Source organism: Anguilla anguilla, chromosome 14 (genome assembly GCF_013347855.1).
Source record: "Anguilla anguilla isolate fAngAng1 chromosome 14, fAngAng1.pri, whole genome shotgun sequence".
NCBI lineage: Eukaryota > Metazoa > Chordata > Actinopteri > Anguilliformes > Anguillidae > Anguilla > Anguilla anguilla.
The window spans coordinates 19,654,480-19,798,658 of record NC_049214.1 but is presented as its reverse complement, the minus strand read 5'-3'; the positions used below and the strand labels follow the sequence as shown (position 1 = coordinate 19,798,658).

General features: G+C 43.8%; 1 protein-coding gene across 3 annotated transcripts; it reads left to right on the top strand.

Annotated features, from left to right (window-relative positions):
* Positions 1-37,529: 37,529 nt before the first annotated feature.
* On the top strand, positions 37,530-140,660 carry ctif (CBP80/20-dependent translation initiation factor). 3 transcript variants are annotated; one of them, XM_035390732.1, is made up of 14 exons: positions 37,530-37,862; positions 53,715-53,928; positions 55,702-55,773; positions 65,498-65,620; positions 66,299-66,372; positions 68,188-68,292; positions 68,798-68,873; positions 95,479-95,555; positions 106,362-106,430; positions 113,560-114,136; positions 115,921-116,220; positions 126,750-126,905; positions 137,855-137,908; positions 140,236-140,660. In XM_035390732.1, exons 2-14 carry the CDS (start codon positions 53,755-53,757, stop codon positions 140,449-140,451), a joined length of 2,073 nt encoding a protein of 690 aa, XP_035246623.1. In that variant the 5' UTR covers positions 37,530-37,862; positions 53,715-53,754; the 3' UTR covers positions 140,452-140,660. The 3 variants fall into 3 exon arrangements, with proteins under 3 accessions (XP_035246623.1, XP_035246624.1, XP_035246625.1); XM_035390733.1 differs by lacking the exon at positions 106,362-106,430 and having other exon boundaries at positions 37,531-37,862; positions 140,236-140,659; XM_035390734.1 differs by lacking the exons at positions 37,530-37,862; positions 53,715-53,928; positions 55,702-55,773 and adding an exon at positions 63,210-63,421.
* Positions 140,661-144,179: the final 3,519 nt, after the last annotated feature.

The window sequence follows — 144,179 nt, the reverse complement described above, 5'->3', positions numbered from 1 at the left end:
ATGGAGCCAGAAGCCATTTTAATAATGCCACCATTATTTTGATGCAGCTCCTTTGTACTGCTCCTCTGGTGAACTTTGTTTGGCTGAAATTATAATACATGTATTTATAAATGACAGTCTGCTTCATTTCAAAGCTCTGTGCTTTATTTATAAAGTATTCCATCATTGATTCGCAGCTATATCATGGTTTTACCACTTATAAATTATTAAAATTTTAATATATTAAAATATGTTTCCTATTACTTGCTCTTCAAAATCCAGGAAAAGTAAACTACCTATAATTTAAAAGTGAGAAGTATGTAGCTTGTATGCAGGATCATTTTCAGTCCATGATCATCTGTTCCTGACATCTCATTAGTCATTACTAGGCATCGGTTCTTACCAATAGGTTAGTGTTCTTGCAGTTGAACTCTTTCCTCAAATTGAATGATGTCAAAAGTCTTGTTTTCACTTTAGCCACCCTAATCGCATGTGTTTAAGGTCACAATATTTTGTATAACATGTTAAGTCAATGGCAAACTTAAAAAAAAAAGTTAAACACAAGTTATGAAATTGACTTCAAGAAAATATCTTAGGCCTGTTTCTACCAAATGAATGCGTTTAAATCAAGTCTTTTCTGTTTCTGTTTTCTGAAATCCTGTCTCTTCCAGGATGACAATGCCCCCATCCACAGGGCATGAGCGGTCACTGAATGGTTTGATGAGTATGAAAATGATGTGAATCATACACTATACACTATACACATACACTACACTAAGCCTTCACAGTCACCAGATCTCAACCCAACTGGTTTTGGATCGACTTGTTAGAGAACGCTGTCCACCACCATCATTAAAACACCAAATGAGGGAATATCTTTTGGAAGAATGGTGTTCCATCCCTCCAGTAGAGTTCCAGAGACTTTTAGAATCTATAGCAAGGTGCATTGAAGCTATTCTGGCAGCCCGTGGTGGCACAACACCTTACTACTGACACTCTATGTTGGTTGTTCCTATAATTTGTCACCCATCTGTACATGATGTGATTCCACCTTTCAGACCTTTTTGTCCTCATACAGCAAATGCTCAAGCAAGCAGGTTACAAAGCTTAGAATATTGTGCAGCTGCTTTTGAACAGCATTTTTTTGTGTGTGTGTGCACAGTTCAAGGCATTTAATTCTAATATTCTATGCATACGCCTACACACAGAGAAGAAATAACATTTACATGACTGTAGCTTTTAAAATGAATCCAGCAACCTGTGACCTGTGTACATAAATTTCACAGAATTTAAAAAAAAAGTTTTCTCAGGTCTGTCATGCAGGAACTTAAAAGCAGCCAGACAAAAAGGTATAAACTTGACAGTTCCACAGTTATGGTAAATGAGTTTGAAGAGACATTTTATAAGGCTCTCTCACATCAAGGCTTGACTTCAAACAGCCCAGCAAATAATCTTTTGTTTTTCTAGCTGACTAGACAAATGTCATTGCTCACACCTACATGTCGCCTGATACTTTCATATGATTCCATGTCTGCGATTTCTAGTTTCATTTTCAGTCTCCATGCCATGCATCCTTGGGCCTGAGCATGGCCTTGCCAGAAGAGAGGTGACTAAATATTTAAAAACAACAGCTTCAGCACCACAGAAGATCCCAGGAGTTAGTCAGCAAGATGCATCCAAAGCCATGGTATTCTGCATCAGGCTCAACCACAACTACAAGCAAGCTCAGTGAACTCTGCAGTTCACTTGTATGTTACATGTTCCAGAGTTTTGACACTTACGTACTGAGTTGTGCAAGGTGTCCAGGCCTGTTCCCTCAGTATGTTCTTCAGGGTTCAGTTTCTCTTTCATACTTGTTTGACAGTCAAATCTGAAATGTCTTCCTCCTTTAGACAGCCTGTACTTTTAGACAGTTTATTTAGCTACTTTTGATAGCAAAGATCAATGGATAGCAGCAACTGCTGCATATAATGTAAAGTTATTTGCATTTGCATGATGAGGAATGTTAATTGAATTAATCAACTTGAAAGGTGTGGCTAAGTTTTTAGTTTTTTTAAATTCTATATGCTAATAAAATACAACTCAAGACAAATAGATAGGCCATTGATCTGAGAAGATGCGTGGAGGAGACAAAAGTCCACCACTGACCTCTAAGAGTACCCGTAAAGCAGTGGTAACCAACCCTGTTCCTGGAGATCTACCATCTACCATGTTTTCATGTCAACCCTAATTTGGCACTCCTGACTCTACTAATTGGCAGCTCAACGAGATCTCTTGCTGTTGAATGAGGCGCGCTTTGTTAGGGCTGGAGTGAAAACCTACAGGACAGTAGATCTCCAGGAACAGGGTTGGTTACCACTGCCTTAAAGGATGCATAGCTACAGAACATCTGCTTCTGCAGACGTGAAGGTGCCCATGGATGTGTTTTGACACCCAAATCTATCTTGTTTGGACATACAAAGCTATCTTGTGTACCAGTTTTATTCACTTGCTGGAACTTGATGATGACTGCCCTTGAGATTTTCAAATTGTTTGATTCAATTATTGAATAATTATTCTCATCACCCTGTGGCTTCCGCAGATGAACAGAACACATAGCAGTTAAAGCCTTATGGTTGATGAGTCTACATGGTAAATTTCAAAATTAAGTATGGCATTTTTTAAAAAGTTAACTAGCTTGCTAACATTAGCTAGCTAGATTCTAGTTTGATATTTGAAATTGATGCTGGCTAGCTATAACTCCATAACCAATGGTAACATGATTTAGTTTTTTGTTTTTTTTTTTAGCTCAAAAAGGTGTTCTGAATTAAGACTGGTAATCATAAAGATTACAAATACAAAAAAAGAATACTATTTAACACTATTTTGCTGTTTTTAAAATGTTTTTCCTGTTGGTTTCATAGCTTCCAGGCTTGCCAGATTCACAGCCATTGCATTGTGCAGATCCACTGATCTTTTATGCTTGCTATTGAGGTGGTTCGATACTCCATGTCAACTAACATTGAGCGATCCATGCAATATAAAGAATAGCAGATCTGTGCCACTGATGCCCACATCTTAAACGGTGAAATGAATCAGGATGTGGTCAAAATACACTGGCTCAGAATTCTATAACTAACAAGCTCAAGGTGAAGATGCTTTATACATCCTGATCGGAGTGATTGTGCTGACCCTTATACACTGTGCTCGGTTGAAAGTGCAGCCTTGATAGAAAAGCACACCCTTTGCCTCCAGGGCATTTGTGATATGTGGGTGTGTCACATTAAAAGACAAAAATACCATTATTTGCAAGATTGTTAATAAGCACTGAATTTCTGCTAGATCTGCCCTTTCTGTAATGGCTGATTGCACTATCAGGGACATTGTAATCAGGAGTTGTTTCTGCCAAATCCACCATGAGCATTTCTCAGCTAAAGGTTCATGCTGCTCTCCTCACGAGTGCATGCAGCACAAGGTGAATGTTTGTGTGGATTTGCTGGTGTGGGAGGGACGGGGGATGTCTTGTCAGTCAAGTTCAGGAAGACCGTGCCAAGGCTACGCCTCCTGAGCTGCAGGGCTGGTTCACACTGGTTGTCCCCCTCCCCCCACCCCCCACCCCCAGCCCCCACATCCCACTGCATGAGAAGACAGAAAGCGGAATGTGATCTAACTGCTCTCTTCTAGAAAAATTACCTCACCTCACCCTCCCCCACCCTCCCCCCCCCCATCTCTCTCTTTCTTTCCCTCATCCCCCTCCTCCCCTCCAACAATATTGCTGCCAGGCCGGAATGTTTTTCTTAGCCTCTCCTACACACTTTCACACAGCTCTCTCTCAACATACATCCTACCCACCCAGGTTACTGGAGGAGGGGGTGGGCAGCAGGTTTATAACACTCACACTGTTAACCATTTCAGAGCAGTTCAGACAAAGTTTATGGGAGAAGATTCTTTTTAAAGTTTTTAAAACTACCAGACTAGCCAAAGTGAAGTCCCTTGTTCTATGTAGAGAGAAGCATAAACACCACAAAAATATTGCACATATGATACATTGACAGGTATTCCTCATTCCGTGGTGTATATTTTAAACATGTCTACTTGTATTCATGATACAATCACCATTGTCTATGTCAGAAGCAAGATGAAGTAATTAAAAATGGATTTGACACCAGGTGCACCTGACACATTTCTTCATATGTCTAAAGTCTAGCTGTGAACATATTTGCAAGCTGTGAGCTCTATTCTTTGACTTTGGTTCATGTTTGAATAGATTAGGCCTAATGTACAGATCACGATCAAGTCTGTTTGATGGAAGATACCTTACAAGGGTAGCTTACGCTTTTAGGTGTTATATTTATACAGCTGGATATTTACTGAGGCATTTCAGATTTTTTAAAGATCAGTCCATCAGAATCCACATTTAAAAAAAAAAAAATGTAAATGTCACTTGTGAAATGTCACTTAAAAACATGAGCAGACAAAAGAATTTTCAACTGGTAAGGTTAAAGCGGCCAATATAGCTCAGAGCACATGTGCTTGACCTAAAAGGTAAATGTAGCAATGCAGCCGGCTGGTAAAGTGTAACTATCATTGTTATTATGTCACTAAAGCTAGCTAGTAGAAACATTGGAAGCATAGCTGGCTAGTCAGGTAGCCAAGTAGCCTTCCAGCAATGGGGTAATTGTGGTATATATTACAAGCTACCTGTAGCTAGCTACACAGTCAAGCTGGTTTAATTTTCGGATAAGTATTCCAGCTAGCAAATAGATGGTAATTGTTTAATGAAATGCTGTACGGCCAGCCAGTAGAAATAGCAGATATGGCTTTCTGACTGGCTCTTCCTGTCTGTTTGGTTAAATTGCTTACAGGGTTTTATGGCTTCCTGTATAGTCAGACTAGCTATCTGAGCCACTAAACAATATGATACAGGATTTAATTAAGAAATTATAAGAAATAATGTTTTAAAATAGCCTCTGTAAATATTAGAACTGAACCTTAAAATGCAGTCCATTTATTATCTCTCTTCCAGGCAATTCATTCCTGTCATGCAATTATAATCTGCACTGTACTCAATTTTAGAAATGCATTTTGCCTTGTCTCAAAAATTATACACACATAAAAGCAATGATATTAATATTTATTAGTCAGCAAGTAAACTTTGAGCTTTGAGAGAAAAGGAATGTGACATTGCCTGTTCATACTGCAGTTAGCTGCTACTACATGAACAGATGTTGATTAATAATTGGCAAAATGGAGCATGTGTCGTGATTTAATTGGCCAGAAAATTAAGGAGAAATAATACAAGATTAAGAAGCAGATAAGGAAGAAGATGAGAAACACAAAATAATCCAAAGCATATGCACAACTTTTAATCAGCAAACTTGGGCTGTCAAAACAGCCTTTTTGTCAATCCATGAGATAGGGAGGGAAATTTCCAGACGCAAGCAATATGTGATAGCTGACCTGTATACAACAAATGTTTGTTCTGCCGACAATGTTTTGATTGCCGACCTGTTGCAAGGTTCACTGTACAGGCAATGTAATGTCACCCCTTGTGTTGTATTGTCATCATGCATTATTCATAACAGCAACGCTCTTGAATAATAAGTTGCCAAATCAGTTGCCTATATATTTATATCAGTCTGCAATATTTCCCATAGTAACATAGTGTAATAAAATCATTTCCACTATTATACTACTTGTTGATGGACGGTGCATACTGTAGCATGAGTGAATGAAAATATCCTGATATTCATTTCAGAACATTATGATATACAGACCTGCTTCAACCAAGTCTACTTACGGCCATGTTAAGTATAGTATCATATTGCCGAGTTAACTGAAAAAGACCCTTCCCAGCTCAAGGAGGTATACCTGGAGGCAATGGTTACATAGGGAAAATGCAACAAAAATTGTGTTTATGGTCATAAAACTTTTGAGAGCAACAATAATTTATTCCATCCTTGGATCTCACTCATCACTTGTGAAGTTCCATTGAATCTTCACCTGTTCCAATGACTTGCACTATCTGGCCTTGTGTAAATATGCAATTAGAGTAGTTTCTAACACACACACACACACACACAGAAGTGAATAAAATACGTTAAGAGACATGGTCTGGGTCTATACAAAGAACTGTCTCAGTGGTTAAAGCTGACAGTTACAAAATATCTACATAATACACTGAAACATAACCATCTTTTTAGTCTATCTAATCAGTGACGGCTTCAACACTTTCATGGTGTAAAAATCTGTCTTGGGGGTTTTCACACAGGAAGTAAGACAGAGCTATTATTCGACAATAGATTATTTAAAAGGTTATGAAAGGTGTCATCAGCTTTTTTGTGACATTTACTCCTTGCTGTGGTTTTGTACAAGAATAACGGCAAGAGTGAGGTTTTCTCTCTCATCTCGTCATCTCTCTGATCACTCAGTGTCAGTTTTCAAAAACAGAGGGGCTAATGCAGGGGTTCCCAAACTGTGGGTCGTGACCCCATGAGGGAAAAAAGGGAAAAAAGGTAGGGAACCTCTGAGCTAATGTGTTACTGGGTATGACCCCCTTTTGCCTCCAAAACAGTCTGAATTCTTCACGGCATTGATTCAACAAGGTGCTGGAAACATTCCTTAGGGATTTTAGTTCATGCTGCCTCCATAGCATCATGCAACCTCCCGTTCCACCTCAGGAAAATATTCCCCACACCATTACATCACTACCAGCTGCCTGCACCGTTAACACAACGCAGGACGGATCCCTGGATTCATACTTTTTAAAACAAATTCTGACCCTTCCATCTGCATACTGCAGCTGAAATTTGTCAGACCAGGTAATAGTTTTCCAATCATTAATCATCCAGTTTTGGTGATCATGTGTCCACTGTAGCCTCATCTTCCTCTTCTTCACTGACAATAATATAACCCTGCATAGTCATTTGCTGCTGGAGCCCATCCGCTTCAAGGTTTGAAGAGTAGTGAATTTTCTATTTAGCATTTATTTGTTAATGAATAATGAATACTCAACATGTTTTTCATATAGGCCTAATTGCTTTGCAACGTTGCTGTAAGCTCCACATGACCACAACCAAATAGATGTCCCCCGTAACCTAAGTTAACTGACCCATAGTTTGTGCACCGCTGGCCTAAAAAAGAACTTGCTAGCCAAGCAAGAGTGTCAAAGACAATTATTACAAGTAGTTTGGCAGAGTGCAATAGGAATTACGTGGGTTGCCTCTCACTCCATTGAAAAGTAATGACTTCTGGTGCGAGTGCTACTGAAAAGCCCTGCTTGGTGTAAATTCGGGGCAACTGATAATGATTTCAGAACCCTTTGAATATCTCCCTCGACCAAAATTTGGGTACTGACTCACAGTTGAGGGAGGATACCTTTGGATCTTGGGCAGTTCCTTTTGACCTCTGCACTTCACTCTTGCCAACGCTCTGATACAAGTGAATCTTGGTCTCATCTGTCCATAACATCTTTTTCACATACTCTGCAGGGTCTTTTAGGTACTTCTTAGCAAACTGTAAACTGTATACTCTTTTTGCAGCTAACTAGCAGTTTGCATCTTGCAGTGTAGCTTCTGTAGTTCTGTTCATTAAGTCTTCTGCAGACAGTTGTCACTGGCACATTCATGCCTACCTCCTGAAGAGTGTTTCTGATCTGTCAGATGGGTTTTTTTTTTTTATTATGGTGAGAATTCTTCAGTCATAAACGGTACAGTTTTTTCTTAGCCTACCAGGCCCTTTGTGATTACTGAGCTCACCAGTGCTCCCTTCCTTCTTAATGATGTTCCAAACGGGATGATTTTGATAAGCTTACAGTTTTGCATTTGAATACAAGCTCTTAAAGTACATTTTATTTTAAATGTTTCCATGTATTAGTAGCCATGATACAGTATAAGAGATCTAAGCCATTACATGCCAGGGCATATACAAGAATGTATGGCACTTCAGGATGGTTAATGGCCCGAGGCTTTCAGCCCACTTATTTGGCACTTTGATTTGACACATACACTTTAACACTTTGACTGAGCACATTCTCTTCTGTTGGTCTGATGAAAAAACAAAGGGCCAGTTAAAGGATTTAGGAAATATTGGGTAGCATTGCTTTGGGGAAAAAAAGATTGTTTAATTTGTGTGAGCTGAGATACAGGCAATATTATTTGTTGTTACCTGGCCTCATTTTGATATCAGTACTTTTAATGGCAGGCCTCGATTTTACAAGTTTTAATGAATGACTTATAGATAATGGTTTGTATGCGTGAGTAAATTGCTGTTTTTGTATGTTGAAAACATTATTTGTTTTTTTGTCGGGGGTTGGGCAAACTGGGACACTGTTCCAGCTCCTCCAATATATTTTGTCTCAGGCATGTGAATTTTGTGGCCTTTAAATATAAATAAATAAATAAATAAATAAATAAATAAATAAATAAATATATATATATATATATATACTTACATACATACATACAGTATATATATGATATATGTGTGTGTGTTTTGATGGTGTGGTTGGGGAAATGATGAATTTGGCTTTCATAATTATGCTACAGGCTCCCCTTCACTCACGTGCACACCTACTTTGTTTATTGTGCTCTTGACTGTATTTATTGTTAGCAGGGTAGTTGGAGACAGGGCACTTTCATCATCACTCATAATTAGTATCATTAGGCGCATGGTAAAAAAAGACAGGATTTTATTTTTAAATTTGTCTTTCATACATGCACCCCCCCTCCCCAACCATGTATTTTGCCAACAAAAGCATTACACAACATATACAGTATAACTTAAATTTTTAGGAAAATATATAGTTTTTTTATTTGCCCTCTTTGCAGTTTCACTTTTCAGTTCAGGTCTGTTCTGGTGAAATGAGGACTGGTGAGCAGATCACTTTAATGCAGGCTCCTCCTGGGGCTCCCTCAATGAGTGCCTCACTGCTGACCCTGGACTGACAGCTACTTCTACTTTTCTATTTACATATGTTGCAAAGTGTACACACAAAAACACATTTTTATATCTTGTCCACCTTTCCATAAACTATAAATTACACAAAAATAATTTCTTAACATAGTCAAGCAGCAGTTTCAATATCTTTTCTGGGAATCAGGGCTTTCGAGAAAGATATCAGACCGGATGCAGACCAGAGATACAGAAATCACAGATGGCTGCAGTTCTGTTTCTTCTCTTTTCTTTTCTTTTTTAACCAATTTATATTGTGGTGGTTGGCTCATGGTATGAAAGTATTGAACACTTTTATCATCATCATATCAGTATTCAGTTACATTTTTAAAATTTCAAATTTGAGATCTATTATTTTTTGTATCAATAATTATTATAACAGTAAACAGTTTTTTTGTTTTATTGGCATGTGTGGGTGTTGGGAAAGTTACTGGTAAAGCTTGTTTGCAAGTATATTCATTGTAAAGTCGCATTTCCACCCAAAGTATCCAGAACTTTTAGTCCCAGGAATTACTTTTCAAGGAACAAAAAGGTTCCTTCAGCCCATTGTTGTCTGCGTTTCCACCGCGGTCTAAAGTCCCGTGATGATTAGACAAATTAGTCCGCTGACGTATGAAAAAGCGACTTAATCACCTGAAATTGAAATATTTTTCCGCGGCCGTTTGGGCATATTATGTACCCCAATGTAAATTACGCGGAACTACCGCTTACCTCACATAACTGTGTCAAGCGTTTTGAGTCAATTAGCCTATAACGGGCTAACAAAGAAAATCCGGATGAAAATATTCAGCAACCGAATTAAATCGTTTGAATGTTTTGGTACGTAATATGCTGTCCCAGCACGAATGCTTAATATTTTATAAAACAGATTTAATGCTAAAGCAAGAAAAGAACAGAAGAGCACACAAAATAATCCTCAATCTTAATTTCTCATCTGTAGATGTTGGCAGGCTATAACCATAAGTAGGCTACTGCGCCGCATAACATAATGTTTGAAATTCAAGTTATTATTTTGCGGCTGCAGATTTTAAAAAATGGCGGTTGAAATAAAATGCTGCGAGTACTCGACCAATCAGCACTTGCGCCCCACCCCAAAAGTTCCTGTACGTCTTGAAAGTACTACCCCCGAGCAGGGACGTTTTGGGGGGTAAAATAAAGTCCCCGGAACTTAATTTAGACCCTGGTTTCTGCAGTGGAAATGCAGCTTAAGTAACTACTGTCAACTACTGGAAGCTAGCAAGCAATTAAGCAGTACCAGAGACTGTTGTATTAGCCTCTCTAGAAGTGCCAACTGAAGCAGGAACATTATTTTCACCACAGACATCGCTATAGGCTCTTCTGACTATTCAAATCTACCGACTAGATACAAGTGATGCAGTAAGCAATTTTTTGGTTGCCATATTAAACAAGGTCAAAACTGAAGCAATGGACAGGTAATATTTTAGGTGGCTTCCTAATGCTACATTATTATGAAGAGGAGATAGCTATTCAGTGCTGACCGACACACTGCCTTCAATGACACACTATCAATTGCTGAGCATCACTGAATGATAGCTGACTTGTGCGAGTGTGTAAAATATTCAAAATAATATCAAATAACATTTTTAAAACATATGTTGTTGTTGCGACAGAAATGAATTGTCTGACCACCGGCAAACATACAGTGGCCTCCATGACTTTTATCTCAATACAGAATCAAAGACTACTCAGAAACCATGCATCCCTGCCACATGATAAATCTGACATGTCATCAGTAGTGGTCATATTCACTGAAAGGAAAACACATTTTTCTGGGTAAAAAACCTCTTGTATCACAAACAACAACAGAAACTGCAATTTTGGAGATGTAGTTTGCCTTTTTTCTGCAAGGTTGTGAGTTAATACATTTCATTGAGTGCTGCTGCCACTCATTTGAATGTTTACAACTGAATTATTTGTGATGAGTATTGCAAAGGGTAATTCATTCCTAATTTGATGATGCTCTTTTTCAGTGTTCAGTGCCAGGAATGCGTGTGTGTCATCAGTACAGTAAATTCAGATATAGTATGCATTAGAGGATTCCAAGATGTCACTGTACAGATGTTTGACAAGGAATAAATTAAAAAACATGTGCTTAATGCTGGCTTGGCATTTATATCACCAATTCATCCAATTATGTTTATGTATTAGTCACCCCTAGATTCCATATACTGTAACTGGTTTTACCGGAAAGTGTTACTCATTCTAAGTGGAAAAGCATTGATTAACATAATTAATATTAATGTAAAGTGAATCTGTCAGTACTTTTCAATAAAATTCCCTTGCTGCTTTGATTAAATTTAGGGCTTAGGTCCCCACTAATACATTGTCATGGTGCACTTAACAAATTAAACAAGCATGTTCAAGAAGGTTAAAATAATAGATTTACTTTTGTTTGTTCAGAGACTGTTTGGTCTACTTTTCCTTATGTGGGTTTTGTTCATTTATGGGTAATCCGTGTCTTGAGATGGCTAAACACAGAGCTGATGACAAACAGAAGAAAAATATGAGTTATAGCTGTTTATGAGGTTATATACTTTTGACGCTATTACTGGTGTGTGGAACAACAGGCTCTAGTTGAATATGTATTTTATGAGTTCATCCCCATATTGAGTGCTATGGTTCAATATGGTACATTCCTTAGGTTTTTAAAGTATATTTCAGCTCTAAAATGCTTATTTATGTCTAGTCAGTACTCAAGAGTGGTAGAAAGTTGAAGATATTCTCAAAATATATTCCATAAAACAGTCATATAAAGTATTATATTTATAATGTACATATATAGATGGCTTAATAGAGCCAAGAGCTCAAACATGCAGTAATTGGGAAATGGCCTCTCAACGTTCTCCGGCAGCAGTGACAGCCGCGTCCAGTTGCCAGCGTGTATGGAGAACTCCAGCGCTGGCTTAATTACAGGAGCACGGCAACAAATTTAGCCGAGATGTTAACCAAAACGGAGGAGGCTGAAGGGAGGGTTCGCTTGGAAAGTCACGGCTGGATGGGAGCTTCACAAGAGCGGACCACAGAGAAGAGGGGGGAGGCTATTTCAGGATCCGCCGCCCTCATTATTTATCATAGCTCCGGTCTCCACACAGCGTGGCAGCCTGCAATTCTCTCTACAAACGGGCAGACTCCCTGGCCCTCCCTCTCAGATGGGACCTGCAGTCAGAGGCAAACACCTTGCGAGGATCTTGCTCTGCCAGTCTGGGTCGCCGTACATTTGGGGAGCCCCGCAAACTTTCTTCCAAATATGCCATGCTGGAGCTGACCTCCTTCACCTCGTTTCACCTCCTTAGGGCTGCAGAGTATCATCTTTCACCCTCAGGAAAGGTATCTACAGAGCCAGAGCAACTGGGCAGTTTCTCTTTTAGCAAAAGAAGAAAGTCAGCAAAAGGGTCTAGCAAACCCCCCTGGCACATTTAAAAATGATAAACAGCAGGGGAAAAATAATTATGTCTTGTCATTTATTCTGTACGGACAGTACGGAAATCACAGTCTGCTTTTTTCATCTTGAACTCAGAAACCAATTCCAATCTGAAGAGGTGAATTTACTGCTCAGCAGCGTAATTAGCAGCTTTAATTGATCAATTGCATATTTTCTCAATGAATGCATTTTGTAGAAAAGTTCCAATTGTGATTCTTATGTGAAAATCATCAATACTCTAAAGTACAGTCATAGCTGTACCTACTGTTACTATTTCTGAAAACAAGAAAAATGTAAAAAAAAAAAAAAATGTCCTACATTTCCTTCAAATATCCTACAAATTTATTACATTGTGTTGAAAATGTGAGTTTTGCATGAAGGAGAATATTAAATTTCATAACCAAATTTTGGTAGAAAAATTAAATCCTCAAAACCAGAAAAAAAAAAAGAATTGTTGAACATTCTGATGGTACTTTGTCCATATACACTACATGGCCAAAAGTATGTGGGCACCTGACATCCAACATTTCATTCAAAATGATGAACATTAATATGGATTTGGTCCACCCTTTGCTGCTATTACAACCTTCTCTTGCTCTCCTGGGAAGGCTTTATATAGATGTTGAGGTATTGCTGCAGGGATTTGCTTCCATTCAGCCAGAAGAGCATCAGTGAGGTCGGGCACTGATTGGGCGATTAGGCCTGGCTCACAGTTGGCTTTCCAATTGCTCCCTAAGGTGTTGGATGGAGTTGAGGTCAGGGCTCTGTGCAGGCCACTTGAGTTCTTGCACACCGTTCTTGCCAAAACCATTTCTATATCAACCTCGCCGTGTGCCCGAGGGCATTGTCATGTTGAAACAGGAAAGGGCCTTCCCCAACAGTTTGGGGAAGCCCTGAATATTCTAGAATGTGTTTGTATGCTGTAGCATTAATATTTGCTTTCATTGGAACTACGGGGCCTAGCCTAAACCATGAAAAATAGCCCCAGACCAAGGGGTGTCCAGATACTTTTGGTCATATAGTGTACTTATAGTGTGAGTGTGTGTGTGAGAGAGAGGCCAATGGTTTTCTTAAAGATCTAAAATTTAAATCCTTATTGAAAACAATTCTTCATTTTGCAGTTGCATTGGGTTGTTTAGCAAAAGGAACGCCTGTACAGATGTTACTGTGTTAACAAACTGCTTAGCTGGAGACTGCAGCACTAGAGCTGCAAGTCGCTGTACTACAGTAACAGTAGTTACGTGCTGAGATTTTCATATTGCAAATCTGTTCTGGATTCCCCCCCTTCCCACAGCTGCCCTTGTTTTCTTTGACATTTCCTGACATCTGTATGAACCTTGGCAGTTTCCTGTGAGTGACATGGACCCATAGACCCGTAGGCATTTCAGGATAGAGCTATCCTGTGTGCAAAGTGAAAAGAGCCGTAATGGGGCTTATTTGCCGCATAAAAAGAGGAGATTGAGGAAAACCACATGAAAGAAAAACTTTAGTGCCGTATTTGAAGTCACAGGAAATGACACGCCATTGTCTGTATTACTTCTCGAGCGAAGTCTACTTCAAAGAAACACTGCCATTGTTTATAATCATCTTTTTTATTTTTAACATTCAGTGCATGACATATGAGGTCTTCAATTTATGAGCTTAATTCACTGAACAACTGTTGAGCCCCCAGCTGCAAAAGCCATATAAAAAAACAGAAGGCCACACGTGTCCTCATTGAGGTGCCTGAAGAGAATATGTCCGGAGAACAGGCTGTTGCGAGTTTCTACGCAAAAAGGAGAAACTGCTGTGGTTAGCATTTTTTACTGAGAATATGGTTGTGTTTTTTATAGTTATTTTCATGTCAATAACAATTTATCCATCTTTTAAAAAAATGCTGTTACATTGCAATCTGTACTTTAACCTGCATCAGATTTATGTATACAAGTATGATCGCAAAAATGGCACTACAATACAACAGAATAAGGAATCTGCCGTTTCAAACCAGATTTCTAGTTTTCTTTTTTTGGAAATAAATAATTAATCACAGTAAATAATTCAGACGTTAATAATATTCTTGGTATGTCATATGCATTTTAATAAACAAATTCCCTTTACAGTTAGCCTCGGTTTTCACTTTTTGTATTTTAAATCTGTCAAAGAGGCCCACTCTTCAGGCACAGCGATAAAATATTGCAGTTTTTCCTGTTTTTTTTTTGCGAACTGTCCGCGAGTTTACGGACAGTTGGCAGGAGCACCCAGAGCTCACCCACGAGCTGCACCACTTCCACCCACTCTGTCCTTCGCACAGCTGCTCTCACTGAGACAACCTCGCACTTCACTCTCTCTCGCTCCCCCATTTCTTTCTCTCCCTTTCTCTCATTTCTTCCTCCCGCCATCTTTCTCTCTCTCTCTCTCTCATTTGCTTTCAGTCTCTTTCTAGCACAGGCAAGTGCGCGCACATGCAATATTTTATTCTTTTTTTGCGTGCTTTACTCTCATTTCTCCAAAATTCAGTGAGACATTTTTGTCTAATAATTTAAGCCTTGCTATCTACCAGATTAAATACCATTTCAAGTCTGCTACTGATGGAGCTTAATTGAACATTTTGAAATTGTATAAGTAATTGGAGTTTCATTTCTAACAATACATTTATATGATCACTTTCTATAAACAAACACACTTAGGTTGTTATTTTACCGATGTTATACAAAACTAAGAGATACTTATATAGCAATGAATCACACGAATTACAGACACAATGCATGACACATATAAATCTCATAGTGCATACACCACAGTTCTAAAGTGGTGTAGTGTGATATCTCAGATGTACTCTCTGTAAATGCCCAGCATCAGAGCTTTGCACCTGAAGGCAACACATTATGGTTAATATAAGAACAAAGGATTTTATATACACTCACTTCATTAGGTACACCTGTTCAACTGCAAACTGCACCTGTCAACACAAATATCTAATCAGCCAATCACCTGGCAGCAACTCAATGCATTTAGGCATGTAGACATGTCAAGACGATCTGCTGAAGTTCAAACCAAGAATTATAATGGGGAAGAAAGGTGATTTAAGTAACTTTGAACATGGCATGGTTGTTGGTGCCAGACAGGCTGGTTTGAGTATTTCAGAAACTGCTCATCTACTGGGATTTTCACGCACAACCATCTCTAGGTTTTACAGAGAATGGTCTGAAAAAGAGAAAATATCCAGTGAGCGGCAGTTCTCTGGGCAAAAATGCCTTGTTGATGGCAGAGGTCAGAGGAGAATGGCCAGACTGGTTCGAGCTGATAGAAAGGCAACAGTAACTCAAATAACCACTCATTACAACCGAGGTATGCAGAAGAGCATCTCTGAACGCACACCATGTCAAATCTTGAAGCAGATGGGCTACAGCAGCAGAAGACCAACTCCACTCCTGTCACCTAATGAAGTGGCTGGTGTGTGTATAAGAATGTTCAGAATGTATGCAGAAGATTGTCTTTTTGATGAATTATATTCTTTTTGGTAGGATGCAGTTTGTACTGTGCAGAGCATGCCCTCATGTTGTGTCCTGGGGATCCAATTGTGAGGCCAAGAAACACACAGGAAAACAACTTTTTAAAATTTTTATTTTTTGCAGGTCCCCTAATCTAGTGTGACTTGCAGTATATTTTACATGCAGCATTCTGCATGGATGCATCTGGAAATTTATTGAGGGCATTATTCACAAAGGGACTCGGCCCAAGACAGCCATGCCTAGAGGAAAAGTGAACCAGTTACCTTCTGATTACAGGTCATCTGCCTTAATGATTCTCACAACAATCATAGTTCTGAGAAGCATTCAGAATCTGGTGAATTGCACTTAAGTGGTTAGGCTTTACTGTATGTATAGCTATAATGGCCCAAATGTGAATAGATTTGCTGTTTCAGACCATTCCCGTGTTTGGAATGTGTTTAGGAGTTGCTTATATGACTTTTTCAGTGAAGCAGATCACGCTGAAAGTAACATTGTACCTACCATATTGAGTCTCTCTCTGTTTTCAGAATTAAATTCAGACCAACCTATAGTATCTCTAATTTAGGGTAGGCCGCTTATTAGTCTTAATCACAGACACAGTGCACAGAAAACACATCACTAGAAAAATTACACTTGAGACACGATTACCATTTTACAAGAAATGTGACTTATGATAAGAGTTCATGATTATGATAATCCCCCCACCCCATGTCCGCCCACTGGCTTGTGCTCATCTCTGGGTTACCTTTATGGGAAATGAAGAGTGGGAGGGCTTTTGACCTTATGTCGCTCAGGGCTCTGTGTGTTTATGATGTTCTCGACTAGTTCTATTTCAATTGATCTTTTTCACACTCTTTTGTTCAGATTTTTCTGGGAGCATGCCTAGACACAACTGAACTCTGGTGTCATAAGGGCCAGTGCAGCCGGTATGGAGGACAGTGAACACCAGCAAAGTCAGAGACCTTTGCATTATCACATAACATTTGTTTTCTCTCTTTGTGAATGTTATTCTGCCTCAAACTGAATATACATTTTACCTGCATCCTCACATGCATTCTAACTAATAATAATAATGATAATAATAATAATAATAATAATAATAATACAGAAATGTATTTATTTGCAACTTCAAAGCACTTTACAGTAAAGAGGTGACTCATTTCAGCCACCACCAATGTGCATCCCCAATGTGATGCAGAGCAGCCACAGGGCACCATCATACATAACAGTTAAGTTGGGGATGGAGGCATTTAATAGCCTAGATTGTCTGACAGCCCTTTGTTTAGATTAGAGATGGTGCCAGGGCGCCCCCTGCCCCTGCTCCTTCCGGTAAGGGATACGGAATGTTTTAATGACCGCAGTGAGTCAGAACCTCCCTTTCACTAAATAATGTGTGATCTTCTTGAAAGTCTGTTTATTTGGTAGTTCAGCTCAATGTGTTTAATTTGTTTCCAGTATAAAGCCAAGCAGCGACATCTACACTGGACACTGGCAGGCTGTTCTGCATGGTACCTATTTTTCTGTTCCCAAACAGATAAGATGATGAGCTATATGGTCGAATATCAATTGTATCTGAGTAATTGGACTTTTAAACAGTGAAACATCAGCCCCCTGATGGCAACCAAAGACATTAATTCTTTTCAGGGAATGAACAGAATATCAGTGCAGGTGGAGTTATCTGTGTTAACTCTAATATAAATGGTATATTGACATATTGAGTAGTCCACAACACACCTATAATTACTTATTTATATTTTAACAGAATTGCTTAAAGTGCTTTAAAATGGAATGGATATCATGCACCACAACATAGATCCATGTGAGCCATACTACATGTATATATAGAAAATTTGCCTATTATTATATAACAGGCACAGTCATACATGTGAGGGTTGACTGTATGTGTCACAAGTACCATGTTCGCAGGTATTATTTGCAGCCCACATTTCACTCTATATATTTAAATTGGATATAGTGTAGTCATGAAAAGAAAAGAGGTCAGAACAAATTATAGAAAGCAAGTAACTGATAATAATGAGATCTGTTTGACCTTTTTGTAGTGTAAATAAACACATAAATAAATGTTAAGCATGCACATAACTCTGATTGGCTTGTAGGCTTGACTTCAGGATTTATCTGTGAACCTGTACCAATCCAACTGAAACATTTTTATGGAATTAAATTCCATGAATAGTTAATTCTCCCTTGGTTGACATCTACAAGGATTCACTGTAATCACCTCAGCTCCACGGGCAGTAGTTGCCCACAGGCCAGCCCTACCTCCCCGGGACTACTGATCTTCCCCTCATTCCAGCAATAAAGAGGCTAACTTGCACACACCTGCTAACGAGCGAAGGCATGGCTCTGTTTATCCAAGGCCACTCAGGAATTAGGCAAAAGCCGGTCTGCCACACTGAGTCATTATAATTAACACTTATGGATTCTGAGGAGGTAGAGAGAGTCAGAGGCTGAAGCACATTTCAAGAATGACAAATAGTCTCTCTGACACTACATCGTTCAAATTTGCATCCAATCCCCAAATCCATCCCATCAATTTAACGTCAATTCCCTGTTAGAATGAGAGAATGGGGAAAGGGGCAACTCATGGAGGATGGCTATGGATACTAAAAACAAATTTTGGTACCGTTGCTCTATTTAGCCCGTGACTCTAGCATTAGACCTTAATAAGTACTAAACCACGGATCCAATTAAAGTACTGTGTGCTGTACAGGTTATTAGAGTTTATTTATTAAACACAACATTTCCATCAATCTCAATAAGAGAAAAACGGCAGTGTAAAAGTAAGCTTGCTTCAGTCTGTTTCATTATATTTTGAAAAGCCAATTGTGTTGACGTTGAATATGAAAATACCCTCTTTCTTACCTTTTTTGGTAGCAAGATTACATTTTACAATAACTTCAGGAAAGACCATGCCTGCTCAACAGACATAAAAGCACATTTCAAAGTGAAAAGCTACATAATCTACTACTCACAAATAAAACATTTTCAGGCAATCGAATGAGAGATTGTCTATTTGATTCACTCTCTTAAATGAATCAAATAGACAAAAAAGATAAAGATTTTTATTACAATGACTGCTAGGAAGAGTGCACATGTAAATAAGAAAAGAACAGTTCCAATTATTTCAACACAATTCAAACAAAAAGATAGGAGTAAAGTCAGTTTAGTACAAACTGTTTGTTTTGGATGAACTTCACCCAAACCTTCAGACCCACCCAACTTGTTATTATAGTCATAGAGAGATAAAAAGGAGCACTAGTGTTGGTTTACGCGTTGCCCTCTGAAGATCTAACCCCTCATCAAAGACACTGTTTGTGTCAATCCAGTGCTGACACAGCAACCAGATCACGAATGCAAGCAGATCATTTTTTGATTTGGACACCTAGAAAAGAGGTGCAACTTGTTATCTCCAAAAAAAAAAAAAAAAAGCCCTGCACATCTGTGAGCCTGGGACCTTGATGGACACTGATAATGAATCATGAGTCTGACCACAAAACTGGAGCATATGCAAGACCGTGAGGCTGAAAAGATACACGGAGCATGAGATTTTTAATCCTGATAATGAAAGGTTATCAGTCTTAAACCCAATTAATGTACATACATAACCTTTAAGTTGTGACCCTACTGTGCATTTGCATTTAAAACAATGTAATGTCTGTCCAGTGGATATGTGGCATTCTTCTGATCTCACACTAACCTAACAATAATGCTGAAGCACAGAGAGCAAGTCATGTGTAAATTGGGTATGACTTCCTGTTATAGTTAAAGGATATATACTGTAGATTTTCAATGTTCTTTCTCAAAAGAAATGCACAAGAAAAAAAAAACATTTGTTTATTCAAATATGTTTTCGACAATTTATATTCCAGCATGGTACATGTAGCCAATAATTGCAGAAGGTATACAGTAGAAGCAACAGTAACATAGTTACAGAATGCCATGTGTGCTGACTTTGATGTTCAGTGTGGAAGGTGGTGGGGTTGTTTCTAGGTCATCTACAGCCGACTCACTTAAGGCAGTGCCCTTTGTTTTAATGGAAAGGCAGAGACAGTGTTGAGAACTATGAGAGGTGATTAATCTCCACAGAAACCGTGGCCACATGACCCTGCTCTCTGTTAACAAGCTCATACAGATTGTGAACAGCCACTTGTCTTGTCCCTGACGGTACACCAACCTGATATAAGGCCATATAAACACTCTGAAAGGAACGTATTTTTGGAGGGGCATATCAACTGAAGTTTTTCCCAGAAACAATGCACGGCAGCTTCCACTACTGGCACACAAACTGTAGAGGAGACCTTGGTTTGTTAATGGGAACATTTGAAATAATTTTATTGTTCATCAACTTATTTGAAAATGCAACATTTACACAATATATTATTGCACATCTTGACAGTTTACAAGAATCCAAAGTTGCCACTTGACTGGTACCTGTGATAGGCTTTGTGTGAAACAGGGTATTCAGTGCAGTACTCATGTCCAGATCTCATATGTGTGATATTTTGATTGAAACTATTTTTAAAGGCAAACTTTTAATCCTTCTCCACAAAGAAATGCAGTTCCCAGCTTTAAAATCGGTGAAAGACTTTTGCTGTGGGGAGGCTTTGACCAGAGGATTTTAATTTCGTCGAGCCACCTCTTTTTAACCGTTTTGTTTCTGCAGTGGTTTCCGAAAAGGAAAGAGTTGTAATTTGTGGTGTTTAATAAGGCCCTCTGTGACCAATTTCCTTTTGCTCATACACAATGTTCACTGCGGGATACAAAATTACAAAACCCACCAAAAATGGTTTAGATCCGCATATTTAAAAATGTGTCAGTTGTAGCTTTTCATTCTAACCATATCTTAAAACTGGTGTTAAACATTAAGCACAGAGCTGGATTGGACCAGCTTGGCATAATATTCAACAGTTTCTCCCTTTGGGCTCATATTGGCAAAATCGTTGTGCACCAGCAATATTATAGCTGTCATTTATTTGTGGCTGAACACTGGTGAAAATTATGGGCAAATAATACCCTAAAACAAATAGATTTCTCTGTCACAGAGTATTACACCATGTACTGAACCAGTGATTCTTTCATAGACATTTCATTGGAATATATACTTATGGGCATGTAGTTCATACTGATGTAGTTCATACTGACTCATACTGTACTTGTATTGACATACTCTTCTCTGAACTAGGTCTTACAGTACAGTAGTTTTCTTTGGAAGGGAAGTGAGTTATTGTATTTTACAACTTAGATACATGGAAATTGTCTACGAAGGTTATCTCCATAGTGACTAACGGGGGCTTCCTCCCAGTTTCCTGGTGCAAATTTAACAGGGGTGGCGATGACACAGAGAAGGCATGCTTGGCCATCTGAGCGTCACCTACTGATGGAGTGAAAATTCCAGAAGTTTCCATCCCCTCATCCTCAGACTTCCTGAGAAATGGTGGGAACCAAAGTCCATGTGCTGACTTCAGAAATTACCCCCTTGAGAAAGCTCTTTTTTACCGACCTCCAATCAACTTATCTCACAGCCCCTGCTCACCCCTCATTTAAAATAGAAATCAATTCATAAACATATACTGCCATTATTTATTATTTCCTTTATGGGGGGGGGGGGGGGTAGATTTAGATGAGGTAAATATAAAATAATGGTTTTTCCATTTACTTTTATTTTTTATGAGCATTATAATCTGTTTGCTAAGCAAAGACCTCATACAATACTGCACTTACAATTAAACACCTGTCTCATTTGGTCAAGGATACAGTGGCCATGTGCCATCAATGATTTGAATGTGAAGAGTAGGCTCTGATATTAACGATTTGATTTGTAGAGAAGTAAAGAAAACTGTAGCTACTGCCAGCCAAAGATATCAAATTAGATGGGCCTGATTGAAAATGTAGCATTACATTATTTCCACCCAAACTGATCCACATTAGCTTTCCTATTTTAATCCTTTAGATAGAGTGTGTATTTTTATGCAGTTCACAAGCTTTCAACTTAATATTCTGGCAAAGAATGTACCCTCTATTCCCATTTTCTTTTTGTATTGAGATTTTTGATTATACAGGTGGCCGCTCAAATACCAGCTGACCTTCAACGATAAACTAGTAAGTAAATAAATACATAAATAAGAATGAAGATGTCACAAGATGTCCGTTAGGCATTCTTACCCATTCACCCACAAAGCCTCCCACCCCTAAGTGTGTTTCCAGTCATTTATACTGAAAGTCCAGACAGATAAACCAGACATACCAGGAGGACAGTGACAGACGCATGCAAAAACCTGCATATGCAAAAAGAGAAATTACCTGTTCATGTGCTTAGTTCTGACATTATGATTGTACATTCTGAAATTGGTTAGAGGAGAATAACAATCAGAGCTCAATATATTCGGAGGGAAAAAACCTTGTTGAAATTTAGGGAAGCTGAAGTTTTATCGAGGTGATTGGTTAAATCAATGATAATAAATAATTTATTAACCTTTCATATAATTCATATAAACCCCCTCATATAATTCTACTTTAAAAACAGACTACAGAACTACAGAAAAGGAATCTTCAATAGATATACTCCATGAGACATGAATATATTACCATGTGATATTACTATAGCTTACCTCTACAAGGATATTCATAAGTAAGATTTTAATGCGCAGCAATGGTATTTAAACATGGCACATCATTTTTTAAACTACGAGTCTTTCCTTTTTGCAAAACCCAATTACTATTTTCCCTGGCTTATTGCACCTTACCTGGCTCTAGCGCCCTCAAGGCTACAGAGCTCACTGTAAACATTTCATCAGCTAATGAACTCCACGGGAGTTACCGCGGTATTACAGCACATTCACCGGTGCCAGGCATACCGTGTTTGCTTTGTCATTAATATTGTTATTAATGGTCTGCGGGCTTCTCATTGAGGAGGTCTTTGTTGGGTCAGTTCAGTATATCAGCGTTCCGAACCGCAAACTCTCTACCTTCACAGGCTCAGAGCTTCCTGTGCCTTTAACCTCTTATCTGCTCTGCTCCGCCGCCTGTGCGTTTCTGAGTTCAGCTGCCCGCCGAAAGCAGAGGAGGTAGCGCCGCGCGCGCACTTCGAAGCCTCGGCGCTCTCTCCCGCCACAGCGCTGACAGCAGACTTGGCAGAGGAGGTGAAAATTAAAGACGGTGGGCAGCGTCTCGCACCTCGCCCGGGCCCCGTCTCTCAAGAGCCGCCGCCGAGGGTCTCGCAGATGACAGACCTCTCATGGGCTCAGACACCTGCTGGCGGCTCCCAGACAGAAGCCGCCGCCTCGCAATCAAAACACACCTGCATACCTCCGCGGCAGCATCGCGGAACAGACAGTCACGTCGCGGGAGGGGAGGCGCTCTCGTTTCCCCGAAAAAATTCCAACTATGTCCAGTCGCACTAGAAGTATTCGTTTTGACACTGGCCTGTTGGTCAGTTTATTCGACAATTAGGGCGACAGGGAATGGAGATACGGTTCCTGGTGGGCAAGGGGGTACAAAATAATGGCTGGTGTGGATGATGATTTGCATTTCTAGCACCGATTAGAATCGACCTGACCGGATGGGTTTCCAGTGAAACCACACGGTACGGAAACCAACAGCCCAGTAGTCTGAGGAAGTTTTATCATGGCAAATGTGGTCCTTCAATTATTTTAATATGGTGCTTGCAGTACTCAAGGGTTGGGCAGAGAGGTTGTGTGCCACATGTGGAGCAGAGCGACCAGCCCCAGTGAAAGCTTGTGGGACCGTCCATGACTCCCTCTTTGACCTCTACGGTCCCGTCTGCGCTCTGTGGTCAACACAATCTGGGTACGCTTGCGTATGAACTATAATCATCCCCATTTACATCTTGCTGTATTACAGACACATGGCCGCTCAGGTTTCTGCTTTTAAACATTTGTAATCATAGGGAGCGAGCTTGCTCTTGTTTGTAATTGTGTGCTAATATTAAAGTCTGGACTCTTTTCAGATTTGTAGTTATTTCTGAAAAGTTGTTGGCTAATCCAAACAAATTTTACAGTCTGTGAATATGGCAAGAAACATTGTCTTAATATTCAGATTATACAGAATACATTGGAAAGCTCACATTTAGTTATTGGCAGGTGAAAACAGCTGGGTGACTGTGGTTCTAGTCCCTCACCAGGGACTAGAACCACAATAATAACAAAAACTCCACTATTTAAGCAGCAGTACACATCTTCAAAAGACAAAAATAATGTAGAAGAGTGAAATACTACTTATGAAAATAGTAGAGTGTGAATACTGAGCATGAGTACAGCAAGCAGCCAGTAGTATGGAGTGGACAAATATGTATTTAAGAAAAATAAGACAGCCGAGGACAGGTAATATTGTCAGCTTATTATATAGGCTATGTCTACAGCACAAACTGTACAGTAACAAATCCGACAATTAATGGTTATAGTCACATGGTTAATATTATGATGTGTATTACTATTACTTTCTGAAATACAATGTTCTTTTATGCAGTCGGCAAATAAAAAATATTGTGTGTCTAAACAAATTCAAAGCTTTATCAGTGTTTTGCTTTTCTGGAAAAACATAGAACAAACAAAAACAATATAATAAAATGTGTAGCTTGATAGAAGATTGGAGGTGCAGTCAATTTACGTATTGGTCAAGACTCTTATTAACTGTGAAATCACACAGCCATCCCATTAACTGGGTAAAATTAGAGCACAATTCTCAAACACAGCCCCACGCTGTGATGTACCGATGCCAAAACTTTGCCGCATGACTGGACGAAAGAGGACTGGCGCGTTCACCCGTCTTCGGATTCCTGTTAATCCGTGCCAGGGAAAGGCCGGCCGGGGCGTGGAGAGGGAACCGGAGGCTGCAAAACCAGTGGGGTTGACTGGGAGTTTTGTTGTTTTTTTTCTCCCCCCCCCCCCCGCTTCGCTGCCTGGGGTGAGCGTGGAGTGCTGTGTGAGGCGTGCAGCAGCTGTCCCACACTGGGCTGAGGGCGAGGAAGCCTCTAAATCAGGCCGGGCTTTTTTTTTCTTTTTTTTTTTCGGGGAGGCAAAATCTGGTCTGAAGTAGAGGGTGGGGAGCTGGATGGGGCACAATCACTACGTTTCCATGCAAACAACATAGGCGGTTATGGGGGAGGATGTTAAAAAGCAGGCAACACCCTTGTGTGAAGCTTTGTTGTGTGACACATACGCAGCCCACCCTAGCATTCCAGCTCCTATATTTGGCCCTGAGTACAATTGCAGGTTGCGAGTAGCAAATCAGCCCCGGTCAGGCTCAGCTGAGGACAAGGGCAAAGAATATAAAACCATTAAAGTGCAGGAAGGATGGCTCTTTTATAAATAAATCTAAGCTCTAGAGGATCTGTGTGCGTGCGTGTGTGTATGTGCGTCTGTCTGTCTGTTGTGTCTGGGTGTGTGTCTTTTGTGTGTGTGTGTGTGTGTGTCTACGTGTTTGTCTGTCTGTTATGTCTGGGTGTGTGTATTGTGTGTGTGTGTGTGTGTGCGTGCACATGTGTGTGTGTGTGTGTGTGTGTGTGCAGGGTAATTATACGCTACTTGGACCTATGGCAGGGTCATAAATCAGCCGTAGCTGGGTTTACACTGCCCTGTAGGCAGAGTCCCACACTCACACGGGTTGCCTAAGAGAGAGCCAGGGATGCTCCTACAGGGAAAAGACCTGTTGCTTTTCTTTTTGTCAGCTGTGTTTTACTCTGTACAGGCTCAGGGGACAGAGTGGCAGTAAAGCCATGGTACAGCTATACTTTGCCTGATGGTGAGCAGTTAGTTTTATCGTACAGCTGTGCTATGAAAACCAATAAAAAACATACATACCAACTGACAACATGTGCTTCGTCGTATATTTTCTAGAATGTTAACCTAGGCAGGCGTGTTAAATTGAACACAACAGGCAAAAAAAACATGCCTGATTTATAGATACTTTGATAAAAAGTCAACATGAAATGCTTTTTTGTTTTGTTTTGTCTTGTTTCAACTCGAACCCACTGTGTCTTCTTATTCACAAAAACATATTTGTGTCTCTGGCTGGTTGCCTGTTAGGAGACCCTGTAGACGTGCCCTTGTTGCAGTATTTAGGAGGGAGGGAACGCATGATTACAGGACAAACCCTGTCAGACGAGGGTAACCTGTCAGTAGAGACTTGCTTCAGCTTTGGTCTTCTGACTGACATGTGCAGACATGACTCAACTGCAGAGACACACGTGCATGAACATATGTATACACACCCAGACACACACCCAGACACATGCACATGAAAACATACATGCGGACATAAACATACAGATAACAACTTCCAGAAAAGTAACTTCTTAATATTAAACCATTTCAATCTACTTTCCATTACTATCTACTGATGTTTTTCTCTAATTATTTTCTGGACTTTCATTACATTTTCACATAATGTGAAATATTCAATATGCATTCACAGGTAGACCATAGATGCTTACTGTGGTTATTAGGTTTTTTACTACTGTAAAAAGTCTAGGGTGCTGGTTGAATCATCATGTTCTACACAATCAGATAAACAATACTTTAACACAAGAGACAATAGACAGACAACCCCAGAATCCAACACTGGGACTGAATATTCCTTCACTTGTAGGAAAAAATGAGCACATGTATTTTCCTTCATTTTTATTGGTTTTCTAGTTTTTTTTATAACAAATGTTTGGTGATAATGCGCATTATTTAGCAATAAACATGACACAGATGTCACTCTCATCTCAATCACACTTTCAAAATACTCTGAAAGTCAGCTGGCAGTGAATCTGATTTTTGAGATTCTGACGGTCTGCAGATTCCCTCATTTTAAACATTTGAATGTGAGGGAGTTCTGACTGTCCTCGTGAAATTAAAGCACAGATGATCGTGGACTTATTTATAACAAATAAATAAAAATTCCCACCATTTCTAATAAGTTGTTCTCAGACTTATTATTTTCCAGAGAACAATGTACATAATCAGGAATATCCACAGAAATGAACCCCCAGGACAATAACTTCTAAAAACATAAGCACACGTGTAATTTTGCAGTGGATGCACTAACTAGAACTCAGTTACTCAACAGAAAGTTATAAAATGGAATAATACACCCGAACCACAATTGTATGAAGGGGAGTTTAATTAAACAGCCTGAAACCATGAGTTTCACATTAGTGTGGGATGTAGTTTGGCTTGAAATGTATGGACCGCATCCAGGAAGACTTGTTTTATTTTGCGTTGTGTGAGCACATTTTAAAAACATTATGTCCTGACTGGGCACAGCTGTAACTAGATGACTTGCTCTCAGGCCTTCCTGTCCATGCTTTGAAGCCCCCTCCCTAGCTGCAGAACGACTCCTAGCCTGTCTCGTCTAGACCACAGTGGGCACCAGTGCGAGTCTAATACTCCCCTACATTGTGTCTCAAAACCATGCTTTTGAGTCAGTGGCATCTGTCATTTTTACCATGCTCTGCTGGGTGAGCATGTGGTGTAATGATTAAGACATGGATTGTGAGCTGCAGGGTTAGGGGTTAGAATGTGCCAGATCTAAAAGAGTAAGTTGCCCTGGATAATAGTACAAGCACTGTATAATTGTTAGTTAACTGAACTCTAACAAATTATAACAGTACCCTATCAGTGTACAAAGTACATAGCAGATTTCTCAGTATGTAGGGCATATAAAAATATGAAGTTTTGCTTCTGAACATATGACATATATGTGGATATTTATATCCGTTAAACCTTTTTAAAAAATGTGTTAATATATTGATTAATATAGAAATAGCAAAACAAATCTGTGGATAAGCAAATAAATCCACATTTTCTTAATATATCCAATCATTATTTTATTCATATATTCATTATTTAATTGAGTACAGAATGGATGGCTTGTTCCACACCGTCAACCAAATTCCAATTTGGGAAGGGTAAATTCACAACTCCCAACATCAGTAGTAGTTTACATAATCATAAAATCCTATTTTGTGATAGGTCTCTGGTGATTACATAATGGACCTATACCTCTTCACTACCTCCCTATGGGTATGATTGACTTCAGAGCAGGGACCATACCCTCCCGTGATCAGAGTGGAAAAAACCTTTACTGTGCCTACACACATTTCTGCATGGTTTAGTGTGGGAGTTGTGCATGCCATCCAATACAGATAATTACAACCGGCTGCTCATGCGCATATCAATTTAAAAGTATTGTTATTTCTGCTGAAACTGTAGTCAGTAGAGAAGCAGAATAAATGTATTGATCAAATTTTACTGGCTATCTCACCCATCAAAACTCAGTATTGTCGACCGGTGTCACTGACTGGCATTTAATAGCCACACAAATTATTGCTGACTCCCTAACAATGTTGGGTAAATTAAATAGTACCTCTTGCATAGGAAGCACAGTAGGTAGCTATCTATGTCTGCAATGACCCACAATCAAAACATAATCTCTAGCTATTATAGAATAGATATCAAGGAAATGTGGTTGAAAACAGATTAAGGCTGCTAAGTCTTTAATCAACGAGAGAACGCCCCATCAACCAGAGGTGTCCTTCTTTCACAATAAGATGGGAACAATCCTGCCAAGGTCAGATTGGATTTCAGTCCTCTGAGGTGCATTGCTACTCCAGAGATTTAGGATGATGTACAGTACCACTAACAGGCCCTTGGTTTTATTATTCATAAGTCAGACTATCAAATAATGTCAGTAAAATAATTATGGTGCCAATGGAGCCATTAATTGATTCATTTGTAGGTTCATTAAAGTAAAGCTTTAAGCTTGAAACAATTTTTCTTGTTTTTTATTTTACATTGTTCTTGTGATATCAAGAGCACTGTTCTAGAACAATTGCTATTAGCTCAATAATAATGGAAATGTCATTGATTTATTTATCAGTGTAAATAGTGTGTTTGCTCATTATATTCTTCTGGAATGGTTCTGTATTACAAATGGGCTGATTCACTATAAGGTTTAGAGCTCTCTATTTTCCAAATGTTCTGAAAAGGGCTTAAATTATCAAGCAGACATGTTGACCAGATGATTTTTAAATGGGTTTTAAAGGCAGATCATATAAAAATTTTAAGAGTTGATGAGTGAATTGATGGGAAATTGGTCGTTTTTGTGTTTGAAGTGGGAAAACCTTTTTCATGCTGTAATTGTATAGTCCGTCAAAAGCCTTTGCCATTCAGTACCTGTTTATTTGGTTGAAGGCAAAGTTGTTTCATATGCTTTTCAAACCACTTGACTGCTTCAGCTGACAAGAGTAATAACACTGTTGCTGTATGACAGACAGGCTGCTGGAGATGAAACATACAAGCAAAGACAACTGTCCAGATCAGGAATCCAGACAGCAAATAGCTCATAAAGTTCTCACATCTGGCACAGCTAGACATTAAAACCTTTAACACGTTCAAATAAACCACTGATTAAACAAACACTTAATCTTGACTCTTTAAATATAAAATAAAATGTACAACTGCTGATTAAATTGTGATAAACAATGAGAATCAGTTGTGTGAATGATAAGTGGTCATGGAAAAAACACTCCAAGCATGGCATTTCTTCTTTCTGGATACCTGAGTATTGAGAGAGGTAGAGGAATGTATACTGGATGGTTTGAATATGTATGGAGGTTTTTGCTTTAATTGGGGCACTGGCATCATCAATAATACTGGATTCTTTTAATGTACTATTTGAAGGGCAAAGTATTCTGTTAAATGTGGTTTAAATTGACCGTTTTCTTTTGATCAAATCCCTGGAGGGGTCAGTACAGCGACCTACATCCTGTTCAGAACCATTTTGAATGGTGAGCTCAGTAGTGCATAAATGGCATATGCTATGTGATTATTAGATACTATTAAGTCCTTTTTTTCCAATTAAATCTTATTAACATCTACATTGAATTTAAAGGGGCCATGAGAAACTCAATCTTCGGACAGCAAGTCAAAGTTATAAAGGTTTCCACTAAATCTCAGCCATACAAACTATAAACTGTACTGCGCTCCTACTTTTGGGAATGAAAGGAGAAGAGCACAATGGAAAAGATGCATTGGTTGGTACTTTGTAAACTAGAGGGGGCATTTCTGTGTAGCAGACAGATATCATCAGGGGCAGTCCCCCCGCCCTTTCCTTCCTCGCACCTGACACTTTCTCCATCCTTTACAAACAGCCCAAAGACTTCCTCCTGCAGTCCATCTGCCCCCTTCACACCCCTCCCACTGCTTTCCAGCTCACCCACCTACTCAACTGGTGCTCACACATGCAGACACACACACACACGCGCGCGCGCACGCAAATGCGCACACACATATACATAGGCACGTGCAAGCATGTGCACACACACGCACACACACATGCACATGCACACACATATGTGTGAACGCACTGCCGATGTGTCTGCATATCTGAAGGACCTTGATAACACTACCAAAAGGCACCACAAGAGGGAGTATACACCCTCATCCCCAACATACACCCTGAGCTTTAAAAAAAAAAGAAATTATTTAAGAGAATTTGGGTAAAACATATAAATGTATTATTGTCACTAGTCAGCCAAGAAATAATTCTGTAAATGATTTTAAATTTTCCTCATATTTCTTATTATCATATTCGTTAATTCATTGTGAACATAAATCATCAATCATAAGTCAGTCCTGGTGCAAGGCAAATAGTAATAAGTCTAATTTTACATATACAATAAGTCTAATTTTCCAAAATGACAAGATTTTGCATTACATGCTTTGTGCATTACACGTTGTTATATAGTAGTGGTGTATTGTTGTTGTTGTTGTTAACAATAGCGACATAGCTCAGGAGGTAAGACCGATTGTCTGGCAGTCGGAGGGTTGCCGGTTCAAACCCCGCCCTGGGCGTGTTGAAGTGTCCTTGAGCAAGTCACCTAACCCCTAACTGCTCTGGCGAAGGAGAGGCATCAATTGTAAAACGCTTTGGATAAAAGCGCTATATAAATGCAGTCCATTTAACAACAAGTTAATGAAGAAAGGATATTTAGGCTTGTAGAAAGCTGCAATCAACTGTTCTGATCTTTCTATTTGCAGCAAAGATTTTATTCAAGGTGAAATGACATGTTAGCATTTCAGTCCCATTACCTTTCTAACCAACAGGCAATTTTGGTGGCGTTTCACTCTTAGAATCATGAAATAATTAAACGGTAGTTTGAAAATAACATTACCATTCCAATGTTTGTTAAGACAAGACTGTGAGCTTGCAGGTTATTTTGACAATACTGTGCTTTTATATTTTTATTCAATTGCTTTGCAAATTGACTAACATACTATTTTAGATATTATCATAGCTTTTGTAATTGATAAGTAGGATCCTGCTTTTCTGCAGTGGAATTGTGAAGCATGTAATTCAGGTGAAGTTGGCTGTTTTTTGATTAGCTGAAAAAATCGGATTCTCTAACTGGTAAACTGTAATGTATTATTGTCCCAGTAAGAAAGAAGAAAATTTAAAAATACGGGTCAGGAGCACTGCTCTGAGAGGAGGTACAACTGCACGCAATTGGTATTAATTACATGAGATATTGAGATTATTCAGGTAACCCGAATCAACCAGGCTGTATTAGCATCCTACTGCAGGGAGATTGGATTACAGACAAAACTATCAGGCTGCAGAAGACACACAGGTCTTAGTGATACTATTGTCCATGGATACCATTATGCTTTCACAGAGTGTCTGTTTTATATAGCTTTCCATACGCTCACAGGACAGCAGGTCTCATGTGGATGACGTCATTTCCATCTTCGCTGAAGACATCACTTCTGACCCCATACAGTCCCACGCTATTGATGGGACTGTGCTGAGACAAGCCATGCTGGAACTTAGATAAGCTTGGCTGTCCAACTTATCTGGTTTTCCATTGCATTGCCTGCACTCTAATAGCTCACATCAATTTGAACAGATGGAAAGTCATGCTAAGAAACTAATATAGTGCATCAGATTATTTGCATCCATCCAGTCGCAGCTATAATTAAAACATAAGTATTTTTTTTTTTCTTGGATATTTTTCTTGGAAGAACCCCTGTCCCCAATAGTCATTCTACCTAAAGGGGCAGTGGCGGGTTTCTGTTTTAAAAAAATCTTTGCTATGTAGTAAGGGTTTAGTGTAGAGCAATTTGAGATGCCCCTTTGGAACAGTAAGCTTTAGTAAGCAATTTGGTGCGTTGAGTTATACGTGAGCTATGTCTGGTCTGTGGTTGCCTTTATTTATGTGACACTTTGAAGACTACTGACTTGCCAGTGTCGTGTCTGTAAGATAAAGCCAGGCCCCCATTTTCCCCTCTGACGGTGTCATTTGGCTGTTGCTTTGCACCGACACGCCCTGACGCTTGTCCAGTGGACAGCAACGCTAAAAGTAACATATCTTTAGGGGCCTAAAATAGTGCGTGGATTTTGCGGCAAAATGGAAAAATGACCTGCAGCATTCGACTCAGCTGCTGCTGTAATGATAAAGAGTGTGGCGCTGACTCGTACCTGTCAGTGAGGTGCTCTCACTCACGGAGGTATCAGTCAGATTTGTGCCACGGCGGGACAGGAGAAAAGAGCGGGGATGTCGTGCGCACCCTCTTTGCTGTACAGAGTAATTGCAAGGACCTCACCCTCCCACATACCCTGCATTTAAGATTTATTTTAGGTTCCTGAAAGTTGGACCACTAACTCCCCCGCTCTTTTTTTTCTGTAACATCCCTTGGGAGCCCAGACGTTTTCCTGAGAACAGTACATAGTGTTATGCTTGTCACGGAATAATTCCATCTGTAGCACAACTAATACTAATTACAATTACAAACATGCATAATATTTTATGCTAGAACTATTAATAATCCTCACGCAATAAAATCTCCAATGTTAATTCAGCTCTTAACAGACAACATTTGGTCTCACATTCCAGAGGCGATCTTACCCGACAAAAAATAATTCCTATCAATTGGGGCTCCCTGCTTGTAAAAGACAAAATCAAGAAAAGGCATTTATACGCCTGAGCCTCAGCAGTGATGCCTCCTAACTTGTTGCCGGTTTTAGAACAACGGAGGCAGGACGAAACGTGAGGGCAAGGCTGAGTTTTGGACAATGCTGGAGGAGAGACCGCGCTGTGAGCTCCTTTCTCATGTCGCCAGCCAGATTGATGTCTCCAAAGTACCCACATTTGGACAAGCAGTCATTTCTCATCTGTCGAGGCATGCAACGCTGGGGCTATGCTATTCGCTACTGCACAACTGCTCACGTGACAGGTGGAAAAAAACACGTAATGATAGGTGGGCTCCCAATGCTGTTGACATTACACTTCTGCGTGCACCACCAGGTTCAGGCCCTGGTAGAAAGAGCCAATTTGTGACACGTGAAAGGACTGTACTGTCTAATTCCATGTTTATGGATTGCCTTTTTTAACAGACAGACTGGGGACATGTGGCCACAGGCACAAGGAAATATCATTATCCTCCCATCTTGCTAATTGGTGCCTTGGTACCTTTGACTTCATGTCAGCTCATCATTTCCGTACAGGGTGCCAATGGCGAACGCCCCTCTCACTTCACTCTGTCCTCTTTGGTTCCTCTTTGCTATTTATATGTTTGTGTAGTTGATAATAATGTAGGACTATAGATCTGCATAGATAAAAGACCAGTAATTTTAAAATAATCACCAAACCACAACTCTCTCACATTCAGTCCCCTTTGTGTTAACCTTCCACAAGGTTCATTGCTTGAGAGCTTTAAGAATATCGCCTATTAACAGCAGCCACCTAACTCTGCAGCTGCAAACTAACTCAACAGAGAGAGAGAGAGAGAGAGATGTGGGGCTTCTAGGCGGCACACACAGCTAAAGCACTAGGTCATAGTGCAATTATGTACCCCACACCCACAACCGGCCATAATGTCACCCAGGCAGGGAGGGATCCTATCAGCAGGGAAATCCTGGTTTTGTCACGCATTAGTGATTTGTTCTCTGTCTGATGGAGGATCTGTGGCTCTGTATGTTTGTAGCATCAGTTATGAAGTCTGAAGTGATGACTTGAGAACGTTGCAGGGATTGTATGGGGATACAAACACAATTAAACATTTCAAATTGGGAAAAAGTGGAGCAAAAAAACAAACATGTGTGGTGGTGTGTCACCTGGTAACCAGTCCAGTTCAGATCTGAGAAGGTCAGAAATCAGATAACTGACGTTACTACATAGTAATGAAATATATGAAATTGGGGCACCATGTTATGTAAATGAATATGAGGACTGTTTATGGCATGAATAAAGAGAACCGGCTTTCTTACTCACAGGAATGGCAGGATGTTCCTGATTCAGTCCTGTTTTCTCTCACCTGCCTGGATGGAGTCCTGGTGTTAGGTAATTTGGGAAGCTGCTGGCATGAAGAGGAAGCTTGGTGAAAACCGGTAGGTGCCGAAGCCTGCAGGAAGGTGAATCTCACCAGGAGGATTAATTATAATCTGACACTGAAATCCAAACTGTCACACCATCTGGAGTGCAGAACTTTAAAGACAGACTATGACACTATTACCGAAGAAAAGTGCTTTCGGATGCAATCAGAGCCGGTAGAAAATTGAGAACACATCACCCTGACTAAATTTCTTATGTAAGAAATATTTGTGCACCAGCAGAGCAGTTTAGATATGGATTTTTCAGCCTTCGCAAAAAAAAAAAAAGAAATCATTATTTTATTTGTCATATTAGTTGGTTTTTCCTTTAAAAGTATGTGCAATCAGGCCCTTCCATAAATATTTTCAATTTGACATTCTCATACAATATACATTTCCAAATTTTGAGACTTGTAAAATAGTAAGTTATCTGTTTAATATCTGCAGTTTCTCCTACCAAAGCCCACAGGGTCACCATGACAAACTACCACTATCATCAAATTGACTGTTACCTGGCCCCATTGTTTGTAAACGTTGACCATGTACAAAATGTGAGTAAATGTACTTTAGTGAGGGGCTGAGATTGTGATGATATCCTGAAAAGGCAGTATAAAATATTGGTGAGGGAATCTGGCATATTGCTTGGAGGTTCAAGTTCAAGCGTGAACATTGCCGCTGTACCCTGGGTCACACAACTGCACCCATTTCAGACTGACCTTTGAAATGGAATATGCAGCATGTAAAATTGTACTTTTTGGAATTACACTTTCATGTACACTGCACAGTCAAAACAGCACAGCAATTTGTCTCAGTTCAGGGGTGACACAATGACCAACATAAAAATGTTAAAATGGCCTAATATTGAGATGATAAAATGTAATCCTCTGTGAACTATTTTGATACCTTTCTTATTTCTTTAAAAATGGACAGATTCCCTCGTCAGTATTTCATACTGCCCTTTCAGTATATCATTACCATTTCGGCCCCATAATAAAGTACATTTACATAGAAAAAAACTGCCTTGGGCATTACCCTGTTCCTTCAATGTAGAGGTTCTGGATGCATTAAGTATTAATCGAAAAGAAAACACACTGGGCTTGTCCAGTTCTTAAGTCAGAAATGTTAATGGCTCAGTGTGAGCCAAAGACAAACTCAAAAATCAAAGGATCAACCTCATAAATACAGTTCATTATATATAAAAGAAAGCACAAACACCATACAGCAAAGAAGTGAATGATACATTTCAGCACTCCTTCAGTTTCGCTTCTTTAAACACGAACATTAGCAGATGACACATATGGCCTACTTTAGGTCATTACAACATGCATGGCAATAAGTGAACACAGGTGTTCTCCCAAGAAATACAATTAGTTTAGAAAATAATATAATAGAATATATAATAATGATATATCTACTCACAAATGGACATTCTCAATTACTTCATATTTAACATTACATTCTCAAATAAGGAACACAGTGTACAACATTTTAAAAGGAACAATAATATTATAACACAAAATAAAGACCATATGTACCATATGTACAACTATGAGATGAGATGTTTAAAATGTGATTGCTAGTCAACAGAATCATGTCCTGATGTCATACAGTCAGACTATTATGAACATACATTACAGTACTGTATATACAGTATGCTTTTCTTACTTTGTCTCTAAAAGACACAAGACACAATCAATAATATTCTCATTAATGTAAATGTTAATTGTGAGTTTATTAGGTCAATTGTAGATCAGAGAATTAAGTGAACACAATGGTTAAACATTTATTTAAAAGTCTGCTGGTACTGACAATATATTATTCAACAAATATAATCAAGCTCCACCAACAGAATTACAGTAGTTTCTTTTTGCAAATGCCACAGAATAAGACTTGATTTTGACTGAGAATATATTAATCACCAAACCAGGGTGTTTTATATTTTGGTGCAATTTACCCACCAACCACTAGAGGTCAATAGAACTGTTCTTTTTTTCTGTTTCAATTTACAAATAACATGCTAACAGATAGCAAATTATCACATCTACAAATTTAGAAAATTAGAAAATAAAACCATATTTTATATGCCATACTTGATGCATTTAAATTCAGCTTTGTTCTAATCCAAACTCAGCATGATTTGGCTATCAAATGAGCTCTAGTAGCCTCTAGTAATGTCTTCCACAAGAACATGCATATTCTCTAATGGGCACAAGAGGTCCCCTGTGAGCATTTTGTTCCTTTCGAATGCGATTCAAAATCATTACCCTTAAAATTGCATATTTAGAAAATACAACACAAAACAAGCATTTACAGTTATATTGTATTCCATACAAGACAAATGGCTTCACACTTGATAATTCAAAGTGTTCATAGGTGTTAATGGCTCAGCCTGTTTTCCTATATAGTACATTACTTATCCATTATTGAATACTTTTATTTTGTTGATTTATCAGATATTTAGTTAATCATTGCGCTGTAGATATTTTTCTGGAAATTGCTTTGAAAATCATATGCCTTCAATCATCATTTTTTCTTAATTCTTGTTGTATAGAACATGCACACATGCATGCAAACACAAACACACATGAAAGCCATGTTTAAAGAATATATTTGAACAGGATGTACCCAGGATGGTGCAGCAGCATGATGTTGTAAAACATAAACAGCAGAGCTGATTGCTGATTTGAATGATGCAACCAGAGGTATAAAATCCAGGGTCAGACAATAAATTAAATTAGTGAAATCAGCTGTCTCAGTTAATAGGTGGAAAAAACGCATGGCAGAACTTTTATTCTCTGACCCTTGGACTTTCCACCAAATGTAATTTCTTCTTTTTTTTAAACACAGATTATAGAGAGGAAGTAGATCCTAATTCTCAAATCCCAGTTTCATCTCTTGGGTAGGTAATGTCCAGGTAAAAAAATAAATAAATAATAATAAAAAACCATTTGGAAAGTGGACAGTGTTACAATACAGTGTGTTAAATTATTAACCCTTTGAAGTGTTAGTGCACAACCATTAGCCAACAATGTTAGAAATAATATTCAGATATTATTTGTCAATCGTGAAGGTTTTAAGGATTTATAAATAAGACACATTGTTTGCAATTAATAGCAAAAATATTACTGAGCTGAGTTAAAACAGCCTGCTGCTGTTATGGTTAAATTATCCAGTGATTTTTTTAAAAAGGCTGTAAAAACAGGTAGCCTTGCCTACCAGCTGTATGTGACGTCTGTAAATAAACCTGGGCTGACGTGGCAGGCATTTCACGCATTGCACCAGGATTACACATGTAAGGTGGGTGTCTGTAATGAGAACATAGGCTTCTCGCTAGTTCCCGATGCGGAAACTAACAGAACTGGATAAGTCATGGAGGTACAACCGCAGAACTCCACCTCCCAGAATTCTAACTTCCATGTGCGCGTCCTGGCAGTAAACCGGACCAAACGTCACATTCCTGCATTCCCGTCCGTGTGTCAGAGACGTTGCTAGCTAGCTAATCTTTTCCTCCCCGGACACATTTCTTTCCGAAAAAGCACCCATGCCAGGACTCATGACACTGCAAAAGGGGATTTAAAATCAGGAGGTGCTTTCGGATTCTGCATCCATCTGAATCCACGAAACGGGTGAGGATTAATATTTTTAAACGAATTAAGGTTGATAAGTTTGTCTTAAAACATTTTCGCCGGTGCGTGTTTACCATCCATACTGTGGCTTGCTAACAGGCTAACTAGCAGGCTAGAGGCTGAGCTGGATTTTGTGCAACTTGTAGTTACGCTTATTCGCCAGATGGCCTCAATATCTTTGACAGTACAAGCTAGGTAGCAGACAGCTAGTTATATTCATTCGTTGCCTTTCTTTGTGATCTCTTCCCAGGCAATGCTAGATGGCAAGACAGACCATAAAAAACGAATTTAGACTGTTACCTTTCGCACTACTGATAATGCCAATGATTTGTGAAATACAGTTAGTTAAATGCTAGTCAGTCGTAATTTTAGACATTTAATTTTCTGCTAATTATCTTCAGAGTAACTAGATAGCTACCCAACTCAAGAGTTTACTGAAGTCATAACTATAGGAATCCGTCCAATAAATCGGTCACTGACTGTTTTGAGTTAGCCAGTGGAGAGGATGTGAAACTTAGCAATAGCAAACTACCGAACTTGGCTAAACTGGCAATCGCTTGTCGTAAGGTTACTGCAGTGATTGCGCGTTTACCAAATAGCTCGCAAAGTTAACTGTTTTCATGTGTCAGATGGTTTTCAGAACCATTTTTGTCGCGTGATTGAATTGAACATTATAAGCTTGTTACATTATTTCTCTGTCATTCGTGAGTCAACATAGATGGTTGCATTAACGTTGCCTCTGCTTTGTTACGTTTCAGACACAAGGCTAGACAATGTAAGGGCGGGGAAAGCGGCGTTACATTAGGCCGGACAGATGTGGTCATTTTTACTGTGACTTGACACATTTATTGCAAGTAGCTTACCAACATATATCACCGAATCAAATATGAAGTAATTAGCAAACACGATAGGTGTTAATTTAGTTAAACCCATTTAGCTTAGGTAGCTAGTATAATGTTCCAGTTATCCACAGAAATGCAGTGTTGTTACTTCGTCTCAGCCGTATTATGGTACTAGGGAACACCAGAAATATCAGTACTAGCTAACTACGTGTAACTCGCTAACGCGTGCTTGTGTCATTTATTGATGTCTTGCCTTGCTAACCCGCTAACTGCTTCACAGTTGAAGCCCGATTGTAATAAAAATTAAATACCGGCGCTCCGTTCTTTGCTACCCGGACGTCTGCCTGTTCGTCAGGTAGGCTATCAGTAGTAGCAGCAGTCACATTAGTCAGTTAGCCCACTAGCTAACATTAAATTGCGTTACTTGTATTTAGACATTTAACGTAGCTGTATAACTACGCCTACGAATTAGTTACCTCGAGTATACTATTAGTAGTACACGACTAGCCAGTCGGATACATTAAAGCTAGCAGTTGGCTTTATGCCATTTACCAGTCGCCGTATGCACACATTACATGCGTGCAGTAGGCTACATGATTTCTAGGCTCTTACTTAAAAAAAAAAAAAAAATGTTACTCCACTCTGACCAATTGAAAACATCACTTCGTCAATCAGGACTAACGCTGTAGCAACAGGAAGTTAGCTAGCTTGCAACAATTACCTGTGTCTACAGCTAGTGGCATTGCCAGATGTAGACAAGCGGATGGGTTTTTTCATTGTGCCACGTACGGGGATATGTGGAGTATGGTTTATTTTTATACAGTCTATGGGTTTAAGTAGATGTGGTTCTGCTGTGGTAATATTTGCATTGAACCAGTAATTAAACACTCTAAGACAATGTGTTATACATTTGTCACAGACTGTTCGACTGATGCCTAGTTCCATTCCATCTTCATGTGCTACTTGGGACGCTGATCCTGATCAGCTTCTATTTTAGCTAAGCTGTTGCTTGTCTAGAGTATTTTTCTTTTTATACATTTGCATTTACATATTTATTACATTGAATTCAGTATTAAGATAATATCTTTGTTTCTATTAAATATCTGATGGAAAAAGGCTCCCTTCTAGTCGGCATTAGACAGAAATAAATGGATCCTGTGTGTTCTAAGCAAATAAATTTCAATTAACATTCATTTTATTTCTTTCCTAAATTTTGATTTTGTGATTTGTTAGGTACAATGGATTTTGTTTGTGCCTGGAAAGATCCATAGGTTTATATTTTCATGAGAGATCATTATCTAGGGTTCTTTACAGACACAAAGGATTGCAATGGTCTACGGGTATTCCATGGAATTGTAAAGGCTTGGGTACTTAAGATTCTGCTTAGGGTACAGTAATGTGTGAGGAAAGGCATCGGATTGTTTATATTATCTGATCAACTATAAAAAATGTTGCTTTGGTGTCACATTCATTAGGTTTGGGGGGACAGCAAACTCCAGTGAGATTGGAACCATTCTCCTATATCAGTTTTTTATTTATACATTTGTAAGTGACCTGACATCCTAATATGCATGGATTTATTTGTTGTTAAGCGTTGACTGCCGTTACAGGCTTTTGTCATGATTGCTAAGGTGTCCTTAAGTAATTCAGGTACTAAATGATGTTCTTCAGTTCTTCCAGACCAAAGTCTTGGATTTGTCGCATATCACATCAGATGGACTTGTGGTAACATATTCTTGCAGTTTGCCAAATTACCCGAGGATACATACCCTAAGGTTATTTGGCAAATTCAGTAATAATATGGTTTTTGTATCCACTTGGAGAAATTTGTATTTTTGCACCCACATTACATGTCCTAACACAGTTTTATGATAGTATGGTATATTTGTTGGGATGGTTTAGTTGTGTTAATGCTGTGGGAACTATCATTAAAATTATGAATTAGAAGGATGGTTTTGTTTTGTTAATGTACATGGGGAAAAGATATGTGGGCTCTGGTTATGCACACGGGACCTGTATCTGCAGCCTGATGATAACAGCTGATATTTATTGTTGTTGAGTAGGTATTCTTTCCAGAAAGTGAGGGCGGAAGAGTCTGTGTGTCTGCAATATTAGCTCATTTTTTACCTCGTCAAAGTCAAAGGGCTCCAGAACTCGCACTGATAACATGCCCTTGAATTGACAACAAACACTGATATTTGCAGTAACATCAACGAGAAGCCGCAAATCAATGCCTTTCCAGTGGTAAGTCTGGTTTGTCTGGTACTCCTGTGACTGTTTATGACTGGGTTGGATAGTTCGTGATAACTTGTCGCTACATGTTGGAAGTACCCAACAGTGGTCAGCCTGAATGTTCTTTATGGAACATAAGATCACATATCTTACATAGCATTTTATTCTATTATTCTACGCATCAAGAAGAAAGTTTCTGCTCGATATTCAATATAGTCATCATTTACATTTTACATAATTTGGCAGACACTCTTATCCCGAGTTACTTATAGAATAAAGGCCCAGGGACAACAGATGTAAATTAGCTGCTAGCTAACTCTGGTGCAGTTACCTTTTAATTGTGCACTGTCCCTGTAAAAATAAACAATAAAAAAGGTGCTTTGAATTAATTTAACATACAGGTATGTAGCAAGCAGAAACTCGAGACAAATATGTTCTGTCCACATAAAGAGATGGGTCCCGGGTCTGTGGCAGAAGATGGCTCATGATGGCTCATGACTGCTGTTCTGGCACTGCTGGGCAGCTTGCTCTGCCGCGTAGGTACTAGGACGGGAAAGAGTGGTGATCTTGTGTGTACACTGCGGGACCTTCTCAGGGATCGAGCTGCGAGGCGACCTGTGTTGGCAGAATGGAGTGACCGAGGTGGGGTGAAGAGCTTTACCATCACCTCGATGCAGAAAGGGGTGGATTTGTTTTAGGCCCTGTAGTTCAGCACTAGAGTTTTGAATTTAAGGTGAACTGCTACAGGGAGCCGGTGGAGGGTGCAGAGCCAATGGTTTATGAGCAAGAACCTGGAGTCGGTTGCATATAAGTTGGTTGTATGACCAGCCCTTATGCTAATGTCGGATGCTATTTGTCTCCACTTAAGTCCAACGTATGTCCAGAATAAGCCTGATGTTTGAGTCAGTTTCTCCAGCTAGACATTGGCTGGTACTCATATCAACTGACGTTCACATGCAAAGTTTGTCCGCATGAAAGTGTGAACTCCTCATTTGCGTGCTGTTGAAATGTTTTTCTCTTATTGGTTTGCTTGCGTATTGATTCATTAATGAACACTACATTTCATTCTTCAATACAGGATGATTCCGTATTATAAGGGACAGATAGCCAATCTAGTAATAATCGGGATTGAGTGTAGATTTTAGTCCTGAGGAATGTCGGATGTTTGTTCATGCTCAAACTTGTGCAGCGGACGTGAAATTTACCCCTGACTGAATGTTCAGTGTTAGTCCCGGGTGTAAAGTTTTTTATATAGCCGGCCTCCGGGGAGCTTGAACACCAATCGGGCTGCAGCTTTTTACACAAGGTGCAGGGGCCTGGCTGCAGAGTCAGGGAGTCCAACCAGGAGGTGAGTGGCAGTCCTGCATGGAGATATCGGGAATGCTAAAGCTGCCCAATCAACGATTGCTTATGCAATGAGACGGGGACAGCCCTGCTGACTGTAACCATCTCTCCCTCCCTGGGAAACTCTGAGGGTCAGGATTTGACTGCAACCCTCCCTTTTTGGACAGCACGTAGGGTCACGATCCAGTGCCAAATTGTAGGGTGCATTTTTGCTCTGAGAACCTCTGCTTTATCAAGGTGAGCTATCCAGTGTCTCCAGGCCAGAGGCCTTTCAAAGACACTTCTCTGCATTGCATTTGGGCTTGTCTTATGTGTACTGTACTATATAGCCTATTTGATTTGTTGATTATAATAATGTTGTTCCCCAGCTGGCTTCTTATTAGATAGCCTTAGAACACTTTTTTCATGAAAACTAGCCAATTAAAGACTTTGCCTATATCATTATGGATGTGATTGTAACTCCACACAGCCCCCAAATCACTAATTCTGGCAAATGATGACATTTGTTTTAGTTATTTTTGATATTTCAAAGACTTTTTAAAGCAGAACCTTAGCGGGGTCTTTCTTGGTGAGACTGTTCGTTTTGTAAATGAGGCCTTGTGAAGCCTTTTTGTTGGGCTAATTAACTGTGGAAAAAGGAAAAATATTCTGCAGGGAGCTGTTATTGTCATGTTCAAAGACATTTCTTGAGGTGAGAAAATTAATTAAGAACATTAATTTTTAGAATTAAAGGTCCCTTTTAATTTGAGAGCTAGCCCTATGCTATCCTTAGAATTGCACTATGATTTGCTGTGTCTGCACCTAGCAAGTGCTAATGCAAAACAGGATTACCACAGTTGGTTCCGGTGAATGCCTTATTTCTCTTCTGTTAAATTTCATCCGGTCTTTGGAATTGAACAGCTGTTTTTTTGTGTCAAAGACAGTATGTGTTTGTATATTGTGCATCAAGACTTTCACTGAGTGAATATTGGTCAAATGTTCTCTAATGGGCTTAGACACGAAGCTTGCTAGACGGTAGGCAGGATGCTCTAAAAACCCAGTTCAGCCCACTGTAAGGAATTCCATGACTAGCCCCCCTCGTGTAGTTGTGCTTGTGTGCCGTTGCATGTAACAATGAAGAGGCTTTGTGGACCCTGCAGCGCTGCCTGGCTTCCCTGTGCCAGGCCTGCACTGAATGCCCCATCAGGTCAAGCCCGAGTAACAATGTGAGCATTGTTGCCCTCAACCCCTTAGGCAGGGGTGGTGGAATCCTATCTCGCCCAACTTGGTTCATAGCATGTTCACAGAGCTTTATAATGTTGTAGTACCAGGAGTGTGTTTCATGTCAAGTCTTACATTCTTGTTGAGACAAGTGGCAAAGTGGCATATCGTGTCCCTGAGGCCAGGTAAGATTTATGAAATCCAGCCCCAGAGATAACTGTTACTATTGTAAATGCTGTTATAGTGTCTGCTCTGGTCTGTGTTTGTTAGAGTTGTGGATGTGTCACATGGTAAAGGAATTGTCATCAGGATCTGAGAACGGTGAATTTAGACTGCTTGATTTTGCAAATACAGCCCTGTCTTTTAGCCCTGACATGTCTCCTTTTTACTGGCTGCGTGTTTATAGTGTCACAATTATAAATAAGCTATCAACATGTTTTTTTGGTAGATTATTTTCATTAAACCTGAATATTAATTGTTTGATGATTAATTATTAATAAATGTATCTTGAGTAATATCATCGATTAATCTCCCACATGATGCATGGGCTTTTACTGATATTGTGACAGCATGCATTCTATGTACCAGTTAGGCTACCTCATTGTGGCAGCTGGATTTGTTTGTGTTTACAGAATGGAGGTTTTGCCATCTGCCATTCATAGCATGGATCGTTTTTAACTTCAGCACTTGTGTCGCTGTTTCGGGTTGTGAATTGCAATGCAGAACTACCTGTCTGTGTTGGAGCCTTTAGTGTGTGCTGTGTTACCTGATGAAGCCTCTGTGGAATACCCGGCTCGCTCTCAGTGCTAAATCGCCCGCTCCTCTGTCCTCATGTCCCTGTAGAACTGCTGCAAAATGCTGACTGCTCTGTTGTTTGGAGGCTCTGTGCATTACAAAGCATCTGTGGCTTCTGAGGCCTGTACATGTAATCAATAATAAACTCTGCCCTGTGCTTTGGGATCTCAAACGGTGGACAGAAGCTCACGTGCTCTGTACATTCCCCGTAAAACTGAATTAGCTCGTGGAGTCAGTGGGCCGTTCACGCTGCTGAGGGTCTTTGCTGTTGAACAAATGAGAGGGTAAGAATGCAAAATTTAGTGAACAATACTGTGCGTTCTTTTCAGTTTCGTCATGCCTAAAGAAAAGATCTGTCAGTCATGAATGAGTGTTATATGGGATTAATGTCAGGTGTTAGAGTTAGTGAATGGAGAGTGAGATGAAAAGCAATGAAAGAAAATGAAAGCAAAAATGGGTGGAGCCGGTGTATTCTGTCAATGACTTGATTTGATCTGAAGCAGTCATTGTTTTGAAAGGGGCTTGTAACAAGGCTACAGCCTGCAGGTTTGATTACCAGCTGGGTCACTGCTGTACCCTGAGCAGAGCGCTTAACCTTACATGCTTCTGTTGGCCTATATTCAGTTGTGTAAATTGACAGCTTATTAAAAAATAAATAAAAGCTTGTAATTACTCTGGATAATAGCATCTGCTAAATGACTTAATTGTAAATGCTTTGTATTTAATTGTTAGAGCAAAATGTCTTCATTTGTTCTAACAAGCTATTGTAGCTCCAACCATTAAGAGGTTTATCAACTGTACTTTACCATCCCTAGTTAGAGTGTATATGTTTTGATATACTATACATTGTTGTGATGTAACCTATGCCAGATGCAACATGCATTTTGCATGCTTCGACGCACACTGTATTTTTATAGCATGTTTCAGGCATTTTATAGGCTATAGGCTATAGGTTTCTTGTAGGTTAACTGTGCAATAGCAACTAGGGTAATAGCATGATTGTATTAATGCTTTATATCTATCCAACTATCTTATTCATTACTGCTAAGAATTAAAACATTAAATTGGAACAAAATGTACTATTTCAAATGCAGTAAAGTATATATTCCTTTGTCCCACAGCTATATTTCAAATACTGTACTTATAACAAATACAAGAGCATGATGTAAATTACAAAGGGAAACAAGTTTTCTCACATGGTAAAAGAGTTTCTTTAGAATCTAGTTTATATTGAACTTGTCTGAGGCTATGCCTTGGGCTCCATGCTGGAGGATATTTTGTTTGTTATCGCTTTTCTGCCTTGAAGCTGGAGCTAGTCGGGTGTGAGCTGGAGCCAGTGTGGCCTGAGCATGGACTGTATGGAGTAGTCTCTGTGAGCTCTTTGGAGCTGTAGCACACCCCATCACGCGCATTCAGAAAGCCCCGTCACTGTGGACAGGTAAAGCGCGTTCTCCAAACAGGAAAAGGCTGGAAGTCGTGCCGGTCGGCTACAATAGCGGTGCATCATGTTGTTTTGGGTTACTTGTTCTTTTTTGTTTGAAAGGTTGGGGCGAAAGAGAGCGATCAGCAGGGCAGGCTGCTCCTTTGTTCAGATCCTCCATCAGCGCCCCTTTGAGTGCTGACAGAAGCAGTGCAGTTACACAGTCTGCTGACTGCAGCCGGGGCTGGCCCACACCAGAAATCACAGCCAGCTCTACTTACTCAGCTGTGCACTGACATAATGCAGGGAAACCACCCTCCTCGCCAGCGGAGTAAGGGAGTTATGAACACCACTGATATGTATTGTGTGAGTTGTAATTCATAATTAGTAACCATTGGTACTTTTCTGGCCGGTGACACACTGACATGCTTATTATTTTAACGATTGTTTTTTATTTCCATGATTAACTGTTAATTACAGACAAATTGCCTGCAGTTCTGTTTAGAGTTACTGCTGCAAATTAACAGGAGCCAAGAACAAGAATTACTTGATGGACAGGGAACATTGCATCTCTGGCTTCTCGGTGCAGTTGGAACATGTCTTTTCCTCTCCTGGAAAAATACGAGATTGCCACTGGCCTTTTCACAAGTTGAGTGTTTTTTGGCAAATAACCTCCAGGTCTGACATTAGCATAAAAGGCTCAACCAGTCAAATTAGTTTTACATTTTTCTATTTCCATGCTGATATAAATGGTACACAAGTACACTTGCACGGCAAAAAGGTTAAAATGCACGACAGTTTTACTGTTATTTATTTTTATGTTGGCCTACATACGTATATATTTTATTGTCAAATTGCCTTTCATGCATACTTGTTGCCACATGTCAACCCCTGATCAGGATCAAAATTCCTTTTAGTACATTTCTCGAAATTTAGTGCCTTCATTGTATTTAATCAACAATGATTAGGCTATAAAAATATACTGTATGTAGCCTAGATCTTGAAAGCAATCTTGGATGTTAATGTTTTTTCCCCAACTTAACTGCGTTCATGTTTATGCTTAAGTAAAATGTACCTACCCTAGTTGTGTCTCTCATTGTTCTGGTTTAGTCTTGTGGACATAACCCGCATTAACACAGCTGGAGAGTTGGTCAAATTCTGGCATGTAATTCTGCACTTAAAATATATATAAATATATATATTAGTAATATATTTGAATATATTCAAATGTCTGTTTTTTTGGAAGGACAATTCAGATGTAATTTTTGGCCAATGCTGACAGCCCTCATAGGATATGTGATGATATGATGGTGGAGGATTTCTTATCATCCATATTGACAAACTGACTGACTTATGTTGTAATTTCAAGATGTTGCTGCCATGCTTGATTTAGATTCTGAATCATGAGTCATGAATGCTATTGGGAGCATGTCAGATACCACCCACCGCCCCTCAGTCAGATATTGTTCAAAGTCTGTTAACTCTGTCAGAATTTTACTGGCTGCGTTGACAGACCTGTGGATACGTCGCCTTTACAGTGCCTTACTGTACTGGCCTAACCAGACTGACTTCCAGTGCGAACGCAGAAGTGCGGATATCTTCCTGGAAGCAGCAGCGTAATTGTATCTCAGACTAATGCGCTGTAATTGTAATTACGTGGTGTGGCAGACCCGTGGGGTCTTGTGCCAAGCCGTGTGTGCACAGCTGCTCTCCGCGGGCCACTTCCAGCACAACACGGATCTGCGGAAGCTTCTGGAAAGAGGTGGTGCTGTTGTGAATCCCACCCGCAGTGTGATCATGCCTGCTGGTATGCAGCCTGCCCCTGCGCTCCTGCTGAACACTACCTGAGAGCAGCAAGGTGTCATTTCCTGTGTCTGTTCTCTCTCCCAGAGGAACTGGTTGGCTGTTGCATGTCTCCCGGCAACAAAGGCTGATGTGTGGATTGCTGGTGGTGCTGCGTAGTCTGTTGTTTCTGCATTTGGTCACAGAGCCCTTTTGGGTAGTGCTTGTCATTTTGTTTATTAAGGCCGTTATTTGAAGAGATTTTAAGAGGGTGTTGATTAGCATAGTGCTGTGTTTTTCTGTCAACGTTGTAACATGGCTGCATCACACCATTTAAATTTTAAGCTTTATGATGTCCTTCTCCACCTATTTCTGAATTGTGAAAATTTGTGAATTCTCTTGCGTGAAAGAGTTTTTACACTAGCTTATTTTAGCTATGACAAGGTCACACACATTTTTTCTGTTATTCCAAACTGATTGGGGTGTCAATCATGATGAGACATAATCCAGAAATGCAGTCTGTTTTAGACTGCGTTCATGTGGAGACATTAAGCGGTTCCTGTCTCTGCAGCCTGCGACTTGACCTCCTCTCTGTTCCCTGTCAGCTGATATGCCCTATGGTACTCGGGAGAGTGTTGTAGTGTTTTGCTCCCTTGTGTTCCAGAGTACAGCCCTGGGTTGGGAGTGGCCAGCTTATGAACAGCTGGCCAATGAAAGGGCGTCCCTCGCGGATTACAGCAATTTCTGTGGGACAGCAGCACAGCCCAGGAATTTCACAGCACATTCCTGGGACGATAACAAATCCGGTCAGATATCTGCGGTCAGGTGGCTTCCCTCTGTGTAATGAATGGTAGCGAAATTGCGTGCTCTGTTTAGAGTGGCAGTTGTGTTTGTTCCAGATATTTAATTCAGGTCCCCGTTTCTGTCTGAGAGATTGCTACCACCAAGCAGCACCAACTTAAAGCTTGTTAGTTGCTACCAGTTCACAAATTCTTCCTGTCTGCATCAAGTGGAGCAGGCTTAGCCTACCCATAATATTCCTTCCTATAGGCCCTTGATTATTCAGCTTCTTGACACTGAAAGGTCTGTCCCTCCTACTGTTGAAGCAGAACCAGTCCAATTTGTTGTATCTTATCAGTGTTGGGCAAGCTACTTGGAAAGTGTAGTGAGCTAAGCTACCAGTTACTCTACATTAAATGAAGCTTCACTACACTGAAGCTAAAAAATATAGCAAGCTAAGCTACAGCAACATGGCGAAAGTAGTTTACTACATCAAAGCAAATTTTTTATTTTTTTTTACATTGAACCAACTTCATTCCAAGGAGGCCTTTTAGTTGGGTGGATCCTCTACAAAAGAAATAAAATTCTACAATATTGTATATTGTCTTATTCAAGTATCAGTGCACACTTAATTCTAACATCCATGGACAATCATGCACCTTACTACCATAGCAATATCAACCTGACTTCCACCTGATATTAACATAATTGAACAGTGTATACTCAGCAAATAGTATATTATAGTTGTGGTTCTCTAGTCTCTATTCTAGTTTTAGCTATTATATTACTTTTTATATTTGAGTTAGTCTGTTTAGTTATTGTATATAGCCTAATACAATAGTTGTATTTAGTTGTATTTGTTTCTTTTACCTAGCCTACCTCATTGTTTTTGTATTTTGATTTATGTCAAGTGGCTGCTGTAACACTTTCATTTCCCTTTGGGATTAATAAAGTACTCTATCTATCTATATGATTGGCAGTTTAAAAAGTGGTATTTTTATTAGGCCCACTCTGTACTAGTAGCTACATAAATTTCAAGCAAATCATTTTGATTAACCACCATACTTTGGTTTTGTAGAGACTTGCATTTTTGTTGTACCCTCTGCTGGTCAACGTTAAAAACTACAGAAGTCATATTTCAGAGTAATCTAAACTTTTCAACTTTTCCTCTGTTCCCTCATTCTTCCCCACCTTTTCCCTCCTATATGATACATTGCATTACATTACAGGCATTTGGCAGATGTTCTTATCAAGAGCGATGTACAACAAAGTGTAGGCTATAACCGTAACCAGGGACAAGTGTGTTGAAAACCCTAGAGGAAAGTACAGTTCCATGTGCAGGGAACAACGGCTAGTTCAACTTGGACCCTGTAGGTTAAACTGATCAGCACAAACAAACGCAGCAAAGCAGCCTATGCAAATAATACAAGCAATAATTAAACAAGTAGGCACGAGTGCAATAACTAAAATAAACAGCTACATACCTACATCTTTCCATCAAGTAAACTCAAGCTCGCGTGTGTCTGTCTTCCAGGCATCAGCCCAAGGATTGGTACGTGATGTCACCGGCATACAGTGCTTCTGTCGGCTACACATAGCCTACAGGTCTGTGTATGGCTGTGCCGTCATTTACTGATCCTTAGCAGTTTTATTTCAGACCGCAGCAGAAAGCTCCGCTGCGCTTGAGCTTCAGAAATGCTTGGGAAAATGTAGCTTGTGTGGACGCTACCGCACTACTTGATCAATAAAAGAACTTCGCTACTGAAAAGCTATTTGATTCAGAAAACAGCGACGCTACCACCACGCTACTGAGAAATGTAGTTAAACTAGTAACGCCGCTATAAGTAGCGGCGCTACTGCCCAACACTGTATCTTACGCATATTCATGAATGGGCATGATCGGGGACAATACTGTGACTATGGATATGATATTCTTACCTTGGATGTGCCTTTCCATCAATATGTAATATTGCACCAGAAACCCCTGTCGTGGGGACATAGAGAAGACTGAAGGAATGCAAGGGCTGACTGTGTGCATAGTCTAGGTTCTGTTAGAGTTAACCTCCCTGCAGTCTGAAACGCACACAGAGATCCTCAGTCTAAGCTGCTCAGCCCCAGTGCTTTGACCACACAGTGAGATGGGAGTGCTGTCAGTCAGGTGCACTGAGCTGCCTGTGTGGGCTGAGCTGGGCTGTGGTTGAGTGATATAACGCTAAAACTCTCACCAAGGAGAGTCTGTGCTGTACATGCACAGCTCCTGCCCTGCATTCCTATTTCCTGGGTTACATCACCGATATCAAACGTTTTTGCCAACTTTTTCAAAGAGGAACCAAAAAAGTTCTCATGCTGGCCACAACAGTAGGATTTGGCATTGGTCTTTTTGGAGAACAACATGCCGATTTACAATTAATACAAGCAATAGTACATCTGTTTGGTGAGCTGCCAATCAGATGTGAATTTCCAGTGAATCTGTTGCAGTCTAGGCATGTCAGGCCTCCAGCTCTCATGCTTAGAAATGACATAGGTACTTCACATCAGATTAATCTGCTGCTAAATTCATGTTCTTGCCTTGCCACTCTGAAGTAAAAAAGCGCTGTATAGCTAAAATTGAATTGAATCAACTGTTTATAAATTTGGATGAAGTATGTACACATTTTAACTTGGGGCTTAAAGAAGAAAAATGTCAGAATAAAGTTTTCAGATGATTTTATGCTGCAATGGAGCTAGAGGATAGTGACATTTGCGATGTCCGTGTGATTGTTACTGTGATGTGATTAGATATTTGAGTAATTGATGTGATGTGATTAAGTATAAACATTTATGGTCGATCACTTTGTAAATTGTTCAGCCTCATACTGTAGGTTGATGGATCAGTTAGCCTCCTCGTTTTTTGGACAGTGTTGTCGAAAGAGAGAAGCCAAACCAAACACATGGTGTCCAGCTTTGATCCTCCCACGGCTTGAAATGGCTCCCGTACAGTAAGGGCCGTAGAGGAGCAGAAGTGGGCTGGAGTTTCCCACAGAATTTGAGCAGCCCGCTGTAGATGAGCACAGCCATGCCATGTCATTGCCGTTTTGGAGAGAATGCTGGGGCGTCTGTGTAGTTCCTGGTCAGCAGGAACAGTGGCAGAAACTCATTAGTGGGTGTAATAATGTAAGACCGTTGTAACTGGCAGGGGTGTGGGGCGTGTGAATGGGCTTCATTGGTAAATGCTTCAGTGAAATCAATAAGCCAAAGCTCTCCAGCACTCATGGCAGTTCATTGATCAAGCTGTCCTTGACCTGGAATTGTCCACGCTTACTCTGCCCTGTTGTATTGGGTAATGCTTTATTTTCCTGTCAGACACATGTGCCCCACACAATGATACATGAAGCTCCATCAATGTTGCTACTGCAGTGATAAGGGCTTCACCAGTGCAGTCCATTAGGATGGTTATACTTGGCCAGCCAGTGAGCACTTCATTGACTGGCCATTTGGACAGGTCATGGATATCATTTTACTGAAAGGGGCAGTGATTATATTTTATGTAGCCTATATTAAATAAGAGGGAAGCATGGTAGTGTTGCATTATTTTCACTGTGAACCTCTGCTGGGAACTTCTTGGCCTGACCATAAGCCTATTAAAACTGTTTAAAAAAACATTTTTTTCCTTCTGTCTGTGGAATTTAAGGGATTAGAGTTCTCTTGTGAAATTTTACAAATGTGAGTTTGTAAACATTTTATGGTTCGACTTTGGTGAATGAAAATAGCTGCCGTCCCAGGGTTTTGGTTGTGAATTCGCCTGTCGCTCTGGATAGTTGTCAGTCTGCCGAAGGCATTGTCTGCTAGCAGTTAGCGCCCATCCCTACTGTAGTGTGTGCTGTCGCTCCTCACAAACCCAGCCTTCCTCTGTCTTGTTTCCCTCTTAAATCCACCCTGCACCTGTGGGCCCAAGGCACACAACTGCCATTCTTACCCTTGGCATCGGCGCCTGCTTTCGAATGTGCTCCTTAGAGGAGTGAGAATGTACTGTACCCTACACTGAGTGAATAGCAGGCTTATCCTTCATTAATCAGATTGTGTTCTCTTAGAAGGCGGTCTACCTCAAGCATAGGAGTGATCTCTCCTCCATACCCCCCCTTTCTGTAATGCCAGACGTGCTGTGCTGGCCTTGGATCTCTCTCAGGTTTGTTGTTGTCGGTTATCTGTGTACATTCTGCAGGTGATCTCTGACTTGTCTGTTCTTGACACTGTGTGCTCTGTGTGACTACGTCTCTGGTATGTGAGAAATATGTGAACTATGCAGCATGCACTCAGGCTTTCGCCCGTACCCAGGCCCTGGGTTTTTATGAATACTTGTCTGTGCACCCTGTCTTTAGTTCAGAGCTGGTTTAACTCGCACCGAGCAGGAAACTCACAGCAAGGCGTTATATATGCGCACAGTCAATACCGACCAATTAGGCTGCAGGTTTATTGTGTCAGCTGCAATCCTTGACTCTGCCCACCCAGCAGATTAAAAGCTAACATTGTCTGCATTTTGATTGGCATCTGTCATGATAAGAGAAGCTCAGAACCTTGCCTAGCGATGTGCACTTTGGTGTTGTTGCAATGTAGGATATTGAATCTGCATCAGGATTTTTTCTTGACAAACACAACCACCATTAAGATCAAAGGTTTGTCTTAAGAGATTTGGAACAGTTCACAAAGATAAACAAACGAAAATCATTACTGTATGGACAGGTCAGCAGACTCCTGCGAAAGAGAAGCTTGGGGGCTTGTGGTGGTGCAGATTGTCTGGGCCGTACCATTCTCTGGTGTTCGGCACGAAGGGAACACCAAGCCACAACGTTATTAGCAAGATTCCTGCAGCAGCTGCAAATCCTCTTTGCATGGGGAACGCTCAGGCGGTGATTTAAAGGGGATTAGCCACAGACTGTGCTCGGCCCAGCGCCCTCGGCCAGCCGTCACGTGACCAGGGCCGGAGGGGACGTCCCCAGGAAGTCGGGGAGATGAGAATGAGCGGCGACAGACCGATTAAGAGGGCAGCGTGACATTCCGTGCCAAACTGAGCTGGCGGGACGGGCGGCAGCCGAACGTGCACGAGTCACTATGTTTGTGTCTCCGGACCGCAGGCAGGAGTGAATGAGAGCGCTGGGCATCAGCTGCTGCTGCACTGTAAACAGAGTGGCTCTCAGCGGCCCCTACTGGCAGACTTTCTGCATTGCAATTTTGTCGGAATGTTTTTTTTTTTTTGGCAGTACAGGAAACCTATTTTAGTTTTTTCTTGAGGAGTTCTCCAGTGGGCAGTAAGCGTTAATGCTATGGGTTTCTATGGAAAATTCTGTGTGAATTTCAGCTTTCGAGTTCATAACATGAGCAAGGAAACCGAACAAAATCATAAGTAATTTCCCAGAAGACAGAATCGTGTACGTGGTCTTTGTAGCTTGGTGAACTTATGCAGCTTTCCATTTTCTGCAGGTCCTGCCCTTCTGCCCTCCCCCGCCAGTGGCTGGTTGCCATGGAGAACTCGTCGGTGGCGTCCGCGTCGTCGGAGGCGGGCAGCACGCGCTCGCAGGAGATCGAGGAGCTGGAGCGCTTCATCGACAGCTACGTGCTGGAGTACCAGGTGCAGGGTCTCCTGAGCGACAAGAGCGAGGCGGACGCCGACGGAGAGAAGCCCCACATCTCACAGGTCAGTGCCCCCCCCCCCCCATCTCCACCGAGCCCGCCCATCGCACCATCTCCTGCTGCAGCGGGTGCTTCAGACCCAACCGGCTTTACCGCAGCGCTCCCCCAGAAACTGGGCTAAGGCACCACTGTGGGTCCATGCTCCCAAAAGGAGGATGCTCACATTCGGGGCTAAGAATGAAAGTGCTGAGAGAGAACCGCATAACCATTCTGAGGGGTGAGGGGGTATTCTTCTGCCCGGTTATACAGAAGTCCATATGAACTGGGGGAGCGGCAGAGCATTGCATGAATACACACAAATTGCTCCTTCCAAAATTGCAATTCTAAAAATAGCCAGTGTGGTGGAAGCAGCAGTAGGGCAGCATTAAAGATTGGAGCTAATGGAAATCTGAGCGCTCCACAGTCCAGGATCTGTGCTGTGAAGAGAGTTCCTTTTCTGCAGGAGCGGCCCTCCTGTGCACAGGCCAGGCTTACTGCTGGTCGTATTAATAAGATGAGGAGGCTCTGTGGATGACCTCTCACTCACAGAAAGCTTCCTCTGGCTCAGCATGACCTGAGGCTCTCTTTGAGCCGGTATGGCCGGTTTGGCAGTAGTACCTAAATCGTATGCAAATTGGTGTATTTCCAGGACAAAGGTTTTGGCCTGGAAACGCACCAGTTTAAACAGCGAGGTCTTTTCCTGAGCTTTGTAAGTCACTTTGAGGAATGCAGACAATGTGGGACAGCGTGATTGGCCCCTGCTCATCAGGAATAACCCATGAAATCAAGAGGCGCCGTGGCAATCAGATTAATCTGCACCCCATGGAGTTGCCCGCATCTAAAATGAAACCCTTCACAGAATTGTATAATGAATTTCAATTTGTGGTCAATGGCCTTTTTAGAGAATTGTGCAGATTTATTCATGTCTTTATTTTCTTAATATATTTTGTAATTTTACAGTGATTATAAATTATAACCTGGAAGTTTAGCTCATAATCCACTTTAATACAGTCCTGGAAAATGTATTATTAAGGTGACCTCAATTAGCAATGCCTTACTGAACAAAAGGAGTATGATTTCTTTGGTTTCCCCAAAGTACCCAGAAATTACGTAACAGAAAATTGTTCAGAAAAGGCAATTCTCTTCTCTGTGTGGTCTTTCTGTGTGAGGTGAGAAAGGTTATCAGACATTGCTTTCCCATGGAGGAAAAATGTTTTCAGAAATATACCCACAATGAGAAGATGTGGTACAGTATGAATGGAGAAAATTCATGTGTTTTAAATTCTCAGTTCCATCTTATAACCTGAGATTACTAAACCAAAATAAAATAAATGCTGTTCTGAAGCACACTAGAGCCTTTCATTTTTGAAGTCTTTTATTGTGTGTGTGTTGGCAGTTTATTTTGTTGATGGTATATTTTAAGATTTTTTTCCTATTTATTCACTTTGGTTTCGTGCATCCTCTGATTTATAAAGGCTGCTGTCTACTTGAGGTTTTTGGTGTGTTTTTGAGTGAAACGTATTGACCAAAATGCATTTGGTAACAAATTTGTGACCAATTCATATTACACTGGCCACTGCCCCCAAGGTCTGTGCAGATAACTGCACCTTTATCTACTCTGCATATACCCACTGTGTGTGAAGTGATCCAAGCCTGTTTGCAGTGGTAGAGCTGATCTTTACATGCTAATGAGAACAAGCTTTGCTCATCCGTCATTGTCATCCTTTCCCTGCTTCTCCCCCTCCCTCTTTCATTCCTCCTCCCTCCTCCTCTCCCTCCCTCTCTCCCTCTCACGCAGTGGACTGAGAACTGCAGTGACAAGATAGATGGAAGCTGGTCGTCCTCTCGTGGGCGGGGCTCTTCTAAGCCGGTGAGTAGCGGGGCTGTGGGCGGGCCTGGGGGTGGGCGGGGCCTCGGTGGTGTTCATGCGTGAGCGCTGGAGCGATGCCTCCCCCAGCTCGGGGATATTGAGACCTTATCGATGCCACGGCTTCGCTGCAGCCTTTGTTGCTGTGCTGCGGTCTCTGTTGAGTGGTTTAAAATGGGGGTGCCCGGATCGAACTAAAGGGGCGGAAATGAGGCAGCAGCCCCCTTCTGCACAGCAGCACAGTTTTCAATGTCATGCAAGGTTGGCCATGTGACACTTTGTTTACTGCCGATTGGGTGTCTGTTGTTAGCCGCGTGCTGAAAGGCCACTGGTGCGCTGTGCATTGAGCTTTTGAAGTCGCGCAATTTATGAATGACTGCATTTTTTTCCCCTGTCTTGCACATTAAATGCCTGCTTACAAAACAGGGTAAAGCATGTTTGTACAGTTGTTCTTGTGAAAAAAATTTTATCTTGGAAATCATTCCTGTGTGAAATCAAACATTAAAGCCTGAATTATTTCAATAGAAATGTTTAGAACTAACATGTTGAATGAAATGTCCTTGACAAGTCCAGTGCTTGAAAAGGGGCTTTCGGGTGCAAGCAACATTTGCAACTACACTATGCAGCAATCATGTATGTTTTGAAATTTATTTCAAACAAAAGGTTGATATCTACGCTGGGTGACAGGCAGTTCTCTCTGGATGTTTTCACCCTCTGGGCGTGACATACTTTATTTAGGCTTTCAGCATTTGAATATCTCTCTAAATCAAATAGGAAGGACACAGCAGACGTGTTCTATAAACAGGTTAAATAAAAACGCCCCATCCCCCTGTTCACTCATACCTCTATTCCTGCCTGTGTATTGGGTGAAGGGTTGCTAGGAAACCAAGTCTGACATTTGCTTATTTCTGAATTGAGTGCACGAGGCCAGTGGAAGCAGTGCTGCGTGCTCTCTGCTCCTATCCATGTGCTACCCTGCAGCCTTTCTCAGGATGCTGAGGTCATGTCTGAGGCACACACTCGGCAGCCTGGCCGTGTCCAATGAGGGCCTTTCCCTTGGCCCCGCCTCCCGCTTTGTGTCTGCGACTGCTGGCACGGTGCCCTGGGCATGCGTGAGCGCCTCCACGGGACCGTCTGCCAGCTGAATGGCCGTCGGGCAAGACCGGCAAGCCCCACACACGCCTTTCATGTCTACCGGTTCCGCTGTTCTCTGATCGTGAACACGATAACGTGTCTTGGAGCAGTATGTGGAGTATTGCATGGGTTCATTCTCTCCCACCGAGCTAAACTAGGATTGCTTTGCACAACCATAATCCTTGCCACAGTTGTTTTGTAAAATAAAGGTAGATGTATTTGTCAGTGTGGTGGTAAAAGTTTAAGGATGTGGGGTTGCTGGCTTGAGTCCTGGGTGGAGCATCAAATGGGTTGGTGCATGTGAAAATTGAGAGCGTTGGCTTGGGTCAGCACCTTAACAGGAGGAAGGTGTTTCACATGCATTCACACTGTTCTGTAATACAGCACTTTGTGGACAAAGAATGAGAATATCATATTTCTGAAGGGGCTTAATCTTTCTTCAGTGTTGCTTAAAGGAGTACCATGGTGATTTTCACACTTTCTCGGTTTTATGTGCTGTTTGCACAAGAGGCATTGAAGAAACACAATGAGTAAAGTATTAAATATGTCCGTTCTGTATTTTTGGAGAAATATGCGTTTTAAATTTATCGTCCTATTTTCAACCGGTTGAGAAAGTTGTCAACTTAGTGCGTCACGAACACAGTAACCACTCCCCTTTCCACGCCCCGTAAACCCATGGATAACTCGAGACCCATAGTTTGCGCCGCTGGCTTACAGGCAAGACAATGCAAATATTTGATTAACGTTAGGTTCACTTAAATTAGAGTGCCTTTTAAGGACTATTAGATTATTTCTGGTTATATTCATTTAGCTAGCTAGCTAACGTTAACTAGCTAGGTAGTTTGCTTTCATAAGGCAATGTTATAGTATAATATAGTATAATGTTATAGTTGTGCTTTTATCTTAACTTGGCTAGCTAGATAGCAAAAATAATTGGATATAAGTCAACGTCCTTACCTTAGCTATCTATCGATACTTGATGTACTACTAAGCTAGCTAGCTTGTGAAAAGTCTCCCAAAAAGAGCGCGTATCATGGGGGTAGCTATGGTAACGGGGCACGGTCTGTCAGTCATAGCTAACTGACAGTTCTCATTACCACGCCCAGATGGTTCGGGTGAACTTTTATAGTGGGAAATTTAGGCTTAGAAAAATACGTTTTAAAGTACATTGAAATGACTGAATAATAAAAAAAATTATGCACATTTGTTTTGTTGTTGCCTAAAGACAACTGGGAAGTGTCACGTTCAACCACCATGATACTCCTTTAACTCACATATTGAAGCTTGGGCTTGAAAATGATCCTGATATTTTGATTTGTGAGTGGGTTATTCATGCAGTAGAGGCCAGGGAAGGTTTTATGACAAAATCACTCATGATTTGAGATAAAAGGTTGTTTCTGCAGTACTCTGCGGTGAACCAATGTGATTTTTCATACCAAACCCAATAGCCACTTAACCTCAGCCTTCTTGATTTGGAAAGGAATGTTTTTTTCTTCCTAGGAAGTGTTTTTGTTTTTGGCCAATTTACAGAGAGGGCATTTCAGATTTTGGTTAAGGTTATGGGAATTTACTGAAGAAGTTGAAGTTAAACACCTTGTGCCGTGTCCCACGTGGTGGATACAAACCTGCAACCTTTTTGTCACAAGCCCAAATTGCCTATCCCCTACTCTGCACAGGGTAGGCTATATGTAACAGTGCAGGTTTTTCATCTGAATTAGTTCTCTGGAGGAATTAGCAGTGGCCAGCAGGGTACCATGAGATAGCAACTCAATCGTAGCATAATTGTATTCGTACCCCTGTGGTTAGTTTTATTTTACTTTTTTTTTTTTTTTTTTACAAAAAGTTGAGGGTGCTTATCAGTATTTGTTAACAGCTGATACAGTTTTATATGACCCAGTTTGCCCATTTCCTGTGCTAATGTCCTGGTTTGTGCTTCTGTGTCAGGGCTGGAGTAGATGCCGTTAGTGCGCTTGCAGGTCCCCGTCTGTCGAATCTGGCTGAAAATGATTGGTACTAAAGTCCACATTAAATTCATACCAGCTTTTATTCAATTCTTCTTCATCGCTGTCATCGAACTGACTGCTGCTTGCCCTAGCCATGTTTCATATTTTCAGAAAATTAATAACACAAGCTGGCTGTCTAGCCAAGTATATTAGCTATATTCTTGCCTATTTCTTTTGGCAGGGAGCAGGAGTCCATGTCTGAACTCAAACAGAAAATTCCCTGCCGATTGTGTACACTGAAGAAATTCTAGATTTTTTAACAAGCAGCTCACCAGCCTTTAATTTACTTTAAAAATAACATTAAAAAAATATAATTATCCTTTATTTAACCAGGTACACTACATGGCCAAAGGTATGTGGACACCTGACACCCAACATCTCATTCAAAATGTGCAGAAATTGACCAGCTCATTCCTAGTGAGGATATTTGGATTAAGCTCGTCGGGGAACATGAAATGGACCTTACGGTAGGCGTGTGTTACCAGCCGCCAGGTTCAGATAGTAATGTGAATTCAATGCTGTTCGGAACAAGCTTGTCAGGAATGTGAGACTATTGTTATGGATTACTTCAATTACCCCACTATTAATTGGGAATTGATGACAGGACAAGGAAAAAGTGAGGAGGATGTTATAGCTACATGACAATTTTTTGGCATAGTATGTCAATCAGCCTTCAAGAGGGAAATCAATTCTGAATCTGGTGCTATGTAATGATCCCGGCAGGATTTGTAGCATAGAGGTAATTGAGCCACTTGGGACTAGCCGTCATTCTGCAGTTAGTTTTAATGTATTTTGGCAAATTAACAAGGCCTCCTCTACGGCCAGAATTTTCTCATTTTAAAAGAGCCAATTTTAACAGGATGTGAGCTAATTTATGTACAATTGACTGGGTGCAACTTGACTGCAAGACTGAATGAAAAGTGGGGCATGTTCAAGGATAATTCTTGAGGCACAATGTAAATTTATTCCAAAGGTAAAGAAAAGTAAGTTGAAGAAGCAGCCTCCCTGGATAAACAAAGCCAGGAAAATGGCAGGGGAGTTTGAGGGGAAAAAAATAAATTGTGTAAGATATTTAAAAATGTCAACACTGAGAGTAATAAAGCTTAATATTGTAATATGTGTGCTGAGGTTAAAAAGGGAAGCTAAGAGGCTTTTTGAAAGGTACATTTCTCAAGATGGAAAAAGTCATTCTTTCAATAATGTTTTAGGAAAAGGAAGGTGAAGGAGGATGCCAGTTGCAACTGGAATGAGGAAAGGATCATTGCTTTATAAGAATAAAGATATTGCTGATACCTTAAATAGTTCTTTTGCTGAGAGTTGAGAGCTGAGAAGACACAGTATTGTGTACAGTTTTAGGAACCGTACTACAAGGAAGATATATAGAGGCTCTGGAAAAGGTTAGAAGATGGGCAACCAAAAGGATTCCTGGTATGAAAGATAAAAGCTATGAGGAAAACCTTAGATGCTTAATCTCTTCAAGCCTAGTAAAAGGAGACTTAGGGGTGATTTGACTGAGGCTTTTAAAATCATATAGGAGATTAACAAAATGAACTATGAGGGATTCATCTGGTTGAGTTCCTTTACAAGGCGACATAAATGGAATTTAGCAAAAAGTGAATTCCGTACAGTCATTAACAAGACATTGTTTCTTTACAGATAGTAGTCATTGTGTGGAATAGCCTTCCAGGTCATATAGTTGTGGCAGAACCTCTTGGAATTTTCAAGACCAGGCTTAATATGATGTTAGATATTATTTAGTCTGTAGGTAATTAGGTACAATTAGGCACTAGGTACAATTTAGTCAGGAAAATGGTGAGCATTGTTGGGCTGAATAGGCTTATTTCACGTGGCCGCCATTTTGACATTTTCCTATGCGAAAACGAGGCTATGGTGGGAAGTGTTCTAGGAGCGGTGCTTACATGAAGCAGAAAAACGATTTGAGTCGGTGATGCTACTATGGCATATTGTTGTGTACCACGCTGTAAGTCATATCAAAGACGAGAATGTGATCAAGGCTTGTCTTTCCATCGATTTCCGAATAACCCGGACACCCGTCGCCAGTGGATTGCCAAGATAAGGAGAGATGTTGGACCTTATTTTCAGGTAATGTAACGAGCTAGCTAAGCTAGCGTCTAAGTTAGCTAACTTATCGTTAGCTTACCCTGATAATAACCTCCAAAAGTTCGTAAGATTAATTTACACGTCAACACTCACCTTAACACATCTCTCATCTCAGATCACAGACAACACAAGAGTGTGCTCCAAACACTTTTCCAAGGACTGCATATTAAGATCGCTTACCGGTTTGAACAAACTGAAAAACGGGAGTGTGCCATCTTTGTTTACATGGTGTCAGCCCAAGACCAGAAGGACAATTCAACGCTTCCAGAGGTAACTGTCATCTGACATTAGCCAAACCATTTCCGTATCAGCATGAAAAAGATAATAAATGCATTTAGATCAAACCTACTAGACTATGCGTAAAAAACAAACTTTCGTAAATCTCTCTCAATTTGTGTGGACAGTGCTGCGACGAAAACAGCGATAGATTTACCCACTAGCCACAAATGTTCAAAATGTAAACAAGGCAGTTTTCACGGTCGGGAAAAATTTTATGACACAATTTGCTGATTAGCTAGCACACCGGCACAACCTACGGATGGCAAAATCGTTAACTTACCTTCGATATCAGTAATGTACCCCTCTATCCAGTTGCTGTATCCTTTCAACAGCACTGTCGACACAAATTGAGAGAGATTTACGAAAGTTCGTTTTTTACGCATAGTCTAGTAGGTTTGATCTAAATGCATTTATTATCTTTTTCATGCTGATACGGAAATAGTTTGGCTCATGTCAGATGACAGTTACCTCTGGAAGCGTTGAATTGTCCTTCTGGTCTTGGGCTGACACCATGTAAACAAAGACGGCACACTCCCGTTTTTCAGTTTGTTCAAACCGGTAAGCGATCTTAATATGCAGTCCTTGGAAAAGTGTTTGGAGCACTCTTGTGTTGTCTGTGATCTGAGATGAGAGATGTGTTAAGGTGAGTGTTGACGTGTAAATTAATCTTACGAACTTTTGGAGGTTATTATCAGGGTAAGCTAACGATAAGTTAGCTAACTTAGACGCTAGCTTAGCTAGCTCGTTACATTACCTGAAAATAAGGTCCAACATCTCTCCTTATCTTGGCAATCCACTGGCGACGGGTGTCCGGGTTACTCGGAAATCGATGGAAAGACAAGCCATGATCACATTCTCGTCTTTGATACGACTTACAGCGTGGTACACAACAATATGCCATAGTAGCATCACCGACTCAAATCGCTTTTCTGCTTCATGTAAGCACCGCTCCTAGAACACTTCCCACCATAGCCTCGTTTTCGCACAGGAATATTTCAAAATGGCGACCGGCGTGATATAAGCGAATGGCCTGTTTTCGTCGTTATGTTATGTTAAACTTTGTTCACAGATGGGGCTAGGTGCTGATTCCTTATATATAGTGTTAATTAGTCCTGGCTAATTAAAACACTGGAAAATAGTGAACAGCCTAATGAATGTGACAGATGTGCAATTGGTGTTGTGACAAAGGTTTTCACACTGGTTTCTGGTTTACTGCCAATTTATTATTATTATTATTATTATTATTATTTTTATTCAGATTTTCTGTACACTGTGTAATTCTGAACACCGCTTGTGTAAGACAAGCTGTTAATACCTGAATCATGCACTTTCTACGTACCAAGGTTTCTACAAGAATTTTAGTTATTATTTAATAGTAATATGCTATCCACTCATACGCAATGTATTTCTGTCAAAATGTTAGGGATTTTAAGCTTTTATAAAGAGAGCACTGAAATCCTCTTTTTTGTGGATATCATATTGTTTTAACGTATTGCCTGAGAGATAAATGCAGTAGGCTAATGTTAATTATAATGCACAGTCATCAGCACCTTCTTGAAGTTTCTCTGGGCCCTGATTAATCTGATTTTACATAGTGCCAGACATGCGCGCGCACACACATACGCATGCACCCACACTCACGCAATTACCTACACTCACGCACACGCACGCCCACACACACACACCCACACACACACATACACACACACATGTGCTCAGGCCAGTCCCCAGGGCAGCCTGCTGTGTGCGCAGGGTGTGGAAGGGGGAAATGAAAGAGGCTGCGCATGTGTGTTTGCCCTTTGTTCCCACTGACTGTGGAGGCTTCACTTTCATTTCCCCGGCAGCCCTCTCTCCCTCGCTTCCTCGCTCCCTCCCTCCCTCCCTCCCTCCCGCTGGCGGGACACACCCTGGCTGCGCTGCAGAACTGTCCCCCTTCTTGCCCTCGGCCGCGCGGTGAACCGTACCTCCAGCGCCGGAGCGGGGCATCAGCTTAGCACGGTGCGCCGGGGAGACCTCCGAACACCGGCCGCTCCCTAACGAGCTGAACATAGCCTGTCCTTTCTCCTCCTCTGTCTCCCTCACCTGTTTTTTCCATGGCACAGTTGGCGCGGCAGGTAAGCTGTTAGCATGGCAGCGTACTCAGCCTGACGGGCTCGGAGCAGAGAGCTGCAGCGCTCCTCCTCCTGCAGAGCGCGCGGCTCTGCCGGGCTTTTTACCGTGTGGCCGTCTTCACGGGTGGGGAGGTCGGGTTTCAGTGACCTCGCGATCAGTGTGTGTGTGACGCAGCTGCGCTTCACTGCAGGAGGGGCGCAGACACACACACACACACCGTCACCCCTCTAAGGTGTGTGTGCGCGCGCACATGTCTCGTAGGGTAGGCAGAATGCTGCTTTCGTTCTTTTAATGTCACGAGGCAGAATTACATTTTTTTTATTTTTCTCACTGCGCACTTGCAGAAAATCGACTGCGAGGAACACAAGCGCACAAATGGCAATAATTCCTGTGTGTCATTATTGATGTTTTATTTCAGTACCGCTTCTACGATGTTTTTGTATAGTATTTTCAGTATTTGATACTCCAGTCAACACTGTAGTTTTTAAAAGTCATTTAAATAACTTGCGCTCTCTTCGGTGGTTTTGGTCTGCGTACGAAGGTTAGTGGTTTGGGAGCAGGTGGCTGGCCGTGGGTTCGGGTTTCAGGCTGAGAGTCCTCTCCGGAGTACAGGGGCTGAGTGGGGGACTGGCTTCATACCAGGAAGTAAACGCCCCAGCCTGGCCTTGCCTTTGATAAATAGGCAGGAGGGTTGGAACAAATCAGCTTGCAAGAAGCATGTGACCGGTATAGGCTTTCGTGGAATAATGGGCCGCTCGGAGCCACAAATGGCATTTGGAGCTCAGGTTGCTAGGGGTTACAGGCCTTGTCAGCATTATTACACCATGCCGGCACATTCATCTCCTAATGGATTCAACAAAGGCCACAGGCAGAGGCAGCCGTAGTACATGCCCTGAGAATTATGTCTGACCAACAGCAAGTGTCCCCTGTTCATTTGCTTTCACAAAGCATGGAGTGTCAGGAACAGATTACCTTCCACGGTTTTGCAGTGGTATCGGTATTATTTGTCCCTCACAGGATGCCATAATGAGGCTTTAACGGTGCAGTGTATACATACAGCTCATGGCGGTTAAGGCTTAGCAGGGCCTAAGTCTCACTGTTACTCTGTGTTTTCCAGCATTGCAGAATGTGATGCTGTTTCAGCCCTATACTTCTAGTCAAATATCCGGTGGAGTGCCGTTTCTGTGCCCTGCTCCAAAGTACTCCTGAAAGCCCTGCTGTGTGAGCGAGTGACTGAATGTGTCCACTGTAAAATTGTAATCAGGATAAATAGCATATTGTAGTTGACAGTAAAAAGTAAAAGCCTTTATAATGAACTGTACAGCAGCAAATTCATCAAATGCAATGTATGTCACTTAAGCAAGGAAAATGAACTAATTATTTCTTTGATAGTTTACTGATAGCTGCTTTGTCCAAATTGAGGCTCAGTGTCATGTAACAGAAATTGATCCTCCTGGGAAAAGGGCTGGAATGTGAATCAGATTTTAACACTGAGAGTGGACAAGGGCCTGCATTATTAGCTGTGTTCATATTTGTATGGGTTTATTTGGTAAGCTTATAGTTCAGCAACTGTAGAAAATTATCAGGACTGTAGGCCTACTCTAGAAAGCACAGTTAGGTCTGGTTCCTCATGTTCTGTGAGGAATTCTTTCCCATGTTAAACCACCACAGTGACTGAGCCCCCGATGTCTGGCACAGCGCTGAAGGTGTTCCTCTGTGTTAAACCCAGAGGTCTGGCACAGCGCTGAAGGTGTTCCTCTGTGTTAAACCCAGAGGTCTGGCACAGCTCTGAAGGTGTTCTGCTGTGTTAAACCCAGAGCTCTGGCACAGCTCTGAAGGTGTTCTGCTGTGTTAAACCCAGAGGTCTGGCACAGCGCTGAAGGTGTTCCTCTGTGTTAAACCCAGAGGTCTGGCACAGCTCTGAAGGTGTTCCGCTGTGTTAACCCCAGAGGTCTGGCACAGCTCTGAAGGTGTTCTGCTGTGTTAAACCCAGAGGTGTGGCACAGCTCTGAAGGTGTTCCTCTGTGTTAACCCCCGAGGCGTGGCTCTGTTCTGAGAGGTGTTCCGCTGTGTTTCAGGACGAGTGGGAGCACAGCAGCAACGGCAGCACCGGGTCCCGGCCCAGCTCGGGGTCACGACCTGGTTCCGGGTCCAGGTCTGGCAGCCGCGGAAGAAACAATCAGTTCAGACCCCCGGCAAAGGTACTGCATGGGACGGTATTTTCACTCTGTGTACGTCTTGCAATGTCTGAAAGCCGAAGATGCCAATGAAGTGCTTGATAGCTTTCCAGCTGAGCTGGCTTGATTGAATTTCCCTGCTTTGTGTTTTGCAATGTGCCCTCTTTCTTCTTTCAGCTTCATTCCCCTACAGATATCCCTTTCTTAGGTGACTGGCATGACGCACATGCATTGTGTTGTACTTATTTCACAGAAGTGCATATTTTCTTAAGCATGGGATTTAGGGCACTGCCAGTCACATCACTGCGTAAGGTGCTTAATCTTAATTGCTTCAGTATATATCCAGCTTTATAAATGGATGGTATGTAAAATGTTCAAATCATTGTAGATATGAGTGTCTGCTAAATGTCTATGGGACAATTTCTATGATTGAATGACTGAATGGTATTTTTCAAAGTAAGGCAAAACAAAGTGGATTTATTAAGAAAGGATACTTTTCCAAGAAATGGTAAAAGGTCTTCATGAGTAATTCTGTTTTAAAATTCAGTTGGCAGATTACCTGAAGTATATGGCAGTAAAATGGCTTTATTATACAGGCAAGAGCATAACTACAAAGGACCATTACATTGCAAAGCACCTCAAGTTCGGGGTTAAGTGCCTTGTTGAGGGGTAGCCCAATGACAGTCTTTCTTCCCCTTTCAGAACGGAAACAGAGAGGGGTCATTTGACATCCTGGGCACAGACATATGGGCAGCCAACACCCTGGACTCACATGGGTAAGATTTCACGTCACATTTGCTGAGCAATGTGGCCATTTAGACGAGCGTGTCTTGGTGAAAATTGCAGATTGTATGGGTGTTTTAAGCTTGTTATACGTCAATGATGTGTGATATTCATTAGCATCATACTAAATTAATGTACTCTTATTTTGATGATGCTGAGCTCAAATTTTCTTTAAAGTGGCAGCTGATATGTCCTGTTTCAGTGATCAAGATGCTTGACCCTAAGTCCAGATTACATACTCTGCTTCAGTTGAATTGGTAGAATGGTCAGTGATTGCCTACAAGTGGCCATTTTGTTGCATGGTTGTTAATGCATAATTGATACAGTGAAAATGCACACTTCATGTATCAGATGGCTTCATTAAAGCAGGGACTATAGCATGAATGTTCCAGTAATGCACATTTCTCTAGCTGTTTAGTAACACATTTCATATGTTTAACTTTATAGACAGATTAATGTTAGCAAAACACAAAATGGAAAATGATAGCATCAAGGCCATGTCCCACACACACACAGTCAAGCAATGGAAAGTGAAAAGTCCACTTTGCAGTTGAGTGACTCAATGGATCTGTTGCTCTTTTATAATTTTATATTGTGATTTAAAAAGGTACCAGCTGCTAACGAATGTGATGGTTTGCTGTGGTCCAGGAGTGACAGCAGTTGGCTGACAGTGTGAATGCTGTCTGAGAGAAAATGGGCTTTGTTGTCACTGGCAAGGTTGTTAGGGTCTGTCATGAGACAGAAAACATCTAAATTAGAACCCTGTAAGCCCCAGGCTAAATATAATTAAGTGAGTGCACTGCCTTAATCTCAAGCAATCTGTTTTCTTAACAGAACTCTATTCCCTTCGTTGCTAATTAATGAGAATCTGTTCTGTGTGACTAAATGTATGTGCTACGGAATGGATTCTCTGGATTTCTTCCACATTTAGCATGCCTTGTCCTACTTCTGAGGTGATGCATTGCTTCTTTTGTTGACGAGGGCACAGTTATGTTAGGATTGTGAGGTGTGGTGCATCTGCAGCTCTTATTGGGACAAGGTTGCTTGTGCAAGGATATTTTTAAACAAAAGACTTAGTCCTCACAGACAGGCCCCACGCAGGAGTACTCAGCACAGGATATTCCCAGGATTAAACTGCAGGAGGTTAATGAATAAAACTGGGAAAGATGAGCACCCACCTTTTATTTGAAATCTAATAATGCTAATATTGTCTAATATAATATTATATTCTTCCAAACACAGGTGTGCAGATGTGTACGTGTGTCTGTGAGGGTACGCACGCTCGTGCGTGTGTGCACTTGTGTCTGTGTTTGTGTGAGTGTGCTCATGTATGTATACACATGTGTGTGTGCGAAAGGGAGTTGAAGGACAGGGTTTTGTTGTTATTTGAGTTGCCATGCCATCACATCAGCCTATCAGAGAGAGGTTAGGGCCCAGAACTTGTCTTTGTCCACACTGTAATCAGCTTACTCCTAAATCCGCCAATGACCAGCGCATCTCTGCTTACAAACAGAATATTCATACGGGCAGAAACAAGCTCACGCTTTGAAATGTAGTTTTTGTGAATGTGCTGGTTAATGCAGATAACAGTTTATCACAGTCCAGAACCATGAGCCCCCTGACTGCGGTAGCGAAGATGTGCTTGCACGTGTAGCCTACTGTATGCATTTTCATAAGGGTCATGGACTGGAAATTGTATGTGGAAGTCTGTGACTTCTGTAGGATGGTGGACTCCCATCTGTCGCCCTGCCAAGGGCGTCCCAGCTGCAGGGTGCAGGCAGTGAGTGTCCCATGTTCTTCCTCCACAGTGGGGCGACCTGGGACCTGCAGCCAGAGAAGCTGGACTTCACCCAGTTCCACCGGAAGCCCTTCCGGGGCACCCCGAAACACCTCCCACACATCGACCGAGAGGGGTGAGCGCACCTCGGACTGGCACACTCTGCCCCCCCCGCCCCCCGCCTTACACAGAGCAATACCCACCTGGGTTCTTTCAAACAGGGCTGCCCAGCCTTCCCCCCTGGAGATCTACCGTCCTCTGGGTTTCCATTTCAACCCTAATCTGGCACCCCTGATTTTACTAATTAACAGTGGATCTCCCGGAACAGGGTTGGGCAGCCCTGATCTAGGGCAAAGAGCGACGGCACAGAGACACGGAGATGAATTCATGTTCCTGCAGCCAAGAGCGCCCGTGCAGCAGCCTGTGGGTGAATAGCCATGTTTCCTCTCTTGGCTCTGTTCAGCCGAGTCGCCCCCCCACCCCCCACCCCACCCCGGGGCTCCAGGCCTTCGGTGCCACAGTGGCAGGATTTATGAGTCTGCTCAAATTAGCCTGGTACAGGACCTGCACTGGAGCTGACTGCTGAATCAGATGCTAAATCACCCGTGTTCGACTTCACAATGCCTCTGTTCTCTCTCCAGGATGATGAAAGGCAAATTCGATGATGACGATGGTATCGACCTGAACGACATGGAGAAGTTCCTGCCTGGCTTGACGGTAAGTGTAGGGCTCTGTTCCTAGCTCGCTCACTGAAAATAGACTGGCTATTTAGTTTTTAGGCTGTCATCTGTTATTGATTATGTGGAATTAACCAGGATACAGGGTCCAATTAGCATTGTTCTTGCAGAGGTTGGCATGACGACAAGCCTACATTACACAATCATCTACCTCGTGATAGTATTTACGTAGGAGTACTTCAAACTGTCTCCCGCAAAACTTATGACATGCCAGGCTGCACTACTTCAATTTTTACAAAAGTGTTGAGGGTCATTAGTGAGGCAAATTTGGGTTAATACATTTTTGATTGTGTTATATTATTAATACAATGCACATTTTTAGAAATGCAAGGAACCTTGATTATCCTGTTTAGGGAGATATACACTTTGGCTTGGATAGATGCTCAGTTCTGATTGACTGTCACCCATGCTAAATATTTGTATGTTTGTATATTAAAAATTTTTGCAAATGAGTGAAGGTAAATTCTGTCAGGAACGGGCTTATGCTGTCAGTTGGTGCTACATAGACAAGAGTTGCGGTTATACAGCAGCAGTAGGTGCACAGGAGTTGCGGAGTCCTTTCTTCCTATCAGAACAAGAGAAAGATGGTATGCCCCGCCTTTCATCACCATGGATCTCACTGACTATTGGTCAATATTTGCTTATTGCTAACAAGTACTTGTTGCTATAGCGTAGTGTGCTTAAAGTCCCGCCCACTGCAAAAAAAGTGACTGGACTTAGGAAGTGGTTTGAAACAATGGGATTTCCTGTTCAGGAAAACTTTAAAAGTCATATCTTTTCATGAGCAAGCAGTTACATAACCTCTTTCTCCAAACAACGTGTTTCGCTTATCAGTTGATTGTAAAAATTTACACTTTTAAAATGTTATCATCTGATTTACGATATCATTAAAAAACTACACAACAGACGCTTACGTCATCGAGCTCTCTGCAGCATTCTCAAAGTTGGCTAGCGAGAGCTTGATGACGCGATATCGGTTGTATAGTTTTTAACAACATCATAAATCAGGATAAAATATTGAAAAAGTATTTAAAAATTTTTACAATCAGCATATATGAAATGCGTCATTTGGAGAAAGGTTGTGTTATTGTTTTCTTAATAAAAGACAAGATTTTAAAAGTTTTCTTCTGTGGGAAATCATTTTGTTTCAAACCACTGCCCAAGTCCAGTCACTTATTTGTGGTGGTTGAGACTTAAACACTATATTCTATTGCTTGCCAGGAGCAAGAACAGCAGGACTGCTTTTGTAACTATATAACTGTGAGCATGATGATGAGAGTAATACCTTCTCCCCGCTTGCTTATGCACCCATGTTTAATGAGATTTTTAGCTTCACAAGACTTCTGCTCACTTCACCTCTACTTTCAAGGACCGTTTGTTATATTTTACTTTTTTGGGGGGTTTATAATATTTATTATCCGATTGTTATTTGATTTTGAAAGTCCTTACAAACTGCACAAATTGACAGAAATAAAATATCTGACCAATTTCTGTTTTTGGTTGGAAAAATGAAAACTTGGCGAAGAGCCCCCTCTAGTGGAACGAGGGGTACTGTACTGCTGTGGTCACTCATACTGTATGTCAGTATCTGTATTTAAGCTGTGACTTCCACCCTACAACCTGACATTTGTGGATTTTAGATTTTTGAATATTGATTTATAAAATATTGACTTTTTCAGTATTTTCTAAAGAAACATTTTTTTAATAGATGTAGGCTATACAATTTATTTTCAGGGGGACTGTTTGGTTACCAATCCTATGAGAGCACTGTTTTAGCTGATGGATGCCCGTGGTCTGTTGTAGCTCATGGATGCCCGTGGTCTGTTGTAGCTCATGGATGCCCGTGGTGTGCTATCCAATCCGGCTGTATTAGACGGCAGCGCAAACAGCGGCTCACATTCGGCTCCTTTTCTCCCTGGGGTGTGGCGGTCAGTCAGCTGGGTCGACAGTGTCTTATCGTGATGCCCTCTGTTCAGTAGAGTGCCCATTAGTCCATCTGTTACGCTGCACTCGGAGAGTCTTCCTCCGGCTCCTGTCTGTGTGCTCAGCTTGCAGACTGCAGTGTGATAAGCGGTGGCCTGCATCACGTGCTTCAGAGGAGAGGAGGTGCTGGTCTGCGCTTTCCCGAATCAATAGTGGAGGTTGTGGCAGTGAGCGCTGATGGATAAGGATGAGCATTCCAATTTGAGAGGGACTGGTTTATCAGTTTTCTAACTGAAATATAATTCCATATTGCAAATGTGAGGATATATGTTTTCTCCATGTGTTGCTATCTAGAAAAAGTCATAACCGACTCATAACCGACTTCAGTGCTTAAATCAGTCTCTATATGAGACTGCACTTACAACCACATTGCTAGGAATATTAATGTTGTAATTTTACAAGCTGTGGTTAAACAATGACATCTGGTGGAGAAACATAGTATGGCATGTTAATTCGCTCTGCGTAGTATTTGCTTAGCCACTACCAGGGAACTTCTGATGGAGATTCATTGAACCTAATGAAACAATCTTGCTTCAAACATTTTTCAGAGATTATGTATAAAAGCTGCATCTGTGTATTCTTGCTTATGAGATGATGCTGTCTGTGTTCCATTGTATTTTCCTTGAATGGGACGTACTATAGTGCAGTTTTACTTACAGGTTGTCATTCGGCACCATGTCTGTTTTGTCCCCGGTCATTGCTGACATATTATGAGCACTATGATGAATGGTAATACTGATCTTGTAGGTAATTATTTGGCTGCATGAGTATAGTATAGTGTAGGTATGTTGTTGTTTATGATAATTGTTGTAGTCTATTTGTATGTTGAATTACACATAGTATTACTGTTCTGTCCTGATTTTGACTCTGCATTGAAGGCTGTTTAAGTCTCTGGGGATAAGGGTATTTGTCAAATAAGTGAATACCTTTAATATTAATTACTGAAGTGAAAGATGATGTTTATCAGGCAATGTATGTCTGTGATGGGCAGAAATATTTCTAGCACCCCTTGTCCCTGTAAGAACTGCTGCAGGAAACTGGTTTGGGTTCCAGGCCAACCCCACCAAACCTGCCAGGTTGCATGGTCTGGCCTGTGGCCGTAGGAACTGGCAGAATTCGGCAACCCCGATAGCTGCTGGGCTAAGGTTGGATTAGTCTCAATAGCGGCTGGTTTTCTGAAGATCTTGGCTCTGGTGCTTTTGATGGACATTCCTCTGCTTACAGATGAAGGAATCTGGCGCAGAGTTGAACGGTTTCCCTCCTTAACTGCCTGTGAGGGAAGGGCCGGTGGTTCAGACGCTTGTGTAAAGAGTCCAGGCCGCTCAGGTAGGCTGGCTTGTGTAATGAGTCCAGGCCGCTCAGGTAGGCTGGCTTGTGTAATGAGTCCAGGCCGCTCAGGTAGGCTGGCTTGTGTAATGAGTCCAGGCCGCTCAGGTAGGCTGGCTTGTGTAATGAGTCCAGGCCGCTCAGGTAGGCTGGCTTGTGTAATGAGTCCAGGCCGCTCAGGTAGGCTGGCTTGTGTAATGAGTCCAGGCCGCTCAGGTAGGCTGGCTTGTGTAATGAGTCCAGGCCGCTCAGGTAGGCTGGCTTGTGTAATGAGTCCAGGCCGCTCAGGTAGGCTGGCTTGTGTAATGAGTCCAGGCCGCTCAGGTAGGCTGGCTTGTGTAATGAGTCCAGGCCGCTCAGGTAGGCTGGCTTGTGTAGTGAGTCCAGGCCGCTCAGGTAGGCTGGCTTGTGTAATGAGTCCAGGCCGCTCAGGTAGGCTGGCTTGTGTAATGAGTCCAGGCCGCTCAGGTAGGCTGGCTTGTGTAATGAGTCCAGGCCGCTCAGGTAGGCTGGCTTGTGTAATGAGTCCAGGCCGCTCAGGTAGGCTGGCTTGTGTAATGAGTCCAGGCCGCTCAGGTAGGCTGGCTTGTGTAATGAGTCCAGGCCGCTCAGGTAGGCTGGCTTGTGTAATGAGTCCAGGCCGCTCAGGTAGGCTGGCTTGTGTAGTGAGTCCAGGCCGCTCAGGTAGGCTGGCTTGTGTAATGAGTCCAGGCCGCTCAGGTAGGCTGGCTTGTGTAGTGAGTCCAGGCCGCTCAGGTAGGCTGGCTTGTGTAATGAGTCCAGGCCGCTCAGGTAGGCTGGCTTGTGTAGTGAGTCCAGGCCGCTCAGGTAGGCTGGCTTGTGTAGTGAGTCCAGGCCGCTCAGGTAGGCTGGCTTGTGTAATGAGTCCAGGCCGCTCAGGTAGGCTGGCTTGTGTAGTGAGTCCAGGCCGCTCAGGTAGGCTGGCTTGTGTAATGAGTCCAGGCCGCTCAGGTAGGCTGGCTTGTGTAATGAGTCCAGGCCGCTCAGGTAGGCTGGCTTGTGTAGTGAGTCCAGGCCGCTCAGGTAGGCTGGCTTGTGTAATGAGTCCAGGCCGCTCAGGTAGGCTGGCTTGTGTAATGAGTCCAGGCCGCTCAGGTAGGCTGGCTTGTGTAATGAGTCCAGGCCGCTCAGGTAGGCTGGCTTGTGTAATGAGTCCAGGCCGCTCAGGTAGGCTGGCTTGTGTAGTGAGTCCAGGCCGCTCAGGTAGGCTGGCTTGTGTAATGAGTCCAGGCCGCTCAGGTAGGCTGGCTTGTGTAGTGAGTCCAGGCCGCTCAGGTAGGCTGGCTTGTGTAGTGAGTCCAGGCCGCTCAGGTAGGCTGGCTTGTGTAATGAGTCCAGGCCGCTCAGGTAGGCTGGCTTGTGTAATGAGTCCAGGCCGCTCAGGTAGGCTGGCTTGTGTAATGAGTCCAGGCCGCTCAGGTAGGCTGGCTTGTGTAGTGAGTCCAGGCCGCTCAGGTAGGCTGGCTTGTGTAATGAGTCCAGGCCGCTCAGGTAGGCTGGCTTGTGTAGTGAGTCCAGGCCGCTCAGGTAGGCTGGCTTGTGTAATGAGTCCAGGCCGCTCAGGTAGGCTGGCTTGGGTAGTGAGTCCAGGCCGCTCAGGTAGGCTGGCTTGTGTAGTGAGTCCAGGCCGCTCAGGTAGGCTGGCTTGTGTAATGAGTCCAGGCCGCTCAGGTAGGCTGGCTTGTGTAGTGAGTCCAGGCCGCTCAGGTAGGCTGGCTTGTGTAGTGAGTCCAGGCCGCTCAGGTAGGCTGGCTTGTGTAATGAGTCCAGGCCGCTCAGGTAGGCTGGCTTGTGTAATGAGTCCAGGCCGCTCAGGTAGGCTGGCTTGTGTAATGAGTCCAGGCCGCTCAGGTAGGCTGGCTTGTGTAATGAGTCCAGGCCGCTCAGGTAGGCTGGCTTGTGTAGTGAGTCCAGGCCGCTCAGGTAGGCTGGCTTGTGTAATGAGTCCAGGCCGCTCAGGTAGGCTGGCTTGTGTAATGAGTCCAGGCCGCTCAGGTAGGCTGGCTTGTGTAATGAGTCCAGGCCGCTCAGGTAGGCTGGCTTGTGTAATGAGTCCAGGCCGCTCAGGTAGGCTGGCTTGTGTAATGAGTCCAGGCCGCTCAGGTAGGCTGGCTTGTGTAATGAGTCCAGGCCGCTCAGGTAGGCTGGCTTGTGTAATGAGTCCAGGCCGCTCAGGTAGGCTGGCTTGTGTAGTGAGTCCAGGCCGCTCAGGTAGGCTGGCTTGTGTAAGGAGTCCAGGCCGCTCAGGTAGGCTGGCTTGTGTAATGAGTCCAGGCCGCTCAGGTAGGCTGGCTTGTGTAATGAGTCCAGGCCGCTCAGGTAGGCTGGCTTGTGTAGTGAGTCCAGGCCGCTCAGGTAGGCTGGCTTGTGTAATGAGTCCAGGCCGCTCAGGTAGGCTGGCTTGTGTAGTGAGTCCAGGCCGCTCAGGTAGGCTGCGTCCGTGCGGCACTGAGGCTCTCGTGCTCAGTGAGTGTGAATGGGGGGCTTGCCTGTGAGCGAGGGGAACTGCAGGGGAGCAGAGCCTGGCCTTCTACCTGCTCAGCGCTCGTTTTGGGAGGGGGGAGAGAAGGAGCGCCGGTGGTGGGGGGGGGGGGGGGGGCTGTTTGTCTTCTGAGAGCCCTCCCTGCTGACAGCCCCACTCTGCTCTCCTCCATTCTCCTTTTAACACTCATTCGACTGCAGATCCCTTTATTTCACACTCTTTCTGCCAGGCTGTGGGTTTCAGAGTAAGTACGCGAGCGAATTAATCCAAGGTGGTGATCATTAGTTAACCAAATGTCTGGCGGCTTGTTGCGTATAAAACGCGAGCGGATGGTAGTTTGTTGCTGCAGTCCAGGTGTCCCCACATGTTTTGCGGTGCCGTGTTGTAACTTATGGAAATTATACAGTATCTCACAGGCTTTTTTTTTTTTTTTTGTTTGCCAGCTTCAACATTTTTTTATACGTTCACTTTTAAGTTGGGCCACATGTTTTTTTTGTAGTTAATGATGGCAGCTCTGCCAGCTGTAGTTAGCGTCTGGTGTGCTGTTTTACACACACAATAGCTCTTTCCCAGGACTGAATCAAACACACTTCTCCCACTCTAAGCAAGTGTATGCAATTCGATCAAATCAGACTCAACTTTTTTCTTTTTTTTAATTCAGAAAACAATAAAGTTGGAAAATGGAAAATCCAAGAAACAAGAAAATGTGTGCCCTGAAAATTCTGGTACCTGGGATGGAGGCATTTTAAGAGAGAAAGTCATCTTGGCTGTTGTGAGGGGCATTTATTTAATTTTTCTTAGCTTGGCCTCATTCAATGGAGGCTGCTGGGCACTGTTCTAGTGCATGGACTTAAACAAAAAAGTGCACAAAAAGCCAAGATTATAGTAGTAACTGAACAATCAATGGAAACCCTAGGCGTCACTCGATAAAACAGGTTTTCAGATGCAAGAGCCTCTTACTTCCAGTGTTGGATCTCAGCAAATAAATCAGACGTTATTGCAGTAAGGTGCTGGACTAATCAGAGAGGGGTTCGTTCTAACCTTAAACAGATTAAGTGCCTTTATTTGGATCCCGCAGCTGTAGTAGGTAGGCTATTGAAAGCAAATTGGATTTCTTTACAGTAGAACAACCACTAAAGTCATCCATCATGTTTAATTCAGGCCGCTTGCTATTATGTTGATACATGACTTTTGATTTTCAGGGTTGATGAATTTTGTTATGCTGCTGGTTGAGAGTGTAGCGCATTAGTGTAATTGTTTCATATAAGTAATGTGTGCAAAAATATGAATCCATGCTTGTTGAATCCAAGCTTGTATTTGAAATGAATCTCTTCATATTCAAAACAAAAGTAAAACCTGTGAAGAAGTGGTTTTAAAGGCAAATAATGTGAATTGGCACTCCCTTGTGGATGTTTTGTTGCATAACATCCTCCTGAGCTGCACCAGTATAATTCTGCTGTAGTGAGTACTGCACCGGGCTGAGAGATGGAGCTGGGGTCCTCGCTGCAGCTGCAGCTCATTGTGTCACAAGAAACTGTGTGTCATCTACAAATTATAGTTTCATAGTGACAATTTATCATTTTTTCCCAGTTGTGTAATTTTATGTATACGCGTTCAAATGAAAACTGTGGTTACACTGTGTGTATTTTAACTTGTTTTTAGCATTTTAAGTGAGTTATTCATCCCGTTATTTAAGGAGATTGTTGGTAGAGGTGTTACCAGCATTCCCTCAGAGAACAAGCAACCTCGATACTTAATTCTCAGCCAGGTCGTTTGTAAAGAATGTGGCATCGCTGCGTCATGTCTTTATTCAAAATTAGTTTGTTTTCCCAAGGAGATGACACTGTCATGAGTGGAAATAAATAAGGCTTTCACGATTCCCTGGCCTGTCTCTGTAAAGATGGACAGATCAGACGGAGGAGGCGGAGAGCCACGCATGTGGCCCGTGTGTTGAACGCGCTCCAGCGCGCTCGTCAGCCACGCAAGTGCCATGCCGCTCAGCGGAGTGAGCTGTGAAGGAGGCCGTTACTGCCAGAGCCTCATTAGCGTGACTCCGCGCAGCCTCCTCCTGTCCTCAGCTGAGCTCAGTGCAGTGCGGCCTGGCCAGCTAAGGGCTCGGGCCAGCTAAGGGCTCGGGCCAGCTAAGGGCTCGGGCCAGCTAAGGGCTCAGGCCCGCCACTGCAGAACACTGCGGGGCATTTGGGCTTGGCTGCGAGGCAGCGCTCGCGAGTAAGGCGCCGTGTGGACTCCACTCTGCCGCCATCTTTTCTCACCAGGTGTTTAGATGAATTCTTTTCCACTCTTCCACCGTTTCAGGAATGGGTAAAAAAGAAAAAAATTCTGTTTGTACGTGCGTGTGTGTTTCTGTTTCTGTGTGCGTGTGCGTGTGTGTGCACACGTGTACGTGTCTGTGGATAGATGAACAGGTAGATAGCCTGGGGGGGAGAAGTCATAATGGAGTGCTAACAATAGCATGTGTCGGAGCCTGTGGTATTAAAAGCACACTATGTGTGCCTGTATGTTTTGATGTGGAATCCCAGGCGCCGGATGGCGGACGGACAGCGGCTTCCGTTACGCATCGCGACGTGTCACCCGTCAGCTATTCCGGCAACGCCGTGCGGAACCCCGGCGGTCCCCGGACGCCCCCGCCCCCCCCCCTCGGTTCTGACACTTCCACTCGGCCCCCGGTAGTGCAGCAGGCGCCTTGGCTGGGACGTACCTGAGAGAGGCAGGAAGCTCGCGGTGAAAAGTAGCTTCCTCTCTACAAACGGAGGCCGTCCCGGCCAAGAGTCCTCCCTAGAGGACGGCGCGGCGGCGGCCGTGGAATGCTGGAAACCCCCGCCCCCCTCTTCCCTCTCTTCCGCTTGTCTGTAATATCGGTTTAGACGGGGAGCGAAAGGACTTCTGAATTCATGACATGGTATTAGAGATGAATACGGATCATGTTTACCATGTAAATGACGTGTGTGTCTGTGTGCGTGTTTATTATTGATTATTGTTTATTAGGATCCCCGTTAGCTAACGCCATGACGTCAGCTAGTCTTCCTGGGGTCCGTGTGTGTGTGCGTGCTCACATGCGCATATATGTATACCCTTGTATACACTGTACGTGTAAATCCATGCATATATGTAAGTAGAATGTCTGTGTGAAAAAGAAAGCTAACTCCTTTTCATAATTGGGATGGCAGGAATTTAGGAAACATTGGGTAGCGTTACTTTGGAATACAGCTTGTTTAATTTGTGTGAGATAAGATAGCCAATATTGTTTCTTATAACTTCATGTAATTTTGATATCAGTACTTATAATGTCAGGCCTGGATTTCACTAGTTTGAATGAATGACTTATAGACAGTGCTTTGTGTTTGTGGGTAACTTGAGATTTTTGTACATTCAAAACATGTTTTTCATCAGATAATTTTTTACAGATGGGCACATGTGAGTATCTTCCTTACGCTGGGCTTCTTTATGTGACCATTTCTTTCATATTCCGTTTCATAGCCCAGTAAAGCCTTTTTATTATGAAGTTTCATATATTCACTTATGGTCCAAAGTAAAATTAGAATTTAATTAAGTTATACTACAGATATAACTACAAAATGATCGTTTCAAAAGTGGGAAAAAAATTATAAATGGCAGTTGAAATGAATTTTTTACGAGAAACAGAATGGGATGAAATGGTGTGAACATGCATGATGGTAGGTCATGTGTAAATTGTGTAGTGAAGAGGCCCAGTGCTTTCAGACAGATACGTTCCTCCTCTTGCTCTGTCCGAATCGATACAGAAAAAAGCCAAACAGTGGGGTTTCCATCTAGAGGAAATGAAAAGAAACACGAGGAACCCTGTGAGTCATAGCAGTTTACTAAAAACAGCCTGTCTCTGCCAACTGCCCTGTGGTCACATCCTCAACAAGCGCACTTTTAGGCTGCAAATATCAGAGCTGTGCTTTAAGGAATATTGATCCATGATTTACCGGGCCCAGTTCTGGCGGTGACATGCATTAAGAACTTTGAGGAGTGGTAAATGAGCCAAGTTCTCTTGCAGAAGGTGATGGGAAGTTTAACGCGAACTTGTGGTGCCTTGCACTGATAAAAAGGACTGTTACTAAGCACTCAACGTCTGACCACCACTAGCCACTGTTCTGCTTCAAAATTCTCATTTTGTTGATAGACTGTTGATTTTGTGTTAGATTTTGATAATATTTGCGCTTTTATTGATGCATTCATAAAATAGAGAGCCCAGATTACCTGAAGGTTAAGAGGATGCCCATTTATGGTCACTTCCTAAGATACAGTCAGGGTTTCCAACTCAGAGCTGATTCAGGATTCAGACTGATCCAGCCTTTTCAGTTAACCAAAAAATTATCCAGCAAAGCATGTAAAGCAACAAATGAAATGAAACGAAATGGAAAACAATGCATTGCTCTGTGACCATTATTACTTAACATTAGATAGAAAGAATACCTTTGCAAAATGTCTGGCCTGGAGACAGAAAAGAAATCAAATCTGTATGTTTTATGAAAAATGGGGAACAAATGTAGATTTGTATTTGTGTAATACACACATAGAATTTTCATACAGATGCCTTCGTGCTCTGTTCATATGAAAAAAAACACCCAAAAGAAATGCTGCTTTATTGGCTTTGTGTGTGGGCTAAATTGAATGATGAAACGTCATTGCTTAAATTAAAGGATAAGAACTGGTCCTACTGAAATTCTAATGGCAGTAGTACAGAGCTTAATATGATTTACGTAGTGTAGGTTGTGGTACATGCATATGGATGTTAGATTTTAGAGTTTTATACAATTCTCTTTCACAGCAGACTGCTTGGTTTATTTACCCAGCGATTTCAGTATGAAATCATGCTGTTTGGCTGTAATGTGAAATATGTAAGGATGCTAGCCTGCATTGTCAAGCACCCCAGAGCTACAGAGGACGCCTTCTGCGGGAGTTTTGACTGCACGCATCACTGGTGTTAATAATGTAATATTGGTTGAAAGCGCGGCGTTGGGTGACAGTGTGTCATGCTTTGTTTGTGTTTCTCGGCGATGCAGGGAACATGCCCTGATTGTGTTCCTACCTTCTCCTCACACCTCAGCGGCCTGTGAGTTATCGGCGGCCATTAGGGTATGTTTTTGTCTGTGTGTGTGTGTTTGTGCAGGAGCGTACACGCACCAACGCCCCTGGGGTTCAGCGTGTCGGCGACAGCACTCCGTCTAATAATGCGTGCGCATCCCCTTTTCCCTAAGAGCACCGTAACGACCAGGAGCTCTGTCCGTGCGTTTTGGCTCGCTCATCCAGAAGTCGTCCGGCACATTCGCAGCCGGGGATTGCTGGTGTTTGATTGCGTCGTCTTGGTGACGGGCCGCGGGTTTGGGACGGCCGCGCGGCTGAGCCGGTCCGCTCCGGCGCACGAGGGACGGCACGCGGCTCTGGGACGGCACGGGAAGCCTCCCGCTCACACGCAGCGGCTCTCCCCGCGCCGTTTCCAGCCTTTGGAAACTTTCCCGACCGCAACCGGACCCTGGGAGAGGCCCGCGGCGGTCCCTGGAAAAAGCGGCAGAGTTATTCTTGAATCCCAGCCTCGGGTTGTTGAAGGGGAGCCCCCCTCCCTCCACCGTTACCCTGGCTGCTTACCCACGGGTGGGGGAGGGGGGGGGGGGCGGGGGCAGCCTATCAGAAAGAAGGAAGTCAGTGAGCCGCGCGGATGGTTTGGCGGCTGGGCCGGGTGCGTGTCCGGCGCCTGGGGGGGGGGGGGAGAGCCCCGGTGCGGTCAGACTCCTCGGCCCCCGAGCGTACGTGCGGTAGAGCAGGAGTCTCAGTGGGAGCCCGGCTCTGCCACGCCCGCCTCCCCCCGGACCGGACAAACATGACTGTGCGTCTGCAGTTGGCTGGAGTCCTGGTGGGGCTGGCAAACTGCGGGACAGAGGGACTCTGCCCCCCCCCCAGGCACACACACTAGATAACAATAAAGAGGTCAGCATGCCGCGCCGCCCCCTCCCACTCCCTTTCCTGCCATTGTCACAGTTCTGACTGACCGCTGAGGAACGTGGGTCCTTGGGAATGAGGAACCGTCTGCCAGAACTCACCCACATACACACACACACACTCTCTCACTCACACGTACGCACTCACCCACACACACACACACATGCTCACTCAGATATACACACACATTCTCTCGCACGCACACATACACACATACTCGCACACTCAAATACACACATACACACTCAGACACACACACACACTGTCTGACACACACAAACACACACACACACACACACACACTCAAACTCACATATACACACGCATTAAAAGAAATATGCTCAGGTACACTCGCACACATGCAGTCAAACACAATCAGGTGACCTCACATTTATTCTGCATTCTTGTGCAGTATACTCACAGAAGCAATCTTGCACAGGGTGGAGTCAGAGGAAGACCTTTCATATGTGGATATGGGGAATTGATGAGGCAGCGACCTCATGTGGGCTTGTCATTTGCCAGTGATTTATCATGAACCTTTGCATTTTGTCATAAGGATCTCAACTCCATTTCAAGTCTTTCCAAGTTATTCAGTATATTTATAACTCTCTGAGTAGTCTTTTTTCCCATCTGGAAGGTGTCTTGATAAGGTATGGTTTATTGACCAACCTGCTGTTATAGAACAGGGGAGTGAACGGAGGTCTTCTTCCACTGCAGGATTACTGCCAAATGAAGGCTTTGGCTTTTGCTGTGCTGTATATTCTGCCTGCAGATAGTTCCCTGCTTTCTGTGTAAACGTATTGTATACTGGGCTTCAGTTCTAACACGGTGCTGTCTACTATGACTGTGCTTTGCCTTTTTCTGCTGGAATACCAAATTCAGTGCTAATGATAGACTCCAGGATTTTGCGTTTGAACATGTAACAGGTATCGCAAAAGGTATTTTGTGATGACAGAATTGCATATTTATTTAGTTTTTTTCACAATTGCTTTTCTGCAGCTTATGCAGCTTCACACAGAATGCCAGAGCTACAGCTCATGATGTCACAGAGAATACCAGAGTGGCAGCTCATGATGTCACACAGAATACCAGAGCTGCAGCTCATGATGTCACACAGAATACCAGAGTGGCAGCTCATGATGTCACACACAATACCAGAGCTGCAGCTCATGATGTCACACAGAATACCCACAGAATTTGCTGTCTACGGTCAAGGCTGAGGTGTTGCTTAAAAAAAGAAAACAAAAAAAGAAGACTCAGTATTATATCTCCTTTTGGTTCTTTGCTTTAATCAGTGGCAGCAGAGTGAAAAATTTTCCCTTCACCAAACTTCAGTTTATAGCACCAATGCCAGAGGAGGAAATGTAGTGCTGTTCCAGATCAATTCCCTCCGCAATTTGTACAGCAAGTAAGCCTACACTGTGGATTTGAGTGAGCTCAGCCGACAAAATCTTTAAAGAAGTCATTTCACAGAATATCACCTATATGAAATTAGTGTAATTAATTCAATGAATGAATCCTATTCAAATTCAAGAATCTGTGAAGTGCTTTACCAAGCAATATTGTTTGACTCATTGCTTTACTCGTGCATTTGGGAAGATTCATGGCAATGCATTTTCAGTAACATAAAATGGAGAACCTGTCAACCATCTAGCCAATGCTCCTATCTTAATTACCAATAAACAGTGCTGAAAGATTTACATTAAAGTCGTGTTTAGATTTTTTTCTTTTGTTTTCTGTAGAGTAGTTATACTGACTCTCGGTTCATGAGGTAATTGCTATATTTTATATCTTGTGCCATACATCTGGCCCAAACTGTAATTCCTCTCTGACTGAACACTGCAGTTGGACTTGCATAATGCTGGCAGGGTTACATAAACATCAGGCGTGGGTGGGGGGAGGGAGTGATGGTGGTCGTATTCAAATCTTTCGTGTCCCTCTGCCTCAGTTCTCACTGCTGAGAAGGACGGCATACTGGAGCTCAAGCGCTCTGTGGAAAGACATTCTCTAACATTTCCTGTTTTGTTGGCCCGTTCTGGTTCCTCTTTCCCTCCCTTTCTCCCGAATACCTTTCCTAATGAAATAATCGGAGGGCTGAGGTCAGCGGGGGAAACTTGGAGCAGTGTTTCAGGAGGGAACGCAAAGTTATCAGCGCGTGCCAATTGGCTGGGCTGCTCCGCTCGCTCCGTCACGTGTAGAGTTACAGATCTGTCCGCTCGTTACACACTGAATAAGCTGTTTTTTTTAAAAAAAAGAAAGCCAAAAAGCACCAAAACGACGAGTGACAGGGTGTGCATGTGACCTGTGTGCTGGGCCGAATTGAATTTAGAAGGTCATGGCAGCGAATCTTCTACGTGGGAGCAGTCATCCGCCGGTAATTCGAGGTGGTCCCAGCAGTTCTGGTACGCGGCCTAATTAGGCCGAGGGAGAGACGAAGCGTTTATAAACAAACCGTCCCCGCAGCGTTTAAAAAAAGCACAGCGAAGCTGGGTTGTGTTAGCATCAGCGCCGCTATTGCCAAGCGACGGTCAACACAAGCTCGGTAATAGGCAGGGGAGAGGGGAGAGGGGCTTCACCCAGCGCCTGAGGGAGAGAGAGCAGCGCCTCAGCCTCGGGGTGGGGGGGTGGGGGGGGGTGTACGCCCAAGGAGCCAAACAAACCCGGACTGGGTGAGGAGGAGGGATGAGGGAATGGCTCCAGCAACTTCAGCCATATTTCTGTGGACCTTTTTCTTCAGTATGTGTGTGTGTGTTTTCCTGAAAGAAAAAGTTGAAATCATCATATTTCTGCGTGCTCTGGTGGCAAATGTCAACATGCATCTGTACACTTCGACTGTTCTAGTATCCGTGAACTTCATAGAAAATGATCCATATATTTTTACCTTCTTTTACAATTCTTATCTACTTTTAGAACATACTTTTTCCATTAGTTTTACATTTGTTTTACTGTTCTGTAAATCACATTGAAATGCAGCCTGTGTACAAATGTGCTTATTATATATTGTTATAAGTTATTAATTATTATTGCTGTGCATTTGTGAATTTAATTTGAAGACACTGCCGGCTTTGTTTTAAGTTTCTGGTTTTATCCATACGATGCTTCATATCATCTACGGTACTGACTTGCATGCCCAATTATTATTTTTTACCGTTAAATGAGCACACCACAAAAACCTAAGATTTGATTTACCTGTAAAATGAGCCCTCTTTCATGTAGCTGATCAGCCCCAGGACTGTTATGATTGGGCTCTTGGCACCCTTCCTTGTCCTGATAGAAACGTCTGTTTTTCATTTTTTCTGACAAACTGCGAGAAACCTAGCTTTGTAACAGAATCCACTGGTTGTGGTAGAATACCGCACGTGTGCAGTGTTATGTAGCTGGTGCAGGCAAATCGTAGTGCCTGAAGAACCAGAGGGTTTGCTCTCCCTGCCCTGGGTGACACTATGGCCACTGTATCCCTGCAGGACTTACGTTGCGAACTCTTGGTTTATTTAAGAGATGTTCTTTATTTTGCCAATTTGACTGAACATTTCATAGCGAACAGTTGGTATGTAAATATATTAACTGCTGCTGTGTAGCTCTACTGATAGTGGGGATATTAGTGGCTTTTGTTTTGCCCAGTAATTGACACTTTGTATTTGACGTATTATGTTGTTTCAACAAAACAAAAACACTTGGCTAAATTTTGAGTAAGGATGTTGTTTGAGTGTTAGGATGACATCATCATTACCTGTTATTGGCCTGTTATCCCATAGTGGGGTCAGAAGTCAAAACAGAAGACCAAGTAAATGAGTAGATGCCGTTTGGAAGGTTTTTTGTATAGGTGTAGTGTAGTTGGACAACAGACATTTAGTTTAGCTTACTAGCATTTCATGGGTTAGTGGAGTCTCTGTTTTAAGCTATGTGTCAAATATCGTCACATTCATTCTGAATTATCTCCAGTTTATTGTTTAATTACCACATCGTCAGGTGCATGAGAAGAATAAATGACATCATGCCGCCACCTATGGCTGCTCTCTTTCGCCCTCTGCTTTATGATGTCAGTGCTGTTTTGTTTGGGTCCCTTATCTGTTGGTTAAGTAATGACATCCCTAGAAACAAGACAAAGTATGGCCAAGCTGCAGTTTATTTAAAATGTGCGTTTCTTCTACAAATATAAATAAAAGGCCTTTTTGTGTGCAAATAGTAATAATCACTATAAAAATTTATGAAAATGATTATTTATGATTTTACTTATCATAAATGTATACTAGGGAGGGCGGACTCCCCTGCCTTGTTGCTGTGACTGGATTATAAAGTACTATAGCCACCATTCACAGAGGGTAATAATCACTGATAGCTTGGGGTAGTACAGAGATCATCACGTGTATGTCAACACTGGGCCTGTGAGGTTCTGAGAGTTAACAGAAAGTTCAGAATATCGATTCGTACTGCATGAATTTAAAATTCTCCAATGTTTTGAATGTAAAGCATGTTCACGGTATCATGGTTATATTTTATTCAACACGAATGGAAAAACCAATGGAAATTCTTTGTTGATCTTGCAATTGTTGAGCCTTTGCTTAATGCATGTGCATCTTTGAGTGTTCCATGACCTCTCTGTGATGCGTCCGTAAATGCATTGTGCTGAAAACATTGAATACATTTCTGAAATAACTTAAGAGTAACTGTGATGCAGGTGACTGCCATGCCCCCTGTAGAGATTTAATCACAGGCTGCTTCTGACCACAGAAATGCTGGTGATCTGTGACATGCCATCCAGGCCTCAGCGCAGCCTCCATTACTGTGATTAAGTCTGCATGAATGGCACTTTGAAGCACAAGTGTAGAGAGGCTCGGCGTGTATCGCAGTCTCTGGTGCGGTGGGAAGCTGTACAACACGTGTAAGCCCGTTATGACAGGGAAGAAAGTCCCTGAAAGACTTCTGCCATTAATTCGCTGTACCTGCAAAATGTTATGCAACGGCCCAGAATTCATGTGTCCCAAAGACCTGTGGAGTAGAACAGTGCGTTCCCATGTACCGTATAAATATTCCATATATGTATTCCGCGGTTCGTGCTGAGCATAAAAAACACTCTGGGTTTAAAGCACCCCGCAATACAGATGGATTAATTGTGATGTTGTCCACACTTCAGCAGAGTGAACTTTACACAAACTCGAATAAGCCTACGTCTACTTGTGCCGGAGGACAAATCAATGTATCTGACATGCCCACGCTCCTACACCACTACCACCCACAAGGTCAATATCAATGAGGAATGATTCCAGATTCACCGTGGCGGTGCTGTGCTTTTTAGTGTGTGTGGCACCATGCGGCTCCACCGCACACGGCTGTGCAGTACCACTCACGCCCAGGCGCAACTGGAGAGAAACCTGCACGTCCTTCCTGTGAAACCAGTCGGCCCTGTGACCTGTCACACAGGCTCGTCGCGTGGCTAAACCCTGCTTTAAAGCCAACGAAGTGAAATGGGTTTCTGAAGTGTGACTTTATCAAACAAGCTAAAATCCTGTCTGTTATTTCCTTTTGACAGTTACTTTCTCCAGCTGTCCATGGTTTCTGTTTGGTAGTGGCCGATCGGGATTTCTCCCATTATTTCCCCACAAGACCTTTCTTATTAGTGTACAACTAATGCCAACAAGAAGTGATTCATTGTCATCTTTGACCACTTGAAAGCAGCTAATCGACTGAGCCATTCATAAGCAGTTGCTACCTGGGTTTTTGAGCTAGGATCGGCCACTCTTCGAAGAGGAAGCCATTGATGTGTAAATCTTTAATAAATCACTTCCTTGTCCCAGTTCCTTCTGTTTTTACAGTAGCTGAATTCAAACTTTCAGGCAAGGAAAGCAATCATGACATTCATAAGACTTTTCTTTTTTTTACTTCCTCAATATGTCTGAAAAGCTTAAAGTAAATTGAGAAAAAAATAGTTCCAAATTGCGATTGAGTTGGACGGGATTATCATTTTCAGCATACGGTTTCAACATGCACAATGGACTGAAGGGTAGATTTTCACATTAAATCTCTTGGAAGAATATTCACAATGATAGAAGAAAGGATACATTTTTCTTGACACTCATTCGTCTTTGTCATCATTCATTAGCGCCAGGCTGTTTCAGATCCCATCCAATCATAAACCATAGCTGCTTATGTTTACTGTTGCCTGCTGATAGCACTCACCATTTTCCTGAAACTCTAAAACCTGAGTTTGTCTGAGGTAATCTGAACTATCAAAAGCCTTGGCATTTCTTTCTACTTTATAAATTCAAACTCGTGCATCATTGCGTTTGAGCCTTAGCTGAACTTGCTTCTGTGCCAGGAAACTATAAGTCTCTGTTCGGCCTAACTGCTATATATTTTGTCCTTAAATGTATGTGACAATTTCAAGCTAAGGTTCCATTTTTCATTTTTTTTTTACAGGAAACGTTTCTTTAACATCACCAACTGCTGAATGTTTTAGGGAGAGGGGGAAAAGTAATACTATTTTTAATTTGTTTCTTAAAGTCCGGACATAGCTGTTAAATTGAATACAGGCCTAAGACAGATATTTGTTTATGAAAACCAGAGTCTATTACATTGTCATATAATTTTCAGAAAAATGGCCGTTTGGCCAAATTATGAAGCTTTCAAGGAAAGTTATTTCTGTAGCTTTCTGGAAATTATATGATAAATTGGTATATTTTCTTTGGCTTGATTCAATGTCATTGGGAGGAAGCCAATAAAGCATAAATAAGCAGTGATTGGACAATGGATAGAATGCTTTGTGTATGTACTAAATCCAGCGGGGTGGGGGGGGGGGGGGGGGGTTGAAGGAAGCGCCCTCAAACGGCCAACTTTCTGCTTCCTTCTCTCTGGTTCTTTCAACTCCCAGCGATCAAACTGAGGAAGTGGAGGTAATGATCCGGTTCCATCGAGAGTCCTGTCTGCTTCCCCCGCATTGTATGGAATTTATATAGACCCCCATGTACGCCGCGGCGCGGAGGCTGCGAACGTGGTAGACTGGCGCATCCCCTCTGCACTGAAGGAGCCAGCAGAGGAATTCCTGTATGGTTCTCCTTTAGGCTCAAAGAAAGTGGAATCTTGAGAATGACAGAGTGCTTCCCCTTTGCCTTTGTGACCTGTTGTGGACACCCTGCATTGTGTCTAATATTTATGCACACCCAACAGTCTCTCCTCAGAAACGTGCAAAAGCCTAAAGTTATTAAGACCTTTTCATAAAGGTTTTTTAAATAATAGATTTTCAAAATGGAACAAGGTGGATTTGCGCTCAAAAGTCGTCAAACACCAATGTATCTATGACATTTTCAAATGCACTGTACCATGGCAAATCTTCTCAGTATAGCTTTGATGCATGTACTTGCTCCTGAGTACCATCATGCCCCTGAAATGGGGTCCCATCAAGCCTCATGGCACTTGCTTTGACGCGAGGGAAGAATGCTGGCACCAGCCAAGAGATGTGCCCAGCTTTATTATTGCTGTTTTTATGACATCATCGGTGACTCATCGCTCCTGGATGCCCCGGCCCGTTGGAGCGGGGCTCCCCCCGTTAAGCCCGGCTGTCAGCCCGCGCTCTTCTGTCCCCCTCTTCGCTCCGAGGCCCCCCGGTGTCAGTGTGCGAAGAGCTCCCTCCCGCCGACCCCTGACCCCGTGGAATGCAGCCCGCCCGGCGCAGGGGAGGATCCGTCCGCAGCGCTGTACGTGCGCTTCCTGGTCGGGCCTCCGCACGTCCCGACTGTCACGTCCACAGGCGGCGGTGCGCGCACCGCCGTACAGATCCAGGTGAAAGGGCACTGGCTGGGGGAACGTGCTACGCTCTTGGCTTGGCCATCGGTGGTCTTCTTTCAGAGGCCGCTTTTCCTGCTGTTCTTTTCCTGCAACAACAATGAGGGGTACAATAGAAACTGCAGTGTCCTGAGCTAGAACATCTCCAGCGCAAAAACAAATTTCATTAGCAGCGTTTGATCTAGGATTGATTTTGGCCCCCTGCTATTTTTTGGGCGGTTACTGTTTTATGTCAGGGCAGGGGGTCAGTGGAAAAAAAAATGAACAGAGAAATGCTCAGGTAGCAAATTTGAACTTAATTTTATTATAGAAAATGAAAGATTAGCTATACCATTGTAAGAAACCCCTCTGATACCAGCGTCGGAGTCACCAACTGTAAGAAACAAGAACTTTTCACATCGAGGTCACCAACTGTGAGAAACCCATCAGACACTCCCAACAGCGGAAGTATCTGAGTGGCAAAGGAACGCGTGTAATCTTACCTGGTACTACTGCTGGAACGGGATTCATTTAATGTTATCTCAATTATCTGACTCCAAAATAACGTTTTAACCTTTCCTGTGTGGTAACAGTTATGCAAAGATGGAGGAGACTGCTGTCCGCCAGTAGTGTGGCTCTATAGTATAGAGTCTATACAGATGGCTGTCTATCTCGGTAGACGCAGATGTGCCTCTGGCATATATGCAGGAGTCCCCTTATATACCCAAAAGATAAAAGCAAAACACAAAGTCATCAAATAAAGACGCAATCATGACAAAACAGTACTTCAGTGATTCTGCTTGCACTACCTCTGTAAGTATACCACACCAGGTTAACCTTTGTCTTTGGCTGGGCACTGACCCATAGGTACAGTATCAAGATCTTTAGTCAGCAGTCCACCACCAAAGGCACCAACGTTTTCCCCTTGTCATCGGCTTTCCAACAAGACAAAACAATTAAATAGTATTCTGGAGAACCTAAGGTTCACATAATGCTGATACAGTTAGATGTTTTGCAATTGAGCGCAGTCTCTTTATCACACCTGCTGACTCTCTGTCTGCACAGTAAACAGCCTGTTTTACTTTGGGCCTCTGAGAAGAGGCAGGCTTCTGTGAAATGACGTACAACATTTTACAAGAACCGCTGATTTTACTGATTAATTATGGTTTAACTTTTATCTTGCTGTAAATCTTATGTTAGTTTAAATCTGCATTCTTGAGATACTTCAGAATGAGAATAAATTTGATTGGACCAATGAAAAGATAGCACTGAAGTTTTTTGTTTTGCTGAGTTTTTCTGCAGGGTAAGCCAGGATAGCCATTTTAAACACAGAGCCACTGAGGCTCCTCATGTCCTTTACTTGATTTCCTTTTTCGAATTAACAAAAATAAATAAACACAACCTCGTAGAAGAAACTGAGCCATCATGAACATTTTGTGTAGTCTCCTGCAAGAGTCAAGTCTAGCATTTTTTCCCCTGAAGTAGGAAGCATGTAAATATTTATGAATTTTCTAGCTTTGATGACTAAATAATTATGCTAGAGTTTAGATTATCATCTGGTTACAATTATAAAACCGAATTACTGCTAATGATATCCTTCAGGAAAACAACAGTAGCTAAACCAACAATCTTTTGCTCTCTCTGCCCCTCCCTCTCTCTTTCCCTCTCTCGGTCTCTCACTTAAAGCAAGCAAACTGAAAGTCTGACACTGATGAGATTTATCATTTCAAGAGTAATGAACTAATGTGACTTATTAGTGGAGCAATGGACTATTAGTTGTGACTGCACAACATTTGCAAGACTGGTGTATATAGAATGTTGTAGCGTTAATGGCTCATAAAACAGGATCATAACAGTAATCGGATGTGGTTATCAGCATATTTATTTTAATTCCCACTCATGAAACCTGATCTTCTTACCTCTTCACTGTAGGTATGGCATACAGGTATGGTTTTTCAGTAACATGCAGCGCACACTGGCTGGGTGTGACTGGGAGTAGAAGATTACACGCCACTTCCCATGACTGAAGGGAAGGGGAAAAAAATATTCCGCCATGGCGCGCTCTCCAAACTGCCGTGAAAACTGCGAGAGATGTGCTGCAGCCTGTGCGGAGGGATAGCTGGGGTACGGCTGGAAAACAGCGCGTTCGCCGCCGCCGCGCTGCTCGTTTCCTAAACAGGATATGCGGCACACGCGGTCCCGCGCGGCGTTCTGAGCCGAGTCTTGTTCGGCCTGCCTGCTGGGGTGGCGCCGCGTGTCAAAAGCGCTTATTAAGACGCCACTGAGGCCGTGTCCACATCTGTCTTCAATCTGCGCCGGCCAATCGGAGCGGCCCAGCTGCAGTCGCTGGGTCCTCCAGGAAAAAGTGAGTAAGACAGAGAGGGAGGGAGGGAGCGAGGGAGGGAGGCAGGGAAGGAGGGAACGTTTGCCGTGCCAACTTCTCTGAGGCTCTGGGCTCTGCTTGTGGAGCTGGGGGTCCTTTAGGCTAATTTGTACAAAACAACTAAACGGGAACATGAAGGTCAGACCTGCTATAGGAATAGATGTACGTGCTTAATGATGTATTTAATTTAATATGAATCTCTGGTTGTTGGTCTCTCCTTTTGAGAGGCAGATTGTGCCAGCTTGAATATTGAATTGAGATGTACATCTTGATAGACCAGCATGAATTCTTGGCGGGATCCAAAAATTAGTCAGTGGTACATGCTATGATTTATGACAGCACAGTGGGGCCCCTGTCTTGTGCTCTGTGCTGCGATTGGTTCAGCAGGCCATTTGCTGGAAGCCCAGCAGTGTGAAGATGATTAAAAGCTCTAATTATTCTCAGAGATGGCAAAGTGTTGACAGCAGTTTAAACCAGTGGTCACCTGCACACACTCTTACTGTATGGTTTTAAAAAAAACTTTAAAAATCATTCTCAAGAACCGATTGGCAAGTTGTCGATAGTGGTTTAATGTCACTGAGGAAAGGTTGCATAGATATAAATATACACATTGGTATATGTGCAGGTAATGTTCACAGTCTAGGTGAGTCTCCCTTCCTGTGTGCTGAGGTGAATCGGGCAGTGCTCAGAAGGGGTTTAGATTAGACCCTGCAGATGAATGTGTGCGGTGCCAGAGTGGCCTACTGTCCCTCCTGACAGCGCGCAGCCAGGCCCCGTACCGGCAGGCCCAGGCCCAGGCAGGGGTCAGGAGGGCAGCGGAGCCCGGCTCCTGCAGCACACGTGATCCCTGCTGACAGAGAGGCGCAGTCAAACGCTGGGCGTGTGCCGGCGGGCGGGGCGGAGAGGGTGCCGCTCCGCTTCCTGTGCAGACGCCGTCGATCTGGAGATAACCACGGCCCCGCGCCGCTCCGGAGTTGTTTGAGAAAACAGCTCTTTTGCCTTCCCTGTCGCTCCCTCCCTCTTCCCCTCATCCCGCTCCCACCCCCCGCTCCCCCCCCCCCCCCCCATACATCTCCTCCCACTGGTAATAGGCCAATAGTGCATCTGTAACCAAGGCAACTGGCGCCCCTGGTTTACAGCCAGACATGGAATTTGAGTGTCACCTCTCAGGTTGATTTAATGGCGGATGCAGGCGCTTGAGAGCACGGAGCACTTTTTGAATGTCATGTCTTTGAAACGGACGCCTTCACCTGCAAAAGACTTGTATTTCTTTTTTTTTTTTTCCTCCTGCTGATTTTGTCTGACCGTGTCATGCGCTGTCTGGGGAAATTGCAGGCTGCCAGCCCTGCTCTGTAAAGACTGAAGGGGAGGGGAAGGTTGTATGCGCAGCCTTGCCTGCAGATGAACGCCGGGGACGGGGGTCTGTAATTTGTCTCGCGCGTCTCGCGCTGCGGCGCCCAGCCGAGCAGATTGCGCGGCGGCTGTGACGGGGAGACGCTCGCCAGGCGCGAGACTCCTCTTTGACTGTGACACTGCTGGCACGGCCCTCCTCGTCAGCGCTGTGAGTCACAGCCGTTTCTACCCACAAATCCTTCATTTCCTGTGTGGGAATGACGGGGAGGAAAGGGCTCGTCTCCTACGCAGACACTTCCCCAAAGCTAAGCATTAGCATTATGTTCTGATTGCAGGAACTCATCCAGGGCTCTGGCTATCTTCCACTAATACACAATTTTGCACACAAATGCCTGCAAGACATAGTGATGACACACCAAACTATGTTTTAGGATCAGATTACTATTCATATGTTACACATTATGCCGTTGGCTAGTGGTTTTGACAGGAGTAAAGGTACAAGATAGAGGCCCAAAATTTGGTTGTCAGAAAATGTGACAGCTCCAGTTAGGCAGTATGCTGGCTTTATACCACAATATGAAGGGAAACCCAAAGATTTAAATGGGGTGGGCCTAATCTGCCAACTTCAGTTACAGTTAAGGAAGTCCACACTTCTAATGTTTGCACGAATCCCACTAAATCTGTGCATCAGCCAAATAAACGTTTTAATGAAAGTTTGTGAGCTTTGTTTTTTGCTCCATTGACACCGAAATACCCCGCATTATATGGGACAGTCCTCTGCTTTGACTTTTTGCTTTGCATCCCTCAAGGATACATGCTGTCCCTTATTTGAAATAAAATAGCAAAATTCTATATTCTAATTCCAAATTCTTTTCCATACAGTAAGCATTGTTATCAGCTCCAGCCATTGTCCAAAGTTGCACTGGGCTGCAGGCATCCTCCCTCTCGTGAGAGAGGCAATTGCACAGTCAAATATGGTGAAAGCCTAATTGAGCTAGCAAGCTATATAGATGGATTTTGATATAGCTTGCCAGCTATATAGATAGATTCTGGTCTGCGAGATGGATGGAGCTAGCATCTGTTAAATGCATAAATGTGACGTACTGTAAGTGACCAGATGGCCATTACATTACATTATAGGCATTTAGCTGACGCTCTTATCCAGAGCGACTTACAACAGTGTAACCAAACTCAGGATCAAGTCCACTTAAGTCCATTGAATAAAATGTAGATAAAAAGCCTTTACTATAGTAGCATACAGTAAGGAGACACAAGATAGTCTGAACCAAAAAATTTTTTTTTTTTTTTTTTTTTTTTTTTTTTTTTTAAATAGTTATGGGAGAGGGTTTAGGGAAGAGGAGAGAGGTATACAGAGAAGAGGTGCGTCTTGAGTTTCCGTTTGAAGGTGCTCAGACACTCTGCTGTTCTGACCTCCACTGGAAGATCGTTCCACCATCGTGGGGCCAGAACTGCAAAGAGTCGAGACCTTGTTGCTGCTCGTGTAGGGGGAGGAATCAGCCGCCCTGTAGTAGCCGATCGGAGCGATCTGGCCGGCTTGTAGGGTCTGATCATCTTCTGCAGATAACCAGGAGCTGACCCCTTGACTGCTTGGAAAGCAAGCACCAGTGTCTTAAACCGGATGCGAGCTTGCACTGGTAGCCAGTGGAGGGAGATGAGGAGGGGAGTGACGTGGGAGTCACGAGGGGGCCATTTGTACAGGTCATCCATCTACAGTAGGAAATAATTTGATAAATTACAGGGAGTAGCACCTTTGGAAGAACAAACATTCTTTTTAAATATTTATGGTGACATAGGCTCTGCAAATGCCGTGAATTATGCCTATTTGGTTCATAATGAACAGTACATAAATGACACATCTGAATTTGGCAACATTTTTCAGTTTTTACTGTTAAGACCGTATACTTTACACTATGGAATTTTTCAGGACAGGTATGGTGGTGTAAAAACCTGGATGCCGCCTAACCCTAGACTTATTTCTTACGTAGTTCATATGTGATTATTTTGATGTGCAGGTACATACAGATCCACTCTAAAATCAGGACTTGAGCGTGCTCTGAGTGTGACACCAGTCAGAATGAGTCCAGTACTTTTAAAGGTGAGGAGCAGTGATCAATAGGCACTGCGGGAACATGCAGACTGTTTCAGTCAGAGTGAATAGAAGCGCACTTCTGGCTCTACGGAGAAGGGGCCTGATGCAGGCCAACTGGCAGCGCTCTTCTGAGAGCACAAAGCCAACAGCCAGTCAGTATCCCTGCATGTGGGCTGCACTGCCACTCAGACAAGGGACAGAACAGATAGGTAAAAAGTGAAGGTCCATTAAGATTGGATAAAATCATTCTGTGGCGTAAATGCGGTATCTGTGAAATTAGGTGTTGCAAAATCTCTGTGGCATTGTTATAGTTGCAGAACCTCTGGTAAAAATAAAGGTTGGGTGTCCTTTTCATTGGGTGTGACAAAACGGGATTAGCAAAATTGATCAGGTGCTTTGAAGTCCAATACAGTTAATTTTTTGTAATAAGTGTGCATGGTGATGCTACTCTTTTTGACTTTGATTCATATTTGCTGATAACCCCCCCAGAATCCCCTTTGTTGCTGAAACAGTGAATGTCTTTAAAATTTTAATTCATTCGCACCCTGAAAACACATTTTGATTTATTTCTCTGTTGTGTCTTTATGGGCAGCTGAACATTCAGCATTTTTGCCAGAAGTGCATTGCAGTACACTGTGACCTTGTATATTTTTAACTTCATGCATTTCCTGTAATGATTGAGCCGAGCATTCTACTCTGTTAACATCGAAGAAAAGGCAATAGTTGTAAAGGTGGGAGTTTTGTTCATGAGCAGTTCTGTGTTTGTAGGTAATATTCTTTCTCAAAGATGGATGGCTTTCCTCGCTGACGTGGGAATTCTGCTTGGTATACTGGTGTTTGCACTTCAGGATGTTGATTGTATTTCATATTTATTTATTGTGACAGAAAGCCTGCCGGAGCAGAGATGCAGAACTGCAGGGACTCTGTGATGGGAGTCGTGCGTTTCTCTCTCTCTCTCTCTCTCCGCTCAGAGCCCTGTCACTTCATGAATAATGGACTGCTCTGACGTTCCTTTTCATCTGTGTGCTTGGTTAACAGGTGGCAGTTTGATTGGCAGGCTCATCAGGGAACATGGCTGTTCGTCTGCACAGCCATCGGGCCTCGTAATTTCCTGCCATTTCGCATCTCAGCGTGAGAACGCCAGACAGCCCAGACCGATGCCTCTCCTCGTTCTGTTCCCACAGGTCTTCCCGCCCCTGTCGACTGAAGCCGAAATCGCGCACACCAAAAAGCTCTTCCGTCGCAGGAGGAACGACCGTCGGTGAGTAGCGCTGCTCGCTGCCGCAGCCAGGAATAAACGCACTCCCGTTTCCTCACGGAGAGCAGAGAATGTGGGAACGAAAACACGTTCTCGCCCTCCTCTGGAACCGAGCGCGAATGGAACAGCGTTCAGATTACACTGCCTCACACAACTCCGAGGCTCTGGGTTCTCGTCCTTTGCCAAAAGAACATCAAACCTGGAATGCTGGCTCCAGAGTTATAGAATGTGAAGGGGGGGGGCAAGAGGGGGGGGGGGGGCCCACAAGTTTTTACTGTGTATTCCCTGAAGTCGTTTTACTGCTAGACTTGGTGGGCTCAGGAGAGCAACGATCCTTTCATCCAAAGTACAACATGACTCCATACGTGAGCCTTCTTTCATTAACTGTTCATATTTTCATGTTAAAATTCCCAGTAAATGCCTGTTTTTTTATTTGATTTTTCAAAATTTCTTTCCTGTATGACATCGTTGGAAACTTCTCTCCAGTTGCTAAGTAACAACTTAAAAGAAAATATTTAGGGCTCTGTCAGTGAAAATATGGTAACTTCAGTCAGAATTAAACCTTTTTTTCTTTCTTTTTTAAAGGCACAACAAAATTGGTTCCCAGACATTTTGTGCAATATTAAGCAAAATGTTACTGGCCTAAAAGAGAAAGGCTGAAAGAAAGGCACAGTTTTGAATTAAGCCATTGTCTATTGTTTATACAGTACCTATGATTAGAATTATCTTAAGGATTCATGAGAAAAAGCTTCAGTTAGTAGACTGGGTTAGATTTACAGGTAAATTGATACACCTTTCATTTCTCCCTCAGCAAGATTTTGCCTGTGGTTTTGCATTTTAAAGTGAGTTTCTGCCAAACCCAGTGTATTTTTTCAGTTTCACTGCACCCAAACAATTTAAAAACATGACACGGCTTATGAAATAGTCCCCTTTTCTTCTCTCTGACTTCTTTCTATATATCTGGGTTCCTCCGAAGATTTATTCCCATCGGGGAGTTTCTCCTTCCCAGTGGGGAGTTTTTTGGGGGTTCAGGCTCGGTCTTGCCCAATTTTTCCTGTTTTCCTGTGAAGCGACTTTACGACAGTGTCTCTGTAAAAAGCGCCACGCAAATAAAACTGCGCAGCATTTCATTTCTCATGCTTGTTTGGCTGGGATTTAATCGACATCTGTCCTTAATTTAACAATTAAAAGGGGGAAAAAAAATGTTTTTCTTCAGCAATCAGAGTTCAGCAATCGCTAAAACAATTTTAACCAGCTGAGGTTGTGAGGGAAAAAAGGCTTGCATTCCCTTGTACGCTAAAGTTGAGGGCAAGTGTTGACTGAATACAGGCCTTTCTCTCTACCTCTTACCTCCCCACCCCCACCCCCCCTCTTTCTCACTCAGCCAGAAGTGATTTCCAAAATATACTTGTGAAATGATAGCCTTCCCTGCGCAGAAAAGCGCCTCGGTGCTGAGAGGGTCCTGTGGGTGTGCTGAGGGCTGGCTCTGAGAGGGCCCCTCCAGCCCGGGCTGTCTAATTACTCCAGCCACAGGCCCGGGAGTGACTCCAGGTTCAGCCAAGGGGCGGGTCCTCAAACCAGGCCCTTCATTACTCAGGCCTGCAGCCCTGCAGTTCCCTTCCCAAACATTCACACTTCAAACGGCCCGGCCCTGCCCCGAACCCCCTTCCCCGCGCTGGGAAACTCATTTTCCTCCCTCTTTTTCGGGCGGTGGGGGGGGGGAGGGGGGAGGCGGCGATGGCGGCGTTGAGGGTGCTTCACACTTCAGGCTGGGCTCTTGTTCCGTAGCTCGGAGCTCGGCACGCGGTCCTGTGCGTTGCCTTACGTTGCATTTGCGCAGCATCACAGTGCGAAACGTGCATCGTGGCCCATGCCGCCAAGCCAACCCGCTGCCATTCCGTGAATGAAGGTACAGGAGGAGTATTAATTGTACTGCTGTTCAGCTCTGGGGTAGGTAAAGAGAGCCGTACCTGCAGTGGAAAGAAAAGAAGGAATTGTGCAGCGGCAAACGCACATTGACCCTCCTCTGTGGGCGCGGGGACGTCGGAGCCCGGCGGAGTGTCCGTGCGGCGTGCGGCGTGGAGCCCGCGGGCGCTCCTCTCTCAGCGCTCATGATTTAATCATCCCAGTCCTTTCATGTCGTCCTCACCGCTGTAAGGCAGGCCTCAGCGGGGGGTTTGACCTTCTCCCACCTCCCAAACGGTGGAAAGAGCCCGCGACTTCACATCACTCCCTTCCACCCCCCGTCCCGTCCCCCCCGTCTCCCCCGTCCCCTGACCGTCGTGAGGCACCCTGATTCTGAGGAACTGCAGACTGAACAGAATTTGGGTTGGGGTCATCTTTGGTGGAGTTATTAGAAATTGGCTGCCTTATCTGCAGCTAATAAATAATGCAGCTGATGTTCCGCGGAGCAGCACTCTGAATTTGACTGAATCCGCGCCGCGCCGCGCCGCGCCGCGCCGAGCTCTTCCTCTGAGCGCTCCTGGCGGATAGCAGCTGCGTGCTCAGCATTTTAAAGGCGCCCTGACAGAAGGTGCTCTCGCCCGACGCTTCGCGCTCCGGCTTGGCAGCCGTGCCGCCTCTGCTGCTGGCATCGCGGGCACTGCAGTCCCGCTCGTCAGGGCTGCTGGCTAAAGCAAAGCTCTTATCCTGGCAGGACACCTTGCGCTGGAGTCAAACTTTTGTGGGTCGGCGTCATCCTCGAAAACTTTTGAGGGAAAGTTTGGCTGATAACTGGGTGTGCTTAGCAGGCACCCTGGTTGAGGGCATCTTGCGGTGAATATTTTTATACTTCTCAAAGTTTCCTGTGTATTCTGGAAACACCATTTATGCAGTGTAGTCTTTAATTCACTTAGTTTGCACAAGGGTACCCCACTGAGAACTGCAGTTTCTCATCTTGCGTTAAAACCTATGCATTATGGCCTGTACATGTAAAAGATAGCACTTAGAATAGGTTTGTTCTCGGTTGTAGATTTCATGGTGGCGTGTCACTTCCTGTTTCATCCAGCCTCTTCAAGTTTTACATTGACTATAGGAAACTGAATGAATGGCAAAGGTTAGGTAAAAATTCTCAAGTCCTTAAAAAGGTGAAAAGTCCAAAAGCTTGCAAGCTATAACATGATGTGGCACTAGACACATAAAAGAACCATACTATACTAAAGCTATAATGATTAACATATTTAGCAGAACAATTAATGGAGTCAAGCTGTTAGTCAAAAAACTGTTTTCAAAAGAAGTTAATGGGGTTTCTTTATACATATTAAATGCATAATTTGTTCACCATAGAGAAATATGTCCAACAAAGAGTCTTTTTAAAAAAAAAAAAAATCAAAAAGGCAGTTTCATGTAATGAAATCATAAACATCTGGTATCAACATTTGGTTTCCCCCGCAAAATCAGGACCGATGACAGCGTAGAGCAATATTGCGCTGGTACGTCGCACGCCGATGGATTTCAATAATTTTGTACATCTCGCAATTTTCGGTCAGACCGCAGGACGGCGATTACAATGGGCTGGACCCCAGAGACACAAAGCGCAAAGAATGGCAGCCTGGGACGGACACCAGCGAGGATGAAACAGCTGTCAGGACGCATCAGGGATAAGAGCACTGAAAGGAGACACGCTTTCCTTCATGATTTAACCGAGACAAATGTTCCTCCAGAAAAAAGTGGATCACCCAGAATTATGTGCGTTTTTAAGATCCGGGCGACGAGTGCAGCGGAACACTGTCCGGGGGGGAAAACATGCCGTACGAAACGCACGCGTTTGCACCGGAATACTGTTCTCAACCGGCCAGACTGCTGAGCCATTCAGAACCGTGCGAGGAGCTGCATCGGGTTTTATTCTAGGTGTATAGAGGCGGAGATGCACATTGCAGCCGTTGTTTGTGTTTTACAGGTGTTTCGTACATTGCTGTAAGCCCTTAATGATTTTTTGAAATGGCTCTCTCTTGTGCGACACGGCAGGAGTCCGATAGACCTCATCCAGTGGTATGGAATTCAGGAAGGCAGAACTCTTGATGAGGCCCACAGTGAACTCCTGTAGCTGGTGAATGCACGTCAAACAATAAAGTTGAACAATATTTCCCAGGTGTAACACACAAAACCAAATGCTGCTTGTCCGTTGTTGCAAATTCAGTCAATGCTGAGAATGGGAAAATTTTTATGTAAGTTCTCCTGCTGCAAACAGCTTGTTTTATCTGTTCTCCTTTTGAGATTCTTAACACATTTAAAACCAGTATTTTCCACCTTCCTATTTGACATATTTTAGTGCATTGCTGCATTGTGGTATACGTGTACTACACTGAGTCTGGCTTGATGAGCGTCGACGGACGCGGTCAACATTGCGCTGTCTGTCGTTCTTTTCACGAGCCTGATTTAGGTCTTTAGTTATCAACATGCTTTTATGCAGGAAGTATGTTGATAACTAAACAGTGCAATAATTAAAGAAGTTTGTCAGAAGGAAGTGATTACTTTGCGGTGAAAAAAAAACTTTGTGTCAATATGGAGCAGTTAGACATGAGAGATGACAGGATTTCTCTGTTGGAAAGCGCAGGTTGACAGGCGTTAGTCGGCAGCTGATCAGACTGTTTGCCTGAAGGGTTTTTGCATGTGCGATCTCTCTGATGGTTAGCAGTGCTAAGTGATGAGGATGTGCAGTGAAAAGGCTGATTTAGCTGCCGCTGTCTGTTTGGCACAGTTTTGCAGTGTCTGAGTGAGAAGCTAGCGTTGTACAGTACCATACCATTACAACTAAATGTTTGCATTTTTAATGATGTTGATGGGGTCCTTGTGAAAATGCCTTTCTTCAGTATATTTAAACATGCACTATAATTGTTTTCAGCTAACTGATGGTAGCTTGTATGTATTTCTTGTTGGACAATATAACTTAATAACAAACTTGCTATTTTATTGCATAACCTTGCTTGCTAGCTACTTCGTAGTACCTGAATACAAACCATAGTTTAGTTATGGCAGGAGTACACATTATTAAAACTATTTGTAAGGTTAAGTGTAAACAATTATGTAATTACTGTAGCTTGCTGAATAGACTGGAGCTCAAAGCTGGTATACTTAGCCAAAACTGAACATTTTAGAACTTTTAAGTTAATTCACCACAGGTTTATAGAATATATGGTGCATTGCAGTGTTCCATAGATATTTTAATATGTCACTACCTAAACCCTAGTTAGTGTTCACGTTTTAGAACTGGTGATGTGAGGAAGGCCTGCTGAGTGGCTCATGCTGCTAAGGCGCTCTTCTGGTGCGTGGAAGGGTCCCGTGGCCCGGCAATGAACATGGCCGCGTGATTGGCTGTTTCCAGCAAAAATGTTTCGTTTCGTGGCGGGAGAACAGAGGAGCTGGCGAAACGTGGCCGCTCTGAGCTGCTGCGCGTACACACGGGCGCGCTCTCGCTCATGCTCGTGCACGAGCTCCTTTCCTCAGCGGTCAAATTCCAGCCCTTCTCCTCGCCGTTCTCCCCCCCCCCCCCCCCCCGACGAGCACTCACAGTGACAGCTTCACATTTTAATTGTTAGATTGAGCTGTCTGGCACGGAGGTGGGAGGAGGAGGTGTATTTATACCGACAAAATATGCCTTCTCCGTGTATCTTTATTAAAAGCCATCTCTCCCCCCCCCCCTTACTGTCCTCGCCTTCTCTGAGAAATGAGGTCTCTGCGCAGCTCTGTGCAGTGGCCATATGGCACTGTGTATTTCAGACAGGCTGGGATAAAAAGCCTTCCGAGCTTCAAAGCCTGAATTAATAAAAATTAACACAAATTAGGCAAGGTTGTGTGTCAGAACAGAATGTGGGCAAAATGCCCATGATAGCAGGTGTCAGTCGACGGCACTATTTCTGAATTAAGGAGTCATACATAAAATTAAAGGGACTCTAACACTTTTAAACTCTCTTTCACTATACGGTACAATATGGCCGAACAACGCCCCATTCCCCCACCGTTCCCTCGGACTACCAGTGACATCTTGTCCTGGCTTTCTCCCACTGACTTGCAGCACATCCTCGGGAGCTTCCTCAGTTCCACTCACATCATCAGCAGTCAGGCATACAGTTCACATGCCATTGCACAAAGGCAATGTTTGAATGTTTCAACAGACACAATGATAGAATTTGGCCATATTAATACAAATATAAGCCATTTTTAGTCAAATAAACAAAAGGTACTCTATTAATCTATTACTGGGATGTAATGTTGGCATGCCGTTTGGAGCATATGCCTGTTGGAGCATGCCCCAGTTTACAGACTCCCAGTGTTTTTGGGCATTGTGCATAGTATGATGCCCAAAAACACTTATTTTGATGCATAGTACATAGCATAGAAATACATAAAATTCTGTTTAAATTGGGTAGAATTTAACATGGACACATTGCTACTTTTGATACGGTGAAAAAGGGAGTTTTGCCCGAAACATTCGTGCGGAAATGAAAATAATTTTATGGAAGTGCGGTCCTTATCTCATTCTTGCATATTTAACATTGGACGAGCACCCAAGTTTACAAGTTTACTATTGAACTGAGTGCATTTCTTTTTCATTATGACATGGACACATTACCCGTTAAAATGAAGAATGCATTATGTACTTTAATCAGTTGGATGTTACCTGATGTGTGTTGTCTTGTAGCAAGATTGCATGTTGATAAATACGAACTCGGTTGCGTATCTGTGATGATGTGTGTATGACATGCATGTCTTATCCTAGTAAGCTTGATTGATTGTGCTTGTGATGCAGCTGAAAGGTTAGATTGTGTTTTAAAGGCTAGCGCAGTTCCATTCAGCACTGCAAATACACACTGTACAGTATGTACTGATCCATTCTGCCCCTCGTCTGGAGACTCACACGCGCTCACATACTCACATATTCTCTCACACACACACACACACACTCACATACACACACACACACACACGCTCACATACTCACATATTCACACACACACACACACACACACGCTCACATACTCACACACACACACACACACACGCGCTCACATACTCACATATTCTCACACACACACACACACACACACACACACTCACATACACACACACACACACGCATACGTTCACACACACACACACACGCGCTCACATACTCACATATTCTCACACACACACACACACACACACTCACATACACACACACACACACACACGCTCACATACTCACATATTCTCACACACACACACACACACACACACACACACTCACATACACACACACACACACACACACACACACGCATACGTTCACACACACACACACGCTCACATACTCACATATTCTCACACACACACACACACACACACATTCACACACACACGTTCACACACACACACACACGTTCACACACACACTCACGTACACACATGTTCACACACACATGCGCACATACACACACACACTCACACTCTCACAAACACACACACTCATGCACCCTCACACACACATACACCCACTCGCATTCACACACAGTACTTTGACACACGCACTCGTACAAGCACACAGTTTTCTCTCTCTCAAACACACACTGAGCTGTACAGACACATGCGTACACACAGTGCTCTCTCTCTCACACACACACACATACAAACACAGTACTCTCTCTCACGCAGACACGCACAGAACCTAGGACACGTGAGCGAGCAGAGACCAGTGAATGCACGCACACCCTGCACATAATGACTGTTCTGTGTTAAAAGGCTTTATTCGCCAGTTTGTTTTAAGTAGGAGCTGCAGTTGAGAGCCAGGAGGGGGAAAAGCTGCTTGGAGAGGCACACATGTGTTTTGAATTTAGCCGACATGTCAACTGGCTTGAAATTAGGCTTGATTTACAGGAATGTGCTTCTTGCTGCCTCTATTCAGGAAACATGTTTCTTTTGTCCCCTTTTAACATTTCAAAAATGATATTTTATTTTCTAGGGTACTTAATTCCTGCTTAACCTTTCTTTGGCTCATGGGTTTCCCCCCCCCCCCCCCTTCCACACAAACCTATGATTGGGATGCTATTTCTGAGCATATTTTTGCATGGTAACCCATGAATCCCACAGAAATACTTTTTGTTGATTGACATGCAACTGCAATTCCAAATTGATGTATAAAGAGTACAGCAAGCAACGACATCCTTATAACTTCCTAAAAAGACCCATAGGGCAGGAGACACAGTCAGTGACATTGCTCATAGCCACACCACACCCTGTGGGGGGGAGGGGGGGGAGTGTTTTTTTCCTCTTAATGTGGGAAAGCGCAAAAGCAACCAGGTTAAGGGCAGTACTGGCTCTGAACGTTGAGCTGCTCGGCCTCCGCGGATGAAGCAACGCAACGCTAAGCGTTTCTGTCCTCTCTCTTCCATGTTTCTCCAGCAGTGTCCGAGGCAGGGATAATCTTAAGTAGAGATTTTTTTTTTGATTTTTAAAAACCCCTTTTATTGGGACATTTTCCAACACAAAAAATTACTATACTTCAAAAATAAAAACAATAGACAAAGAACATAAGGAGAAAGACTATCAAAAAAACTAACCACAGGCAGAAAAGAAAGAGAAAGAGAGTAGAGAGAGAGAGAGAGAGAGAGGAGAGAGAGAGAGAGAGAGAGTGAGTGAGAGTGAGAGTGTGAGAGAGAGTGTGAGAGAGAGAGTGAGAGAGAGAGTGTGAGAGAGAGAGAGAGAGAGAGAGAGAGAGAGAGAGTGAGTGAGTGAGAGTGAGAGTGTGAGAGAGAGTGTGAGAGAGAGAGTGTGAGAGAGAGAGAGAGAGAGAGAGAGAGAGTGAGTGAGAGTGAGAGTGTGAGAGAGAGTGTGAGAGAGAGAGTGTGAGAGAGAGAGAGAGAGCGCGCGCTTGTGTGCTGCGCGTGAGTAATGGAGGCTAAATGTGAGCGCTGCTTTGTTTTGTCTGTTTGTTTGCAATGCCGAGTAATTACGCCACTGCACGCACTGCCTGGGCGTTAATCATTTTCAGGATTGCTTATGTGTTGGGGCGTCCCCGAAGGGGGTGGGGGGTGGGGGCGCAGCAGATACTGTTTCCGGGGAGGAAGTCATCTGTTTTTTCTGGGTGATGGATGAAGGTGCTGAGGGAGGGATCGGGAGAGATGGCGAAAGTGCCTGAGCAGGCTGCTGTCATACAGAGGCTCCACAGCGCACTGCTCACCAGTGAGAAGAGCCACTGGGACAAGCTAATCACACCACACACACGTTATTTTTCATTAAATTATTCATACATATATATTTAAATGGGTTTATATTATATATGAATAATTTCATTTCACCAAATGTTTTATGCAAAAGTGGCAAGACTGCTTTCTCTAGATATTGGTGTGTATTGCTATGATGTGGGTATTATGGAGCCCTTGTAGACCAAATAATCCACTGAACATGCACACATGCAGTTCCTCTACATTTATAGCGGAGTTTCATGCGCCGAACTGTGAATTATCATGAATGAAAAAATCCACGCAAGAGTGAACCACTTAAAAATGTGTGCGTTTCATTTCATCTTCTCAATACTTGAGTCACTTACTCTTCATGTGTGCACTCTCTTTCTCCCTCCCTTACTCTTTCCAAAAGGATCTGATGTTTGTTTGCTTGAATGGAGCTGGTAAGAGCTAGAGTACACATTCGTTAAATGAGCATTTGGCATCCACAGTCTGGGGATCTCCGGATTGTTCTGCACACGCGTGTTGCTGATCATGAGGCTGATTTTATATTTTGTATTTTAAGCCCTGTTTGCACTCTGCTGGAACAAGGGACCTGTGCAGGATAAAAGCCATTGATTGGTGGAGACGCAGTCAGGGGATTGGATAGGTGAACATAAAGGAGTGTTCTCTGTCACTGATCTCTCTAGTCTGAGCCATATATTCTGCATATTTTGGATGGGTTTGCTGTTGGACTGTATCTAAGCCAAATAATTATGCTTAATGTTTACTGTGCATTGCATCTTTCTCTGCTCTGTTGAAAGCATGGGACCAAATGTGAGAGGAACTAAATGCAGGTAGGGGTTTATAATGAATCTGCATCAGGAGTCAAGGTATGGAGTTGGCAGCAGTGACATGTGCACACCTAGGGTTTGGATCATCTGTTTTCAATCTCCACAATTCCCTTACAAGTCTGGACCATGGCTACCTCAAGTGCTTCCTGCAGAAGGCTCGACCGTGGCTACCTCAAATGCTTCCCACCCATCAACAGATGTCTGTGTGTTAAAACATAATGGAGTTTGAATTTAAAGAATCTGCACCTGAAATTGATTTGGGTTATTCCTCATTGACATACATACTTACCCTAAAGTCCAAAGCCTAAACATAAAGTATTCTGAACAACAGCAGATGATAAAGTAGCAATTGCAGTGGAAGTGTACTCTTTGTACTGATTACACATGAGCTGCAAAAAAGACGGAAGTTATCAGCTACAGAGTTTTAGAAGTACTGTAAAAGAGAACAAGTGTACAAGTGTGCATGTTCAACCATGTTAGCTAGCCAAGGAATTTATCTTTTATTTTGAGCACTTTGAACGACCATCTTGACTGTTGGTGTTTCCTCTGGGAGGTGCAATCGGATGTACAACACCGGCAGGAAACCTGTCATACAACCCTGGGCTGTCATCACCACGGCAACATCCATTGTGTCACCTCATTCCACTCTAGACTGCCTGCCGTAGTGTTCCAGTAGAAGTCTGTAGCCGTTTGCTTGTGTTTTTTGTGTTATCCCCTCCTCTTCCCACGCTGGCCCCTGGCCCCACTGCTGTGCCTTGTGTCCGTCCCTCTCCCTGTCACCCCTCATTCAGACCCGCGCACTCTCATGCTTTTAGACCCGCCCATCTCTCCCCGGACCAGCTAACCGTGATGCTGCCCGCCGATGGGACGCGGATAGTCACCAGGTCAGTCAAACCATCGCAAAGCGGGGAGGTCACGGGTTGGTCAACCGCTATGGCTTTGGGATGCTTTTACCCGTATAGGTTTTCCAGCTTATTTCCATTGTAAACGTGCCACCAGTAGGGTGCCATTTTATTGGGAAAAAATGGCATCCATCCTGGTTTTGTGTTGGCTTCTTAAACAGCAGGAAAATCTATTTGGGTCGGCACCCCATGGACATGGTTTGGGCTTTTCGTTTGGCTCCTTGGTACGTGGGCCCACTTTCCGGCTCTTCTTTCTGGTGTCTTTGGTGGTATTTTGTGGAGTGAAGCTTACTGAGTTTGACACTTGGGTGTGACAAAATTCAGCAAGTGTTAAGTCTCCACAGGATGTCACTGCACAGGAATCGGGAGGCTTTTCAAGCTGGGTTTCGTCCAATGAGATGGAGATGTTAAATCTCAAGGGATATTCAGAAATGAAGGCCATGCTCTAGTCTATCATGTTCTGTATTTCAAACATGATGTGTTTCACACTGTGCATCTTTCACACCGTCTCATGCTTTTTCTGAAGCGTCTGCACTCACTGCCCGTTCCTCTGGTTGGTTTCAGGCTAATTCTTCACAAGTGTTGGTGGGCGTAATTGAAAATTCCCACTCTTTGATTCCAGTAAAAAGATTCAAATTGCGCTGACCACCATGCCCGCTGGGGTTACACTGACAGTGAAATTAAAGACGGGGGAAGCTGATTTCGTGCTCCGCAGGGCTGTCAACCGTTCTGTTTGTTGGACCAACACGCCATATTACTGGATCTGTTATGCCTCAGCTAGCCAGAAGGTATCAATTGATGTGACACAAAGAAAAATGGAAGGTGATGAGTTCCACACATGTTAGCTGCGTATATATGTGACAACATCGTTTTTGCCCTTTGAAAAGGAAGCCATTTCAGAACAAGAATAGACACGTCAAAGATCTGAGGAAAACATTCTAAAATTGTCGAGAAATATCTCATCCATGATTACCACTGTCACACTGTCAACAATTTTCCACACTTTTAAAAATAATTGTATTTTTTAACAATACAGTATATAGAGCAACTGGCACATAAATATGTTTTGAAGTATGTGTAGCATGTAGCTTACCCAGTTCATCAGGTGTCTTGTTTCAGCATGTAGTTATCATATGTTATTTATCATCAGTGAAAGAAATCTTTCAGTATCACTGTTATGGTCTAGTAGTGCTTCATGGCTACTCAATATTGATGGGGATTTAAAGTGGTTGTGTGTGTTGGTGAATGATGGCCTTTGCTATCTGTTCTGAAATGGCAGTGGTAGGACTGATACTACTGGGACACTGCAGTGGTCCTCAGTCAGCTTAGTGTAAGATGTCTAGATTGCTTACCCTCTTCATGATGGCACTAATTTGGGATCAATGTTTGCTGGTGTTGGACTAAAGCATATTATTCGACCAGATGTTGCAAAGTGATTCAAGCCTTTTCACAATTACCTAGCGTTTCCTCCTTTACCCACCTGTATGCCTCCCCTACCTGTGCCACATCATTTTGTATGTATTCTCCACTGTGCCAGTGTATAAGAGGATGGAAGCCCATGCTATAATTTTTGTTCTCTTAGAAGGTATTACATCAGACATGACATTGTGCCAGGCCAAATGTGATGGGCTCTGGTCCATTTTTACAGTTTAAGGGCATGGTATTTTTGGCATTGAGGGAACAGGAAACCATTTTGTTTATGATGCAATTTGTGAAAGATCCAAGTATGAAGCAGCAAGCATCTCCAATGAGGCAAGGTTATTGCTGCTATTACTCATTTCAAAAGGCCCAGTGAAACTTAATGTGTAAGTCCTGAGGTAAAACCATCATAGTTACAGTGATAACACGTCCTCAGTTTTCAATGGTTCGGTTTAGGGACCCAACACTTTCCGTTGACTCAAGACTTATAAATTCATATGGTTGCAATGCTCCATTTGAAAGGAGTTAATGTTCTAGAACTTTCATGCAGCCGCTACTCAGCCCTCCTATAATTTTGGGTTTAGTCTCTACTTTGCTGGTTAGGTATGGACACATCCTGAGCACGCAATGCTGAGGCAGTTTAGTGTCCATTAGCCAGGATCCAGTCTTTCCTATCTAATAGCTCCTTAGCAAATCTGGATGTAACTGAGGCCTTTGATAACCTTATAATTTCCTTTTGAGGCACCCTATGGCAATTTATTGCATGCATTTCCAGATGAATAAACCTTGAGTGATTGTCATCTGGACAGTATGCCATCATATTATTCTGTCTTGACTTCTGAAACTATGATGGTATGCCTGACAAAGAGTTTTCCAGAACTAAAAGTTGCGTTGCACCTCTAAACTTGTTTGGGGACCACTTATTGTAGGGAGGGAACGTGAGACGAAGACCAAGCGGACAGGCTAACACTCATGCTTTTATTGCATACAGTGCAGCAGGGCACCTAAATTTAAAGTGTAATTCACTTTTTTTTTTTTTAAATAGGGCCAAATGTCAGCATTGTTCTCACACTGAAGAACTCTACAGAGTGCAGTTATATTATTTTTCAGTTGCTCCTTTAAATATCAGAGCACTAATATTCCTCTTGGGATCCAACCTGTGCCTTTGTTGAGCATTTGTGGAGTTATTGTTGACCTGACAAGAAGAAAATAATTATCTTTATTAAGTTGCTGGGGTCACAGTTTGTTTTTCCAGGAGACCATCTTGTTGGCTGTTCTGCCCACATTTAGAGACTGAGAGTGTTGTATTGTGTTGTTTTTTGATCTTTTGCCTGGTAATTACCTATTTTTCTCACTCATGGTTAATGAGTGATACACTGTTGCGTTTAATTAACTTGAAACAAAAGTTGCAGGTTAACAGCTGATCCCAGCTATGGAATCGCTTTCTTCCACCTCCACAAGTTCTCTCTCACATGCTGTCGGAGTTGGCCCCCGTCTGCCAGCCAGACCAAATCATTAGCACTCCCCGTTCTTCGTACGTTTCAAAAATAGCAAACGCGTGGAGAGCGGCAGTCTCTTCTCATTCCTTCTGCGTCTTATCTCCGCTGCTTGGGCCTCTGTTTGACCCGTGGATGCCTGTGGGGAGTGTGCTGAACCCATTTTCAGCAGTCATGTGGAGGGCACCTCAGCCGCCGGGGGTGGGGGTTCTCTGGAGACGGGCACTGAACTGCCCCCCATCCTCCCTGGGAGAGGGAAACGGGAAGGACAGACGCCGCGTACGCCGTCAGGGCAGCGATGCCGCGGGGGTGACTGCAGTGCCAAAATTAAATACCTGACAAATGCTCGTCTCCCCAGACGTGCCCCGCACACTGTCCTAACTCTGGCAGTATGGAGCCAGCATGTACAGTGCTCCGGGATTCACCCCCAGACATGCCCCGCACACTGTCCTAACTCTGGCAGTGTGGAGCCACCGTGTACAGTGCTCCGGGATTCACCCCCAGACATGCCCCGCACACTGTCCTAACTCTGGCAGTGTGGAGCCACCGTGTACAGTGCTCTGGGATTCACCCCCAGACATGCCCCGCACACTATCCTAACTCTGGCAGTGTGGAGCCTCCGTGTACAGTGCTCCGGGATTCACCCCCAGACATGCCCCGCACACTGTCCTAACTCTGGCAGTGTGGAGCCACCGTGTACAGTGCTCCGGGATTCACCCCCAGACATGCCCCGCACACTGTCCTAACTCTGGCAGTGTGGAGCCACCGTGTACAGTGCTCCGGGATTCACCCCCAGACATGCCCCGCACACTGTCCTAACTCTGGCAGTGTGGAGCCACCGTGTACAGTGCTCCGGGATTCACTTTATCCTGCCGTAAAAACAAAAAACTGTACCGCCTCTTCTGTAGTGAAGTGATGAGGAAACACAAAAACCTTTGTATGCGTCACAAACCCATCCAGCTGTAGATTTGTTACTTTAGTTGTGAGATGATCATAACCGCGTCGTATAAACCTGTACAGTTGCTTGTGCTGGAAAACTGTTGCCAGAATAAGCCTGGATTGGTTGTGATGTGTAGTTTTATACTGTACCATTCTGGGTACAGCGATTGTTTAATGCTTAGTCATCACGTGAACAGCTACTTGCGCAATTTATGCCATGCCTGTCATTGCACAATAATGAACTGGCGGTCCCTTTGTTTCAGTTGATTTGGATTGCTCACCATATTTTTGGATTGCATTAAAACCAGCATGCAATGCAATTACCTTCAGACCAGCAAGCTCTGTAGTGTTGCTATATCATTTTAACAGTTTCTTGATAACACTGCAATTGTAGAACATTTGAAATAAAACTGAGTTGTTGTTTTGTCTTGATTTAATTGAATACACCCTTAAAAAGGCTACGTTCATTTGATTGAAACCCACCAATGTATTTCATTTTCTGAGGAATTTGTATTCTTAGTCATTTTTCATTTGAGTCAAAAAATTGACAGAAGATTTCCTGTTGAAAAGAATTCTGTGACAGTATTTGAGCTATTCTTCTGCTGCTAAATGTTACTCAAGTCCAGAGATTGCCTCCTTCACCAGTCCTTACTCTTGATACACTCCCCACACAAGGGTTTCAGTGAAGCCAGCACCTCGTGCTCGCTCTGCGCTGTTCTCTCCTATGGGCCTCATGGCCTATCTGCCTGAGCTGATCCCTTCTGTCATTCAAGTATTTCCCCGCTGAAGGGAAACATGGCTGGGATGCCCCCGTTAAGGTGCATTAAGGGGCTTGTCATGAGCGAGCGGGGGGCGAGAGTGTGTCCCGAAGCATCTGCTCCAAAGATGTTCCCTGAGATAGATAGCCAGCAGTTCAGGAGGTTAACACTCATGAAGCCGCTGAACGACATGGTCGGGGCTTACTGGTCAGACGTCTCACTTTGAGCCTGTCACTGCCAGCCCTTGATTTGCCGGGCTGTGGATTTGAGCAGGGCCCACGGAAGGGGGGAAGGCCTCCAGATCTGCATGTGTGTATTTAGAGAGCGCATTTATTTTGGTCGGCCGGAGAAGGACGCCGTTATCTGCAGCGGGAGCCTCGTGATGCGCTCATGGTTTCAGTGTTGAGGCACAAAGTTTCCACGGCTCAACAGGTTTACTTTGCGCCGACCTCCTGAAAATCCGCACTTTGTTCTGACCGCATCTCCTCAAAGGCTGCCGTTTCTCACCGCCGCTATCACGGTGTGAAAGACACCCGGACGTCTCCTGTTCATACTGCAGCTCCGCCCTTATTTCTGCCTGTTCATACTGCAGCTCCGCCCTTATTTCTGCCTGTTCATACTGCAGCTCCGCCCTTTTTTCTGCCTGTTGGGTTGAGGGTGTAGGATGGAAGCTGGCCTGCCCGTGTGTGCTTTCAGCTCCTGCACTCAGACACGAGAGCGGCTTTGCCCCCGAGGACTCTCAGCCGCCCGGCACATCTATTGTTTGGGGTGCTTTGCAGGGTCACAGAGGGAAGATTTAGATTCCCGTACCCCTCGCCTTTGGCAGCGGTGTGCGGTTTTTATCCAATTGCTGGCTCGATATGAAACTGTGCAATACAAAACAACACACCCACACACATGCAGTGGGATTAGGTTTGCTCATGCTCCGTGCCTCCGAGGGAGGTTGGCGTGGAGAGGACAGATTCTCCTCCGCGGGCCTGGCACGCATTGCTCAGACGTGGCATCACAGTTCTGTCTGATGACGTAAAGCCGGTGGGCTTGCGCACCCTTTCTGTTATAAAAATGGATCAGGTTATTATTTCGGCGCCCTGGGGGATTGCACAGCAAAAGCCCATTAAAATAGACTGGAAAAAATATGGGAAACTGATAAGATTCTAAACTCCTACACTCAACCTGTTGAATTCTCCTTACCTATGTGTAGGCGGCCTGTAGTTGGTATGTTCTATGCACATAGGAGCCTGGGGTTCGGCCTGGCCTGTAGGTGGTATCTTTACACATAGGGTGGCAGGGATTCGGCTGTGCCTATTCCCATGCCAACGTCTCTGTCGTTCTCCCAAATGCAGTTTGTAGAAAGCGTATACTGTACTGTCAAGCGAAGAGGTGCACCTCACAGAACGTGTGTGGCAGGAAAGTTCTGTTCAGGACACATCTCCAGGAGAGAAATTCAACATATAATTTCAGCTTAATTTATTTTGTGGAATGTATTCTTTGCTTCTCCTGAGGAGCTCCTGTGGTGAGTGTTAGCATATGAGCGCTTTACCCAGACAAGAGGCTGGTCTATAAAATCTGCGCAGGGCTTTTCTGGAACCTGAGCGTCAGAATGCTTTACTGTGTTAAACGTGTCACGTTTGGGACAATTAATAAATTTTGTGACCTCCGCGATGTCAAGACAGGCATTTTGGTTTGTGAATCTATAACTGGAATGTAGGCTATTGTAGCTAATAAAATAAATCAAAAAATAATTTTTAAACAAGTTTTAAAATGTGTGCCGCTCTCTTTTGTTAATGCTTTGATCTAGAATATGTATTCTAGCTGTGCATTTTGCCAAAATGCCAAAAAAAAATGGAAAACATTTTTCATGAGAAATGTTCCTTGATCTCTGTGAACTCTTCAGACCAGCGGAAGTAAACTCCACTCTGCAGGAAACCTCAGAAGTATGTTCCCAGCACATTGATTGATTGAAGGAGTTGTTTTAAAAATGATTCAATAAACAATGTTAAATTGACAACATCAACAAACTTTTAAATTTCATTTATATTTGGTCTGTGCTTTTAATTATTTCAGCTTACTTAAAGGACTATTTTGCTAAGGGCATACATGTGCCGGGCTTCGTCCTTAATTCAGGTCAGAGGAACGCACAATTCCCCTCGCTCTCATAAGCTGATGCTGGTTTCCAGGACGAGGCTGGTAACAGGAAATCTCTCAACAAATTTGGTTAATCCTATTTGTGCGTCAGCTGCCACTGAAGCCAGAACGCATGCAGAGAGCTTGAGAGCTTGCGCGTTCGCTTGGCATCCTGCTATTTTTACTAATACACATGGAGACCGCATACTAGCTATATGCTATATAGTATTTCTGACCATTTAGCTTGTGGGGCAAGGAAGTTGCCAAGCTTTCCTGAGGGTTGAGCAGGTGGATGTCGCTGTTTCTTTGTGAGGAGCGTCCGTTGCAAAGCATCGCTGTCATCATGCGGGTAACAGAAGCTCATTGTGATTTCAGGAGACAGCAGCGACTACCTGCAGGAGCCAAGTCCCAGAATCCTCAGCTTCAGCAGCAGCAGCCGTCGCAGCAACAGTCGCAACCGCAGCAACAGCAGCAGCAGCAGCAGCAGCCGCAGCAACAGCAGCCGCAGCACCCTCCAGCCCAGCAGCAGCAGCAGCAGCAGCAGCAGCCCAAACAGCCACAGCCGCCGAACACAGAGCACCCGTCCGGCAACAGCAAGTACGCCCGGGATCATGGCCGACAGTTCCAGGGCCCGGGCCCGCACCCGTCCGGGCGACAGGGCCAAACCCACCACGGCTACAGCCAGAACCGCCGCTGGCACCACAACCAGAAGCAGCCGGCAGCCGCGGGGGGCGAGAAAGGAGCGCCCAGAAACACCAAAGAGACTGAGAATGTGAGGGCCGAGGAGCCTGCCCCCCCGAGGCCGGACCCCGCCCCTGACAAGGCCCGCAGCGAGGGGCCCAAGCCCGGCTCCGCAGCGGAGGACAAGCGCCGGGACAGCAATGCGGAGGGCCCCAGGGTCAGCCTGCTGCAGTCGTCCAAGGAGAGGCTGAGGAGGAGGCTAAAAGAGAAGGTAAAGCTCTTTACTGTCACTCACCATCAGCCTCAGCCTCAGAGAACTGACTTACTGTTAAAGAAAATCATACTCTATCAGCCTCACCCTCAGAGAACTGACTTACTGTTAAAGAAAATCATACTCTATCAGCCTTGTCCTCAGAGAACTGACTTACTGTTAAAGAAAATCATACTCTATCAGCCTTGTCCTCAGAGAACTGACTTACTGTTAAAGAAAATCATACTCTATCAGCCTCACCCTCAGAGAACTGACTTACTGTTAAAGAAAATCATACTCTATCAGCCTTGTCCTCAGAGAACTGACTTACTGTTAAAGAAAATCATACTTTATCAGCCTGACCCTCAGAGAACTGACTTACTGTTAAAGAAAATCATACTCTATCAGCCTCACCCTCAGAGAACTGACTTACTGTTAAAGAAAATCATACTCTATCAGCCTTGTCCTCAGAGAACTGACTTACTGTTAAAGAAAATCATACTCTATCAGCCTCACCCTCAGAGAACTGACTTACTGTTAAAGAAAATCATACTCTGACTTACTGTTAAAGAAAATCATACTCTATCAGCCTTGTCCTCAGAGAACTGACTTACTGTTAAAGAAAATCATACTCTATCAGCCTCACCCTCAGAGAACTGACTTACCGTTAAAGAAAATCATACTCTATCAGCCTCATGCTCAGAGAACTGACTTACTGTTAAAGAAAATCATACTTTATCACCCTGACCCTCAGAGAACTGACTTACTGTTAAAGAAAATCATACTCTATCAGCCTCACCCTCAGAGAACTGACTTACTGTTAAAGAAAATCATACTCTATCAGCCTTGTCCTCAGAGAACTGACTTACTGTTAAAGAAAATCATACTCTATCAGCCTTGTCCTCAGAGAACTGACTTACTGTTAAAGAAAATCATACTCTATCAGCCTCACCCTCAGAGAACTGACTTACTGTTAAAGAAAATCATACTCTATCAGCCTCATGCTCAGAGAACTGACTTACTGTTAAAGAAAATCATACTCTGTCGGCCTCGTTCTCAGAAAACTGGTTTACTTTTAAATGTTGTAGTATCAGATTCATGGAAGGTGTTCTATTCATTCTGGCTAAACAATCCATCAATTTATCATTTAGTCGCTGTTAGTAAATCTTCAATGAGAATAAGTTGGTGAAATTGCAATCTTTGATGAATTTTTTTTTCTTTCTGCTGCGTGTTAAATTTTGTGCTGCTGGTCTCAGCTTAACGCTAATGACAGCTTCCTGCGACTGGCTCATTATCACTTCCCTGTGTTGTCTTTCATTTGTAGCCTGCATTATTCAGAGACGCTGTTCCACAGTGCAGATAACAAGGCCATTTATAAACTCCGACTGACAAAATGTGCTGATCATTAAAACCGGCTTTCTCCTTTCCAGAAACGCGGCAGGGCATCCTGCTGCATGATTAATTAAGCTCTGGAATCTTTTATGTTTTGAGGAGATTTCCATAGTCTGCTTATGTAGTTTGAGCATTTTCGAGTTCCGTTCCGCTGCCTGCTGTGCGAAGAAAATCTCTTCTGCCCTCCAGATTTTAGTAATGTCTTCTTTAGCCGATGTGGGGAATTTTATCGCTTCACATTTTGGGTTTCCATTATTCTGTGTGCCAGGAAAAAGCTGATTAATTGCATCGCTACCTTACCTGTTTTAAAACGCATTTCTGGATGAATGCCGCTCTGTTTAGCACATCAGAGGCGAGAGCCCCCCCCCCCCCCCCCCCCCGCTCACAGGAAATGGCGTGTCTCACGCTTGCAGGATGACGTCCCCGTGGCGACCACCAACCCGCGGAGGAACCGCATGGACAAGCTGATGGAGATCCTGAACAGCATGCGGAACAACAGCAGCGAGGTGGACGGCCAGCTCACCACCTTCATGGAGGAGGCGCAGAACTCCACCAACTCGGAGGAGATGCTGTCCCAGATCGTGCACACCATCTACCAGAAGGCCGTCAGCGACCGCAGCTTCGCCGCCACGGCCGCCCGGCTCTGCGACAAGATGGCCCTCTTCATGGTGGAGGGCACCAAGTTCCGCTCCCTGCTGCTCAACATGCTCCAGGTAGGGCAGCGTCACGGGGACGAGGGGCGGTGCCAGAACGACGTGTACCGAGAGCCTGAAGGATAAGCGTCTTCTGTTTCCAGGGAGACCGCTGGGGGGAAGGAAGCAGCTGATACCTGGTTTTATATGGTTTTATATCTACAGTGATGGCAAACTAAATATGAAACGTGTGAACCAGAACAGCTGAGGAACCAAGGTAAACCTTTGGTGACATCATCCTCATTCCTGCAATGCATTTCTCTAACAGAGAGGATGCTGGGAGGGCCAAGAGTTGAACGGGACGTACACCCTAGAATCAAATCCAGACATGAGCAGAGGCCTCGCTGTTTTAAAGCCTACGCAGCCAACAAAATAAATACGTTCAGTCAGGGGGAATATCTGTAGCTTGTAATTGTGCGTCTCCCAACGTGGTCTAAAATGGTAAGGTGATTTGTTTACGGATTCTTCGGATCCACTACAAACACTTTTCTGGTTTGTGTACATCTGAACATCGGTTCTGAAAATCAGAGGTGAATGTAAGTGTAGGGCAAGTCTGAGGGCTTGATTACAGTGATAAGGAAAAGGGGGAAAGGAGATCAATTTCAGAACTAGTCAGGGGCCTCCCCATAAATACATCTTGGAGGCCTGGGGTAATTACTTTCAGAATACCTCCTGGAAATGTTATCTGGAATCAGGTTTATGTCATGAATAAGGAATGACCAAAGTACCTTAGGTGAGTTATGTGAACCCACTCCAAACTATCATGAAACCAAAGATGACTGTTATATCAAATATTTTCATTGGATTAGATTAATGTCCTTAATCAGTAAAGAGAACAGGCAATGATGGCCTACTTGTTCTTTCATTCTTATTGACTGTTAAGTTAATTAATTAAAATGAGAAATGTCTAGGGTCCCAGTAAATGAGGTGATTTATTTTATGTGATTGATTATGCATTCTCAATCGGTGTTCGTTAAAAGCAGAAAGAAAAAAAATCAGATTTTTTTTAGTTTGAATTGAAGCATTGACAATGTGTTTGAGGTGAATTTACATTTGAGTTGAATCGGTTCACCGAAACTTCTGAAAGCGGTGTGTGCCCGGTCAGTGCTAATTGATGTCAGTGCCCTCCTCCGCGCAGCGAGCAGAGGGAGAATGTCACTGGGCAGAGATAATGAAGAGACAGCCAGCCCGCTGGCAGCCCGGGCGGGGAGGCCGCGGAGGTTCACCCCAGGTAATCACCTCCGACGCCGACGCCAGCCGCCCGCCGTGGCCTCTGAGGTTTCCGCCTCGATTTGGCGAAAGCGTCGCGGAGCGAGAAGCCCCGGCAGACCACCGCGGGGCAGCCGCAGCGGCCCGCGCGTTTAATTCGACGCTCCTCTCTAAATGTCAGCCTCGCCTGCGCGTGAAGTTCTCCCTGTTTTTTCCGCTTAATCTTTTTGTGTATGTTTAGTCACCTGTTGCTGATTTGGTAGCATGGCCACAGTATGGGAGACTGGTGTGACTGAGGGGTTTTGGGCGCACAGCACTGAGCTTACTCAGGAAGTTTGCTGTATTTTTTACACATCAGTAGAGATTGTGACTCTCACTGGTCGTTTGTTGGTTGTACCTCCTCTCTGCTCCTCCTCCTTTTGATTACTCTGAGCGGAAGATATTTACGGTGTGCACGATGGTGTGGTTATTCAGTGATCAGACTAGATCTGTTCAAAATCTTTGTTTTATACTTTTTTATTTGGTAATCTAACCATTTTCTCACAATGAAATTTCACCTACATTTCTCAAGTGAAAACTTGCCTTTGCTTATTCAAAGCCTTACCGTTAACAACACAGCTAGCTTACCTATGGCTTACCCAAGGCTATATTGGTGTGGCCTTATGTCACTTGCTACTTTATGTATCTGCTTGTGAATCAGCCTATGCAGCCTCATGAGACACAGGCTTGACTTTAACTTCCTCAAACCTTTGCTACCAGTAACCCCACTGTTGGAGTTTTTCTTACCCATTATATTTTTATACACCTTCAATATGGGCACACACACACGCAATAAGGTTTTTTGTCTTTCTGTTCTTTATAAATGGCCCTGGATACAAGTGTTTTCTCAGTAAATCCCTCCATAATTCTTGGACAATCCGTTAGAATTGTGAAAAGTGATCTTTTGTTTAGTTGCCCTGTGGATGGGACACAAAAATGCCAGCTCACCTCCTGTCAAACAATGCCAGGGTTGGTTTTAAATAGCCGATGAACCACGCGCCAACTGGCGGTGGTGAGGTCATGGTGGCGAAACCTGTCGTAGTGGTAAAGGCATTTGTGAGAACAGATGGTGATGCTACATGTATTCTGTTGCCACTTGATGAACAGCATTTCAACATTTCCTTTTGTATTTAAATGACAGAATCGATCGGCTTTACTGTTCTCTGTCTCCTATCATCAGTATTTATAGATGTTTCCGTTTCCAACAGACAGTCATGATAGTATCTGGTGCTTATCAAGATGAAATGTGTAAAATTTGAATGACGTCAAAAACGCAGAGGCACATCGTAATGATGGCATGTCATATTTAAAACATTACCAATGTACTTTATCCGGGTCATACGTAGTATTAACAGTATGTTCCTCAGTGCTGTGTAATGCATCATGCACGCATTACACAGCATCGACAGTAAATTATACAAAAATATTATTACTAGCTAAGATTTACTTTGGACATGTGATATACTGTATTGTTTTGTATTAGGCTACTTAATATAATTCTAATGGTTACATTCTTCATAACACATGACGTTTAGTATAAGCTGGTAAAAAATTCATATCTGCATAAGACAAGGGTTCTGTCCATTATTTAGAGCCAGTAAAGACATTATGAATACTTGCGTCATGTTTAGTGTTTCCAAACATGTGTTTGATGTGTATTGATTTATTGGCAAGCGTAATGGGTATGAATGAGGTGTGGGCGTTTCCCAGCGTCGCAGCTGCAAATGGGACTCAGAGGTCCAGGTACAGTAACATCTGACATTCATTTACCGTCATTCATTCTCTTTCCATTGTCACTGCATGGGGAAAAGGCACTAGAAGGTAATAAATTCAAAACGTTGTTTTTAAACTGAATTTGAATCTGAACAGTTCAGATCGAGGGCCAGCAAAATGTTGCGCTTTCTGTGCATCCTTACTGGAAATGTTGGACAGAATATGCTCCGGAAACTATGCTCGGCTTTTAATATTTCATGCATTGTTGAAACATTGTAAATAACTACATTATTTCCTCAGATACACAAATTGTGTTCTCGCAAACTAAAATGTTTCAATATGACACATTTCATGGCGAAGTTGATGTTCCAGCAGGAAATGGAATGCCTCTGACAGAACAGTAATAGTTCAGTCTGAGGCCTACACAGACTTTTACAGAAGTGGCTTCAGAAAAGGCCCTTCGGTTTTCTCTGCTATTCGTTGAATCAAGAACTTTGGCAACTAATTGTGTGTTGTTGTTTTCTTTCTTTCTTTCTTTCATATTGTAATCTCTTGTGCTTTAATCATTGCCATTGTAACTTCCTGGTGAAGTTTGAATTGTATTTGATGGTTAATTGCTGATTGAAAAGAGATAAGCGAGTGATTTAGCCCTGAGGAATGCATTACAGCATAGCTAATGTGTTTATATTCAACGGGAATATGTGTAAATGATGCTGAAATGGGTTACACATGTCCGCCCGTTCAGTTTTACAGTTACACTCCCTCGGTTTTTCACTTTCCCCGTTAAATTGTCCTTGAAGCATTAAGTCTTTAATCATAGCGTAATAGTTGTTGTACATATGGCAAGCCATTGATAATGTTTTGCGCCAAACTGAACGTATTTGTTACCGTTAAATGAGGCGATACTGAACAGCTTTGGTTCAAAACAGGCCTTATATAAAGTTTTTTTTTTTTTTTTTTTTTTTAAATATAGGTATAGAACAAAAATATAAACCAGGCTCGAAAAAGAGAAGTTGCAATGGTGGCAACAATATTGAAACAGCTTTGTCATTGTTCAAAAACATGCCAAGTAAATATGAACACTGTACGAGTAGTACTGCATTACTGCCTCAACACTGTAGAAATAACGATGACACCAGCAAACAGCAACATGCAGTGTCTTCAGAGTCCCTCTTTCCTGTCCTTTTCTCTTATGCTCACCACCCCCACCCCTCTTGATCTTGACCTCCTATCAGTGGTCAGCCAGTCTGTCTGCACCGCGGTGGTTTCGCGGCTATGTGCGAAGCAGCACTGATGTGTTTTAGGAAGTGAGTGTGGGGCTTGTTTCTCAACACGGTGTCACGTTGTAATTCAAGCCTTCCTCCCCTGCTGCAGGCAGCACTTCCTGTCCCGTCTGGCACCGGCAAGCGCTCCCACCACCGCCAGTCATGGCGCTGTTCTCCTCTACACCACCGCCAGTCATAGCGCTGTTCTCCTCCCACCACCGCCAGTCATGGCGCTGTTCTCCTCTACACCACCGCCAGTCATGGCGCTGTTCTCCCCCCACCACCGCCAGTCATGGCGCTGTTCTCCTCCCATCACCACCAGTCATGGCGCTGTTCTCCTCTACACCACCGCCAGTCATGGCGCTGTTCTCCTCCCATCACCGCCAGTCATGGCGCTGTTCTCCTCCCACCACCGCCAGTCATGGCGCTGTTCTCCTCCCATCACCGCCAGTCATGGCGCTGTTCTCCTCCCACCACCGCCAGTCATGGCGCTGTTCTCCTCTACACCACCGCCAGTCATGGCGCTGTTCTCCTCCCATCACCGCCAGTCATGGCGCTGTTCTCCTCCCACCACCGCCAGTCATGGCGCTGTTCTCCTCTACACCACCGCCAGTCACGGTGCTGTTCTCCTCTTCACCACCGCCAGTCACGGCGCTGTTCTCCTCCCACCACCGCCAGTCACGGCGCTGTTCTCCTCTTGACCACCGCCAGTCACGGCGCTGTTCTCCTCTTCATCACCGCCAGTCACGGCGCTGTTCTCCTCCCATCACCGCCAGTCATGGCGCTGTTCTCCTCTACACCACCGCCAGTCACGGTGCTGTTCTCCTCTTCACCACCGCCAGTCACGGCGCTGTTCTCCTCCCACCACCGCCAGTCACGGCGCTGTTCTCCTCTTGACCACCGCCAGTCACGGCGCTGTTCTCCTCTTCATCACCGCCAGTCACGGCGCTGTTCTCCTCCCATCACCGCCAGTCATGGCGCTGTTCTCCTCTACACCACCGCCAGTCACGATGCTGTTCTCCTCTTCACCACCGCCAGTCACGATGCTGTTCTCCTCTTCACCACCGCCAGTCACAGCGCTGTTCTCCTCTTCACCACCGCCAGTCATGGCGCTGTTCTCCTGCCACCACCGCCAGTCATGGCGCTGTTCTCCTCCCATCACCGCCAGTCATGGCGCTTTTCACCTCCCACCACCGCCAGTCATGGCGCTGTTCTCCTCTACACCACCGCCAGTCACGGTGCTGTTCTCCTCCCATCACCGCCAGTCATGGCGCTGTTCTCCTCTACACCACCGCTAGTCATGGCGCTGTTCTCCTGCCACCACCGCCAGTCATGGCGCTGTTCCCCTCCAATCACCGCCAGTCATGGCGCTGTTCTCCTCTACACCACCGCCAGTCATGGCGCTGTTCTCCTCTTCACCACCGCCAGTCATGGCGCTGTTCTCCTCCCATCACCGCCAGTCATGGCGCTGTTCTCCTCCCATCACCGCCAGTCATGGCGCTGTTCTCCTCCCATCACCGCCAGTCATGGCGCTGTTCCCCTCCCACCACCGCCAGTCATGGCGCTGTTCTCCTCCCATCACCGCCAGTCATGGCGCTGTTCTCCTCCCACCACCGCCAGTCATGGCGCTGTTCTCCTCCCACCACCGCCAGTCATGGCGCTGTTCTCCTCCCACCACCGCCAGTCATGGCGCTGTTCTCCTCTACACCACCGCCAGTCATGGCACTGTTCTCCCCCCGCCACCACCAGTCACTGCGCTGTTCTGTGGAATGCTCCGGAATCAGCTTGGTCTGAATGGTGCGGAGACATCTTAATTACAGTTCATCTTTTGCACAACGATGCGTCTGTGACTTCTCGTCACGAATGACGCGCGCCTTTTGTCTTTTCTTTTTTATCATCGTCACTGAGGAGTGTGCATAACCTCTCATCTAGGCATGAGTGTTTGTCCCAGCCTGACCCCAAGGGCTTATGGGGTGACACAGAACGCAGATAACCTAAAGTGGCCTTATTGCGAGTGAGTGAACCGGGACATTGTGAGACTAAATAAATTTAGTAGCCTTTTTGTTGCTGCTAGAATGATGTATATAACCTATGTCTGATACTTGAAACAGAAGTAATTATTAGGCTTTTTAATGTTTTAAACTTACTGATACCTTAAAGAAAAAGACAATGTTCACTGCTAATTATTGTTCCTTATGTATCTACTGTTGTTTTTGGCCCCCATCTTATATTCAGATGTTAGACATGCGTCTCGTGTTTTGAATAATCTTCCCTTTTGCCCTCTGTCTGTTGTAATTTAACGCATCATGTGAAGTGGTATCTGAGATTTCAGCTGTAGTGTGTGGTTTCCTTGGCAACACTGGCAGGTCAAATTCATCTTGATTATTATGAAGCTTGATTGGCAGAAATGCTCTTTGAATGTGACAACATGTGTTGTATTTGTACAGTGATCTCACACTTTACCTATTTTATTCCCTCCTCATCTCTATTTGGAAATTTACACAAAGTCTGCCCATTTTAGAACCAGCACCTTTTTAGTAAAATGCCAGTAGTCTTCTTTTATTCTCTAGAACTAACTTGAAAACTCACTGAAATCTTTGTGATGTTACATAATGTCAGCACCGGTGCCAAAACATGTCATACTGATTGATGTGGTTAATAGCCCATCATTTTTGAGTATGCGTGTCTCCATCTTGTTTCATTGACCTCTATTTTAACATTTGTAAAGTATGTAACAGTTTGAAAACATGGTGCTTTCCATAATAGTGTTTCCCTGTGAGCTTGTGTGCGTGTGTATCCCTTCTGTGTCTCTCTTTCGCTGCTTGCTTCCTTTCTCCGTTTCCCTCTTTCCCCCACCCCCAGTGACCATGTTCTCTGGTTGTGGTGCGATGGCGTGCGGAGCGCGGCGTAGGAGAAATGCTATGAATTTCAGCTCCGTTTGCATCAGAGGCTTGTGCATTGCAGGAGGATTTGGGCCTACGCTGCAAAACGTATTTCCTTAAAATATGTTTCGAATTGTCGTTGCTGTTCTGCAGTCATTTTTCTGGAGAATATCAGCCTGCAGGATGTTTCTAATGTTTGAGGCTCCAGGGTGGGGCTGCAGACATTGGAGGTGCCCACCACTAACGCGTTCTCAGCAGCAGCAATATACCAATCAAGTAATACTTTGCACAAAGTACATTTCTGGGATTCAAAAATCTGGAGTTAGACAAAAAAAAAGTGTTCATTTTCAGACCTGTGCTCCAGCTCGGGTTCGTCCTTCGCAGTGTATTATTTTTGTGTTTATTTATTAGGCGTGTATGAGCCTGATTCAACTCCACACCAGTGTTGATTACACACCTCACGATGTGCTGCGCCCGGTGAACTACTTCTGATCCCAGTGAGTTTTTCATGCTAATTAGACCAATCAGCTGTCTAGTTTTTAACATCAGGCACACAATTATGCCAAATGTACACTTTGAGTGTTGAACGTAATGTTTGCTAATGAACAGTTAGCTTAAACTTTGGTCTCGTCTTTTCACAATTCACATTCACATTCAATTCATAACATTTTACCCTATATTGCTCTGTAGGCTAACCATGGTTTAAAAATGGATTCTAAAATCTTCAAAATGGAAGTAATATTTTAACTCCTGCAAAAATTCAGTTTCATGGAGAGAGTTGAAAGATCAACTCCCAGAAAAGAGTTGGTTTAAATCTGGGCTAGCATCTATTGAGTGTACACACATGACCACACAATGGTCATCTGTGTACACTCAAATTCAGTTGATTGTAACTCCATTTCTAACTCCATTTCTAGACTCTCTCTGTGGTCTCTCTAGAGTCCATATTATCTGACTTGGTAGGTCCATATTTGTCTATTGCATTGTAATCCTTTTCTTCACAAAGATTCGGAGCATGTGCATTATACATACAGTATAACAGGAGTTTTAATTGCAATAATTTCATATTAGTGTTTGATATTAATCATTTCAGGAGGCAACGTCTGTGGGGAACCTTTATTAGTGAAGCTGGCACTGAAAGTATTGCAGTTACTTTTCTTTTTCACTGGTACCCTCTAACCGAACCAAACCTGTGCTGGTTAAATATAATGCTAATGACTGGAGCTCTTTCACTCCAGCCTTATTTCCACAAGGCGTGAACAAGCTTCTCCCCAGACCAGAGGAGATGTCCGTTAGGTAGTAACTCCAGAAACTGCACCACAGCTTTCTTGTTTCCAGTGCATTTCTCTGTATGAATCATTCATGCCCTGTCTATTCTCTCCACGCAACAACCACTAAGCGCTGGGACCTCGCAGGAGATTAGCCACAGGCGATGTGGACGTTAGCCTGGGTATTGAGAGCAACTGATGTCGCTGCCACACTGTGCCCAAGCTAAATGTCACAAAGGTTTGTGTAAACCTTGTGCACTGTCTAGCTGCTTGACAATTCTCAGCATAAAATAAAATTTGTAGTCCCATCGCCTTAATGGTGTTTGTGTACACAGAGATCTACATAGTACCTGAGCTGTTGACATGTACCTTACATTATCTGTTTGGGTTGCAACAAAATGCTGAACAATTTATGTTTTAATGCTGGGAGGCTGTATTTCTTCAGATTCCGACTGGGGTGTGTTACTGTTACTGTGCACCTTATTTCTCTTGTCAGACCCAGAAATGTGTGCACTGGGAGACAGTGGCTGTTTGAAATGCAGACGCCCTGTCCTCTGCGTTATCAACAGCCTTTATTCACATTTAATAGTCACCTGAGTCCTCACCATGGGACATTCCATGGATACCATTTATGCATTCCATTCCAAAAGCAAATATTAAATCATGCCGTGTTCTGTCTAAGCCCTGTAATTTCCCCTATCTGTCACTTCCAAATGTAACCTCCCAATAGCATTAAGAGAGCAGTGGTTGCTCTTAGTCCACCTCTGAAACCTGGCAGGTTTGCAGCCTCGAGTCGACGTTTTATCTCTTATTTTCATATTATACTGCTTTCTTCAGCGTGTTCGCTTCCTGCCACAGTCGCAGTGAAAGCTGCCTTTGGCTTTGGCTGTTTACAGGCTTTTCTGTGTTGGCATCCTTTTCGAGAAATTAGCGCGAGCCGCTTGTTCTTCAGATCGCGGTGCCCGGTCCTGTCCTTGAGTCGATGCCACCGCCAGTTTCCGGTTTCTCGCGGTCGTTTGCCACCCTTGGCCGGTCTGGGCACGTCTGAAGCCAGGCTTTGGCCGCCGCCCGCCGCTCCGGGCCGACCCCGCCCCTTCTCCTGCTGTCCTCCTCGGGGAGCCGTTCGTTCCGCTTCCCGCGCCCGAGTCCCAGGCCTCGCGGCCATCTGTGCCCGCGGAGCGAGGCGGCGCTTGGCACGGGGCGCCCGGGCGCGGACGTCATTTCGCCAGCGCGTGTTCCGCTTGTCCGTCAGAGGCCCGGAGCGCGGCGGGGGAGGCGGGGGAGGGCGCTCGTTTTGGCTCGGCAGGCCTGCTCAGCGCAGAGCGTAGCGCTCAGGGCTCAGGCCCTCTCACTCAGCACAGAGCGTAGCGCTCAGGCCCTCTCACTCAGCACAGAGCGTAGCGCTCAGGGCTCAGGCCCTCTCACTCAGCACAGAGCGTAGCGCTCAGGCCCTCTCACTCAGCACAGAGCGTAGCGCTCAGGCCTCAGGCCCTCTCACTCAGCACAGAGCGTAGCGCTCAGGGCTCAGGCCCTCTCACTCAGCACAGAGCGTAGCGCTCAGGCCTCAGGCCCTCTCACTCAGCACAGAGCGTAGCGCTCAGGGCTCAGGCCCTCTCACTCAGCACAGAGCGTAGCGCTCAGGCCCTCTCACTCAGCACAGAGCGTAGCGCTCAGGGCTCAGGCCCTCTCACTCAGCACAGAGCGTAGCGCTCAGGCCTCAGGCCCTCTCACTCAGCACAGAGCGTAGCGCTCAGGGCTCAGGCCCTCTCACTCAGCACAGAGCGTAGCGCTCAGGCCCTCTCACTCAGCACAGAGCGTAGCGCTCAGGGCTCAGGCCCTCTCACTCAGCACAGAGCGTAGCGCTCAGATCCTCTCGCTCAGCAGTTAGCTGAGCCGCTCAGTCAGAGTCCCCAACATGTCCTCTCCGGACACTGATTACACGTAGCAAATGCATTTATTTGGTTGCTCTGCATAAACCGCTTGCATTTGCAGTCTGATTAGATTTGGGTAATCTTATTTCTCTGGGTGGCCGCTGGCCGTGGCAGTGGTGCAGTCTTGCTTGGGAAGGGAGGTTTGAGAACAGTGTGTGTGAACATTGGGGCATTGTGGGTGAGCACCAGGGCATTGTGGGTGCTGCGCTGAGTCCCTCTCTCCGTGTCTCCGCCCGTCCGCAGAAGGACTTCACGCGCAGGGACGAGCTGCAGCAGTCGGACGTGGAGCACTGGCTGGGCTTCATCACCTTCCTCTGCGAGGTCTTCGGCATCATGAGGAGCAGCGCAGGGGAGCCCTTCCGGGTGCTGGTGTGCCCCATCTACACCTGTCTCAGGGAGGTGAGTGTCACACGCGCACCTCTCTGTGTCTGTATGCAAACATGTCTGTATGATGCACACACACAGACAAACCTACCTCTGTATGCAAACATACTCTCTCCATGTGCCCCATACACCATGTCTGTATGATACACACACAGAGACAAACCCCGCCTCTACCTCTGTATGCAAACATACTCTCTCCGTTTGCCCCATAAATCATGACTTCATGATATACACGCATACACAAACCCCACCTCTACATCTGCATGCAAATATAGTCTCTCTGTTTGCCCCATACGCCATGTCTGCATGATGCACACACACACACAAACCCCGCCTCTACATCTGCATGCAAACATACTCTTTCCGTTTGCCCCATGTACCATGTCTGCACGATATACACGTACACTCGAACCCCGCCTCTACCTATCTTTGGCAGGTATGTGTCCCACTTTCATCAATGTAGTCCAATATAGAACCTACTTTACTTGTTTACATCATCAAAGACTGCGCCCAATTTATGGCTGTATCAGCATCTCGTCTACATCCGTGAGAAGCAGAAGTTTCACGTACGCCCACACACCAGCACCCACCATTTCTCCGGTAATCTATACGCACTTATCTCATCTTCACTCGTCGGTCTGTATCTAGCACGCACTGCTGTCTGCCCAATCTATGGTGCATCAGCAGACCCTGTCTGCGGAAATAGCGGCTCTGTCCCCCAGAGCAAATGAGGATGTGTTCTAACCTCAGGTTCTGCAGAGAAGAGCGCAAAGAGCGCGCAGGTTTCAGATTTAGAAGGCTGGTCTGGAACAGAGCCGCACGATTCACAGTGAAGACGACAATAGCAGTCATAGTATGAGCCGGTAAACAAGTGGTTTGACTCAGCCTCTCTTTCGTCAAGGAGGACGGAATAGTTGTGTCTCCATGGAGACCGGAGTTACCACAGACATAAACACTCTCAGCTGCGACCAGGGGGGAGAAGACATTGGGGGGGGGAAGCAGAAGTCGGTACTTGAGCGAGGGGTTACGGTGAGAGTAAAAATGAACGGCGACGCTGGCTCCTGCGAAGCGTCCCCAGTGGCTGCCGGAGCAGTCCCGCCTCACAGAGCTGGATGTGCCCTAGCTGAGAGCGGCTCGGTGACAGTGTGTCCGGCCGGTCTCCCAGGAATGCCAGCGACGTGAGGACCTGTTTATGTCTGGTTTTCATGGTGACACCCTACACCCAGCCGCCCGTGTTGGCGGGGGGGGCAGCGCTGTGTGGTCCGTGCCGGGAGTGGCTGGAATAGGAACGAGCTGGAGGAATGCCGTCGGGGAGTTCCACGCTCGCCTTTGAAGCGCCCGCGACGTGTCGTGCCGCTCTCTGGGAGCGGGGCGAAGCCGCCCCCTCTCGCGCCCCTCTCTCGCCCCTCTCTCGCCCCTCTCTCGCCCCTCTCTCGCCCCGCTCTCGCCCCCGTCGTTTGTTCCTCCTGTTGTTTTAACTCCTGAAATATTTTGACCCTTTCCCGAAAGCGAGAGTGGCGTGACAAGCCCGAGCCCTGCCCGCGTCCCGGGGCTCTGGGGCTGGGGGGTCAGGGGTCGCTCGGTGGAAAACAGGCACATGACCCTGGAAAGCGGCCTGATTGTGCTGATAAGGGTGGGCGTTCTGCACCGTGTGCTCCTGGAGGGAATGGGTTTCACATGTCTTTAGTGTGTTTGTGTGTGTGTGTGATTTCATGTGCCTTTAGTGTGTGTGTGTGTGATTTCATGTGCCTTTAGTGTGTGTGTGTGTGTGATTTCATATGCCTTTAGTGTGTGAGTGTGAGTGTGTGTGTGTGTGATTTCATGTGCCTTTAGTGTGTGTGTGTGTGTGATTTCATGTGCCTTTAGTGTGTGTGTGTGTGTGATTTCATGTGCTTTTAGTGTGTTTGTGTGTGTGTGTGATTGTATATGTATTAAGTGTGTAAATGTGTGATTGTGTATGTATTAAGTGTGTAAGTGTGTGATTGTGTATGTATTAAGTGTGTAAATGTGTGATTGTGTATGTATTAAGTGTGTAAGTGTGTGATTGTGTATGTATTAAGTGTGTAAATGTGTGATTGTGTATGTATTAAGTGTGTAAATGTGTGATTGTGTATGTATTAAGTGTGTAAGTGTGTGATTGTGTATGTATTAAGTGTGTAAATGTGTGATTGTGTATGTATTAAGTGTGTGATTGTATATGTATTAAGTGTGTGATTTTATATGTTTTAAGTGTGTAGGATGCCCGTTTCCTTTTTCTGTTCTTTTCCAGCCTCTTCGCTCACTCTGTTCTGTGTAGTACACACAGGATGCTTTCCTCTTTTATTGCTGTTGGATTTTATCGCCTCCCCCCCCCACCACCAACTCTTATCCACCCCCTCCCCACCTCCCCCCCCCCCCCCCTTACACGCAGCCCCCACCCACACGCCACCTCCCACCCCCCCACTCCAGATTAGCGGAAAACTTTGATGTAACGTCAGCCTTCCTCCGGAGCGTTTCTCAATATTTTCTGGGGAAACTGCTGAGCCGAAGTATGAAATCAGAAGGACACCCGCCCACTCGCCGACAGTTTGGCCAATTAAAAAGAGCGGCGAGGCCGTCGGCGCGCTCCAGCACCCGGCGGCAGACTGCGCCGCGCTCTCCGCCCCCGCCACGCTGGCACGCTCGGTGCCCGCCGCGCGCCGGCGCTGAAGCAGCGCCTGGGAACCCGGGCGGCGGCGGGCGGAGCGGGCGGAGAATTGAAACCGCTAACGCGATTCCGCTGGCGATTCGCTGGCCGAACGGGCCGGCTGTAAAATATAATCCCCTCTCCCTCTCACAAAGGAGGGCCTGTCGCAGCCCTGCTGCTCTCATGTCCTCTGTGCTGCAGCGAGCCGGAGGACCTGAAGCTCTCTCATGCCTTTTTTACCCCCCTCCTCCCTGGTAATACAGACCGTAAAGGCCTCTCCCTTCTGTCTCTTAATGCTGATGCGTTCTGTCCTGCGTAAAGCTCTATATCGAGCCTGGAAGAGGATCTTCCGCCTTTTACTGTTTGTTAATGGAAATCTCACTGGAGATGGCGACGGTTATATGGTCACCACTGGCCACCCACGCGACAACCGTCTGCCGGGCATACGTTTGGCAGTCTTTCCCGAGGCCGGCCGCACCCACCCACCTCCGTTCTCCAGCCGCGTGCCCCCCCCCCACACACACACCCCCCCACCAGCTCCATCCTGCTGTTAGAGTGCTAATTACAGACTTAGCAGTAGCCATCCCTCTGCTGCCGCACCTGACACTTTGCCTGCATTGAGCTCTTTAATTGGAGAAGGCAGGAGGTGGGGGCTGGGGTTTAGGGCCGGTGGCGGGGGGGGAGGGGGCGGGGGGACGGAGGGGGCGGGCGTGCTTGTGTAGGTATGCTGCCGCGTGGAAAAATAGGTCAGACCGCAACAAGCCCCACGTCCTCCTGCGCTGCTTAGACCCGGAGCCTCCCTGGGCCCTCCCTAACGACCCCCCCCCCCCCCCCCCACACGGGCCGCCGCGAGCGCCTTAATGAGATCCAGAGAGCCGCGGCAGGACATGGCGCTCACAAGCCCCGCCCACAGGCAGATGCTATCCATCAGCGCCCCCCGCAGCAGGCCCAGGACAGGGCAGATACATGTGTCCTTTTAATGGCGTAACTCTGCTAATCCAATAGCCTTTCATCTCTTCTGCAGCCCTGCAACACATTACGCGTCCTTAGTCTCCCGGCCTCGCTCCCAAAATGAAAAGTGCTTTTGAGATCACTCTCATATGGCATTCTTGCAGAGAGGAGCTTTGCGGCTGTATGTGTATTGTCCTGTATATTTCTTTGAAGACAATGAAGTTGGGTGAAGGCTAACTAACAGAGCTGAGCGTTTTAAGCTTGATAACTACCACGTAGAGTACAGCGCTTTCGACAGACCTCAGTACCTGTCAGTCTTGTTCTGACTTGCAAGCTTTGACAAAAATAAGCAGCATTGTGGGGTTTTATTTACACTGCTTCCATCAGCTACTCATTTTCCAGTGTAATACGCACATGCACTCTTCTAAACTGGTCAAACAAGTTGAGGTAATTATTAGAGCCTTTTTGTTGACAGTTGAATGAATAATAGTTGTTTTATGAAAAGCAGTAATGTACACATGTGCACAGTTATGAAGACAGACTGGTAAAACAGACGGGTGATTGGCTTGATAGCTCGACAGAAATAAAGACACGGGTGGACAGGCAGTTAAGAAGGTTGGTCGGTATAGATCGATAGTTTGTGTATGTGACGTTATTCTTTTAGACAAAAGTGAAGAGCCATTTGATAACCTGAAGAGCAGCCTTGTGTGTTTGAATGAGTGAGTATCCTCACGCTGCTTAATGCTTGACCTTGTTTCCTTCTTTCAGTGCTGGGACTTTAAGTGCCCTCCATTCATGGCGTGTAATGCAGTATCTGTAGTGAACAGAGACATTAGCCAAGCTTGCTAAGAATGGCAGATGTAGGTGACAAAGAGGCTCATGGGAGTAACCCTCAGACATTCTATATACCTGCACTACAGCCCATTGTTGCCCTATGTGCGTTGCATTGTGTGGACACACCCATGCTCTGTCTGGGGCGTCCATTAGAGACATCAATGGAAACCGTTTATCAGTCCTTCCATTGTGAACTTTCAGCTCTCCGACCACGCCGACAGGTTCCCAAAGACCTGTTAAATGCCAGGGGCTAGAGTCAAGCCTAGAGCACAAGGTGGCGTGTATCTGTCATAATTACATAGTAATCGCATGTAAATTCATCTGGGTTTGTTCATATTTCTTTCATTCATTCCCCTTATTCAGATCTCTCAACAGCTTTTCATTTCCCAGTAGTTTTGTACACATGCCAGTAAAACTTAAATTGCTGATAAATGTAATAAGAAATTACAGGGTATATGTGGAAAGCTGCTGGTAAATGTGAAATGATTGCCGGACACTTGTGCAACAGAGGCAAGGAGCAACAGATCTCAGAAAGCAAAGTGTAAATCCACGTAATCGCTTAAACCGACAGCAAGACGACCTACATGTTTCACACCAGCCTTTTTATTAAAGATATGTACACATTTCCTTCTACATATCTACCTTACTGCAAAATATACAACTGTTTGAGTTCATGTAATATTTACTGGCAGTACTGGCATTTATCTTTTTTTCCCCATTTTCCAGTATTCCTTTTACATCTAGCATTGAAATGCTATTCGCATTTACCGGCAAATAGGTATTTGCGTTTACCGGCAAATTGTTTTGCGTCTAGTGGCATCTTTTTATCGTTTACTGCTAATTTTGCATTCGCCAGGTTGTACAAACTGCCAATTTAGGTTAGCCAAGTTCAACCTCAAAACTTTTCCCCAGTCTGTGCAGTATGAAATTGATCAAGTACAGTAATCAGATCAGATGAATGAGTGATGTCCCAAACGTGAAGTAATAATTTTACTGTCTGCTTGTTTGGATCTGGAGAGGAGAGAAGATTTGTTTAGATAAATTAGCGTCCCTCGAGCCAAAGGTTGGTTATTGAATTAGAGGGGAGAGAAAAGGTGTGGGTGGATGAGACATCTTTGTGCCCTCCCAGTCTTACAGGTTTGATATCTAACCTTGTCCTTATTCCTTGTGCCATTGGCGGATTGTCTGTGTTTAATTTACGCATGTCAGTCTGAAAGTTCGCCCTGTCATTTAAGAGAGCACATTCATTTAGCCTAAACTGTGTTTTTTGTTGGCGTGTCTCTCCCCAGTGTGTCCATGCACCTACTTACAGATGCAAAAGCATCCCATTTGAAAAGGATGCCATTTCATCCATGGGTTAGATGCGCAGCCTTGTTGAGAAGGGTGGATGCAGGGCATGAGGAAATTATACATATGCATATATCCATGCATAGTTGGAAGGCATTTCTCATAAATTGAGCTGCCTGGAATGTTTTGTTAGTGAAGAGATATTGAAGCTTACATTCATCAGTCATGTAAAAACGAATCTGGGTCGATATGTGGACAGGCCTCACTCAGCTTATAGAACATTTACCACGGCCAGCTGCAGGAAGGGTCACTTAAGTCATTCCTGAATCTCTGACATCTGTTCTCATGTAGGCCCAGTAAACAAGCACTTTTCCTGTTGGCATCCTGGCTCGGGCAGTAGGTAGCTCTGGATGACCACACATTTTGTTTTGTGTCATTTTAATTTTTACATTTTTTTTAAATATTAGCAGTTGGTTGAATTTGAGGCCCTTTAATCCATCAAAGTTTCCCATCCTTGGCTTCAAAGTAGAGCTTTCAACAGGACAGGAAGCAGCACCATGGAGATCCGGGTGAATTAGGAACCGGGTGAATAACCCTAACCCTAACCCTAACCCTGTGTGGAACAGCCGTGTCTTGTCTGAAATGTTACTGGGAAACATTGAATTGGCTATAAATTAAGCTACAATGAAAAGTGAAACACTATGATAATAAAGCTGACTGAGATCTGTGATTGCATAGGAAGATGCATATTTTCTGCATGTTTCTTATTCAGTATGACTGCAAAAAAAAAAAAAAAACGTTTTTATAACTGAACATCATATAACTATAACATCAGTGTCTTCACATCAGACCTAGTAGCAAAAAGGCTCCAATAAGGCAGTTCACCAAAGCTGTAGTCCTATATACTCATGCATGCTGGTTTCTGCTCTCAATACTGAGGTAAGGGCTATTTTACCCTCTGTGGTGAGTATCTGCGCGTCAAAGCTTGGGATTAGAATGAATATTAAAAACCTTCAAAATCCATTCATGTGTTTCTTTGTCCTTATGAATTGTCCGTCTCCTTGGACTGCCTTCCCCTGTTCCTGTGCTGTTCGTCTGTCTGGCAGTTTTTTGTTTTTCTGGCTTTTGTCTGCCAGTGTGGGTGGTTTGGTGGGTGGACGCGCTGGTGAGCAGGTGGGCGGGTTTGTGGGCGACTGGTCGAAGCGAGTTTTTTCTGTATTATAATATTGATGAATTGAGTGCATTGGACTCTAGCTCGATCATACGAATTATGAAATATATGAATGTGAGCTAACATGCCCTTTTTAAAGGACCTTCGGATCATTTGTTTTCACTTTTGTAAAAAAATTAATTAAAAAAATACAATTTTAAGTTTTGTTCCCAAGGTATACCAATGTTGGCCTTTGATGACTGTCTACAGTTGACATTTCTGACCACGTAAAAGGTTCAGTAAATGAAATAACAACACTGTGAGAAGCAAGTTGAGTTATTGTGTGCTGCTTCTCTGCCTCATGGATTACTGTTGTTTCCATATTCTTTATTTTTGAGCTGGTATAGCCTGTGCAGATTTAAGGGCATTAGTTGATCAAAATAAGCCACATTGTACTAAATACACAGGTTGTTTGAAAAAAAACCTGAAAGATGTGTTTTCTTTGATCATTTTACATCTCAAAAGAGATTTGTATAAAAAGAAAACATTCTTAGCTTGTTTTAAACAAGTCTGAATAGCTTTTCTCCTGTCAAAATTGTAAGTAACATGCACATAAAAATTGCATTCTTGCATAGCCTGTTTATTGTCATGTTAATTGGATGTTACATGTGAGAGCAGCATGAAGCTGGATGAAGTATGATGTCCTGAAGGTGAAGCTTTAAGTCAATAATTAACCCTTAACATTCAGAAAAGGATCACACTAATGTTTTTTTTTTGTCATGAGTTAGACTGGTTCCAGTGGGTTTTCAGCATTCATTTCTCAAATCAAATGCAAAAAGCAAATCAAACATGAATAGGAGAAAGTAGAGCTAATGATTGGCAACAAGCATTGGTGTTTTGCTGCGGTGTTTGTCTGTCAGTGTGCTGTCTGTGATTTAAAAGGAAGGAAAATAAGTTATGCCATGGCAAGGCCAGGCCAGACCAGACCTTCGGTTTCCTTGGTTTCTTGCTCTTCATTATCCTGACTTGTCAGCCATTTTTCTCTGACAGTGTCCAGACTTCCCCAGGTCCGCTTTGATCCGCTCTCTCCAAGGCCCCCACTTTGCACAAAGAGGTGCCTGTCTCACTGCCTGCAGTTTTTGCTCTTTGTCATTCTCGTTCCTTGCGGTTTCCTCATTACTACTCTGAGAAGTGTAAACACGCATAGTGTGTGTGTTGTCTTGAACACTACCTGCTTCTTCAAAGCAAAAGTAACCTCAGCTGCTCTTTTTATACTACAGATATATGCCAAAGTGAAACATAAGGACTGGTGGCCACATCTGAGAATTTATGCATCATACATTTTCCCCATTCTGTGCTGTCAGAGGCCACTTTTTTATGCTTTATTACATTATGCACAAAAATTACTTTCATATTTATGCATTAGAACCACATTTTATGGTGGCGAAACATAACTTTCCCTATAGCGCTTCAGGCATAGTTACGAGTGAATAGTCGGCATTTGTATGCATAGTTATGTGTAGTGCAACAGACTGCAATATTTTTCAAATGAAGACACAGGGCCTTTCAGACCTCTGTGCTAACTGCATCAGATTAAACAGCGCTGCCATCTTCACAGATGCCATTCCTGTGGTTCGTGCTGGAAGATGAAAAACCCCACGTCTTTTTCCCCTGTGTTTTTGTAACAGTGGGGGTTATCATTTGATCTTCTATCCCATCTCGCTCCATGTTTTGTTGCTTTGCTGGCTGATAATCTGAAAGTGCAATATTCAGTTTGACTCATAATTTATTTTTATATACTCCCCCCCCGTCCCCCAGTGCACCCCGCCCGCTGTAGCTGGTCGTGAGCGGAGTCGCTTGTTGTCTTGAGCTCAGGTTGCGTGTACCCCGGTACCAGGCACAGGCGGGGCTGCTGACGGGGGCTTTGGGGCTTGTATCTGGAATGAGCTGGCCTGTTCCCTCTCCTGCTGTGCCCGTACCTCTTCACTTGTGTGCCTCAGCAGAACACCGTCCCTCTCCCAATACTGTTTGTTTGACCCAGAAAATAATGTGCCTCTTCACAGCTGGATTTGTTTAACCAAAGTCCAAGTCGGACGTTCGCTGCTCCAGCGAGCGAAAATGAATAAATAGCCCGGAATAATGAAGTTTTGTTGTAAATGGCCCCATCCTCATGTAGTCTGGGATTACAAAAGCTTCTCTTGCATAGCACAACAGTGCTTATTTGTTTTACCTTCCGGCCCTTCCCCCCCCCCCCCCCCCCCCCCCATCGCGACCAGCAGTCAGGCAGCCCTTATTCAGGGTGAGGTCGGACTGACCCCCGGGTTTGATGGCAGGCCCTTCAAATCGGTTTAGCCTGTTCTGAAGCTCTGCCCATCTGCTGCGAGGCAGGTAAATCCCTCTGGAGGAGCAGACCCTGGAGGCAAAGCCGCAAATCTGTCTCGGGCAGCCCGCAGGACACGGCAAGGTTATCGGACCTCGCCTCTGCCTGCTAACCTGGACTCGTGCTACCGCAGGGCACGCGGCTTCAGATACAAGAGCGTTTCAGAAAAAGAGACGAAGCTGCAGTAGAAAGGGCCACAGTGACAATTTTAGGGCGTTTATAACAAAAGGTGCATTTAACTAAAAAAAAATAGTTTACTGCCAATTCCTTTTTTGTCTTTTACCTGTTTTTGTTACTTTGATGTGTGAGTGAATATGAAGGAAGCACAGCTGCCACTGTCGTTTTCACTCTTCCTTTTCAGCACAGGCTGTAGTCTCTCTGTGATATCAAAGGGAATATGAAGCCTCGGTTTAGTAGAAGGGGTATCAAAGTAGATTATTTCATGTGCGGTTATTGTGTAGGAATCACGGCAAACCCACATTAATTTTGGCATCTGTGCGGCTATTGGCCTTTAAATGATGTGCGTTGGGGCTTCTGCTGTGCGTTTTTGAGCGCTGCTCAAAGTGGGTGCTGCTGAGCCATTACTCCGGCTAGCCAATGGGAAAAAACCAGAGCAGTTTGTCCAACCAATTAACAGAGTTTCCGATTACTCAGTCTACCTACAGTAGACTCAACCCACTGCTCCCCATACAGGACACTCTGCCTACTCCCCCTTATGTATGAGGGACGCTTCTCCCTTCTCCCTTAAACACAGGAGACCCCAACCACTCCCTCTCCCTGTCCGAGACTACGCCCATTCGCTTGCTCTAGACTGGAGGCTCCATCCACTCTCTCTCACCTTACACAAATATGCAAGGCGAGGTCTGTGCGGTTCCGTCCTGTGCCCAAGGGTCCATCTCCTTCCAGATAGGGGCCGCTGGCCATGACCACGATGCAGAATTTATGAGCGGGTGGCTGGGTGCTGGTGTGCGGCATGGTGTGTGGACTGCGTTCTGTCAAGGCAGCGGAGCATTTCCATAGCGAATAAGCGCTCGATTCTCATATTCAAGATTCCCCCGGTCTGCAGTCTGCTGGCTCTTTGAAACAGTGCAGCAGTATTGAGCAGCACATGAAACAGCCTCAGGCGAGCGTTTTCAGCGCGCCCGCATAATTCCCGCTGATGTTCGCGGGCCTATGAAATAGATTTTTTTTCAATATCTGATACGAAATGTGTTTTTCCCCGGGCAGGCGCTCGTGTCTGGCTCGCACGTATCTGGTTAATTGGAGCAGGCAGTGTTCAGCACAAGCCAAAGTTATTGTCATTTTTCCAATCCGTCTCAAGTTGTGTTTCACATTGAGTGTTTTGCATTGCCCCCAGTCAAAACCAGAATTTATATTTACCCGTGTCTGAATCTCTTTGCATATGCATAATTTATTTCAGCATTCTAAATGCTTTTTTTTATTATTCTGACATTCCAATGCTGTATGATCTCATTGGTTGGACTCACAAAAAGTAGACCTGTAAAAACACCGCCAGGGGCCTGGCAAAGGTTTGTTCTTTTGTGCTGATAAAATAAAAATGAAGCTGTTTTATGATGTTCGGTATTGATATGAGAGTGGGTTTCACTGTTTGGTGCCGTGGGATTTTCAGTCATTTGCAATGTAGATTTCTACTCTCTGTTTCCCAGCCTACAATGTGAACTTACTGTGTTTTGCAGTTGCTGGAGTCTGCAGAGGTGAAGGAGGATGCAGTTTTATGCTGTTCTATGGAGGTAAGTGTGCTCTCTATGGTATCTGTCAACTCTTCAAAACAGTTCTCAGCTCCTCTAAGGCTGTATATTCTCCCTTTTATCTTCTATGGTGCCCAATGATCATGTTCAGTCAAAGGTGTATCACCGGCAAATATTCAATATCAATGTGTTAGATTAAGTGAATATTAATGCAGCCCAGTGTTACATTATTTTTACTAGAAATAGACAAAATTGTGGGCTATTTTTTAAACACAAGGGACTACTTCTAATATTTCTATTATGACTTGAATGTATCAAGAAAAACAATTAAGGGATGTTATATGTGTTGTTGGTCTGTAATTCACAATAATTCACACTGTCAGTCAATTGGGAATTTTTGTTATTGCTAAACACAGATGCAGCAGCAAGATTAACCAACAGGAAGTAGCAATGGTTGGTCAGTGTACTTTTTAGTTACCTATAGTTCAAATAGAAAAACTAACAATAGGAGAACAACATTAAATGGATTTTTGTCAGATTAAAAAGCATTGATAAGGGAAATTTTTTTTTTTAATTACATAACTGTCTGAAGTATATCCTTTAGTCAACCATTGCCATTTTTCACAGTAGAAGGAATGACATTTCTGTCTGGAATGTGGTAAATGAGTTTTTCTTGATGACACAGCGAACATAGTGTGGTAGTCAATGTTTCACTGGTACCAATGGGGTAAGAGATTCAAAATTCAGTTTTTTTTGGAGGATATTTTCTATGGGTGAAGTATTTTGAAATTCTGTCACCTCATAAATAATGGAGACAGTGTGTCAAGTTGAATTTGGATGCTTATTGTGTGAAACTGCAGCCTGCATCTTGTGGAATCCCAATTTGGCCGCCCTGCACAGCGTTGTGGGGGTTTTGGGGTGGGAGTTCTGTCAGACGGTAGGCAGCAGGAGCTGGCTGGGAGGAGGCGAGCTCCTGTGAAGCCCCTCATCAGCTCTGCAGAATCGCGCTCTCTCACCGCCCGTCAGCCAGACCGTCAGAATCTGATTTTTACTTCGGGGGACAGCGGACGGCCTCTCAGCTGCCAGCAGGGCTCCGTATCTCCAGCCTGTCTCAGCTGAGCACGGCAGAAAAGCTCTGAAGCAAGGCAGCGGCCCACTCGATCAGGCGTTGTGTCAGTCAGAGAATTAGGGTGCCGCTGCCCCCCCCACCGAACCAGAATCACCCCGCCGCCATCCAGAGGCTCCGTCATCGAGTCACTGTAAATGAACATGCTCGATTTGTGATGCACGACAAATTTGACTTTCAAGGCTTGGCTTTGAAAATACTGTATCATTCGTAAGAATGACTGCACGGATCTGTCAGCTCAGTAAAGTTAGAATGCCGTTGCCCTGAAGTTTGTACTGAGTTGTTAACCCATCCCTAATGGTTCTTCAAATCTAAGTATGACTACACATAAGTGATCAAAGCGATATTTACATTTAAGTGTGTGACGCTTAACAGTTTGACATTTTGATAGGTATTCGTCAGAACAATGGGTCAGAACGTTAGCTGTCACATGGCCTTGGAGCATAGGAAAGTGTGTGATTCGTCATTTTGTATGTCCTCATGTGAAATTGACTCTTGCACCAAGAACTTTGGAGTGTGTCTGTTCTCTCACATTGACACAAATGATTGCCTACTAAGTGTCTCCTGAACTGCTGTGTATAGGTGGATCTCAGGCAATTCGGATAATTTTTATTATCAATATCACACCTTTTCCAGGTTGTGGAGGATAAGGCTGCTGAACACCAGAGGGTAGAGGTCAAATTGAAACCTTCAGTGAATTTCCCAGTCCTCATTTTAGTGTGAATGGAGCCATACTCGAAAATTATTCACCAGGAGCCATTTACATGTATTAGAATATCAAAGGGCTTCATCGCATGACGATCCTGTGGTGTTGTTTGAATTATTCATGTATTGATGCTGTACTTTTTGTCCATTAAACGATGACATGATATTATAAGCTTCTTGCAACAGTGAAAGGTCACTTGCTATCTTTTTTCCCCCAGTGTCAAAGTAGAAGTTTTTAAGTGACCTAACACAGTTTTGAGCTTTAGACATGAGTCAGTAGTGACTTAATTCTGGGAGGCATGGAAACCTTTGGGTATGCTCACAATGGGGGAACATTTCTGGATTAAAAAGTCAATTTTTGCCCTTTTGTGAGTTTTTTTTTTTTTTACCTTATACTGTAACTATTTGGACAGAGGAACGTGGCGTCGTTCCCCAGACGGATTTGAAATTGAGAGGATGGGATCACCTGGCCCTGACGCCAGACGGGGACACCCTTTCACCTCTCCTCTCCGCTCTCCCTTTGTCTCCCGCCCGGCAGCTGCAGAGCACCGGCCGGCTCCTGGAGGAGCAGCTGCCCGAGATGATGACGGAGCTGCTGGCGGCGGCGCGGGACAAGATGCTGTGTCCGTCCGAGTCGCAGCTGACGCGCTCCCTGCTGATGGAGGTCATCGAGCTGCACGCCCACCAGTGGAGCCCCCTGGAGGCGCTCACCACACAGTACTACAACAGGACCATCCAGAAGCTCACGGCCTGAGCCCAGACCCCACAGAGGCCTGGGGGTGCAGGGCGGGGAGGGGGAGGGCAGGGCGGGGCGGGGGGGATCACAGACAGTCTGAAATGAGCGCAGGGTAAAGGGGCGTGTCCCTCGCCAGCAAGGAGAGGGGAGGACGACAAAAGGCGCGTGTGGGGGAGAGGTGTCCCAGCATGCCGTTCGGGGACGGGGTCCTTTGAGGTGAAAGGGGGAGAAGGGGTCGGGGTGGGCGGGAGGGAGGGGTGTTTCTTTCTCTCTTTTGTGTTCGTGTGCCAACCACCCGCACTCTCTCCCCCCCACCCCCGCCAGTCCGCAGACCCCCCCCCCCCCACCACAAACGCTTGTGATGCGGTGTCGTACGGAGCACGCTCGGAGCCCCCGGCCCCCCGGGACGTCTCCTGAGGTCAAAGGAACAGACTGGAGGGGTGCGGGCTGGAGTCAGGCCCGCCATTGTCCCGCTGCTTCATTGTGTGCGCGCCTCTGTGGCCCTCTGTCTGACTCCCAGCGCCAGATGGCGGCTGGAAACTCAATGGCGGCACACTCCCCGGCCGACCCTGCGTCTGAATGGGGGCGGGGCCGGGGGGCCACGGAGCCGGGGGGGGCGTCCCAACAGCATCAGACAGCTTGCTTTGTGAGGGCTCTTTGTCACTGTCTTTTACTTCCCTCCGTCTAAGCCGATTTTGTCCATGCTGATGTTATTCTTGTTATTGATATTATTTTATTATTCTTTTAAATCATGTTGCAAAACAAATATTTTGAATTTTTAGGCTAGACTTATTGCACAGAATTTGATTTATTTGCACTGTTTTAAGGCAATTGCTTTAAAAGAAAAAAAGAAGGAACGTTTTTGGACAGTCGCGTGAGATTGTGTTAACAGCTTCAGGAGCTGGATGATTGGGGGTACTAGAGGGAAAAACGTTTCACTAGAAGGACTCATAGGACATTTATTTAAAGAAATTGGGAGAGTTTAGTGGCCTTGTGAACAGCTACAATTTGTAGTTTAATGTCTTTGTTTTAAACCAAACCTACTTGGGAGTTTTAAGGCTTGCAAAGAGTGAAGGAAATGGGTTTTAACCCTGCAAAAGATAACCTCTTGGAAATGTAACTAATAATAGGCATTGAATTGAACAGACAAGTATGAAATATGAAGCTTTTGCCCCTGATTAGAACAGGCTTTGATACTTTTGCATATATATATACTGATATGCTTTTTAAAAATGTTTTTTTGTTTTCTTTTTTTGCAGATGATGAAATTTGACAATGTAGTATTCATCCATAACTATGGCTTCTGCGAATGTGTTTACGCTAATACTGGCAGGCCTAGCCAATCATATCTATTGGTGGGCTATTATGTAATCACTCATACAGTCTGTATCAATGTTGAAGACTAAGGAGAAGGGTATAGGAGAGGTGAGCTTGCATTGTGTACACAATTTGACTTCGGAATCGAGGGCTTATTCTTAAGAACTACAAAAGTGTGAGGTTGTTTGGATAGCCAGTGGCCTTCAGGTGTATTTTTATTAAACATAAGCTCATTTTGAACTCCGGGGTACACAGCACCCTGGGTTTCCTTTTGAATTTCTGTGGGCAGTCATGTGGTTTTTTTGTGTCTTGCATCAAGAATCCAACTCTTAAAGTAGTTTATTTTTGAAGTGTTATTTAATTTCATTCTTTTTTCAGTGGGTTTATATGTGATCAGAGCAGAGCTAATGCTGATTCACTCTACCTGTTTATTATGTAAATGTGGTATTTCTCTGTGTAATTTGATTGGTCAATTCATCATGCAAGGAACCATTCCTTTTTAACCATGGTTGGTCTCTATAAAACTTGGTCCCCGAATGCCCTTTGACCCCTACAGTCATGTGACTTGCCAGGCCATTGTTTGCACTGCCCTTCATTTGCAGCTCATTGACATTTAAATTATCTATTATGTGAGGCTACTGTGAACAGGTTATAGGTCTACATTTTTGAAAATTGAGCGGGTCATCAAAGAAATATTAAGCAGTTAAAAAAAAATAAACTAACGAAAAATACAAGTTACATAGTGCCATTGTACCGTCGTTTTTTCCCTACCTATTACACTTTTCTCATCCAGATTACTGAGCATGCTCATTGTTGAACAGCAAAGAAGGAATGTCCCTGTCCTCTGTCAAGTAAGGCTCTTTGTACAGATCATGTCATGGATATTTGGTGGTTATGTTGATATTGCTCATGCACCCATGAGCAATATCTGTCTCCAAAAACTCATCACTCACCCCTGGAACCAGGCCATGTTAGACAGACCAATATTTTATAAAGTCAGAAAACACCAAAATCTGTATATGTACCAGTTTCTCAACATCTTCCCAATAACCTTGTCTCTCATGAACTCCACGGTCATGACCAAGAGCAGTGCTCGGAATATTCTAGATCTGTGAGGTGGTTTCATCATGGGAGGACGTTATTAGCAGTTTGGGCTCGCTCAGGCTCAGGCTCTGGCTCTGTCCGTTTAGTTGAGAGGCTGCATCATCAGCAGCTGCCGAGCGCAGCTCTTGCGGGCTTCGCCCCCTGGAGAGCAGGTGTCTGCGCTTTGCGTCGGACGTCCTTGTGAGAGGAGCGGCCGTCCTTGTGAGGCGCTGCCCAACGCCTGAGGCTAGCCTTGAGCGGGGAGCCCCCAGAGCCCCCCTCTCTCTCTCTCTCTCTCTCTGCCGCAGAGCGCCCCACGGGGCCCCCCAGTCTGTGAGCTCCACCAGAGGTGTCCTCTACGGTTGGCCCGCACAAATCAAAAAGGCTCTCTCCCAGTGGAGGGGGAGGCGTCAGTTACCCTCGCAAAGTAAAGGCAAACTGAAACAGGACAGCAGCTCGCGAGTTAAATATCCTTTCTTTGAAGGATCACATTTTTTTAATGCCTGTGATGCAGTGGACAAATTATTTAGCGAAATAAAGTAAAATTGAGCAGATCGGATGTTTAAGACTATGGTATTTTTTATGAATGCCCCCCTACCGCAATGCTGGAGAGAAATTGTATTTAAAATGGATTATAAGGAGTTCTAGGTCTATTTGTTCATTTTTAAACTGCCGTAAAGGTGAGGAAGCAGACGTTTTGAGTTTTGTGTGGGTGTATGGGGTAATGTTCAGGACACCTCCTTTTCGAGATTTCCATCTATTAGGACGCCCTGTTGCTATGTAGTTCCTGTGTATGCGACTGTCATGTGGTTGTAGTTCTGTGGCAGACTCGCTCTGGTCGTAAGTCAAACGGGACATGCACAAGGCTGATGTGCGTACTGTAGCATGGGTGGTCAGCCAAGTGTTACTGGCCGTGCCAGTGCGAGTAACGGGAAACAGAAAATGTCTTCTTCTTTGGACTGGGTTTGATTTCGAAAGTCATCTCAGCCAGAATTTTGAAAATCTGCTCTTGTGATTTCTGACGCACGAAAGTCACGCAACGCTGAAATGACAGCGGTGTCTGAGGAGCGGTTCAGTTATCCATCAGCTCAAAATGGCGTCACAGCTAGAACATAATGCGAGGGCCGTTCACGCTGAGCCTTGTGATACAGGCAGAAACGCTGCAAAAATATCTTCCACTGAATGAACTCGGATTCAGAGAAGTATCAGTTAATGTGTCTGCAGTTTATGTTCGGTAGAAGATATTATTCGGTGGAAGATGGTTTTTTTGCAAGTGTGAGGGAATATATGCGTGGTTTACAGTATGGGGGCATTAGAGTGACATTTTAATTTAAGTTTGTCAGGAA

Bases quoted from the DNA above. Each gene is read 5' to 3' on its own strand.
- ctif (XM_035390732.1), top strand. From the start codon at position 53,755: ATGGAGAACTCGTCGGTGGCGTCCGCGTCGTCGGAGGCGGGCAGCACG. The intron at 53,929-55,701 runs GTCAGTGCCCCC...CCTCTCACGCAG, and splicing joins AGAAGCCCCACATCTCACAG to TGGACTGAGAACTGCAGTGA. The intron at 137,909-140,235 runs GTAAGTGTGCTC...CCCGCCCGGCAG, and splicing joins TTTTATGCTGTTCTATGGAG to CTGCAGAGCACCGGCCGGCT.